Source organism: Channa argus, chromosome 9, assembly GCF_033026475.1.
Source record: "Channa argus isolate prfri chromosome 9, Channa argus male v1.0, whole genome shotgun sequence".
Classification (NCBI taxonomy): Eukaryota; Metazoa; Chordata; class Actinopteri; order Anabantiformes; family Channidae; genus Channa; species Channa argus.
Window position 1 is genome coordinate 11,007,758 of NC_090205.1, and position 144,179 is coordinate 11,151,936.

Below are 144,179 nucleotides of genomic sequence, written 5' to 3' on the forward strand. Positions count from 1 at the left end.
CAAGGCAGGATGGATAATTTCACGTTGTTCATGCCAAATTCTGACCCTACAATCATATGTCAAATCAGAAATCGAGACTCATTAGACCAGGCAACGTTTACCCATCTTTTTTTGTCCATTCTGATGCTTAGTTTAATTTCAGCAGACCATCTTGATGTCTTGATGTGTATGTCTATGTGCCAAAATGTTTTGAGTTGGATATATCTCACTTGTACCTGAAATATGATACAAGAGAGGAGAAAATGACTTGATGATGCCAAAATGGCAGCTAGATATAAAAATGAAGATTTAACAATCCAAAAATTTGAGTTTTACAGTTTATTGCAGTTTTCCTTCTTACATGCTGTCTATTTGTACGGATACATATGGGGAGGAAGCTGAGCATATGTTAAATGTCCCACTGGATGGTGCTGTAAACAGACACTGTGGTTAATGGTCATACGGCAGTGGACCACCCGACATGATCTCCCATAGGGCCACAGGGAGGATACTGAGACTGACTCTTCAAGTCATGTGTTTATTTAATGGAACAAAAAATATGGAACATGCTAGAGCTAAAAGCCATTTCCTTTCACATTATTAAAACCACAGGCCCTCAGAAACTTACACTCTACTGTTCCTCTGCCCTGCCTTGTGTTGATGGACGGAGGATGACACATAACTCACATGCACTCATGTATAAAACTTGGACTTTTGCACACAAACACAGACACACTCACCAACTGAAACACAAACACACACACATACACACACACAGAGTAGCTTCTGTTGTCTGAACAACCAAAGCTACATCCATCCTTTATCTGTCACTGCTTATCCTACGTGGGTTGCGGAGGGGCTGGAGCCTAGAGAGGCGGGGTACACCCTGGACAGATCGCAAGTTTATCGCAGGGCCACAGAGAGACATACACTGACAGACAACCATTCACACTCACATTTACTCCTAAGGGCAATTTTAGATTCACCAATTAACCTAACATGCCTGTTTTTGGATTGTGGGAGCAAACTCCACATACTCTAGAAAGGCCACGGCCCGGTTGGTGCTCAGGCCTGCAACCTTCTAGCCATGAGGCGGCAGTACTAACCACTCCACCACCATGTTGCCTCCAAAGCTACATTGATTATGTTAACAGAAATGTGAGGGGAAAAAATAATAATTTGGCTAACACACATTTGTTCAAACCCTGGTGCACCGTGCTGCCATACCACCCAAAAGACAATGACAAGCAGAAGTGTAACTGCAGTATTGGCAATCGTTAAATTTGCAAAAATATTGGATTTACTCAAAAGAGATTGAACACAAAGTCAAAAAGGCTTGGTAACAAAAAATACACACAAATACTGTTAGAAAGAATGTGTGAACATAGATAATAAATAAGTAAAATGAATTCTGCCACACTTTTATTTTGATTGTTGATCTTTTATCTCTCTATGACGTAACGTGGCATCACTCCAGCAATATTCAAACTGCCAATTTTATACTGAAATAAATCAAAATTACTTGCATGTACCTCACAAATGTTTACATGTTGCCAAGACCCCAGAAGATTAATTAATGTTGCCAGGGGAACCTTTGATTAATTTGTGAAGAAGGCAGGGAATTAATCTCCCAGAGAATCTCTCCTTACTGAAGGTGTCTGAAACCCATACACACAAATACTACACTGAACAGAGTTTAAAGACTAAATTATTATGTTTATTCTGTAGACTGCAACTTACCTTTGTTGTATAGTTTGAGCCTAGATCTGCAAATTAACTAAAATCTTGGATAAGTATAGAAAAGTATATTTATATCTGAAACAGAATCAGAGTTAGTACATTCGAATTCAAGCTAAAACCAATATTTCCCTATGAAAAACATGTGGTATACGGTAAATTAAACCAAAAACCAAACAAGGTCAAATACCTGGAAGGTTCTCAAACTAACATGTAACCCTGATAAATGTAGAATTAATTTGTAAAATAGATGTTCCTTTTTTCAGCACCAAGTGACTTTTTGTCATTTATTATGTTTACCAGATAGAAGCCTTTTGGCTCCTATTTTAAAATGTGATTTGTCAAACAGCTCAAAGGAGAAAACTGCGGGCTTTACAAGTTTTACAAGTGATTGAGTTGCACTTGTCTGTACCCTATACTGACTCCCAGTGGAAATAGTATTTAATGCACAAATATTACTAATAGAAACACTGCAGTGCAAATGACCTATAACAAAAACTGGACAAAAATAATAATAGCAACATACTAAATAAAATAGTATTTCTAACCACTGATTGTGTGAAAATGATTTACATTTTCACACAATCAGTGGTTAGAAATGATTTACATTTTCACACAATCAGTGTGAAAATGTACATCAGTGTAAGTCCAGAGTGCCTTCCACATGGAGTCAGCATGGAAACTCCTGACGCTGTGATCACTTTCAGGACATTGGTCAAATTCTTCAAAGTCCAATCTGCACTTTACAGCTGAGTGTGTGAGAATACCAATCAGGTTTTCCCTGCATCTGTTGACCTTCTCGAGACGACCGGTCAGGAGGAGCCACACGCTGAGATCTCAAACTGTCCATTAATTTCCCACAACAACAGACCAATACCATTTATAACATTGTGCCACATACCCTCTGGTTTCTGTTTTTAAAAAGTTACACTTGTCCATTTCCATGTAAGAGAGAACTGATGACCAGAGATGTAATGGATTCTTAAAACATTTAATTCAGTCACTTCTGTTACATAATACTTCTATCATGTAACAGATACATAATACTATACATAATCTACTTCTATACATAATACTTCTATTCAAGTGTCATCTAATTCCATCAGCGAGCAGTAAATAGTTAATCTGTAGAGTCTGTTGGGACATTTGTGGACTAAGAAGATACAAGAGTGTGGAAAATATGAATTAGCCCTAACCCAAAAGTTATATAACACAGAGCTTTGTTTTTAGTCCCTTCCTCAGTAATGGTCTCTTAATTAGGTGGGTCCTGACCCTCAGGTTTGAATCTACTGGATTTTGCTACAGATCTTTATGTTGTTCTTCTTTTGGCCGCTGCCTTGAGGGGTCACCACAGCGGATCATCCGTGTTCATCTCACTCGGTCCTCTGCGACTATCTCTGTCATGCTAATGTCTTGCATGTCCTCCTTGACCACATCCATGAACCTCCTCGTTGGCCTTCCTCTTCTCCTCCTGTCCGCCAACTCCATCCTCAACATTCTTTTCCTGACATACCCTGCGAATTTTCTATGCACATACATTAACCATCTAAGTCTCACTTCTCTCACTTTGTCTCCAAGCTGTCCAACCTGGGCTCTCCCTCTAACATACTCATTCCTTATCTTGTCCTTTCTTGTCACACCCAATGAAAATCACAGCATCTTCCATCCATCACGTCCACCTCCACCTCCTTTCTTTTTGTCAGCGCCACCGTCTTCAGGCCGTACAACATAGCTGCTCTCACTACCGTGTAAATCTTCCCTTTCATTTTAGCACATACTCTTCCTACTCTTCCTCACTTCTTTGCCACATTCCCCATCACTTTGGACAGTTAAGTATTTAATCTCAGATTATTTTTCAGTATAAATACTGACGTAAATCCGATCAATAAATAGATGACTTTGTGTCTTGTGTGCACATGAACACTCATATAAGGGCATGCATTAGTCGCATCTTCACTGCCGTGCACGTCAGCTTGTTGATTCTGAGAATAAACATTGTTACTGTTCCAATAAAATCTGCTCTTTGTTTTGACATGCATGTGATTTTGTAATAAAAGCTTAATGTTTGGCAAATCATTTTGAGCTGATGAATTGCATTTAAATATAAGCTTTTAAAGACACTGCATAAATCATAACACATGGTTCTCCTGTACTGGATACATGATATTATGATAGTCACTGTTTGAGTCAATATTGATGATTCTGGGATGAGTTGAGGCCAGGTTAGTGTTGTCTTTGCAGGCAAACTTGGTTGTGTCCGTCGTTTTCAGATGATTGTTGTTCAGCCCTGGAGCAGCAGGTACAGACAAAACACATCGAGGCATGTAACGACTAATCTCTCACTAACTGACTTTTTTCCCATAAGTCTGTGCCAAGCCCTCATCAGATAATCATGGCGTTGGTTGAAATGGCAAAAGATCCACTGATACTCATCTAACTGTCACTAGCAAACCCACAAACACACATGACTTTTCAATCAACTGGTGTCAAGTGATATTCCAGCTGCATTCAAATTAAAATATGAATTAAGTAGCATTCATGTCAGGTTTATTATGGACTTCGTACGCTGAGGCGCTTAAATTTAGCTGTTAGTGAGCTTTAGTTTTACAAACTGTTGCCAGCTTGTCATGATACTCTGTGACCACCGAGTGGCAGAAGCTCACCTCAGTAGTTCAACTCTGGTCAACCTTTATCAAACCCTATGAAGCTTTCCAACAGAGGTCCTCACTCTACTAGTTTACCAAGTCTTGATGCTAAAAGCTGGTTGAATATATTTATGTTTATTAGTTCTCTAACCAGTATAGTAAAATTAACTAGCTCAGAAATCATGAATTTAATAACTATTTGCATGTAGATGGTTGAAGGTAATGTAGATCTGTGATATGAGTCTGTTACTTCCAGTAAAATAAACCACATAATGCGTAACCTCCAAGCAATACCTAACTATTTTAAAGTTTGATAAAGATAAGGCATGTCTGAAGTCATGGTAAAGATGTTATTATAGGAGTAGACACAGTTTGCCATGAACAAATGTATAATAAGCAGTGGTATTAGGTTACAGTTTTATTGTGCAGATGTACCTGATAAACTGGTCTCACAGTTGCTTTTATTTGCCAAAAACACTCACAGACAAGGAAATGTACAGCACGTATTAATGTGACTCATGTTCAGGGTCAGTTAGACCACAGAGAACTGTTAGTCCGTGCTGGATTAGTTATGAAACAATAGGAGAAATTCAAATAGACAACTGACAGTAAAGCACATGAATATGCAGCTTATAAATGTAATCTAACTGCTGACTTCACCAATTTTCACCAACCTTTCTATGGCTTTAGTTTAGGGTGTAAATGTACATTAATGTTTCAAACTTTCCTATAATAAATATTTATCCGCTTCTAACTGAAAAACTCCTCCACATGACATCACCCGAAGGGAGTTTTTCATTATTAGGAGTTCAGCTGACATCATCTGGGGGAGCTCTACAAAAGTAGGTTGAGTATGATTACAAACTCCATAGCGTGAGCAACAAGATAACTTTATCTAAACTCAAGGTTCCTTTCAAGTAATGTCAACTAGAGGCATTTTTTAGCTGGAAGTAGGGAGATATTTGATATAGGGAAGTCAAAGGGAAGTTTAATGGACTTTATGTACATAAACTAGAACACAAACTCGAACCAAAAGAAGAAAGTGCAATATCAGTGACGGTGTACTTGCGTATAGTCATGCATAGTTCTAGAATGTCCAGTTGACATGATTCAATACTCGGATAATCAAACATGGATGAGTGAGAATCTTCCCTGACAGTTTTAAGTGTTATTTTTGTGCCTTAGTGTTTGCCAGGTCTGTCGGTCTTGATGACATACCCTGTATAACTAAGAAATTTTATTAAAATTAAATTCCATTGTGTTCACCTACAGCTAAGGTGGCAGCACAGTGGTGGAGTGGTTAACACTGCTGTCCACAGCTAGAGGGTCCCTGGTTAGAATCCCTGGTGGGGGAATTAACTTGCATGTTAGGTTCATTGGCGACTCTAAATTGCCTGTAGCTGTGCATGTGAGTGTGAATGGTTGTCTGTCTGTGTATGTCTCTATGTTTTAGCCCGGACATAGACTGGAGACCTGTCCAGGTTAGACCCCCCTCTCACCCAATGACAGCCTGCACAGGATCCAGCCCCCCTGTAAACCGTCTCCAACTAAGCAAACTGTCAAGTTATGAAGGTTAGATGCAAAGAAATGTGCTATAAATCACTACAGTGTATTGACTCTAGGATCACCACTGGGTATTTCTACCAGATGTACCTTTTAAAATGTGAAATATTCACCTTTTCTCTGTAATGAAAATGTTTTTCTTTAAAAAAACAGTTATCCAGTTATTTTTTACCCCTCAAATGTCAGAAATAAGGCTCACCTATTCTACACACTGGGTTTTTGTAAGAAACACAAACATTTGAAAGAAAAAAGATAAAGCAATGACAATAATACCACTGTCATCATAACATACTCTACACATTAAAAACCCATGTGTAGACTAATCGTGTTTTTACATTTCTTTATATTTATCTATACTGCACTCTTGGGGGCATTTGTAAGATTGTCCCCCAGGGATGTTCCATGATAAGTCTGCCACGGGGAATGTATAACATATACAAATAGGGAATGTATTAAAAATAAACAAAAAAAAATTAGGACAGAGGCCAGGGGTGTGTATGGGAGAGAATGTGAAAGTGGACAATTTCAGCATGAGTGACTATCTGGCTGCTTCTCTAAACATTACACTTTCTTACACATTAATGGACATTTGCCTTCAGTCCCACAGACACGCACACACACACTCTCTCACACACACACAGAAAACCTCTGAATCATCCAACACATTACTCAGAGACTACAGGCTAAAAACTGTGTTTGTTGCTACATGTTACTATTGGTTACTCTGACAGTTGCATCACTCAAAGCTATTTGCCAAATGAGGGTGTACTGCTGAACAATAAAAAGTGGATATGTCTTACAGTATGTCTCTTCACATGGGTTGGAAATAATGAAATGTCCAGACAAAGCTTGTGCACATATGATGTGGGCCACCCACTCCTTGATCAGCCACAACCAACATCTTTCACTTTAATTCTTTCAGGGTTGTCTTTTTGAAAAAAAAGAGGGAGGTTAAAGCTGAAACACAACACATTAATGAAGTAAAAAAGTGTCAGTGGGTGAAAATAAGTTAATTAGCTCACACAGAGCTTTATAATATCTGAGGTCCAGGAACACACAGGAATCACTGCATACTGTGACTGTGTCCTTTCGGCTTAGCCCGTGAGTTCAGGGTCGCCACAGCAGATCATTGTCCGCATGTTGATTTGGCTCAGTTTTTACGCCGGATGCCCTTCCTGACGCAACCCTCCCCAATTTCCCCAATCAGGTTAAATCCTACTAGACCTGCGACTTCTCCTATGTCTAAGTGTTTACTCTGATTAAAAAGGTATGTTTACATACCTACATACATCTTGTATCTACTGCTTCTTTTCTGCATTGACACATCCCACACACACACACACACACACACACACACACACACACACACACACACACACACCCTATTAAACAAAAGGGATACAACCATTACATTTTAAGAAATTATAATTTTTTGTCCTTTCGGCTTATCCCGTGAGTTCAGGGTCGCCACAGCAGATCATTGTCCGCATGTTGATTCGGCACAGTTTTTACGCCGGATGCCCTTCCTGACGCAAACCTCCCCAATTTCTTCCGAGCTTGGACCGGCACTGCACAGCTTGGGGATGGGAATGGGCTGTTGGGGGTTCAGTGTCTTCCCCAGAGACACATTTACTGCAGTCCCATATACCATACTTTTATTTTATAAACAAAGTTCACACTCACAGTTTAAATAATCTACAACCCTAATTCCAAAAAGTTTGGGAAGATGTGTAAACAAAAAAGAAAAACAGCATGCAATGATTTGCAAATCTGTGAAAGCATATTTTATTCACAATAGAACATAAACAACATATCAGATGTTGAAACTGAGAAATTATAAATTTAATGGAAAATATTAGCTCATTTAGAATTTGATGGCAGCAACACATCTGAAAAAAGCTGGAATAGGGGGATGTTTACCTTTGTATAGCATCCCCTCTTATTTTAACAACTGTAACAACACAAAACACAAAACTGTAACAACTGCAAATTAAGTGAAGAGACCAGTTGCTGGAATTTTAGCAGAGGAATGTTGTCCTATTCTTGTCTGATGCAGGATTCTAGCTGCTCAACAGTCCTGGGCCTTTGTTACTGAATATTTTGTTTTATGATGCGCCAAATGTTTTCTATTGGTGAAAGTTCTGGACTGGAGGCAGGCCAGTTCAGCACCTGGTCTCTTCTCCTGCAAAGCCATGCTGTTATGATGGATGCAGCATGTAGTTAAGCATTTTCTTGCTGAAATATGCATGAGCTTCCCTGAAATGTTGTCTGGATGGCGGCATATGTTGCTCTATATGTTGCTCTAAAACCTCTATGTACTTTTCAGCATTGATGCAGCCTTTCCAGATGTGTAAGCTGCCTACGCAATAGGCACTAATTATCCCGTTACCATCAGAGGTACAGGCTTTTGAACTGTTGATAACAAGCTGGATGGTCCCTCTCCTCTTTAGTCCACAGAGAACGTGGCGGCTTTTCTGGATCTGATATGTTGTTTATGTTTTATTGTAAATAAAATATGGGTTGATGAGATTTGAATTATGTATTTTTAAAACATGATTAACTACTTTCACACAATGTCACACTATCATTTCAAGCCTCAAAGAACTCAGATATTGTAAAACACTGAATATACAGAACATACATTTAAACGTACAGGATGTAACTTTTTTGGTTTGGTATGCCCAAAAATATTCCATGATGTGGAAAGGACATTAACCCTGAATCATTAAATAAGCACCAGCACCAGTGTAGAAATATTCACTTATTATTATTATTAATAGTCACTAAACTGTTGCTAAAGCTTCTTGCAACCTCCTTTTTTTGGTAGTTTTTGACAGATGTCTTCATCCAAATTGACTTATGGGTCAAACACACCGGTGGAGCCAGAGCTGGCTTGGCCCACTGGCCATGGACACTGTCATGTGGACAGGAGGAGCGGGTGGTTCAAACTTCCAAATGTGGTCCACCTCTTTAAATGGATCCACCATCAATGATCCCACAATGGTAGAACGAGCTACCAAACTCTGCACGCTCAGCAAACTCACTCCCAATATTCCAAAAACTGCTGAAAACAGAACTCCTCTGCATCTTCCTATGCACTTAAATCTATTAAAAAAAACAAAACTACTTTTCTGCTCTTTCTCGCACTTGCATCTCGTGAAATGTGAACACTTTTCTGATAGGACTTTGCTTTGATGTTTTCTCCTTGACTTAGATTCTTGCTTGCCTTGTACCTCACTTGTAAGTTGCTTTGGATAAAAGTGTCTGCTAAATGACTAAATGTAAATGTAAATGTGGGTCAGAGCCGGTATCATAAGTTGTAAAGCCCCATCATTCAAATTATTGGTGATATTTGGATACATAAATAAAACTGGCCTGATTGTAAAAGTATAAAATGCAACATGTTAATTTACTGTCAGGACAAAAGAGATTTGAGATTTATAAACAGTTACACTTACAATCACTAAAGGAGTGATCCTATTGGTGTGGTACAGTTGGGTGCAACATTTTGTATCCAACTTATTATGAAATGTCAAAGAATAAAATAAATATATATTTCATCAACAAAATATTTTATTGCACATTCCGCTTGTACAAAATTAGATAAGGTTTTTAAAATACACTTTGATCATTTTTGTTATGAAAGAACATTTGTACTAACTAAATTTGCTTTGTTATTATGTTAGGTCTAGCGTTAAGTGTGGGTCCTCTCACGTGACATTTACATGTAAGGGGATGCACACTTAATTCTAAAAAAACTGTAGCAAAATATTAAAATGTATAATGCTGACTCCGCTGTAGTTTGCACTTTGCCCCTGCTGGCTCCAGCTTTGGTGGTTGCTGGTAAATCCGGGATCATTCAGACCACTTGGGGGACTCAGGTTTTCCAGATCCAGACCTGTAGGTGGAGCCTTGCTGGAGGAAGTAGCTCCACGGATTGGACGTGCGTGTGTGTATGTGTGTGTGTGTTTGAGTGAGTGAGTGAGTGAGTGAGGAGCACTTACAGTACCTCCATAGTGAGAGTGTCGCTAACCAGCCAGTGGACTGATAAAGAAAAAAAGACAACCGCAGGAGGACGCCACACACGAAGACACACTCGCGGAGCCGAACACCCGTCGTGCGTGTTGTTCTCTTCGGTCCAGGTGGAAGCGGTGCCGCCGGTCCAGAAGCGAGCAGTATGCATTCAGACTGCAGGCTGCTATGGGCAGAGCGGTAATGGTGGGCAGAGGACCGACAGGGGTCGGGGTTCTCGTCCTGTCGATTCTCATCATCCTCACCGCGGAAAGCTGCCGAGCGCAGAAAGGTTGGTGCCACACCGCTGCGGTGACAACTGAGCGGGCCGAGAAGGACCGCACAGACATGCGGCCATGCTGGTTTAAAGCGTGAACACTCACGGTTGAGTTCTCTAGAGATACGCGTTGAGGCATTGTGTGTTGTTTTTGTGCGCCAAACGTGAACCCACCTTACACGGCTGTGTGTACGTGGAGTTCCGCTTGGTTTACAGCGCTTGCCGCCGCCCGTCTCGGTGGTTTTGCTGAAACTCGGATGTAGCAAAACCAGGCAAACCGGTTCTGGAAAAGCTAAGATTATGAACAAATAACTGCTAATTCGTGCTCTAGTCTCTTGCTGAATTGACTAGTGCCTTCGAAATCTTGTACTAAACGTTTTAAATCACAAAATCTTACTTGTTTTTGTTTTATGACACGTTAAATAAACTTAAATTGTCTGTTTTTTTAACGGAGTCTGGCCTTACGATCCTGGTGAACGAGACAACGGATTATTTGGCAACTTGTGGCCTCGTTGTCCAATTTGGACTTTTACCATGAACCTAATACTAAAATCACGACAAACATAACATGTTTTGATCGGTCGCGGCTGACTTCCATCTATGTCGTTCCGAAAAACGGAATCATTTGTAGGTTTTTGAGCCTCAAGAAATCAGATTGGGGGTGGGGTAGCAGCTAGTGGGGGTATGACTGTAAACACGTGGACACGGGTTGTCATAACTTCACATTAATTCTATTAATTAAATCATAGTACAGGGATAGATGTCTTTTTTTTACAGGTTTTCGGGCCTTAGGGTGTAACTTGGGGAACTCCTGCTCACAATCAGAGTTGTTCAGCACCATTTGTGAGTCAGAGTCAGGGAAGTGGTTTTGTTTTTGTCCTCATCTGGATAGTGTCCACTGAGGGGCTCTTACATAACTCTGACAGAACATCCACTTAACACCACCAAGCGTGACTGTTGAGCTTTATCTCAGAGCCATGAGCCCGCAGCATCAACGGACGCCACGTCTCTGCTTTCTGACATCTCGGCACAAAAACACACCTCTGCATAACAAGTGTTGGCCTTTAATTGTTGTAAATGTATTCTAATTGTTTATTATATGGACTGTAGATAAGCTGTTGTTCATATTTTATGTTTTAGGCCAGAATTAGTCGTTTTGCAGGAGAGGTTTTGATTGTGTATAAAACCCCAAACCAGCCTAATGTTTACCACCCTACCCTAGCACACACCTTTACCCAGTGTGACTTACATTTTTAATCCCCATGTACTCTCCATTTTGGTTTCATTGTCTTGCTTGAAGACACTTTATCATGAAGAGTTGAACCACTGACTCAATGGCTGAACTGCATCAAAGACATCACTGGAGATTAATTTTATATTTTAAGATGCTGTGTATTCCTTCTGTTAAACAAGTGCTCAGTCTGAATGTTTAAAACTGTGAAATTCTCATCATTAATCCCAAGATCTTGCTTTGACAATAATTTATGCACTAAAGAAGGTGGAACAAGTAGGAATTTCCATATTTTACTGTTAGAGGGTTTAGAGCAGTGGTGGGCCAGCCATGGTCCATGAGGGCTGCCGTCCTGCTTGTTTTCCAACTATGCCCACCCTGCCCACTGCTGATTACCTAGATCAGGTGTGTTCACTCAATCTGTTAACAAACTGTGTGTGTGCATTTAAATAAAGAGCTGGTGAACAATGTTTTTAAAGTTATGTTTTGTTATTTTCAAAAATCTTAAATTAGCTAATATTTTTGCTATGGACCTGTCTGATCTTTATTACTGGCATCATGTAGTTTCCCTCACACTGTTTGTCTTGGCCTGCAGGTGATGGCTGTGGTCCCAGTGTACTTGGCCCCAGCAGTGGGACTCTGTCCTCTCTGGGTTACCCGGGGACGTACCCAAACAACAGTGTATGCGAGTGGGAGATCAGTGTGCCCCACGGCAGAAGGATCCACTTTCGCTTTGCTGAGCTGGACATAGAAGACAGCGACTGCCAGGTCAACTACCTCCGCCTGTACAATGGCATTGGACAAGAGAGGAGTGAGAATGGTAAGACTGTAGTAGACACTAAATTTTGCCTTGATTTGAACCTTGAATTTTAACCGGTGGCTCATGCCGAGGTAAAAATGCTGCCATCTGTTTGGCACTAACATCAGACATTTGACATTGACGCTCACTTCACCACCTGATTGGGCTTTAAAACACTGGTATTATGGTCTTTTTTGACCATTTCTTTTATACATACTGAGTGTCTGTTAAACTGTTTTTTTGCCAAAGGCCTATAAAAACAGTAGATGGCCTTTTATATTTTGTCTTCCGTTAATCTGTTTGGAAACTGTTGACATAAAATTTGCATTATTCATGAGCCCCCTACTCTGGTTGGCTGGGCGTGTGGCCTTCATGTTCATCCCCGGTGAATGTGAACCTGCAGTTGCAGCTACTTAATGGAGGTTGTAAATAGGGTTGGATCATAGTTATATAAGGATCAGGAGACTGGAGTCTGATATTCAGTGTGAAGTTGAAGAACCTCCTGTTGCACAATTGAGATTTGAAAAGGATGTCTTTTTAGAAAATGTCCTCTAGGACAGACGGTCTCAGATTTTGCATCATTAAATGAATATTATGCAACTGTATTGCATCTCAAAGCTTGAACATTTTTTTGCCCTTCAAAGAGTTCAGAAAGCACATTGTAGCTAATGCTTTGTCTTCCAAACTGTGCATCTCATCAGCTTCTTTACATTCTGCAGCTACACAAAAGTAAACTGATTACTGGAATAATCACACATCTAGAGAATGTATTAAAATATGCTGCAATAACCGTGTTACTGGGAATTTTTTTTATTTTTTATATATATATATATATATATATATATATATAGTCAATAATCAGGTTTCTCTCTGATCTGTTTTTGTTTTTCTGAACAAATGTGAAAATTGTTTTTTCTTTTTAAACACATCTAAGTAGTTGGCAAAGCTGCCTCACAGCTAGAGGGTCACTGGTCAGACTTCCTGTGTGGAGTTTGCATGGCTTTTCTCTAGGACTGCATGATATGTTTCTGCATTATCATCGTGGTTTGGGCATACACAATCATCATATTGCAGCTTGGTCAGTGTTTTTGCAACTTCATTCAAATGTAACATTTGCATGGTTCTAATTTTCCATACAAGAGATGTCTTCCTGTACTTTTTTTTCTTCTTTACACATTAAAGAAGTGCTGAATTTATGAACATTATATCTGTTTTAACACGAAGCAACTATTAATTCACCACACTGTCCTGCTACTTGGGAATTACAACAAATGTAGCATAGTTAGTCTGCTAATGTTAGCAGCTAACAGTAGTAGACTGTAAACACAATGGGGACCACTGTGAAAACCAGAGACTGAATTGAGAGGACATATTTGTCGTAATTAAATAAAAGTAATACGATGTAAGTAGATATATATGAGCACAAAGTGCTTTAGCGTTCAATTTATCCCTTTTTTTTAAAAATGTGTTGATTAGCTTGCAATAAATTGCAGCTCTTAACCTATATCCACACTAAATGTTATGTATATTTAAGGTGGAATGAACTGAAGAGGAGATAATTAGGAGAGGGACAAAATGCAAGAGAAACATGGGGCACCAAAACTCACAAAATCAGCCAGATAATTCAAGAATGATTCATTCTTTCCAAATTGGGATACTTGAAGATTTCTGTGTGTGTGTGTGTGTGTGTGTATATATTTTGAAGCGTGAATTTTTACTACGTCTGGCCCTGTTATAGACTGCAGACCTGTCCAGGGTTTACCCCACCTCTTGCCAGATGAGTGCTAGGAAAGGCGCCAGCCGCCTGCGACCCTGAATAGATAATGTGACGTACATAATGGATGGATATGTGACTGTGCAGCCTAAGGATGTACTTAATAAATATAAAAGTACAAGTAGTTTTCAGCTGTTGAAAATTTTTCTGGACATGGTGTTTGAGGTTGTTACTGAAAGCTGACAGTACAAGGTCACTTCTTTACTTGTAATCACACTGGTCACATGATAAAGCCTGCAGTCTTGCCAGAGTGATGCAGTGCACACTTGGAATAAGAAATCACTGTGATTATAATTGTAAATCATATTAATGTAGCATCTCATGACACTTAAACACAAAACAGGCAATGGGGAATTTCGTTTCTCTTTGTCCCCATAAACAGTCTGGGAAATAGTAACTGAAGAGGAAATCTTCATTCACCACAACAATATGAGAGAGTAATTTTTCTTACATTTTAAAAATTCTTAAAATATTTTGGCTTGCTGGCTGTGGACCGAAACATCTGTTACAAGAATGAGATTGTTGCGACAGTGGAAACTTGTGAAGTTTCACCACAGTAGCTACGAAGCACATAACCTGATAGTTGGCTAGTGTCAGTTTCAGCTCAAACATTCCAAACGTAATAATGTTTACATTTAAGTTTGAATTCATTATTCAATGATTCCTCATTTTATTATATTACATATTTATGAGAAGCATTAAAAGAAAATCTGGGCAGGTATAAGGTGTGTTAAACTGCATTCTTTGTGGTACGAGAAGCTTTTTAAAAGGCCTACACTCAAAGTATAGTATTCAGATTTCATCCTGCTCCAGATTATATGTAACACAGCCTGTTATATGCTCTTTGGGATGCACGGCTCAGTTTGTAACCATAATTAAGTATCCGATGTATCACGTGATTTGTTGTGCATTTGTCATTTTTGTTAAACTTTCATGTTCATGAAAATAACCAGACCCTCGTTATGTGTGTTTTCCTGTGGCTCCGTGTGCTATTTAACAGTGAAATACTGCGGGTTGGGTCTGAAGGTTAAGGAGCTGATCAATTCCACTGGCAACCAGGTCACTGTCCAATTCATGAGTGGGACCCACCACAAGGGCCGTGGATTCTACCTGTCCTACTCCACCACTGAACACACAGGTAACAAACTCAGCAGCCTGTGTCTCATCTGTTTATTATTAAGGACAGTGACAAACGTACATCAAACATCTATTTGTTAAAGTCCCCTTAGTGTTAAATCAAGTTATATTTACATTTCTGTTTTGGAGACTGTGACTCTTGTTTCAGCTGTTGCATTCTGCACCACCTCCCTTATTTTTTTTTTGTCAGTATTTGTCTAAAGGTTGACTGTGCAGTTTTTCGGAAGGTTGCTGCTGAGTTTCCCCTTTCCTTTTTCCCCTTGAGGTTTTTTCCTTTTCAAACTTAAACATAAAAGTAATTGCATTTGATTTGCGTGCTAGGACTTAATGAGCTGGTATTAATCATATTGATGCCTACAAGCATAGCTATTATTGGCACAGAGGAACACAAGCAAAAACGCAACAGCACAAAATACACTGAAATTAAGTTCGTCATGGGTCACTTAGTTCCCAATAAGCAAGACCTGACCTGTGACAAAATTCGGTGGTAACTCGTATTTATTTGTATTTATATCAGAGCAGATGGGAACTGCAAAACAAAAGGTCCTTAACCATCAGGTTTTCCTATATTAAGGGTGCTGGTGGTTGTAGACTTCTTCCATTTTACAACTATTGAGGCCACTGTGCTCACGGGAACAATCAAAGTTTAGCAATGTTTTTAAACCATTACACTGATCTTAGCCCCTATATCTTTTTGGTGAGTCAGTTTTTGGTCTTTTTTAAAAATCTGTTACAGCTACTTTGTGGATATGTTTTAGGTATGATTGGATACATACATGTAGTGTAGTTTGCACATCAGGGCCACAATATTTTCTTGATCAAGGCAGTTCTATACATTTCCAGTAAGTATCTGCAGATCATAGAAAAAAGGTTAAAGATAACTGAAGTTGACTGCAGCACTGTGTTAAACCCTAGGCCACAGGGCTGCCTCCAGTGTAAACTGAGAAGGTTTTGCTCAATCTTAAATTCCATCTGCAGTGTGCAGGGTCATAAGGGGAGTGGGCATCAGGCATTAGGATTTTTTTCCAAAATTACAGAACAGACCATACTGAATAACAGAGAGGTGGTGCCAGCAGATAGCACTTTTTCAGACAATGCTCACCAGTGGATGTTTCTGAGTCAGGGTTTGGTCCATGTTTCCATGCAAAATGTGAGTTATTGTTACTGTTTTTATTTTTTAATTTGTCATTGTCAATTATTGGTTGCTTTTCAGTGTAAAGTGGCTGGTAACAGATAATAAGGACTAATAAGGGATAGAGAATAATATTGACATTTTAGGAAGTGAGAAAAGTCAGCAATAGCATAAAGACGGTAACTAGAATGACAACAAGGGGCAAGAGGAAGTGAGAGTAATTGACAGAGGAAACAAATAATTTTTCGTGGTTTTATTATAGAATGAACCCTCTGAGTCTTAACTATTGTGTGCAGATTTTGCACACAATAGTTAAACATAAAAATATAAATCCTGAATTACTTAAATGTAATTCCACAGGTAAATATCCACATTCTGGTCTCATAATTCATAGTTTAATATGTCAACTTGTATTTCAAAACAATTTGTCAAAAAATGTAAAAGGATATAGCCATAGTTGTTTGCCATAAATTAATATTCTGTTTATTTTGTCAGTCCACAATGTGTTTTTTTTTTTTTTTTTTTTTTTTTTGTCCTTATGGCTTATCCCGTGAGTGCAGGGTCACAGGATGTAAATTACCAATATACAAATCCTGTAAAAGCAAAAAATTTTCTCATTTGAGAAGCTGGAATTTTGGCCTTTTTCTTTTTTGATAGATCGATAGAATAAATAAATTGTCAAAATTTAATTGGATACAAAAGGCTTTGTGCTTAATACAGTTACAAACATACACCAATACATCAATGTTGTTGCAGGCACAAAGGGATGTTCAATAAAAAGTGAATGACAGCCCATTCAGACAAGTCACTCGGTGGGTCATTATGGTGGGGGAAAAAAAAATCCTCTTCCTTCCAGAGTCACCAAAAGGGTTTGTAGTTCTCCGAAAAATTGCACAAATGCTTTTTGGGTCATTGTGTATAACGTCATGAGTACAAAGGTTGCAGCATGACTGTTTGGTCACCCGTCCTAAATTGCTTCCCTGCTCAGTGCAGATCCTAGGGGCTTTGGTAATACTGATAGTAAAAAAAGTACAAGATTTCTATTGCATCACTTTTTTATTTACCTCAGACACAGACCATTTTCATAACCCAGTGAAGAAAATGGATTGTCAGATGTGATATATTCAAGTAAAAATGTCCTACTGACCAAAATGATAATCATTGGTGTAGCTGTAATTACTAACCCCTAAAGCTTATTTAGTGTATGTGGTAGTCTATAAGACACTGCAAGTTGCCGAACTTTATCTCTCACTATTTCTGCATGAGTGGTGTTCGTCAGTAGGATGTGATTTCTGTATCTATAGATGTGCTTTGCCAAATGGAACATTTTCAATGACTTCAGATAATTGAGGCCACAAGAAGAGGAAGGCAGTGACGTGTGCAGGAGGATAATTCTATAGTGGTCACCTCGGTGCGATTGAATCACCCTGGGAGGCAAACAAGTCCGCCAACTTGTCTGCTTCTTCCACCAGAGTGCATGTTTTTCTTGTCATGTAACCGATCACACAGATGAGCGTGGGTGGACAGTTTGCAGAGCAAAGTAAATCAGTTGACATGGCGACCTGCATTGGTTGTGGGTATTTGTCAGTTTGACTCACATGTTGGTTTACCAGATAAAGAGCTTTCATGATCATGTGGTCAAGACTCACGAGGAATGACCACCACCACAGGGTTTCCATCATAATTCCAGCAGCCCACACTATCCTTTTGGCCTCACAGGTTGTGTGTCATCTCTGAAGCACTCCTCCAACACACGTACACGCACAGACGTTTTTTTGCTGTAAGACTTTGTTTGCATTATTTCTGAAGTCGAGTAACATAAAATTAATCACCATCAATTGTTGATGTGTTTCTTTTTTTTGTTATATATATGAAATTTTTTTTATTGTTCTATGGTACTTATATTATATTTTCTAAGTCTTTGATATTAAACTGAATATCTTTTGTAGATTAAAAACAAGAAGTTTCCATGGGCATGGATACGAGATTTGAATTTGTGAGGAACATATTCTGACCTTCAGTTGCTGCCTCAGCTTGAATAATCGCTTTCAGTCGGACAACTTGTAAAAGTTTTCTGTGGGTCTGTTTGGCTACATTTGATAACTGCTGTGCATTGTTCTACAAAAACAACTTAATAGAACGTTTCTAGACAGAGTAGGCAGTGGCAGCAAAGCAGAACTAAAATGTAGTAATATGTTTGCAGGCAGAGTAGAGTAGCAAGTTTTAACACTGTTTATTTGACTCTTCAGATCTTATCACCTGCCTGGACAAAGGAATTGATTTCCCTGAGGCAGAGTTCAGGTAAATACCTTTTGCTTTCTGTGGATATTTGTGTAGTGACGAAGCTGTCACTTGTATTCATTGCGTGTGTTCTGTCTCTTCTTAGTAAATACTGTCCAGCAGGCTGCTTAACGTCGACTGAGGAGATTTCTGGAACTATACCCAATGGATACAGAGAGGTGAGTACCAGAAGTCTGTACATAATGGACCAGACCTGAAACAGACCTGTGAAACCTGTAGCCCAAATCCTTTGGGGTCCAAAAACAACCTGATTCAGGAACAGATGGACTGAAAAAAGCTGTTGATTAATTTTTAAGACCCAAACAAAGCGAGAACGCACACACAATTGGCAGCAAATTGCTCATATTAGTTAATGGCTTCAATTAACAAGCAACCACAGTAAAAGATCAGCAATATAACATTGTCCAAAGATCAAATGTAAATACAGAGAAACTCAAATAATTTGTTTTATGTGGTTTAAAGACGAATTTAAATAAATAGTCCTGTTTCTACCTACTGCACCATCTAAGCATTTCTCACCCGACTGGGTGACAGACAAAAGACAATGTTCTATACGGAGGGAATGTAGATTTAAAACTATATCATGATATTTTATGGTGTTTTTGCAGCATTTACCAGTATGTGTAGGTCCAGTATGTGCAGAAAAGGCCTGATCAGGTCATGATCAAATACCAATAAAGTAGCTAAAAAGAGCCACTAGCAAACAAAAACCCTGTCAATAAGATGATTTTTATCACTGTTGTTGCTTTAACATTTGCCATCATCTCCCCCTCACATTGTGGTGTTTCGACGTGACGTAATGAAACAAATTGTTTTCACGTATTGTTGCTGCATGTTGCTTACACTTTTTGCACATTACAGATGTTTGATTCACTTCTGGCTTGTTGTTAAATCATTTCTAAATGACAGTTGAAGCTCTGTTTTTATGATTAACTCTTCCTCAGACTTTTCCAACATGTGCACTCTGCCTTCCAAGTTCCACAGCATGTGTGCAAACAAGTCATTGCACAGCTATATTGTCAGTATTTTGATATGACACACTTTTATCATGTGTAACTATAACAATATATAGTATAAGATAATATGATATAGCACAACCTAAGTTCTAATCAAATTAAGCTTTATATGTATACCCCAAAATCAACTCCTACAAAAAACCTAACTTATGTAATGTCTGCAAATACAATTTACACCATTTTACAGTATACATCTTTTAGGCTACTGACCTTTTTTAGAAGATAAACTGGCTTTAGCTCCAAGTTGAGAACACAGCACTGCTCTGCTGTCAAATTCACTGGTTTAAAATAAACATTTTAAATAACCCATCTCAAAAAAAAATTAACTGGTTTTATTTTCCCTCTCACCTCAAAACACACCTGATAATGTGTTTGCTCAGGTTAATTTGGATCCACTCAGTATTTGACACGTTGACACACAGACCTTAGGCCCTTGACAGATAAACAAGCTCCGACCTAATTAGACTAAGCAGGATTTGGATCAGTAAAGGTCTCTGGTGAGCACGTGTATCATACTTACTGGTATTCGCTCTCCTGACCATCATGTTTCCAGGTGACTCATGGCCTCCTGCACAGTCTGCTGACTCTGCTTTCGCGGCATTACTCCAGTGTCTTTTGTCAACATCCATTACTATTACTGGCCAGTCTGAATAGCTTTTAGTTTGATTAGGTAAGGACATAATTTTATTTCTGGTGGTAACGGACCCGCTGCTCCGTGGTATACATGTCCTGGACTGATGACCTCACAGCACCCCTGCTGTGCACGAGATTCACGGGCACTGAGTCGCTGACTGATGACTTCAGAGTCAGGGAAAGTGCGGTGTTGCTGGCAGATGGGAGGCCTGAGAGGAGTGTCAGAAGTGAGACGCCCCACAGGAACAGAGGGTCAGAGGGTGAAAGGGAGCTGAGGTAATAGTTTTGGCTGAAAATAATAACTTTCTAATTCAGTCCAGCTGTGAGAGGGTGCTGCAGAGCTGTGTGTTCTGGAGAGTAAATCGTGCAATTGAGAAGTTGAGAAGTCTGTGACTGCAACCACCCCACCCCATCCTTTTTTTTTTTATGTATGTGATTCATTCATGGTTGTGGGAGTGTGTATGTGTCATTAGGCACAGTGATGTGCATACTTCTGTCGGTATCATGCAGAGATCAGCTGCCCCACCCAGACCAGATTTTTTATATTCTCAGTATCATTTACTGAGATCCACGTACTGGATTTTATATTTTCATTTTCTACTCGTGTATGTGTTAGTGTGGTTTCCACTGTTGGAAGCAGGGTGCGGCGGTTTGGAGCAGTGCTTTGTGTTTGTGTTAGTGGTTTGGTATGGTGCGCTGTAGGATGTGGTGTGTGTTTTGGGCAAGTTTAAGAGTCACAGGGGGCATGTGTTGATTGCTTGTGGCAGAATTTGACTGCTGTGTGAGAGTGTGTATGAGTGTGTGCTTGTCACTCTGTGGGTCACCAGAGTTTTCCCACAATCTTGTCAGCTGCAGATTCCAGAGTGGGCCTTTTCCAGTAATAAAATTCCACCTCAGTCAAACAGCTGTTCATGGGAAGGAGCTTGTGGCCAGAGAGGAATCAAGTTTTGTCCGTTTCTCAGTGATGTGGCAGCAGGTTTGGACAGGAATGCAGCCGGCGGTGAATAATTACCAGTGTCAGTATGCCACTGAGGATTCTCTCTATAGAGATGTGACTTCATGTTGACTCATTAGCATTAATCTTCCTCAGTCTGAAGGTTAACAACTGACAGCACAGCCTGTTCCTGCTCATGTACCTGCAAATGACCCAGTTTGCACTAATACTAAATGGCATCTACATGAATTCAGGCATAGGTTTACAGTTTTCCAGTTCTGTCTTCAAAGAACAGACAGTTTCCCAACATTAAAACAGATTTTGCTTGCTTTATATATTGTTACTGTCCATAGTGGCCAATAAGATATCTTTCTAATGTGCCTCCAGTTTGGACAAATGTGAATGTGAATTTCGCAACCACTCGAGTTACAAAACTAAAGTGGATTTTCCAAAATTTCAATCTTTTTAGAACAAAATCCATCTTTTCATTGCAGCATCTCAGCAGGAAAACAGAGTGCATTCTTTAGTAATCTAACAACAACACGACACTCGTTTGTTTTTATGAACTCAGTTCAACTTCAGCTAAACCTTGGAAATCAAGATTCAAATTAAGATACTGTTGTTGTCTACAATGATTTTATATGGTACACATGATGCAGAAACATCAGTAAACTTTTGGATAATTGTTTATAAGTGGTTAGAGCGCATACTGGAGCAGACAAAGTGATCTGACATGTGACAGCTTTTTAGTGCAGTTTTTTACTCATTTCACTCTGTATGTCTTCTTTCCAAGATAAAAACATTCGTCACACAGAAGTAAATTACAAAGAACAACGGTCATTTTTAACCTAAATTAATAGTGTTTCTTTGTTTATCTGATCAACTGGAAAATTAGAGCCATGTGAACACTGGATCTGATCATTTCTCTCTCCTTAAATATATTCTTTTTAAGGATGTTTGCCCCTATGCAACATGGGGGTAACGGGACGTCCCTCCAGAATTTCACGACGTTGCAATTGCAAAAAATAATTCAACCAGTCCCCAGTGAATTCTGTGTGACCCTGCTATTCAAAACATCATGAAAACATGCATTGCAACTTATTCTTGAAATCTGACTGATTAGGTGACTTTCTGTTTATTATTGTTCTCCTCATCTTTAAATACTGAAAGGGCAAAATGCTTCTGAGGTTGCGGATTTGTTAGAACCTGCAGAAACCCAATACTGCTTCCACGATACAATGTGGCAACGCCATCTATTGAATGGACCCCTAAAGCTAGAAATTTCTTTTTATCAAATTTCCCTAAGACTAAAAACTTTAGATCAGGCAGAACCACTTTGTGCATGTCTAAAAGGTTAAATTTTGATTTAATGCTATGAGCATGTAATTGCACATCAGATCAGCATCATTCAGCACTTTGGAATCTTTAATCAGGATGATTTCAATCTGAAGAAATATTGTCCACAGCTAGTGATGGTGTTGTTTGGTCTCATGCCGAAGTTGTCTTAAAACAAGCCTAGGCTTTGAAAATGTTCCCAATCGAATGAACCTAATCTTCAGTTTATCAGCTGCAGAGGGAAACTATTATGCAACCAGAAACGTACTACATACCAACAAACTGTGTGCAATCCTTCTTTTCTCTTCTTTTGTTCTGCAGTCTTCTCCTCTGTGCGTAGCAGCCGTCCATGCAGGTGTGGTGTCCAACACTGTCGGAGGGAGGATCAGTGTGGTCAGCAGCAAAGGCATCCCTCATTACGAGGGCACCCTGGCTAACAATGTCACTTCCACTGGGTAAGGGGAAAATCATTTGGAATTCTTTTGAGGAGGAGGTGAAAATATTAGGGTTTTGGGGTATAAATTGTCGGAAGGGAAAAACTGCAAATATCCTCTTATCCTACACTTTTCTCCTCAGAGGAACTTTGTCAAACAGCCTCTTCACTTTCCGAACCTATGGTGAGTTGATTTTTCTTTTTCTTTTTTTTTTTTTAATGGAAATATCTTCTGAAAATCTTTATAGTTGCTGTCATTTAGATCTAAAAGTCTATGAACACAGATCACATGTCCTTTATTCAGATTAAGCCCTGGAGTTACATATAAACGGTAAAAAAAAAGAAGAAGTGAAGGCCTCCTACATTTCCTCAATTTGCTGTTTACCAAACATGTTATTTGTATACTAATGATGGGAATGGCATCTCTGCATACAGGCTGCTATGGGACACTAGGACTAGAGTCTGGTGGTGTTGCTGACAGTCAGCTCTCTGCTTCATCTGTGTGGGAGTGGAACAACAATTTAGGTCAGCAGAGCAAGTGGACAGCATCAGGGGCGCGGCTCAAAAAGAAAGGGTTGCCCTGGGCTACTTCTCAAAATGACCACAAGCAGTGGCTGCAGATTGATCTCAAGAAAGAAATGAAGATCACAGGTACACAACTACATGTCCACAGTCACACATGTATGAAAATACATTAATGTGAAGACACATTGACTTTTATTACGGCTGCTCTCCAGCACAGTGTTTCCCCAGGTTTATCATACCATAAGTTTTGGCAACAGTCATTTTCTTTAGATAACAAAATCAGATTGGTCCAGACCAAATACTCTCAACAACTTCGCCTTATAATTTTGTAGAAATATTATTACTAATACTACTGCCCACCGAGAACTGATGGAACCATAGTGACATTTTGTCTAGTGTCAAAACAAGTATATGGTTGTTACTATTTGACTTTGGTTATGGGTAATATGACGCTGGATTACATATACATATATGTAATATATACATATCATCATTATTCATAGTAGTATTTCTCTTATACTCAGAATCTCGAGTAGAGTGGTGAACAGTGCACTATTTAGTAGATGGGAAGTAATCCTGGACACAACCTCAGTTTTGTTCAATCTTAGAGTTAAATCAGCTGTACATCATCTTTTTTCTGGTGTCCATGCATCCAGGCATCATCACCACAGGCTCCACCCTCAGAGAGTACCAGTACTATGTTTCAGCATACCAGGTCCTGTACAGTAATGATGGCAAGCAGTGGTATATCTACAGGGAAGCTAATTCTACACAAGACAAGGTAATACAATCATCAAATCAATGAACCATGCTCGCTCAACAATTACGTTATTGGCTTTTATGCTTTTTTTTTGTTCTTTAAATTAGTGCAAATGGACAAAAATGTCACTTTAGAAGGCTGCAGGGACGCATGTGGACTGTTTCCATAGCAACTGGTATTGACAGAGATGTTTATGGCAGGAAATGAGAGCAGTCAGTAGCTTGAGTTAAGTGCTGTGGTAGATAAGTCAGGACACTAGGGCATTAATAATGAATGCATATGGATTTAGTGGTTGTGTTGTGAAGCTGATACTGCTGTCTGTGGACTATTCTCTGCTGTGATTCTCACAGGCTCCTGTTGTGTGGAGGAAAGTAGTTATTAACTGCCCAAGTTGAAAAATAATCATCTTATGGATTATTGAGCATTTGCCCACAGTCTGAAACAAGAATTGCTCCAGTGAACTGTTTTCTTCTTACATACTTCTACTGCCCTACAGTTGAATCTTAATCTCTGGCTCAAATAAGAGAATTAGTTCTCATTTTATGGTAGATTTTCCAAGGGAATGTAAACTACCTGCACGAGGTGAGAAATAACTTCATTCCTCCGATCGAGGCCCGGTATGTGAGGATAAATCCCACATTATGGCAGCAGAGAATCGCACTCAAGTTGGAGCTGCTTGGTTGCCAAATTTCTACAGGTAAGTAGGAGATAGCTGATAAGCAGATAAAACAAATTTCCCCTCAATAAGAATATTTTAAGATGTCATTTCTTTTACTTTTTGTTTTTTAATCAGTGAAACAGTCGATGGGGCCAAAACCAGGGCTGAGAACGTATCCACCAGTTCGTCATACTCCACCTCCTGTGGGCACAAAACTGCCACCTCACGTTGGTCAAACCACAGACCCCCCAGATATCAGAAACACTACTATGCCTCCTCACAACAGCAAAGGTGCGACATATTTTTTTATTTTAAAAAGGCTTGTTTGATCCTCAGTAGAGACATTTGTAATGAGGTGTTGATTATATTTTGCTTTCAGATGTGGCGCTGGCTGCGGTTCTGGTTCCTGTGTTGGTTGTGGCTCTGACCGCTCTCATCTTGATTATGGTTTGTACTTGGCACTGGAGAAACAGGTACTTTTATTTTAAATTTTTTTTTAAATCAGTTCTGCTGCCTTCAGTTTTATCTTAAATGACTTTGTTTTTCTGTGTTTATAGGAAAAATAGCTCAGAGGGAACATACGATCTTCCTCACTGGGATCGCACAGGTATGTTATTGCTCTGCATTATAGGTTGTACTTTATGTTGGTGCAACTCTGCATCACCCTGCGCTTCTGCTCTAGACTGGTGGAAAAGCATGAAGCAGCTGCTGCCATCCAAAATGATGGAAACTGAAGATTCAATTCGGTACAGCAGCAGTGAAGTGGGACCACTAACTGGGAGAGGTGCTGTACCAAGACTACATGCTGAGCCTGCAGGTAACACAGTTTTACATGATGATTATTAAAGAAACCACATTTTCCAAATGCAAACAACTTATTTTTGTGTTTCCAGAGAACGTGCATTGCTATCAGTAGCTATCAAGAGTGATGTGAAAATTATACGGAGCAGTTGTCCCTGATTGTTGTTTGACATCAGCTTTCTGTGGAACAGCCCCAACACACTGCAAAAAAAAAAAAAAATTGCTTGTGTCCTTTTTCTTTATAGCAACATTTTTTAAAAGCTCATTCTCAAAATGTGAAAATATTTGTCACGTAACTGCTCATTGGCTATGACTAGTCTTTGATGTAAACATGTTTTATTGGACAAGACGTGATAATTTAAAGATGCATCGTGCAGTTTTTCTGTAGAGAAAAAAAGTGTATATTTCTAATCATCATTACTTATAAACACCTTTATGTGTATATTTACATCTGCAAAGTAATACTTTTGTAGTTATAATTGACGAGATTCGTATCCATGTTTACTATCTTAATACTGTTTTTATTCATCCATTTCTTTGCAACTATTGATTAGTGGAATCGTGTCACCTACATGCTAATGCAAACCAAGTAACAGATGAACAAGTTCCATCAAAACATTACTCTACCTCAGTAAACCTTAGTAATTTATATCCTACAATCCAGGCCTATTTTCCTTTCAAATTTAGTTTTTGTGATACTTTATTATTGCAAACTTATTGTATTTGCACTTTCCTGGTTCAGCTTCACAGAAGTGGGGCTTGTGGAGAACAGTTTGGATTGTGGCTGGCTATAAACACCAGAGGATGCATACTGTAAGAAGCTTCTGGTTAATAATGATATGCTGTCTTTTCAGAATATGCCCAGCCACTGGTGAGTGGTGTTACAACATTAGGTGCACATTCGACCTTTAAACCAGATGAGGGGCCTGCCCCAGGATACTCAGATCCTGACCTGTACGATGCCCCCATCTCACCAGATGTATATCATGCCTATGCAGAGCCGTTGCCAGCTTCAGGATCTGAATACGCTACACCCATTGTGGTTGACATGGGTTGTCACCCATCGGGCGGGTCCTCGTTGAACCAGCCTACCACTGTGTGTAGTTTCATGGGTGCTGGGGCCACCTCTCTACTCACACGGACAGAAAGTGGCCAGTCAGGGAGGTCTGCCTATGATACACCCAAGAATGCCACTGGACAGGTCACACCCACTGAGGATCAGACCTATCAGGTACCTCAGAGAGGCTCCCAGAAGTCAAAGGGACAGAGCTAAAGAGTTGAGATGCACATGGCCTTCAACTGCCCCTCGCTGCTCAGCAGTGCCCACTAGACAAAGAGAGGGTTATTAATGGAGGAGGCGTGAGCCCTGAAGCCTGGACTTGAGCCTTGAATGAACACTACCTTAGCTTTAGATTCATCTGGAGATGTCTGTATTGCCTAATTGTTTCTGCATGGCCACAATCTGCTTTTGTAGTGCCATTACAGTCCTATCACTGAAACCACAAAGATGAATGTGTTTGTGAAAAGGTGTGAGAGTCGGAGATGGATGGACAGAGGGAGGAGGGAAGAAAAGGAGAGAGCTGACTACTATTTGATAAACTTTGTCCCTGTTCTGTGATTCTTAGTAGTTCTTGCATTCTGTGAAACTGTGACTTAGTTCACCATTGTTCTATTACATGTTTAACCAGGGTCCACTGAAATGTGCCTGATTTATATACATTCATCCAAGATTTGGGTTCCCTTAATCAGTTGCAGAAAGTACCCCACATTGAAGGTCAAAGAAGGTCCTTTTAAAGAGAAACCATACGGTACATTTTTTTTGTCTTACTTTGTTTAAAAGCTTGACTTGAAATTGTGTATATTTCTAGTAATTCCATTACTGCAAATCTGTTAACTCATGATTTACTGATATTTATTTTTATTTTACATCCTGCTGATAAAGAGTCTCTTCTCATGAAAAACCGCCCACCAAGCATTGTGGTTGCACTGGTGTAGTATTTCATAATCCTGTCATGACAGGTGAATTTAAAGAATCAGGAGAGTCAATCTGATGAACTCCCCAAAGAAAAAAATGCTTTTAGTTTCGAAGACCAAATGTTTATTTTTTAAGTTTTATTCGATGCTCATTTAAACAGATCTGACTTTTGCAATTGTGCCAAATAAAACATTAAACGAGTCTTAACATAGTAAAAAGACATAGTTAGGTTCTAGCAAAAAAAAAAAAAAAAAAAATACAGTAAAGAGATAATGGTAAATCTGTTACAGTTGATATTCATAGTCTATTTGTGTGCATCATGGTGACTGTCTTGTCTTTAAATTGGTGTTTGATCTTTCCTAACGTATTTGGGGTGTCTTGTTTCTTCCTTAAATCTATGTGCATCAACATGTATGTGTGGTAAGCTGTTTACTGATTTCAGCCTTGTGTGTATTTTATTTTATTTTTTAAATGGACTGATAATGACGTGGCTTCTAGTTGGAGTAGGTTGAGTTTAGTCATTGTCTGCAGCAACGGGCTGCATTCCTCTCCTGTCCACCTGTGGTACTCACCTGACTAAACACTGGGTGGAAGGACTTCCAATAAATTGGAACAAGCTGCTGCAAACCACAACAGAACATCAACCTCACTCGAGGAAGCGTGTTGTTCACACAGCTGTGCCACCTATCATGCTTTGATTATGCTCAGTAACCAAGGCGAACTACACAGAGGTTTGGTGCTCCCCTTGTCACAAAGGGATTGTACTTGTGTCTCACTGAGAAATAAAAATAGTTTTTAAGACTGGTTTATTACAATCTTCAGCTGTCATCAAAATGGAGGTGGTGGAGATTTTTGTACACAATACAGACTTCATCATTACAATTGGATAAAGCATCACTAAAATTGATCAGAAACACCTATACTGAAGGCAAAAATACATCATGGCATCTTTGTGTAGTTTATAATTGTACACGAAACATGACATTTTCTGTCCACTTCAGTAGTATGTTGCGTTATTTAGCAAAAATTACCATGCTAATTTAAAAAACATGACCATGTTAGCATTTAGCTCAGACCTACGGTCACTCAGAGCTGAGTCCAAAGCAACATAAGAGAACAGTTTGGCAGCATTTAGAAAACTATTCTACAAACAAAGAAAACACAGCCTATTACATAAATGTTGCAAATAGCACAAATGTTTCCCGCAGGGCACAAAAATGTGATGGACACAGCTGGAACACCGGGCAGCTTTGTTGATTAATGAAGCTAATGCAAAGGTCTCTATTAATCTATGTGTTTATTGTTGGTGCACGGAAGTGGTTCTAATGTTTTGGCTACCCTATGTAAAATGCATGAAGGGGCCGAAACATTAGAACTGGTTAATTTATTGCACCCACTATGACCGCAGCAATTAACACTTAGAATTATCAATTGTCTGACAGTTTCCTATTAAAAACTAAGAAATTATAACCTTGTAAAAGTAGAATTCATTGCAGAGCTGCTGTAGCAGATTGCACTTGTACAGGTATACCTAATGAAGTGGCTGATTGATGTATAAAATACTTGTCTTTTCTGTTTTTGCAATATAGAAACATTTACATTGTTGTCTGCGCAATTTGCAGCACATTTCTTTATTTGAAGTGAAATGTGTTATTAATTTGCTTGCTTGTCTCATCTATTGTGTTTTCTTAAATTGCAATGCATTAGGGTCTCAGGGCAACTATATAATAGGAGTGAGTACAGACCTTTTAGCAACCTTAAACCGTGTTCTTTAACAAGATTAAGTAATTGTGTTTTAGACAATTCCAATGCAGTAATAGTAGTCATTAAAAACTTTGCAAATTGTTTAATTCAGCCTCAACACAACGGTGATTGGAATTTAGTGATTAATATAATCATTTGAATAAATATATTAAAAGTACAAAAACAAAAAAGTGTGCATAACAAATGCAACAGTTCAAGTAAAATCAGCAAGAAATCCCAAAGCCTGTGCTAACATGTCCAGCTTTTACAAGGGCAGCATTGCCGCAATAAAAGCTGTCACACACGAGGGTAATTTAGGTGATACAGGAAGTCACTTTCACATGGCGCTAAATGCTTCAAGGGGTTGCACAAATGCTGTTGTAATTAAATTAACTTTCTTTTGAAATATTTTTTTTATTTTCATTTGCTCATGTGAATATTCTTGTAATTTAAGATTTGTCTCTTTAAAACAGCAGGCAGGGACAAACAGTTATTCATTTTCAGCTGCTTTTGAGTAGTAGTTGTTCTTAGCATCCTGGAGCGTCTCTTACCATTTATTCCTCCATGTTCTTTCCATTCATTCCAAACTTCCACCACACCACTGTGAGGATTATAGCTGACATTAGAATCAGCCCGCTGGTTACTAGGTAAGCAATCGGCAGGAAATTGTTCTGACCGCCAAACCAGGTCAGAGTGGTCAGCACCACTTCCTTTCTGCCTCGGAAGTACTGCACAGGAAAGTCTGGAGAGGCAGAGGTCAAGGCTGAAAATACGTGATCACAAAGAAACTTGATGGAAAATATCTGGCAAGTAGTCACAAAGCGTTCCCTAAGACAAAGGAGACAAATGTGCAAAATAATAGTTTGCAAGGAAATACACACAATGGGACATGTGTAACCTACTTTAACCAGAGTTCTCACATGAAAACATTCCTTACACCACTAAAAAGATACTGTAGGAGATTTCGATGGTGTAATTCCCAGCAGGAAGCCCACTAGTGAAGGGCTTGTTAGCTCGGTATAAAACACCATAGAGCTTCTTGAAGTTGGGGAAGGCTGCCCCCCTCATCCACACGATCAGGTCATCATTAATGAATCCGTTGTTGGTCGGTTGGTGGGGGTCCAGCTCATAGACAGGCTTCTGCCAGTACAGTGGCTTCGCAGTGTCTATGGAGTATCACACATCAGACACAACGAATGACGAGAAGCTCGAACCCTAATTCTGTGTTTGAAGTCTACATCTCTATTTACCTTTAAACACTTGAGCCAGTGTCAAGTTGCCAGTCGTTGGGTTGCGGAACTTGACATTTTTATCAGTATACCAGGTGATGCCTTGCCGCAACAGAGGAACCTTAACAGGAGCCCCACCGGGTCCATGATAGGTCAGAAAGAAGGAGTCTGAGGGAACAGATGTGAGTTAAAAGCTACTGAAAGGAAACGTGGCAGATGAAATGTGATATTGTGGTAATGGACATGTGGTTTTTACCATTGAAGACACTGTTGGCCAAGGCGCCACAGGGGGCAATGGGGACTCCATTTTTGTTCTTTGCAAACGGTTCGCAATATGAACTGGGATTCTAGATTATTACAGTGTAAAAATAACAACAAAGCAGTGGTGGGATGAAGGAGTAACACTAATAAATAACATTTAATCAATTATTGTATTCAAGTACAATTTCAAAGTACTTCAGCACTTATGGGTCTTCCAAAGTTTACGACATTCATATTACAGCTGTAGTCACTTTTTGAAGTACATAAAAAGGGAAATTGTAATGACTCTGTTTGTAAAGTCATTTAAATAAGTGAGCACATGATCTGTTCAACAGTGCATCAAAAGCAAACAAAGCAATGTATGAACCATGTCATATACATATAATTTCTATTAACATAAAATACTATCATTAAGTAAGGAACGCTAGAAAATGTTATTCTGATGAGTTGATACATTAAACTGAAAAGCTAATGTACCTGTAAATTATTCTTCCTTCCAACCAACTGTCCATCATCTCTGGAGCTCATGTATCTGCGGAGGTTCTGATGGAAGTTTTGGAGCCCATAGTAGAAAAACACGTCTCCCTTGAAAAACAGCAGGTTTACATTTTGTCAGGATGTGTAAAGAGTAAAAAAAAAATGCATATTGAATACTTAAAACTAAATTGATAACATGAGCATTTTTGAGATTTCAACCGTATTTAACCGAACAGAAAAAGCTTGAGCCCCACAGCGACGTCAAACATACCTTCAATAGCGTCTCAGTGGCAAACGCCACTGTGCACCTGCAGCTCTCTGCTGCGCTGCTCACATTTTTCCGCTTTTCAAAACATAAATTACATGTCCCGGCCTCTGTGTAGTCCACCTGAAAAGACAGATGACAGTTACTTGTAAATTGTGGTTAACTGTTCCTGTTTAACTTATTCAAAACACAATCTTAGACCTTTCCTCCCTGTCACTCCCTTTTTTTATTGTACAAAAGGGAGCTCAGTCTCTCTTCAACCCACATACACACATATTTTTAAATACATTTCTACACAGCCAAAAATATAGCAAGTGCAATATTGAGGAACACACACTCACCTTTATTTCCTGGGTTTTCTGTACCGTAAGAAGCAGCCATACCCCCAGCACCATACATATCAAAGCCATAAAGTAGAAGAAAGGCAGCACAGTGTTAGCTGTTAGCATGGGAGACCAGGCTGGGAGTCTCTGCTGTTTGAAAGCAGAGTTATCAGGCCTCCGAGCCAAGGGCCCAAACTTGCCCTTCTCTCTCCCCATGAAAGAGATTTCACTTGAGCACAAGTGAGGAACCGAAAAAGCTAAAATGTGCGTACGAGAGGGCGCTACTATCTTCTCTTCCTGTTCTTTATTCAGCAATATCTCTCTGCGCACACAAACACGCATACACAGCTCTGCTTGCCAAGAGACTTTCCCAGCAGGCCTTGCAGGGTGGGGGAGACCGTTGTGGCCTGTTACTTATTAACCACAATCCTTTACTTAACTACCTCATTCTGTTTTCTGCTACTTCCATTTTTCATTTTCCCTCTAAGCTTTGGCCGTCTTACAAGACAAAGGTTACTTTCTGGTTGTTCACATCAAAATGACACTGAAAAGTAAATCGTAGAACACAACAAAATGCCTCATCAAAGGACGTTATGATAAATGGAGCTTCCTAGTGGGCAAGTCAACTCATGACCTCCCGTTCCCAGTAGGAGTGACGGTCCAAGGTCAGAGTAAATAAACAAAAGGATGCTGGTTTTGTTCTGAGTCCGTTTATTCAATCCGTCACACTGAGACTCCGTGTTGGACTACAGAAGTGAACAAACAACACTATGCATTTGACTAAGCCTCCAAGAGTAAAATACAGCACAGGTTTCATATAAACACAAAAGGGAAAACGACAGGATGAGGCCCCTTGTTATTAATGTCACTGATGTCTGGAACATCAGAGCGTTGCTTTAAGCATCGAGTCATTGTGGGAATCATAAGCACGTTTACAGCTTGCATTTAAAAAAGTCCAATTTTGACTTTGTCTTCCTTGCAGCCATTCAGAATGCCACTCTCCAGCAGCTTGATTAAGTCCAATTTGACCTGAAAGACAAAAACCAATGGTTTTACCACATTCAATCTCAGACCTAATTACGCCCTAATCAAAAACAATCAGGATCTAAATAAGAAAACACATTTTACTTAAAATGTATAACTGCTCGACACAAAATATCTCTCACTTCGAGTCAGTGTTTGTGCAATGAAGAGTTCAAGATTGTACGTCACACAACTTGAATACTGCAACATATTTGGCTCGTTGAATTTTGCAAAATCATGCCTGTGTGTACAGCTACAAATTATTCTCATTCATCAATTAAAACTTCACAGCGTGTTAAAACGCATAAATCACAATTTTCTAGCACACAAATTTACATGATCAACGGCTTAATCTCAGTAATAATTTTATTTTATGTATATATTTTCCGGCCAGGAGGGGGCAGTAAGTCACCTCAGGAACGTCTACCATCCTTCTGAGCTTCTGGTCCCTCCAGTTCCAGTCCAGAATCAGATATTTCAAAGCCCGCAGGCTCAAACCCTCTAGGAAGAACAGTCAGAGTTCGTGTTAAGGGCTTTTAAGGCATTCCCGATTAAACAATGAGAATTTTGTGTCCACACCTACCTCTCTCAATGAGAGCACTGACCCTGCCGGGTGTTCCCACTCCAATGTGGGTGACACTTTTCTGCAGCAGCTTCACCTGCTCCTCTATCTGTACAATTAACACACAAACACACACTTACTTGGGTCACTGCACACAAGATATACAGTTGTACATAACTGTCATCTGTTATACCTTTATATGTTTAGCAAAAAGCTTTAAGGCCTTGGCTTCACCCTTGAAGGTAGTCAGCTGCCTACAAAAAACAAAAAGCATTCATGTAAATCTAATTAAGAATGTGTGAAATTTTACAGGCAATGCTGGCGAATCACTTACTTGATGAGCTCAATGGCTCGAAGAGCAGAGCTACAGACAATGAGTAGAACCACCGAACTCTTCTCTGTGTGTTGCCTTTGAATCTTTGCCCACTTTGGACAAGCTAAGTGTAACAGGAAAAGGAAGAAACAAAGTAGAATCTTATTTGTTCAGAATTCAGATGACAGACGATTTCTCCAAATTAAGTTTAGAAGGAGGACTCACCCTGTTTCAGATAAGAGGAGAGGCTATGTGTCAGATCGTTACAGGACAGGAAACAGGAGTCTGGACGATATAGGAGGGCAGATAGAATAACACTGGTCAATCAACAAATCAGCAGATAATGACAAAAGTTTCAAATGTAAAGGATACTTGGGGCTCACTCTGCAATTTGAGCTCCTCCTGCTCAATCACAGAGCGCTTGTCCGAGAAGTACTGTGAGAGCATACTCTGCAGGTCAGCTGGACAAGCTGGTTTTGCTTCAGAGGTGGCCAAGACATCAGTAATTGTCTTTTTCTTCTGAAAAAACAAAACAACCATAACGTGTACAGATACATGCCCGTGCCAGCCTCTACACTGAGCAACAGTCTGTGCAACAAATGTCTCTGTTTGCAACAGCAGGTGCCACCACACTCACCTTCCTCTTCTTTTTGGATTTAGCTGACGTCTCATCCTCCGTCTTTGTATTTGGAGGGATTATACGCTCCTGCTTTGGAAACGGCGCATGACAAACACACAATTCAATGAAAGTACGTGTACATGACTTAAAACTGTAAGAAAACCATTTGAAATTCTAAAACGAATCAGAAACAGCACAGTGCTGGACATCACATAACCTATGTACAAAGTGGTGTTTCAACCATATTTTATATTCTTAAATATGAAAGGCTAATGCTTGCAACTCCTATGTATGGAACTGATTAATTTTACCATTGCACATGTTCCCATAGACGTTTGTTCCTCCCCCCTAATCTGATTCATTTTCCATTCTAGTATGTAATAATTCCTAAAATCTAACTAGTTGTTTGGAAAAAACTAAGTTTCTTGGCAAATGTACCGTGGAGACACAATAGAACTTCTTAACAACTAATACATGACACATTAGGTGAAACTATGAGTGAATATGTTTTATGTGAAAGTGAAGTTTTTGAGCCCATCCTTGTTAAAACTATTCCTGAATACTAATGTTGTCTAATGTATATTTGTGCAACTAGCAATTGCAATGGTTGTGCAGACCACATAAAGAAAAAAAAAAAAAAACACACTTTATGCAGGCTGGACTGAAATGCCCGAAATACCTGTTCATTATTTTTCTTCTTCTTGGCTTTGATCATTTTCTCTGTTATCTTCTTCCTCTTCTCTGGTTTTGTTTTTGTTTTTTCTGTTGGCTGTTTGTCTTGGTCCGTCTCCTCCTCTGCCTCAGATCCTTCTGAAAAACAAAACACAAAAAAGACAAATTGTTCCTTTATATAACTGGATTTAGGGGGTTAACTTGCAAATGAGAGCAGTACCGAATAAGGTAACACTGAGCTAAGGATACACTTCAATATTTACCGGAAGTAACAACAATGCTGCAGATCTCCAACCAAGCATCTGGTTATATTTAGCTGCCCTGTTGTTTCATCTTGTCGTGTCACATGCTATGGGGCCATGCTCAGACCCTTTGGTATATAGACACGGCTATTCAAATACTACACCTTTACAAATAGATTCCCACATGAGATCATTAGTGAATCTGTGGGTTTTATTGCATTTTTGTGGTTGTCCATTGTAACACCTTTAGGTATCTATAAAAGTCATTTTTAGGTTGAGATAACAGCTCGTAAGTTTGGTAAGAAGTGTTGCACTGCTGCAAAACTTCCTGTGAATAACATCAGGTATAATATTATTAAGCATTAATGGAAATCTAATTAATGGAAATTGGCTCTTACTGAGGTGTGACAAAAGGGTCAAGTGTCATAAACCGAGGATGACGCAGTTGCAGTTTCCTATCTTGAATTATTTGGTGTTAAATTGTTTTTTTCAAGCCTAAACCCAACAGCAAGAAGTTACACATGGAAAGTTCACGTCATTAATTTTAGAGTATTTATGAGCAAGTGAGTCAGAAAAAAAAAGAAGAAGAAAAAAAGAAACCTGTGGCCGTCAGCCTTCCAGTTGTAATTCAGAGTCGGAGATAATTAGTTTTTCTAACTCTGGAAGCTGTAAAGATTTAGATAAAATGCTTAATTTTCTCCAAGAAGTTACTAGTTTCATATTTGAGTTTTGTTTTGTTAGTGGGAGACAGCAGATATTGAAAGATGTCACTATAGACTGTGGGACAGATATCCTTTCATTTATTTTGGATGCTTAGTGATGATTAAATTACCAAAGCAACCCAGAGGTTAGCCTGTAGTAAACAAAACAGTCAGTGTCTCCCACCTGGTAAAATGTACAAACCTGCAGTTAGAACGAAATAAAATTCAATGTCATTATTAATACTAATACAATAAATTCAGCACTTTTAAAAAGGATCTTGTACCTAGCTTTACCTGTTAGTGACACGGGCTACTGAAATGATGCGAATACAAGTTTTTCTACCTTCCCAGTCTCAACACTCAAATAAATGACTTTTTAGAAGCTGCTAAGAAGAACATAAGGGTTCAGCACAACACAACAATAACACATTGCTGCTCCAGGACATGAGCACAAAGAGTGGGCCATTACACACCCACTATCTAATACCTGACTCCAGATTTTCTGGCCTGGTCTTTCATCCCCCGTCTCACAATTGATTCATTCGATTGTCTTTATCACCTGTTCCTTCCACGGGGCCCTCTTAGCCAAGGGTCACATAAAAAGACCATCTAAAAGATGGATGGGGGACATTAGTCAACTGATTTTTCCTCACAGGTCTTTTTTTCAATCATTCCATAGCCACACCCATCTCATCCCTCACTTCAACCTTTTTTTGTTTTAGTCATCTCAAGGCATACCCGACCGTCTGCTTAAAGACCACCCCCGATATTGATGGACCAAGCCAACCATTCTTTCCCTTGCCGCTCATCCTTTTCTCACTCTCACTCTGAACTACTGTAAGAAAAAGTGAGGACATACAGATGACAAAGACCAATAAAGAGGAGGACAAAGAAGAAGAAGGAAGACTAATAACTGAGCTGAGGACTTTGTGCAGAGATAGTGGAGAAGAAAAGTCCAGATCCAATTGGCGAGCTGCCCACCAGCCCTTCACCGGGTAATTGTTATTTCATTTTATTTTTTTTTATTAGCCATCTGAATCTAATACTACTAATACTAATAAGAAGGTGTGTTTAAAAGGTTGAAATGCTTAAAGGTGATACTATAAGTGCAAAATACAATATTTAGCTTGTACATCATATTGAACTCGTACATCAGTTTTGTATCGCGTTTTTCATGTCACTCACCATCTATAAACACAATTTAAGTGCTTTTTTTTATACACTTAGTACAATGGAAGCACATATGTTTGTAAGGATGTAAGACTAAAATTTACTGTCACAGCAGGTGTGTGGTGGCAAAGGAGGTTTCCCTGCAGCACAGCACAGCAATAACACTTAGCCATGAAATTGCTGTGGAAAGAACTCTGTCATCACAGGCCATTAAAGGGTCATTGAACCCTAACAGCAATGAAAGATTTAACACAGTATATTCTTTAGATTAGAAACACTTTCAAGGAAGAGCTTCTTTTCAGTGTCAAAATGATAAGAATAAAAGACTTGTAATGAAAGAATGTAATGTTTAAATGTAAGGAGGAGCACTAATACACTTGTATCTAACTCTGCTGAATGGGAAAAAGACTGCTGGTGGACAGACAATAATAGTCACACACAAACCAAAGAAGTGCTTGCAACTATGCTATTAATACTTTTAAGTAATTCGTCTGATTATCTCTTTAACAAAGTGTCACAAAGAGCGAAATATAAAAATTAGCTGAGATTTTGTCCATCTTTGCAAATAATGCCCAAACTTTATTAGGCGAGCTCTAAAATTAAGACGGCCTGAGGGCTCGATTAATATAAAGTCATCCAATCTGCAACGCAATCTATCTGTAATTAGCACCTGACTTATTAAAGCTTCAAATTCAAGCCAAATATAACTCACTGATCACATGCAAAATGAACATTTAACAGGCAGCTGGGGCTAATAGTCAAACCTGGTCAGTGCTCACACACAAAGGCATTATTGATGGTAGTTGTGTGAACATACCTGCAATAAATTGAGTAACAAATTAACAAGCCTTGTTTGGTTTCACCATGGACTCCTTGGCATTAACTCTACAAATCTCTGAAAATCTGATGAATGGATAAACACTAATTACTACGTTATTTCCTAATGTAACGTTATATTTGTAGTAGGACAGAGTGCTGTATTTTAGGGCTATGCCAGTTCACAACTGTCCAAGGGTGTTTGATTAGGTTGAGTTCTGGCGATTGAACTAATTTTTAGAACTGTTTGAACATTCAGTCAACCCTCACACCCTGGGTGTGGGGGCATCGTCAGAAAAAACATATGTGACTAAGACAAAGCTGATAACTCTTCATAACTTTGCATTTATTTGCTGTGCTCTATCACATGTGGTCACTGAGAATATGGTTGAGTGATCTATTCAAATGAGTATAGATCATGTTTTTCCGCATCTCCTTTAATCTGTACATTTATTTATACACTTTATATACTGTTTATATGCTGTGCAGCTAGGTGACTTCTTATTTGGGGTTTGACGGTGTGTGACCTTCTGCACCCCTTGCAACAACAGTTGGGATGTGAGTGTACGAAGGGGAATAAAAGAAACAACAGATCAATTTTTTGTCCAGGAGTTAAAGGATAGTGCATGAACGGCATCTGAGCAGATAAACAAAACAGTGATGAGTCGTGCCACTAAGTCTAAAGTGTTGCCCGGAGTCAGCAGATGTTGATCTATGAGAAGGTCGATATCTTCCGTGTCCCCTAACCTTTACTCCCAACATCCTTCTCGGCACAGTTGCTGCAGATGGTAGAGACTGGAAAAGAGGAAATGTGCAGGCTTTCAGAGACACCCAGAGCAGTGAGCTTACAGCTCAGATAACCATAGATCGATGAAACATGCAGGGAAATGGGGTTTGCCTGCTCATCATTAATGGCTGATCAATAGAGGTTGGCTGGTTTTAATGGATGGTGAATAGTGGGGACTGGATTTGATGAGGATCCGCTGACTGGTTCAGTTTTAGTTTCAGACAAAGTACTCAGATTTGGTTACAAGTTCTTAAAGGTGATGCGCTCACTCACACTGGCACAGTGCATACGCAGCTAGGAAGGGCATGACCTCCGAAAAACTCTTCATTACCACGTCAGTCTACTCAATTAGTCTGATTAAAGATACCACTTTAGCATGTGCAGAGCGATACAACAAACCAATTACATCTTTTATCTTCCTGGGACCACAGCCCATTAGGCACCCCATCCCCCATGATACTGAGAACTATTTTGTTGTTGACATAAAAATGCTTCCATAAAAACAATATGATATTGGTGATTAATTCAATTCAGCACGTTTCAACAATCAATAACTCATCTGAGGACATGTGCTATTGTTTCATCTTGTGCTGGTGCAGTGTTGGGGATGAATGAGTAGTGGGTGCAGCAGCAAGTTTAGGAAGCTTTACCTTCAAAGTCGCAATTTCAGCATGTGTTACTGGTAAATCAATAGGACTCAAGGCAGAAGCACAAAATTTGTAAGGAGGCTGTAATAGAAGGATGCGGAAGAAAGATAAATCATAATGCAGTCTGTGGTTCTGCTGGCTTCCTACATGTCTTGTCTCATTCAGTCCATTGTCCTTACATGTTGACTTGATTCTCAGCTACTTCTTGCCCCATAGGTTGTTGTCGCACTAATCCAAAGACTCACAGGCTCAAAGCTTAGATATGACATGAAGTGCAGGAAAGGAGTATGACCAGCAGGAGGTGTAGCAGATGCACTGTAAGACTGACACAGATTGTGTATTGAGGATTTTAACAACCATATTTTGGACACAAAAAGCATTGACATGCTGTAGAACTCCTTAATGTACTATGAACGCTCTCTCTGACACACACACAGACATTAATGTTATGAACTCACGCAATCCTGAATGAGTAAACCAAATGCTTTTCCTGCTCTAAAACAACACACAAGCACACACACACACACACACACCAGTGTAGCATGTTTCCTCCCAGGAAGGAACAGCTACACACACACAATCTGATGTTCATTACCTTCACAAGGAGCAGGTGTTCAGCAATATTAAGGTACTGGTTTGAAGCCAGGTAGTTCTAGTTTAATTTATTTTTTACCTAAAAGTTAAACACCAGTTTCATACTCAGTTCTACATCAACTGTTTCACACGATTTCCGAGTTAAAAGGTGACCTTTAATTGGCACACGTATATTGAAAGACTCTGGATGTATGTGTATAAGAACTGCTGTGTCTCATCTTATCTTCCCCTCGATTAAATTCAAAGCGTCTGGTTTATTTAATTATCTAAATTGACCTCTAATGTATGCCTCTGAGGAATCCAGTCTCACAAGAGAGGGTAATCATAAAAAGTTCAAGTTAAATTGCCTCGTCTCAGTGACAGTCTTCATTTTTTGCTCTGTTAATTGACTGCTCTGTGTGGTATAATGATCCAATTTATATTGGGACACTGAAATCCACGTGTTTGAGTCAAGTCAATCCTGCCTGGCAGTGTGTGATAAAAGCTCCTGATGATGTCGCACAGAAGGTGCTAATCAGAGATACAGGTTATGTAAATAACCCAAAGCTTTTAAGCTTTCACAAAAACCAAATGAGGAAATCCTTTTCTCACCTTGACAGTTTATGTAGCTTACGTAATGTGGGTGCTGTTAAATTAGGATGCTTTTGGCAACACTCTCTACTAACATTACTGCTCCTTTTTCTGCCACCTTCGTTGTTTTAATTACAGACCTAATGTTAATCTTTACATCTACTCTTCTCTTGGTGTTTTCTAAACTCCCTAATGGCCGGTATCACATGCATGATGTCAGTAACACTGCTCTCGTGCTTCGTTTTTAATCATTCACCAACACGAGATCCTGATGCAAGACATGGGGAATCTAGCATCTGAAATGAGCACGAGGGGAGGGACAAAATGTGCTTGTGTGAAAAGTGCATCGCTGTGTACTCGCATACCCCTAAACATGAGGCGGCATAAAATCTCTATGGTAAATTGCAGAATTTCAAATTGTTTAATAATCTTTGTGTCAAAGCTGTCTTACTGAGTGAAAATAAACACCTGGAGCACTGAAACTTACATCAGAGCACAGCAATCAAGCGCATATTACAGACCCACAAATGGTCATTCTTTACTTTTTCACAGCAATAATTACCATTTGACTTACACACCATAGTTACAGCACCAGCAAAAAATGAGACTAATAAGTCTATACATAACCCATTTTCATTAACCCACAAGAAAAGTTAGTCATAATAAAGAGTTTTTTTCCCAAATATTGAGTAGTTCTGAAGGCTTTGGGCACTCTTAGCAGCACATATACTGGAAATACTGCCACATCTGGCATTTATCAGTAGAGATACGAGGGGCACAGGGGCCATAGACAATTATTTAATGCTCCTGTCAGGGACAAACAAAACACACCATAATGCACTGTAGAGGACTTATGTTGAAGGCAGAAAATAACTCTTTTTAAAAGTAAAATGTAGAATGTCATAGCAAATTTTATTGTTTTAAGCCCATCTACGAGAATGAATTCATGGTAAACCTGAGTCAAGATGACAAATCTTGGAACACTCGCAGTGAAGGTGGCTGATTGCCATCTAATGCTCTCTCTCTTTACGCTGAAGTCATCGGTGTACAAAGCACTCAGCAATATGTGCAGTTGAACCACAACATACAATCACAAAATACTACAGCAGTATTGATAATGTCAAATCGCATTTAATGGCTCCGTTCACTCTAGCTGGCTTGTTAACTCTATAATTTTTCTGTTATAACGCTCTCAACAACATTAGTACGGTGCTCCTGCCAAAATATACATCAGCCAGACAGAATGTGAATTACAAAGTGCTGGCCCAACTTGACCCTAACAACTGGAGGCCAAAGAGGACTCTGGGGCACAGTCCGAGCCAGTGTTCCATGACAGGTGGATGTAAAGAGGATACGAGCTACCTTGGGAGTTAGTAGCTAAAACAGAGGTCTCAAATGCAAATAACCTGGTGGGGGGCACATGCCACAGGTTTTTTGCTCCCAAGAGAGTAAATAAATTTTAGGAGAAAAAAGTTTTCCCCCCCTATTAAATTTCAACCTCTGTATACACGTTGTAGCCAAACAGTACTCCTTTCCCACATCTTAATTTAGGAGTGTTTATAATTGTTATCAATACCATTAATAAACAAGGATAATGGAGCATGTTTTCTCCCTACGAGGTCATTCTGCTCATTCTGCTGCTTGCAGTAAAGTCATTAATAGTTGTATAACAAATTACAAAAGAGAGCTACAGAGAGAAGTTTACTGCAGCTGTGCAATCACTTTGTGTAGCTGGTGTGAATGGTGGATTGCAGGTTTCATTCGATGTTGGAAAGTAGGAAAGCTATCCATCCAGTTAGGAAACCGTATGTAAAGCCGTTTTAACTAGCCTGAGAACTGAAAGTATTTGCAGTACATACTGTTTACATCCCTGTGTGCTTGTTAGAAGCTTGTTTGTTTTCTCTGCCTTCGTTGGCACACTGCTGTACTTCTTGGCATGTCATCACTACAAGCTGTCGATCAGAGGACCTACATGAAACCATGAGCAGGACCGTATGTCATAAGAGCCATATGGTTAGTATCACACAGCTGTGTCCATGTGTAATACTGACAACATCATGCCTTTAAAAACACTACTCCTTAGTGCTAGTAGTGGTCACCAGCACATTTTTGTATGATTAAATAAAGACAGTGGAAAAAAAAATTAACTGTACAATCCACATTTCCAGAGAAGTTGTTACAGTCAGTTAAATATAAATAAAAAGAAAAGGTGATGATTTGCTAATTTTTTTAAACGCATTAAGAATATTACAAAGACGACATATATACTCATTTTAAATTTGACACCAGCAACAACTCTAGCAAAGTTGGGACAGGGGTGTGTTAACCATTGTATAGCTCACCTGCTCAATTAACAACAATCTGTAAGTGTTTGGGACTTAAACTTTGAAAGCATGAATTTCTTTCCCATTTTTTTGCTTGATGTAGGATTTCAGGTGTTATAATATAAATAAGTGCAATGTGAGTTCTTTGTGTTACTGCATTGAGAACATGGACAGAGCTGGTCCTTGCTGATTCATACATTATTCCCAGCTCTCAGATCAAAGCTAAAAAAACTTCAATCCACAATTTGTGTCTATTACCATTAATTAGTTATCCATGAAACCACCGTAAATGTTAACCATGCTGTGTGAAATAACGCACCCTCACACCATTACAAATGTTGAATTTGAAATGTGCACTGATAACAACCCAGTCTGTTTTTGATGCAGTGTCACTTGAAGGTACAAAGATCAAGGACATTCACTTTTTAATTTTGGCTTTGCAACTTGATCACACATGATCAGATGTGGGCATATATTTTTCAATTTTCTGAAAAAGGGCTGGAAAAAACAACCGCGGTAAGAGAGGTTCTGGTTAATGCTTTACTCTGTGGGTAGCCCGTGCCCTTTTGATTAGACAGGAGTGATGCAGGCATGCTGCCCCTGGGTGGTGATCGGATAAATAAACAGACATCGCCAGCCACATGTGTGGCGGCCAACCTGCCTGCCAGCCAACCGGTCCTCTGTGGGGCAACCCTGGCAACCATTATTAAAGCTGACTCTGGCTCTGATCCAGAACTCAAGGGGTATTTTCACATGCCTGGCATTGCGTGGGTTTGTGCTTAGACATCAGTATGTGTGTGCTTGTCTAGACACTGGGGGCACACCAAAGAACAAAGTCTGAGTCACATCATCTGTGTGTCGGGTGTTTGTGTGTGTGTGTGTGTGTGTGTGTGAGTGAGAGAGAGAGAGAATTGTGAGGTGGTCAGACCCCATCAGCATTAGTCAATTGAAGGCCAAGGGCAAGGAAACAGCAGCACGTGCCTTGGCTTGACTGTTCACATTAACAGCACTGTTAGATGGGCAGAGAAAGATATACTTACACACTCACATCCAAGAAAAACAGACCCTAGGCCAACACAGAAAATATGTGCCAAAGAGCACAAACTCACATCAGCCCTCCTGGATGTCTTGATCTTGATGTTTACCAACCCAGAGGTAAACCTATTAAAACTGACCAATGAAGCTTAATTTTAATCCAAACGCAATCTGGGCCTCTAGGTAAAGAATACTAAAATTAATGATCATTGAGAGTATAGGCGACCACACTTCGTGAATATGACTCTTGAGAACAGTAAAGTCTTGATAGTTTAGAGGAGATCACATGAAAACTCCTCTGCATTTGTGTTAAGAACTTCAATTATCCTTGCATGGTGCTGCAGCAAAGTGGAGCAAAGGAACACAGGGACAGCCAAGACAGCTACATCTGTCTTCCTGATTGATGTAGAGAGCTTATCTACAGGAAGGGAGGGAGTTTGAGAAAGCCACGCTATATTTTCACACAAAGCCCAGAAGAAAGATACCTCTTTGTAGACACAATCTATTAAGTAAGACACTCGCACAAAGAATGGTAGCGGCTAAAGTCTGAAAGAGCTGAAGGGCCTGCTTTCTCTTTGGTCTCTTTCTTGCACGGTGGCATTTTTGTGACAGTGTTTTTCTTGTTTATAGAGTCTCGCAGTTGTTCTCAGGCCTTGCTGACAACAAGCAGATGCTACCTGTCTGTGTGAGTTTGTAGAAGAGGAGGGGGAGTCTTTCTAATAAGTACCAAAAAAAAAAAAAAAAGACCCGAGGACGTATTACAACTACATGGAAAATAACCTTTGGGCATTTATAAATTTTTTCACCCGATATCTTTCCTTAATTTCCACAAGAAATGAAAACACACAGGCCTTTAGTTACTTGACCAACAACTGGGGAATAAAAGGCGTTCCTGGCCTCTGTGAGAGCTTGCATTAGAGAAGCAGAGTTGAAGACCAGAGAGATGACATCATCTTTCACTAATACGAACCTGCTTGCTTTTCCCCTCTAAATATGGGCTGCAAACACCAAGTCGGAGAAAGCTGGCTTTGTAACACTCCTCAGTTGATGTGACTGGCTTCACATATACACATGCTTCACACACATGTTTAGCTCTCACGTCAGTAATAAACATCCTATTTTGTGGCAGCCTTTATTCCTTTTGTCTGCCAAGCTGACAGTGACTGTTGTAAATGTGCAAAGAGTAAGACTATGAGATGACATAAGCTTCACACAAAGTAATGCCAGGTGCAGGCCTATCTGAATCACTAACACCAACAATTATGACAAGCCCAGAAAGGCTTCTATAATCTAAATAACACAGTCCCTTATTAAAACCACACTATTACCACTTGTGCTGTAAAGACAAAATGCATGACCTTGTTTAACCTTTTTGATTGAAAGCAGACGTTTCACTTTGTCCCCATGTTTAGGTGCCACCTCCAATTATTTCTCACTCTCACTCAGTTACTCCTAGGTGGATTTTAAATCATGCACCCCTTTGGTAAATGCAGCAAAATGGTTTCTAGGAATCAAGGTGCTCAAAAGAGGCACAACACTCTCTCCCACCCTGACCAGGGGCATAACCTGCAAAACAAGCGGGAGAGTTGGGAGGACAGACACACAAGAGATGACCTGTCCCATGATGACTTGTTGTTTCTGCTCAGTATTCTGGAGGGAGAACTACAGGTAAGGTGACTCCCACATGTACATTCATTGTATCGTTGTGCCTAAAGGTGAAACTACAACTAAATGCAACTATAAACCAATAACTACTATACCACAACATGCTTAAAGGCAAAGCTAAAGTTCTATTGTGATGTTTGTCACTCTAGGCCAGAGATGAGGTAATTGCTGTGTTGAAATCAGAGAAGACAGACCCAGCTCTACTGGGGGCCCACTATGGTTTGAGCGGACCAGAGAAGGTGCTTCGTGCCCTGCAGAGAGATGCCCTCCACACCCAGCAGGCCCACCTGCAGGATGTCTACAAAAAAACAATTACTGAGGTATCAACAACCAATAGTAGGAAACCAGACACAATATGGCGTGGATAATCAAATTTAATGACATGAATGCATTACCATCTGTCAAAAAGCATCTATTACTACTGCATCATTGCACACACTTGTTATTTTGGATTACAGGTGTTACACATGCTGGATCTATTCTACTGCAATGATTATGCATGTGTCAACTAAAGCACTATTTTTATTTTCTCCCTTGTTTGGTACAAATCCACAGACCCTGGCGTCGACAGTTTAATATGCTCCAAAACGTACCCTAATGTGGAAATCGATGCTGCCTCTGAAGTCAGACTCACAGAAGAGCACTTGCGGCAGTGCCGAGATACTTATTTCTAACAGATTTTGAGCAAGGCTCACCTTTCTAACCAACCGGAAAATTTCAATGATTTCTGTTAGGTTAGTATAGTTTGCAGTATTCTTATTCACAGTAATTTGATAATGAATACTAACTGAAGTGCTGTGCAGAGCACGGCCAAGAGTAGCAGACGGGAGAGAGAGAATACACTGATTTGGAGTCTCATGTTAGTACTAGATTAAGAGAACCTTTAAAGAGAACTAAATTCCAAGGAAACAATTAACCTCAGGATCTGGATTCAATGAAAGACTGTTCTGTCTATGCCAACTGTAAGAGGTGAATGCCTTTAATCTCAAAAGTGCAGAACAAAACCAACCAATTATGTGAATAAATACTTAGCTCCAAGGGGTATGCTTTTGGTAATTTAGGTAAATTGATAATTATTAAATTAAAAATTACAATGCTGCAGCAATACTACACACAGGTCTACTATAATAGCTTCACTTGACACATTCACAATGCTTCCACCAGTCTAGATACACATCTTAACAGCCAGTTTTATTTTCCCCTTCCTCCCTTAGCTTAAGCACTTAGTGGACGCCCATAGGAGCTCATCTAAACAGATGCTGGAGCAACTTCTGGAGGTGTCCCACTCTCACAGCCTTGCCCTGTGCAGGATGGAGGAGCAAGAGAGAAGCCACAGTGCTTTTACCCAAAAGAACAACTGCCTTACCACTCTACTGGAGCAGGACCGAGAGAGGTCGGTGGAGCAAACCCTAAGGGTTCTTATGAATGCCTAAGGAAAGACAACATTGATATTTTACAGTTCCCACTAAATTGGTAGTCTCTATTTAAGCTAGACTAGAAATATCTGCCTGTGTCTTTGAGAGTCCCTCCTGATGTAAAAGAGATGAGGATTTACAGCTAGTATAGAAGAGGCTAAGGGATTAAAGTATTTCAGTCTGCCGGACCAAGCCAGACCTGATGTCTATGATGTACACTTGTGCAGGCAGTGATTTTTTTTTAGTCTGTGTTGGTCTGTAATGCTGTTCATGGGCGAGAGAGCAAAAGCGCTGTTGGCTGCTGCATTTCGACCAGTATATGTGACCACAAGATTCTGCTTAGAGTTACTCCACTCAGACACAGTCGATTACATCCTGGACTCGGTTAGACCTTGCGGCCGCCGTGGCCCTGTTCAGTCTCCCTTGTAAACACATAAACATGCACACATATGCAATTACATGTAAAGCCCAAATTGGCACCCTTCCTCCCTATTCAACAATACCACACAGCGCAGGATGAAGCTCTCTTCTGAACTAAGTGAAGAGCACAAGCGTTCGCTGGAGGGTAGAAAGAGTCCATTCCCAAACACAGAGCAAATTTAGATGTGGCCTAAGGGTATAGCTAGGTCTAACATGAAGGCGGTTACTTGCTCTCCAGTGAAATTTGAGGCCCCAACAAGGCTGCTGTGTTGAAGTTGTCTCGGCTCATGTACCACCAGAGTCCACTCTGTAATCTAGCTGTGTAGAGACTGGACCCACACTGGGCTTGCAGCCTTGGGAGGAGACTAGTTGTCTGCATCTGTGTGCCAAAGCAAAAACTCTTTACTGATCCGCCACAGGCACACACACAATTAAATACCGAAAATAGTAAAGCCAGCAGAGCAATTAGGTTTACTAGAACTGTGTCTGTTCAAATACAATGTGGAAACTCTAAACATGCACACGTTAAAGATGTGTGGTTCATCTTGCACTAATGATGATTAATACATGAGTAGACAGCATGTCTGTGGTGTGGTGTGAACCCTGTGCGGCTCGTACATTCCTGACTGCTCAAACACAGAAGATTTTCATCTCCCTGCAAGGCCTCCTTTATTAATTTGTTTTAAGAACATGTCTAAAATATCACACTTTAAGGGCATCACAGACTGAGGAATCCTTGTCAAATATAATTGTAAAATTAATTTTGTCAGGTTTGGGACTGTTGGTAAGAAAAATAAAACAAACCTGATGATGCCACATTTGCCAATTTAAGATATTTTATAGATCACATAAATAATCAATTACTGGAAAATCACTTTATCCAACAAGCAAAGCTGCCTTGACTGGTGTATATTTATATGAATTCTGACGCATTCAAGCTTTGAGCAAAGAGGTTGGAGTTGAGTCAATGCTTGGACAGGGTTAGCCACAGAAGGCACACAGTGATGTGATATGCCTGTCCCTTTCATCTTCCTTGCAAGCCCGTCTTTCTTACATCTTGCTCTGATGTAGCCTAAATATTTAACTGAGAGAATTTCCACTCCTACTCCAAATCCTCTTCTATCTTTCAATCTCCTTCCTTGTTCCCTTTCAAAGCGTAAGCTCTGAGTCAAGAGAGCTGCTCAGCCTGGCTTAAAATCAACGCCACCCTCTCTTTTTCATTTCCCCGAAAAAGGAGCTCTACAAGGTGCCATGTGCAGAACAGATGACCTACTTCAACTGTGAACTATACAGTAAATTCCATTGCTGACATATAGTCTCTTTATGCCATGGTGTGATCCCTGTTGCGTGTCAACAGATGATTACATCTGCACATCACAATGCAGCAATCTGGCTGTTCCAACCTCAGCTATCTGAACATACTCTAAGTCTGTGTTTCCTGCGGTCTGTCAATTGGCTGACAGCATCTCAGCATTAACCGCACACACATGTTCAACACAAAAGACATCCATGCTCTCATCTGTCCACTTAGATACTGTAACACTTCACAGACTATTCCCTACACCCTCAAACCACTTTTAAAAATTGTGTTTTCACTCCCTAACTGATGTGGCCTTTTCATCAATAAGTGTTACAGACGTAAGGAAGAAATGCTTTGATAGCAGCACAGCTGCGAGTCTGTGCTTAGACATAGCAGTGCTTTGGGCTAAATGAAAAAGTCAGTGTGACAACATACACAGTCACAGCTAACAAGCTGATCTAAAGTAGGTGCTTACAATGTTCATCACCTTCCCTTTGCATGTTTTAACATGCTAAAATTTGAAATTAGTCCAACTTTGCATCTTTTTCTTCACAGTCTCACCAAGGCAAACAACTAATTACTACCAGGACACTGTGAGCAGCACAACTGACACCACATTTAAGTCTCTCCTCTACCCTCCTTCAACTCCCTCATCCACCTCTTTTATTGCTGGTGACTTTGCAGCTTCTTTGCTAATAAGGTGGCAGCCATTAGCTCACAATTCTCCCCACCAGATGGAGACATCATGCTAACTTCATCAAACAGTACTTCAATCTCTTCGCTTTCCACCCGGATCGAGGCCGACACTTAAACCATCTTCTTCTCAAACCATCCTACCACCTGTTCTTTGGATCCAATTTTATTCATTCTTTTATCCCAGCAAGTACACAAATCATTGATGCATCATTCACAACAGGCACCTTCCCCACAACATTTAAACAGGCCTCGATTACCCTATTGTTTAAGAAGCCTACTCTCGACGCCTCCCTTGTGGGAAATTATTGACCTGTTTCCTTGCAATGGAAAACGCAATGCAATGCCCAGCTGACAAGGCTACCATTATGCCAAATCAAATCTCATCATAGCACTGTGCTTGTTTTTTCCTTGATTTTAATTTATTGCTTGCTTACATCACTTCTAAGTCCCTTTGGATAAAAGCTTTAGCCAAATGACATGTAAATGGTGTAAATGTAGGTCTAAACCAAAACAAAAAAAATTCATATGATGCCATTGGGAATATAGTCATAAAAGAAAGCAATGACCTGATAATGTCATTGGGGGAAAAAAAATAAAAATCAACGGATCATTATTTAAATCATCATTCCAACTGGTCGTGAAGGGAACAAACTTTATGGGAATTCATTCAGTAGAGATTTTTTATTTTGTCCTTTTGGCTTATCCCGCGTTCAGGGTCGCCACGGCGGGTCATTGTCCGCACGTTGATTCGGCACAGTTTTTACGCCAAATGCCCTTCCTGACGCAACCCTCCCCAATTTCTTAGTAGAGATAGCTCACTCAAAAACACAGATGCAAAATTCATAGAGGGAATAAAGGGAAAGTGAGGGGATCAACAGAGTCAAAGATTCTTGGCATGGCACAACACAGGAAAGCCAGCTCCCCAGGACAAAACTCAGTATGTCATCTGCATCTGAAAGGCAAGGGGGACTTTTTTGAAGACACTGTCCATGTTCTGGACAGAGAAGGCTTGTTTGGCTTGTTTGTAGATATGCGGTCGTAGGTCTTCTTCTTTTCCTACACGGACAGAATGTACATGCTAGTTGGCCATTGGTTGTATTCTTTGCAGTGTGTTCAAGTGTTTCTTGTTGGCCCAGATGAAGGTCACATGTGGACGGCAACAGTTTGCCTTTATCGCTGCTAGTTCTGGGATTTTGGCTTGGTGTGTCTCTTACTTATATGGCAATTTATTCATCCCCCCTGAGGCAGATTTATGGTCAATCACTTTGTCTGTCCACAGCCACAGCCCTATGTGCCAGAAAAATAAATTAGCAGTATGTAACACTTATTTTAACATAGCTTTTTCACTAAAAAATACACTAAACAAACAAAGGAGTGCTTCTTCTTGCTGTTCCTACTCTACAGAGTTGTCATTAGTTTTTGGATTGTTCATGTGTGGAAAGGGTCCGTGGCCATATTACCAAATTTAGTATAAAGAGTAGCCCGTGCGTTTCTATAGTATGGACCTGAATCCAACACAGGGCTACTATGAACCAAACCTTAGGGTCACTGATTCAGGTAAACCTAACCATGGATAAAAGGCATGTAAAACCAACGGATGACCATCAAGATCTAATCGACTTCACAAATACACCGAGCTTTTAAGATGAGAGATGAATCATCTCCAAGAGCATCAAGTAGGTCCTTCACTACTCAACAGTACCTTTGGGGTCAGAAGCCTTCTCTCTCTCTGGGAACCATGAATATTAGCACATAATTTATTTAAAATTACAGTAGCTCATATCTTACTTACTGCCAATCTGCTGATGACAGCAGAGACAAAGTCAGGCAATTATTAAAGGCAGCAGGATTTCTCTAATGGGGCACTATATAAAGCATTCACATTGGACATTTTCACCATGACTTTTAAAACCAATTGGCTACACCATTGATGATTTAGGTGAGTTACTTTAAAGGGGGTGGATACTTACACAACTATTTGTTATATAAACCATGATTAACTATGAAAAAAAATAAAAGCTTCTAAGGGTGGTGAATACTTTAATAGTAATATAATTTTTAAGAGTCTGCATAAGGCGTTGACTGACCAACACACAGGATAATAGTGTTATCAGGTCCAACTGGCTAACAACCAAATAAACCGAATAAATAAGCCTACACTATGTTAAACACAGTGGAACAAAATCTTATATACACTTAACTTAAAAAAAAAAGAAAAGTAAACTTGGTTGTGCTGTAGTGGAAATCCACAGTTGTCTAGTCCATCCCTCATGCTCAAACATATCCACCATCTGCGTACTAAGCCAATAACATGTCAGAAGAAGATCTCCATAAGTTACCATAGGAGTCTGGTAGTGTACAACTCAGAGCAGAACTGCCGAGGTGATTGCAAGCTGTCGGGCCCATCTATTAGCTATACCAAGCATATGAGTCAGTTTAGTCAGTGGTTTGGTTTTATTAAATGCGATGATAAATGAAGAGAACAAAGCCTAAGCAGCTGCTGTTCTTTGCATCTTCAGTTTGCCTTTTCTTTGACCTCAAACAGCAGCATTTAGTATAACATGCCGATTTGTCAAAAGGCAGCAGTGAAAAAACAAAACAAAAAACTCAATATCTTTAAATTATATCCCTGGTTGAAAATAGGAGCTATGACAACAGAAGAGAGATTGCTTCTCTCATATAAAAGGGGAATATTACATATCGGCAATGTTTGAGGGTTTTCTTGGAAATGCCTTTGAGGGATTGGACCATGCTTGTAATTGAGGACAAGAGATGCAGATGCCAACCCCTCCTCTAAGGGAAACAGGACCTCATGAACTCTGGTTTGGGAGTTGGTCTGAGGAGAGGAACACCAAAGAATGAGGAGGATTTTACTTTCACATTCCACATGAGAAATATCTCATCCTACTGAGACCTTTCATCAGAAAATAAGTCTTTACAGTCAAGACAGAATAACTAGCCAGGTTAATTTATTATCCATCGACCCCTCTGATCTACAAAATACTGTGACTAGGATGTTGCAACACCAATTTCTTGATATCTCTTAAAGTCTCCATATTGGTGATGTGGTGTTTTTTTTTTTTTAAACTTTAATTGCCACCATCACATATTTTCTGGGATACTCCTGGTTATAGTTTGCATAGTGTTCTATATTATTTTGTATAATATCTCTGAAGAGAGGACTCTCACTGCTCTGTTGTAACAGGGCATTTTGGGTTGATTGGTGGACAGCCACTTTCCTTTTCCTGCATCAACAATAATTTAAAAGACAAGAGCAATGACTAATATTGAAATAACTAATATTGACCAAATAGAAAGTGCCTAGAGCAGTTTGAACCAAATCCTGTGATTAAGTTTGAGACTGAGTTTCAGTTTTGACTGATTAGCTTTTGGCTGTGCTTAGCAATATATAGAACAGGAAAGTGGATTTCAGCACCTAAATGCGTGACTGAGACCGGACATTTTTAGCTAATGTTTCAATCATACTCTTGTTGCATTATTAATCCTGTAAAATGAGAGGAGCACTACAGAGTACTAAGGGAACCTCACTCAAAGGAAGACAGTAACGTAGCTCAGGAGGGTGCACAATAAACAATTCCTACAATTTCCATGGCAGACCAACTAAAATTCCAAACAGTACATCCTAATACAACATCTCTGCATAAATCCGGCATTTACAAAGGTTACGAAACTAAATATTAGAAACCTTCCTCAGCATAATGCAACAGCAACACAAATTAAAACCTGCAAAGGTTGAATTCATAACTCCCCAAACAGTTTCAGCAAAATATTAAAGCCGTTCCCCATTGATAGCCTCTGCCTTACCATAAATAACATCAGGTAATTGTGCAAACTCTGACTTTTAAACACGCAGCCAACATTGTGCTGATTTAATTAATGGATTAAAAAAAGTGCAGGCCTTACATCATCAGGTTATGTAAGTGGCACAGACACTAACTTTACACATCAAGGCTTTATCTTTTTTGATTGGGATTAGATGAGTTTGGGATGTGTTGACAGAAAGAAATACCACGTCATATATTTCCATGTTAAAACCAGAACTTGGAGCCATGCTGCTGATAAGTGCTCCTGGAGGGAAACAAGCATCACATACAGACCTATACATTTGTTTTTCTCCAGAAGAATCGAGAGTACCATTATACAGCAGGCTAAATATAATTTATTTTTCCACTGTGATTTTTGTTGCAACAAATGACACTAGCAGTGAGAATAATGACAGTTTGAGCTGCCATCCCTGCCTGCTCTACTGAGCACATAGATTTGACTTGAGTAATGCTACAGCAAAACACAGGGATGCAGAGGGAAATGATGATGGTAAGAGACGGTAAAACAAACTACTTTCAAAATAACACTTGCAATTCAAACTTAAAAAAGGGAGGGTGAAGAACTAAATGACAAAAAGACATAGATATAGGAAAAGAGAGCTGTGGGTAACAAGGAGAAAGAAACAAACATATGGATGTAATTGAGGGGCAATGAACTGATGATGTCATCTCCCAGTCAGGTTATCAGGCCTGAGGCAAAGCAGCTAACAACTCCAAGAAACACGTCTGTTCTTAAAACATATGAGAATACCACACACAAACGTGTAATACAGTTTGCATGCTGTAGAAGGGCTACTGCCCCTAGAACATGTAGGTATAGCATGTAGCATGACTAACGTGTGTGCTCAGGTTAATCCTACACACCGCAAATGTAAGCTTTTTGAGTTTGAAGTGTGATTGATGCTTTTTACTTTCTTGAAACACTCACACACAAATTCTGTCCTTCCCATTAGCCTCTTTGGCATGATTACACAATGACCTCATGTGGAATGGGCTGAACTCCAGTAAAACACACACACACACACACACACACACACACACCCACAAACACAGCAGTAGAGCCTGTACAGTCCCATATAAGGACTTGCTGATGATGTAATGGGCGCCACTGACTGCGAGTGAGACTCTGTGTGCAGAGCACTTCTCATAATGTTTGGTTTTCTGGATGGAATGTCCACATCACTGGGATCTACGGGAAAGGGAGAGGTGAAAGCGTAGAAACAGTTTATACTCTGGGAATTTTAAAGGACAAAAGCCAACAGCGCAGCACAGGTAGGAAAAATTTAAATACTGGAACAGCAGAAAGAAGTTAATGTGCATTTTGAAACAACTGGCACAAGAAAAGTTGCTTTGAAACTGCTACATGAGATTTCTGCAAAGATAACAGAATGTCTTACAATGTCAAGATGCTATCACATTACCAAAGAAAAATCCAAAAGGTAACAAATTTGTAAATATTAGTACATAAAAATGATTATACCTCTGAAACTTTTAAACAAAATTGTTTTAACTTTCGACACTTTGCAATTTAAAAAAAAAAAGAAACATTATTGATAAAAAAATATTCTGAACTAAAAGTGAGACCATAGAAAACAAGTCAAGTGATTTTGTGAATTAGAGCAATACACCGCCGATTAGCATTCCGGCCATTGATTCCATTTTTGGCAAATTTATATATCCACACTCGCAAACTGTCACAGCAGGTATACATGTATTGTTTTATGAATAATATATACGCTCTAAATTGTAAATGTTTAATTTACTAAAACACACTAATATTTTACACCTAGCATTAGATGCCCTACAGTACTGCTCGCAAATTAGTAGCAACTCTTCACACAATACCTGTAAATAATTTGTAACATGACAAATAGGAAAGCATTCTGCATATGTCAAGTATAAAACACTTAAATGGACCATAAACTAATGGTGAGTTTGATTCTAAAAATTTGAAAATGCACCATGATGTGAGCCTCTCGTGCAATAATACAAGACAAATGTGAACAGTGTATATCAAATGCATGCACACATCATTGGTGTGTATGTAGGGGAATGTGAGGAGTGACAGCACTTGGTAAATGCAGCCAGTCTGTAATTACTTATGGAACGGGGGGAATTCCTGCCCCTTCTTGCTGGAAATGGGGCACTATTTGAGGTGCACAGAAGGAGGATGATTGGGTGCGGTGTTGAGGGTACTCAAGGGTAGAGGAACTTCTTAATTAACAAACACTCCCTGCCAAGGGACCATCCGCCATGCTAGTCAAAACATCTTAAAGAAAGCATGCTGCCTCAGGAGAAGCACAGAACAACAAGGAAATACATGGATATATCTACATTAGGGTTGCAGGTAGGCACATACTTTAACAAGGCATGTACACGTTGACAGATAGATGAACAAAAAAGAAAATAATGTATTCCTTGGTTCTGTATAAGTTTGAGTAAGGATGAAATGGAGCTTGAAACTCCTCTGAAAATAAAGCAAAATGTTTACGTTAAGTATAGTTTAGGTTTAAACACCACAAAGGGTCCTTGGTGGTTAAAATGAGGGTGATTTACTCAAATAAACCTGACATCAGTGTCATTTATTTTTCTTCGCAGACTAAAGCTGCTCATTGTAAAGGAGAGAGAATATCAGGATATAAAGGAGAAGAAATGTGAAAGAGAAATATCAACTCTAAAAGAGGAGCTGAGCAGGCTGAAGACTTTTGCACTCCTGGTTGTGAAAGAGCAAAAGTGTATGAGTGAGCTGCTGGAGGGACTGAGACGTCGTGTTGGAGAATTGACCACCATCACTGACCACATCGCGCAAGAGGTTGGTGTTGCTTTCTCAAGTGCAAAGAAAGTGGAGCACTATAACAAAAGCCAGAGCACCATGGCAGCCCCAAGTCTGCTGTCGGAGGTGGAGGTGCTGAGGAGAAGGGTGGTGGAAATGGAGGGGAAGGATGAGGAGCTGATACGCATCGGGGACCAGTGTCAAGAACTTGACCGCAGACTAGCAAGGGAGGCCAGCCACTGCCGCAGCCTGAAGGTTGAAGTGGATAAACTCAGTGACAGAATCAGTGAACTGGACAGGATAGAGGAAGCTTTAGGGAAGAGCAAACAGGACTGTAGTATGCTAAAGGGAAGCTTAGAGCGAGAGAAAGAGGTTAGCAAGATGCTGTCGCTTGAGCTTGAGAATTTGAAAGTAAGGGTGAGAGAGCTAGAGGCTGCAGAAGGTCAACTCGAGAAGAGGGAAGTTACATTTAGACAGGACCTGGCAAAGCTCCGGTCACTGACTGTAGCTTTGGTAGAGGAGAGAAAGAACATGGCTGAGAAGCTACAGCAGGCTGAGGAAAAACTCAACAGGAAGGATGGCAAAAGAAATGAGCAAAGCAATTTGTCAACAATGACAGAAAGACTAAAAGAGGAGAGGCAACAGACACTATGGTCCCAAGCCGATTTAGAGGAAAGGATCAAGGGAATAGCAAAAGAAAGAGATGGGCTTCAAGAGAGATTAAAAACAGAGGAGGGGAGGAACAGAGAGCTACAGAGTAAAATAACTATAATGAAGAAAAGGTTACAGATCTTAGAAAACAGGAGAGAAAAAGAGGAAAAGTATGCATGTAGCTCTTTTCCAAACCATGCTAACCATCACGGCCAAGCAGAAGACAACAAAGTCAATGAACTGACCCAGGGGCTAGAAAAGCTGCAAAACAGACTGATGGACAAGGAGCTGCTGGAGGAAGAACTGCAGAAATTGGAGGAGAACTTTGAGACCCTGGAAAGAAAGTTTAAGGATGAACAAAGGAGGTCGAAGGCTCTAACAGGTGAGCTGGAGGTGGCAAAGAGGGAGCTTTCCAGGTATGAACAGGCAGAGAAAGAGGAGGTTAACCAAGAACACCTTCTCCTTTGCCGTCTTCAGAAAGAGCAAGTTAAGTCCAGACTCTTAAGCAGAGAGGTAGATGCGCTGAAGGAGAAACTCCAGAAGCTGATGGGGACAGAGGAATCCATCTGCAGGGTGCAGACAAATCACTTATCACTGCAGAGAAAACTGACTGAACAAGAGGCCAAAAACAGAGAGTTGGCCAGAGAAATGAAGGAACTCAGTAGTGAGCTAGACAGATATAGACAAGTCAAGAGTCTGACGCCCAACAGGCAACACTACTCAGAACATCATCAGACCACCAAAGAAGTGCAAACTGACCCTGCTGACAGCCTGCAATCTGGCTACAGCAAAACACTAGATGAAGAAAATGATGATCCAAACCCAAATCACAACGAAGAAGTCATAAACAGAAGAACCTCTCTTGTCAACAACCTCAACAGCGTGAATAACAACATAAGCCAATGCAGCAGTGTTTCAGGCAATGGCATAGATGTACACCAAACAGTAAACGGAGAGGTGATGATGTTAACACACACACCAGGACAGCCTCTGCACATCAAGGTAACACCACATCACATGCTTAACACAGCCATGCTAGAAATTAGCAGCCCCACTGGGGACACGGCCACATCCTACACCAGCACAGCTGTGATCCCAACAAGTGGAGCTTCGCCTAAGCAGAGAATCACCATCATGTCTGCAGTTAATACTAAGACACCCCCTCCAAGCCCTGACCGCACCATCTCTCCACTCAATGGAGCATCCATTACTCGAGTGTTAAGTCCAAATTCATCACGCTCTGTGACACCAGACCACAACAGCTCCCCCATTCAGATTGTAACGGTCAGGACGTGTTCGCCAGAGCCACCGGAAGCCACAAGCCAGCCTGTCTTTTGCAAGACTCCGGAGCGGCAGAACAGCTGGCAGAAGTCCAACAGCACCGACTCAAGTCCCAGTATTATCACCACAGAGGATAACAAGATCCATATCCATCTGGGGAGTCCATACCTCCAGCCTCTGAATGGGATGACACATGGCATCCCACAGCTTGGTGGGCCGTACTATCTTCGACATGAGCAAAGGACTCAAGTACTTGCCAGCGGCTGTCATGTGAAAGGTGTTGGCAAGATTACAAGTAGCATCACTATAACCCCTACTACCTCACCCACCACACATGCACCAAATATTACAGTAAGTGGCCTTTGTGATTAGGTGAGGATATACTGTGTTTAGTTTGATATCAATTATATAAATGTGGTGTTTGTTTTACAAGAGCCTTTGTAAACTAGACCTACTGACATTAACAACCCTGACATTGACATATTGTTTGACATGTGTCTAGTCTCTTTATGAGAGCTAACAGAGTTATCATTGCAACCAGTGATGTGATGTCATTTTATGTTTCTATAATTTTTTCCCCACTTTTTCATTAAACATGTTTTTACAAAAGTGTGTTGTGTTTACTGATTCGTCTGAAAAACATTTGTAAGAATTTAGCATTAGCAGAGCTACAGGTTGCTCACCAGTCAAATGTAAAACAGTTGGGATTCATAAAAAATAAAAATAAAAATAAAAACAGCCCCTAAAATAGCAGAACCCTGGTTTGTTGTTTTACTTCCAGGGCCAACTCCAAACTGAACAACACAACACAACAAGCTTTTACAAAACATACTGTTGACTTCCTATTTGCTAATATTTTTTGAAACTATAAACAACTGGGATAGAAAAGGCTTACGCGTTTGCTGAGTTTGATACACAAGTTGGGTCATCTACTATCTCAACCCAGGCAAATTTCCCTAGTGTGTGTGTGTGTGTGTGTGTGTGTGTGTGTGTGTGTGTGTGTGTGTGTGTGTGTGTGTGTGTGTGTGTGTGTGTGTGTGTGTATAAGCCCCTTTAAATATGCACTGGAAAACTTAACTCATGTTCTCTGACTGCCACAATAAAACATGAAATATTGGCTGTGGTGCTGTTCAGGTTCTACGCCTATTTTGAGTACAAATTATAAGTTTGTAGAGTAATGATCACTCTTCACTCCCATTTGAGATTGTGCATTTGTATTTAGATGAGCCAATATATTTAAACAAATTGGAGACTAGTTTCAACCCTAACCTCTAATCCCAGTTTTCACAGTTATAACTCAGCACAACAAGCATCAGATCAACTTCCTAATGGTCACCACCACAAAATATATCAGGCTTATATAATGCGACAGAAATAAATGGACCAATACACCAATTGGCTGGTTAGTAGCTTTAATAAATGATATCTACTTGCCACAGTTGTGATGAGTTGTCATCTAAATAAGTAACCGGCACTACTGGGAGATATCATAAAGCCTCTTGTGGTAAGAGAGGCTGGCAGAGAGCCGACATAGCAGGTATATGATGACAAACATGGAGAAACATTAGCTGCCCTGACATCACCGCCTATTAAGGTGGAAGACAGATATGGGCTGACTGCAGCATGGCAGAGGCTCTCATGAGAATCTTTATTATTAGTGTGAGGATTTAGCTAGAGGACACATCACAGTGAAAGTCATAATGTTTCTCACAAACCTCTGCTTTATTCTCCAGACTTCAAGATCAATCTCATGCTCTATCTAACAGACTTCAACTCTCCTTTTCTCTCTTGTCTGTTTTAAGTTGGCCTCAAAGCGTTTTCTGTCAAACATCTCCACGATACAAACGCAAATAAGGATGGGATGTCAGTCAGTGTAAAGGGGGCAGCCTAGAAACAGATACAGTCGAACATCTTGCAATATAAAGAGTACATGGATTTATACTGTACCGGTAATCTCATAAAGGTTTGTGAGTCTAATATGTTGCAGTAAAAGCATTGGTGGCATGCACGAGCAGAGCTTTGCATAAATGTATGATGTTTTTAATTACAACTTTTGCAATGGGGCCAGCAATAATAAATGAACATGAGCCCACTTCAATCCTTAATTAATCCATACATTAACTGTGTTTGTGTTCATGTGCGTGCATCACTAATCTACAGTACAGGGAAGTTCCATAATGCTGGAATACACATGCTGAGCAATGCAGTGAGCAACTGTCACTAGATGTAAGTCATAAGATTAACCATGACATCAGCAATAAAAAAAAAGTCCATGATCACAGCTTATTACACTGTGGCCCTGGTAAAGTGTGACATACAAGGCCTGTGGATAAAAAAAACATATGTTGTCCCCAGTGCAACACAGCCATTTCTTTACGCAAACAACACATGCTTCAACAAAATTGAAACACAATCTGCAAGAGCAAATGTGCAGAGAATGCTGCCTAACAGATAGCTATGCCTGTTTTCTCTAATCAGATCCCTCTGTGGTCGCTGCAGAAGCCTGGTCTAACAAAAATTCCCATGACTAAAGGATACAGCAGAGTTCTGGAAAGAGGACAGAAAGACTTAAAAACCTCCCACTGTTTTCAGCACAGGGAAAACACTGACCTGAGAATACCTAGCATGCCTGGCCTGTCACTTCATCACGTTTTCCACCACCAACAGCCACTACAACACTTAACCTTTCATAACAAAAATATGCCATTTTTATAAAAAGAAAAGTGACTTTTATGCAGATATTGTCGAGGCGGATACTGCAACAAAAACATAAACAACCACTGACAAATAAAAAAGATTTATCACAAAACACCAATTACACAAATGAATAACTAAACGTATTATAAACATATTAGGAATACGACCGCTAATGGAGATTAAAAACCAAAAGGGAGTAAGGGGCCAGAGGTTTTCCATTCAGCAGTCTGATAACCTCAGGGAATCTACTTCGTTTAAACCACTCAGACTTAAAGTGAAGCTGTCTGCCCAGAACACATTTGTATTTAGAACAAGAAGTTGAAGCAAAACACCTGTCAACAAGCTGACAAATTAATGCTGCTGCTGTAAATAGAATACACATTTATTTAAGAGGTTATTGGAGCATCTTTTTAAATTCAATGAGTTAAAATGCTCCACAGTGGAGTTTGGTAAAAAAACAAACAAACAAACAAAATGCTAATATGTTTCACTTTTGAATATAGTTCGAGCATGTGTGGACTTGTGTATGAATGTAAAATCTAAGTAAAGTTCTATGTCTGAACATGCTTAATATAGAAGCTTACTTTCAATACCCCCCTGAAAACAGATTTATTGTGCTCAGCAACGCTGCAGCGCTTTGCTCTGGGACACGAGCAATAGAATAATCCTTAAAACACGTGAGTGCCCTCTATTGGTCTGCAGCGTGTATGAGACTATGCAAGGAACAGCCTCAGGGAACTTCCTCTGTTATAGTATGGACGATGAGGATGAAGATGAGGTACACAGTATGAGCATAAAAAACTAAGTTAAGTTAACTAGTCCGCTTTCAACTAAAAAGTACAGACCTTGACTAGCGACACTGGTGCAACGTTCACGTACCACATTGGCTTTCTCTCATGAGCCACACACAAACACACGTGTTTACACAACTTCTCTCCTCCTTTCTAAGTTTGCTAGTTTCAACAAGTAACAGTCAGGCTGGACGCGAGGTTCCCGGTACTTTGTGTTTTACAGCTGTCGCCATTGTTACGATGCTTTAACGGTTCGCCACGTAAAGTTAACATGTAAATGTAAAGCTAAGTTTAGCTTACAGTTAGCCACTTGTACCCAGCCCGCAGTTATCGCGATAACTACACGCTACCCCTATGAATTCGCTTATCTAGGTACTTCAAATTCTCCTGTTCGCAGCTCTCGAAAACACATGTAAATAAAGACACCGGAGGTGGACACAATTCCGCTTTACCTTCGTTTTTCCACCACTCGTCACCCAAGTCGTCACCCATGTTTCTTGACCAGCAGTCCGTCCAATCCAAATCTGCCGCTGACACAACGTGCCGGGTTGCGTTCACAAGCAGCACGTTGACAAATGTGGTTCAAAATCTCACCGACACTATAGGACCCCACAGCCCACAATCTCCCCTCACTGCAGTAAATCAGCTACTTTACTTTGCAGATGTAGATTCATGACTGAGAACCTTTATCGACGTAATAAATTATGTTGTATAATATGTTCCCTGGTGGATCTTGAAAGTTTTTACTGAAGTGGTTAATCTAAGGCACATGCCCAAAATAGGGTCGTACATTTGGAAATTTATTTAAAAGGTTCTTAATAATTCTTTTTACCACTTAGATATGATAAACTGAATACTATTAATAATTTGATTCTTAAGTGTTTTTCCAAGTCATCTACAAATCCCTCCATTCATTATTGAGATGACTTTGTTGTGAATTGGCTCTATATAAATAAAGTTTAATTGAATTGAATCTAACCACTTGTTCTGTTGAGGGTGGTAGGGTACTCATAGAGGTCGTAGAGGTCCTATTGCAAAAATTTCCACTGTGACACTCGTCTGCTAAATGACTAAATGTAAATCCAGAAGTGTTACAAACCATATATTTCTGCTGTGTAATTTAAACTTGGGCACAAAATGGGTCATCTGCAATCAGACACACTACATGTGTTTGTTAGTGTGTTTGCTGTGTTAGTTAGTTGTCAGTTAGGCTAATTTTACAATTGTTCAACAGCTATCTTGATATAACATTTTCTCATGGTCTAATTTCTTTCGTGATTTGTTTTCCACCTCTGTACCTTGATAACAGATTGGTTTTATAGATGCTTTTCTTGATTCTTCACAAAAAAACAGCCATTCTATTGAAAATTGTGCACTTTTAGGTCAGTATTTCAGTCTCTTCATCTTTAAGTTCATGTTTTCATTATTTGCCCGACTTTTCTTAGCAAGGGTAGTTTGATACATTCTATTGTTCATTCAGTCCCAGTGAGATTGATTAGAAATTGTGTTAAGGGTCTTGATTGAATTAGTATGTGGAATTTTGTGTTTTGGTTCTGTTGGTTTGGACGAATTGTCTTTATAATTTCATATTGGTTTATGAGGCAGATCTTCTTCATTTAATTAAAATTTTTTATATTTATTAGTCTATCACCTGTATTGAGAGGGATGATCTCTGCTGAATACTTTGCCTGCCTTACATTTTTTTTTCAGGTCTTTCCGTGCACAAAAGAACTTTAAACTTTAAGGTTTTGCAAGCAGGGAGGTTTCCATTGTCTTTGCTGGTTTACCTGCCGCCTTGAACATTTGCAAGTCTCACTGTTTCTCCACTTTCATGTTGAAAGTAATGAACACATGTTTTAAGAGAGACCAATTTAGATTAAAAACCATTTAAAGGCTCTGCCATTAAATGTGACAAATTGCATTGTTTTCCTTTTTGCCATTCAATAGACAATATAACCCCAAGACTACAGATACAATACATTCTATTGCATCAGTGCTGTTGGGATGGTAGAGTAGTAAACCTGACACCTCAGTTTGCAAAATTATCCCTCTGTCTCGGAATTTTCCCCCCTTCTTTAATGTTATAATAATTCCTCAGAACTCAAACAGTAACCAAGATGCATCGCTTTGCTTAAGTCCATTTTTTCCCTGTCTGTCAAATATGAGGGCCTAATAGTTAACCTTTATACAAATGACGTGCACTAGATGCAATTACACGGATAAATCCTTATTATTTATAATAAGGTGATGTTCCATAGAGGAAGGGATCAGTAACCTGCTGTTCTACAAAGCGTACATTACAAAAATTTACATCCTCTGTCATTATGGTCTGGACTGGATGATCTTATTTTCCAACACACAGAAGAAAGGAAAGAGAAGAGAAAGGAGTAGGAGGACGTGTTTGGAATAGTGCCCTCTTTTCTGCAGCTGTAGCGGAGAGGAGGGACAGGTCCTCTGGGAGTAATTGCATGCTTTTTTGTGTTTCTGTCGGAATAACACATTTCTGGCTGGTAAAAGCTATGAGATGTTTGATTAAAGCTTTGCCACACAAAAAAAGAACAGTCTGATTACTGGGGAAATTATGAAGGGTTCAGAATGGTTATGCTGTGTAACCCTCAAAGTGGGGGAGGAAAAACAAATCAAGAAAGAGAAAGGAAGGATGCAGTCAACACATTGTGCTGAGGTCTGCCAACATTCAGGCGGGACAATAGACTCTAAATGGCAGCTTTGTATGTAATTAAGCATCGTTCCTGTAGAACACAAGCCTCTTCCTCATTTGTCATTCTCTCTGTTCATCATTTGGCAGCATTTTCACCAGCAACAATGTGGTGTACAACAACAAGTCTTTTTCTCCCAACAGAATGTGATTTTTTTCCCTTATAAAATGCATTATGAAGACTACATAACATTATTTGCAGGAACTGTGTTAAACTGAGCAGACTTCTTCTGTATGTGAAATGGGGAATTATACTTCTAATACAGATTTAAGTGTCACATTTATGTTTGAGTAATATGCATGAAAAGAATATGTAACAGTAGCTAAAAAAGACTATGAAAGTCTAGAAAGTGGTGAGAATGCTGAAAGACAGTGATGAACGTCGTCGTAATTACAGGCGGACAGCTGTCTCTTCGGGCCTCTGTGATTGCACACTGTTTAGCATTGGTGTTAATGTGTTTGTTTTGTTGTAAGCAGCTGTTCTTTCACTTTCTCATTTTAATGATCACAAGAAGTTGTGTGTTATTTTCGGTTGCCATCCTCCCCTCTTTTACTGAAGATGTGTGTGTGTGTGAGTGTGTGTGTGTATGCTGAAGATGGAGAAAGGGAGAGAGAGAATAAAGCAAGCGACAATGGACACAGACTAATTATGGCTTTGGAAATGTTCATTTCTAATTACTACTGATCCACAAAGGCATCTATTTCCTACCTATTCTCGTGCTATGCATTTCCTCTGAGATAAAAGTAGAGCCTCTCTTTTTTACCTGAGATCTTTACAGTTGGGCCTTTTAAAAATGTCTCCTTTCTTTTACTCATTAAAGAAGATAGTCAGTTTTTCTTCACTTGTTTTTGCCAGCTAGAACAGTACTGAGAGTGTCTGCCCTTTTCTTCCCAGAACAGCTCACTGATTACAGTTGCTGTAGGAACTGAGGAGGTAATATGAGATTGTCTTTGTAGACTTTAAGGGTGAAATGGTTGATTAAAAATGATTTTATTACCTGGACAATTGTGCAATAACCTTGTCTAATTAGTAACCAACGATCCAAGGAGAATAAAGTATTTAAGAAAGCTACAAGAGCCTACAAGAGAGTTGCATAACAAATCGATGATTCAAATGAATATAAAACTAAGTACTGTAACTGTCATGTTAGCATGCCACAGCCAGAACAGGGGTGTCAGCAATGTAGTCAGCAGTTTGACAGCCAGTATGTGACCAAGTGCAAATAAACAAGAAGTGACCTTGAGCTTTCCAAAACTTTGCTACGCATAACTTCCCACAGAGGTCTTACAACTGTATTCATGAGCATCTGGCTGAGCCTGACCTGCACAGAAATGGGCTGCATTTTAAACGCTTGGCAAATATTAATTTGTTGCAGTTGCTTTTCTGTCATGTTTTTGCTTTTCAGTACTTGTGTCTGTGTTTGTGTGTGTTATGAAGTAATAAGATGAGCAACATTAATGCATTGGTTAGATATATTTCAGAGTGGCAAAACGAATGTCCATTACAGGAGGGTAAAGTATTAATTCTCCATCTCAGCATATTGTAAAATATGTCAATAAGCAGTGGACCTTGGCCATTAGTTTTTGTATGTATGGCCACAGATGGGATTCAATTAATGCCTTGGTGTAGATGTGTCAGGGGGTTAGATGTAAGACATGAGGTATCTCGGAGCAGGCAGCGTTATGGCGTAGGTCCCAGTTACTGTCAAACTCTCCGACTGTCTAAACACATGGGTCAGGCTGCACCTGATGGTAGTTTTAAGGCCAAATGCCACAAAATGTGCAGGAGAAAAAATGACACCTTACACGTTACGACATGGCATGCTGTCCAGCTGAAGCCAAATAATGTACCAGTGTTTCAAACTACCACAGTGTCAACGTTGTTACCAAGAGGTGTTTCCTCCTGTCACACGTAAGGTCACCAGTGTTGAGATGTTTTCTTACGTTTCTGTTGCTCAGATGGTTTGATGTGACTAAGTGTGAACACAGCAGAGCCTGGGTTTTGGAATCACTTAGGTCATGAGGCCACGTTCATGTATGCTGTCCAAGGACTGTATGTGAAATAGTACGTAACTGAGTAAAATAATATTGTAGGTGTGTGTGGCAACTGTGATGCAGGAAGGTAGAGCGGTTGTCCACCAATCTCAGAGTTGGTGGTTTAATCCCTGGCTCCTCTGGGCACGTGTCAAAGTGCCCTTGAGCAAGACACTGAACCCCAACTTAGTTGCTCCAGGTGAGTGTTGGCCAGCTGCATAGCAGCTCCCCCATCAGTCTATGAGTGTGTGTGTGATTGTGGGTATGAATGGGTGAATAAGAAGCAGTGTAAAGTGCTTTGAGTGCCAATAGGTACAAAGGCACTACATAAGTCCAGACCATTACCATACTACTTACTTAAACCAATCAGAGAAGCTCAAACCCTGAATCCTGATGCAAAGGGACGATCATGCATGTATCTTTGAGACACAATGGTAACAAAGTCAATATTTGACACCCTGGGTGTACAGCTAGTTTGATTCCCAAAAGTTGCAAATTCTAGCTTGAACTGTTGCTGTAAATGTTATTTCCCTAAATTATGGTCCTATTGTTATTTCAAAACTTTCTCAGTGCTGTCAGGTGTATAATTTTGGTGAAGCTACCTTTCATCCCTTAGTCTCCTCAGTGGAATTTAACTGATCTAATTGCCACAGTAACATTTACCAGCGTTGTGTGAATTTATAAAAGTCAGAACAGAATGACAAATTTGGATCACAAAAATGGCTTGTTAACACATCTTGCTGTCATCTTGTAGAAAATGAAAGCAAGATAAACAACATGGCTGTTGGAACTTTAAACAGTCTTGTCGTTTTCAAAAGGGGACTTTTCTTCTTAAGAGATCATACATTTCAATGCCAAATTTGTCTTTTTGTTCACACTTTTTTATTTGTTACAAGCAGATGGTACAGAATATCTCCTCCCACGTGTGAGATGTCCATGTGTGTGGACACAGCTTGTTGAAGCTGTAGACAGCAGAGACTCAACAGTGTGGGCAGAGTGACATGACATCTTGTCCCCTGTCTAATTACGGTGCGTGATGAGAGTGATTGTTGTTAGCTGCAGAAATGACAGCGTTAGAGGGCTAAGGGCCATCCACACAGCTGGGAGCTTAGCAACAAATACATATTTTTTGCATCACCACACACATCACCAAAGGGATACAGAGGCACAAAACAAGGTGAGAGGAGACTTCTGGGTAATGCACCTGTCAAATAAGACTTGGCATAATGTGACCCAGCAGAGAGAGGCTAGGACAGCTGTAAAATGTACAAACACCTAAGTGGTTGGTGAAATGAGATGAGGCATGTAGGATACACACTACTTATGAATTGGCTGCTGCTTATGTACATGCAGATGAAGCTAACATAATGCTAATTGGATCAATGTTTTTACACAATATATATGCTGTCACCTTCAAATCTGCCCCAACCTCATCTAATAACATTTTAAACTCTTGCGGCTGTGCTGAAAAGAAGACAAATTAGGACATCGTAATGCTTTATAGTTATTTGGATCTTTTACAGTAGGTGTTTGTCAAATTAATTGGGCTGTGATTACTGATCATAATTTCTTTACACAAACCAACACTCTGGTGACCTCCACAATCAAATCAAATTCAGTATGAAATTGTGACAAAATATTGCTGCCCCAGAAGTAAAAACAACCCTTCAATGTTGATGCACTTCAGAAGCAACAACAGTCTGGGCAAACTCATTGTCAGGCTCTCAGTAGCCATCAAGAGCAATTGCTTAGTAACTCAGTGTGCATATTATTGAATAAACTTAGGCCTTGAAAAGACCAAATGCCTCAAATGACTGCCCCTATTGATTGTTAGTCAACAATAGAAAGCTGACATTTACACACATCTGATTCACTCCTCTACTGCAGACCTCTGAATTTATGTTCTTTGTTGTGAAATGATTCACCTGTGAATAGATGAGACATTCTGTATCTGTTAACGGTGGCCCGATGTTACCGCAACACAATGAATAAATGGAAGACTGGGTGATCACCGTGATTTCAAACACTGGGCTTCCCTCCTCATTTTTCATGCAGAAGAGCTTCTGATGAGGCTTGCAGCTTGAAGAAAGAACTTTAGCTTTTAGCCAGGGCACATGAGAAGGCTTTAAGGGGCTGAGACAAACTCATTTAAGTATATGGAATTACATTACATTTACTGTACTTCAAGCTACAATTATACAAATATAATTACTATCATGTGGCCCAAAGTCAGTTCACTGCTCTGCACAGTCCTTCAGGTATAAGTCATTATGAAATTACAAACTACTAATCAAGCACAAATGATAAAAAAATTTTGTGACTGGTTAGAAGGATGAGTGTCCCTCAGAAATCTAAAGCTGTAAATACAATTTAGAAGGAAACTTTATTTTTATTGTACTGCATTAACATGCAACATATAGTTACTAGATACTTTCAATTGGATTTTTATGAAAGAAACACGATAAATTTAGATTAAACCTGCAGTTTCTAAGCTTTTTTGTTTGCTATTCTATTACAAAAACACCGTGTCACACTTTGTATTTCTGAGGCAGCGTTCAGACAGGGATTCATTTGGGGTGGAAAAACACAGATTTTCCTATTCTTTCAATGGAGGATTGCATTTTAGAGCAGCTGCTCCAGCAAAAAAATGCATCCCCATGTTCACAGTCATTAATTTATGCAGTGATTCCATATACAAATTATGAATACTCATTCAACTTTTTTCTATCTTTCTTATAAATCATTAATAGTATAATGCAACATTAAAATGTCACTTATGTAATGATGTTCCAGAACAAAGTCTTACATATAAAAACTTACACTTGGCTTAAAATATTGTCTTTTTTAAATTTACTTGAAGACTCTGATAAACCATTTTGCAAATACATTTAAAGAGACATTCTGCATACTTTTGACCACATGGTGGGTTACTGGACTGCAAGACCTTGAGGTGGTGAACAAACAAATTATAATATTCTCACTCCTGGCTGTGTGTTAAAAAATTTAGATATGAAATACAAGTGTACACTTGATAACTTTTTTGAGACAGTAGGAACATAGCCAAAGGATATTCTCTTCCAGGATAAACTAGTGTATCTGTATCATGGTGTGCAGTGACTCTTGCGGTTCAAAATGATTTATTTCCCCAGAGGCAGCATTTGCACTGTGGCTTAAAACCTGCTTTCACTCTCATAGACCAATGTGAAAACAGCATGATGACATTACATTTTCAAAAAACGCAGATAATGAAAGGTACGCCAGTTAAATATTTCTCTTGTACTTGGAAAAAAAACAACTCTTTGCAAGTCTAACAAATCCATGAGAATCTGAAGTGCACAATAAATAAAGAAATTCGTAACAAAATAAAGAGTTAGCCAAAACGTTTCGATTGTTAATTATTTTTCCGTAAACACTTTGTAAAGGACGTAAGAATATTTCAAAACATATTTTAAGCCACAATCTTTTCATTTGTTTAGCAAATTCCTTTGCAGGAAATGTACATTTTACTGTATATTTGTTCATGAATATTCAGTTTATATGAGCTATGATACCCATTTACTAGACCTAATAAAAATGATCCTGATAATTTATCTCTCAAATTAACTTTTCTACTTTCAATGGATAATCACTGGAAATCATACTCATGATTAATATAAGTGTTAAGTCTTTATTCTCAACCCTAGTACTGCACTATTTACATTATACAAACAAGCAATAACTCATGAACATGTGATGCTTTGTGAGATATCACATGGGGATGATTAGATAGGAAATGAAAGAATGAGACGGAATCCAAGAGAAGAGCAGAGACACAGAAGGAGACCGACTTAGACTAGTAGCAAGGCAGCAAGGGGTCATTATTAAAAGACAAAATAAATAATTTGGCAAATATCAATGTGTACATTTAAACATTTTTGTTCACTTCACTTTTTTCTTTACACACAAAGACCAACAAACATATTTTTCCATGAGACAGTACGTGTGTCTGCATGCAGACATTATGGTTGACATTATTATGGTTGTCTTGTAGGTGTCGTCACCACGGGAAATTTGCACGGTGCAAATTAGGTTGGATCGTGAAGTTATTAGCCTCTCATTACCACCCTCTGTAACTGTGCGTGTGTGAGTGTGTATGTGTGAAATTATAAAGGAAATGTCTGCTGCTCCACCAGTACATCTTGTTCTCTTCATCAGAAAATGAAAAGACTGACTCACATATGCATGCAAATTAACTATCTCCCTTGTCAAAAACAAAATACTGGCATGAATAATATTATTAGAATTTGTTGTGTTGTACTTGTGTTGGTACACACGTTGCTCAAGGAATGAATTGTGAAGAACTTTAAAGAATCGGAGGGAATCTTTTATATGTACAGCAGCTGTTACTTTCAGATTTAAATAAACATAGTGACTGTAAGGGGCCGTGTTTGGGAAGATTTGCAACATCGCAGTTCTCTGCAGGCCCTTGTAGGTATTACCATGTTACTATCTGGTTGTGAACAGTTTTTTTTTTAATAGATGTATTTGTCTGTAATCTTAAGAGATGGGATAACCTGGATTCATGCAGAATCATACACATTCATAACTGCTTTATGATTATTCAGCTTACAGGGCACTTATCAAGTCCCCACTTTACCTGTAACAATATTCAGAGAATGTTATCAGGAAGCCTAAAATTGAAATGTTGAGTGTCATGCAGTGTTTTTTCACATCAACTAAAAACGGAATCTCAAGAAACGTCCCACAAGCCCTTGCTGTTGGGAGGAGAGTTTTACAAGTAGCTACACAATAGATTTTTATTATTCTGCTGTTCTGCTGTTGGCAGTGATAAGAATAGGAAAAGCACACTGCCAGCAGAATCTAACTAGAAAAAGTGCCACGTCTACATTCAAAATGACTGAGATACCAGCTTTGCGCTGCCCCCAGTGACTGCAGCACTGTAACATTGTTATGCATTATGTGCATTTAAAACTTAACCATTTTCTTTATTGCTCGCTTGACCTCAGGTGCCGGGTGAAAACCAACAATAATGACTTGTCCTTAAAGAGAGCATCACCGTTCAGAACATATGTGTCATGTTAACAAACACTGCCTTCACTGTGGAGATGAATGAACAGGTTATTTTTAGTGACTACCCCGCCCTCTCGCCCAACGACAGCTCAGATTAGGTCCAGCCACCCACTACTCTTAACAGGATAAGCGGTACAGATAATGACATTGATGGATGGACAGGATTACATAGCCTGTGAAAACAACTGGTTGATGTCTTATGTGTCTCTGGAGGGAAATTTTTAAAGACGACTACCCAAAGCACTGAGCAGAGTTTAGCAGAGGGAGAAGGAGGGCTGGGTGACGCAGAGCAGATTGAGTTCATTGTCATATTAGCATTAGTTGCATATTTGTTGTATTAAGTTTTAAACAAGTTTGTGAGCACAGGAAAACTATGGCCTTCATTATAGTTTACTTTCGCAAAAATCACTGGGATATTGACCAAAATATTTGTACATCTTATTTCCTCTCTGTTTGCTTTTCCCTCTCTACTTTCCACACGGGCTATAGATATAATAACAGCTGGATACTGGACCCAAATGTGGCACCTAACCATCTCAGGGAAAATTGCTCACCTGTCACATAGGCCAAAAATGTTTTCTGGCTTCCAGGTTTTATTTGTATGTTGTGGAGCTCATTGCACATGTGCATTAGTGCTAACTTGCTGGCTCAAGCTCGGTGCTCCTCTTTGGTACACAGACAGGTTATTGGGATGGTTTCATGCATGCACATTAAAAATCTTTTTTCACGCTGTTGGAAAGTTGTACCCACTCATTTAAGTTTAACATAAACTTCCAAGGGTTTTTTAATACAATGACTTATAGTTTGCTTTTAGGAGGTGTGCTGTCGACAGCTTTACAGATGTGTTTTATAATAGTGCTCCATGGAAGAAGAGCTTTTTAGATTGCAAGGAAAGTTTTTGCTGCAATACTACAAACAGCCACTGGCACAAATTAGCAGCAGTTCTGTGTGGCTTTGTTGTTTCCTGCTTGCTTATCTACACAAATGGTTTAACAAAAGACGCTATTGAGCTTCATTACTTTGGGACCTACCCTATACTTGTCATTAGGGTATTTTAGACACTGCTGCCTAAATTATCTTAACTTGTTGCCTCAATATGTCTCTTGTAAGTACTTTTTTTTTTTACTGGGGTGCAGTATAGATTGCTTATTTAAGCTTAATCTGACAAATTCTTTGGATGGTGAAGGAAAACAGAAATGCACAAAGTATAAATTGGATGACTTCTAAATATATCACAGATAGAAAAAACAAATTAATAGCTCCTTTGTACAATATACACATGTCTACTTCTAAAATATAGGGATTCCTGTCTGCAAAATAAAAATTGTGTCCACTCAGGACTCCTCTGTTCCAAAAAAGTCAAATCCATTTTTGGGGGGTTTCTAAATCTTTTATGAAAAGGTGTCACCACATGCATTGTCTGATATCAAATATGGGATCAATACTAATTTGAAACTACCTACTTCCCCTTTGCTATAATAGCTGGTATTTATGGATGATAAAGCAGCACAGATACTGTACTGCTGCAATGGCAAACTGTAACTAATCATTTCAGATTAGTTTCTTGGCTTGAAGGAGGCATAGATGGAAAGGGGGGAAGGCTTGGCAAAGACGGTGGAGAAAATGATTTTAGGGAACTGAGTTGATGTTTATTTCCCCTCAGTCACAGTGGAGTGGCTTATTCACAATGCCACCAGTAGATGGAGCTGAGATCTTCTCAATGCTCCAGGGGTAGCTCTGCAGAATGTGTATATTGACATATTTGTGCGTGAGTGTGTGTGCATGTCTTTTGCATGTGCTGTAATTATGAGCATTGACCATTTTAAGGATGTAGATGGAAAGTGTACTATGTATATGTTTGTGTAGATGATCTCAGTTTCTCTCCTGGCGAGGTCAGTCTTATCACTTGCATACATGCAGAAGTTTTTCTCTTTAAGCTGTTTACGTTTGTTGGAGGTCAGAGTAGGAGACGGCCTTATTCTCAGAGGTAAAAGCAGTGTTTCTTCAGGCCCTTCCAGGGACTTGACACTTCAGTTGCTGGGTTTGGGGGCTGAGTTAAGGGGTTAGTGCTGCACAATGGTGCCAGAATTGGTTTGGAGGCAGAGTATTTTCTTATCTGCCTTGCCCCACCTTCTATTTTTGTCTCTCATGCTTGCCCCACTGTTTTGTTCTCCCCTTTCTTTGTCCCTCTTAGGTTTGTTGATCAGCCCTCTAGCCCTAAGGAGCATCTGTGCCCTTCCTCATTCCCCATATGCCCCTTGCCTTTAAGTCTAGCCCCCAACTCTTGAGCCAATCACTTATTCATCAACAGCATGAATTAACAATTGTCTATTTTCCATCACACCCGCAACCTGATGGTTGATTTCACTCCTGACCTGCTTCCAGCCTTGCTTGTACATCACACAAACACCTCGACAGCAGATGGGACATGAGAACTTCGTCATGTCAACAAACAGACTTAACAGGAAACCTTAGGCCAGTCAGGGCACACTACAGCATGGAAGGCCACAGTATTTAACACTATTATTACAATTTATCTGAGACCCCAACCCCAGATTAGAAATCACCTCTTAACAGTATAAAAGATTTTTGTCTTGAACAAAGACAGTGGCTCAAAACTTTTAGAAGCTGAGAACCATTGCAGAAGAGTTGGTCCAGACCACTAATGCTGAGCAACTTGATAATTTCCACAATGTTAGTAATGGTTAGGGGCAAGAGCACCGTAGCCCACTGAAAGACAGTCAGCTGACTGAGGCTGTGTAGACTCTTAACCTGAATAAGATTTTGCCTCAGCCTCTGTGAGCCTTCTTGTTGTCAAACTTGTTTGGCTGCTGTCAGCTGTCATTTCACCGCCAGATTGATGTGACCCACCTCCAGTCCATGGAACTCCAGATTTAATCAGAACCAGCTGTCAAAAAAGGGTTCTGAAATACAGAAATCCTTCTCCGCATCTTCTCTTCAAATCGTCGCCCATTGTTTCTCATTCTTTCACCATTACCAATATCAAAACTCCATTATGATGTGAGATATTTGTAATACAATGCCAGATTTGAATTTAACTCAAGCCAGTACAATGGATAGAAATCATTTGTGTTGTTTCCTATTTTTTTATTACACATTAATTTTGTAATGACTAATTTAATATCCTTTCTGAGTTGTTTTTTCACTAACAAATGTCCTTTTACATCTCTGTTTCATTGTGATTCTGAAATATTACTGTTAACCAAAATAATATCTGTTTTGCATTTGTTTTTGTCCTATTTTATATCTATACCACAGAGACTAAGAAACAACTGATATTTCTCTGCAAGTATATTAAGAAATAGAAAAACATACTGGGGTGAAGAAGGTCAAGAAAAAACAAACAAACAAACAAACAAAAAATATGTTCATAATACTGTATACTGTAAAATTCAAACAAGAAATGGTATTGCTTATTCCTCAGCGTCATGCACTGAGAGATGTAATTTTATTTAGTTTTGATTTATGATCTTGTTTTGCATCTTTAAATAAAATGTAATAAATAATAATAAAAACATACAACCACAACAAAGGGTTTTCTTGCTTGTAAGTATTCCTTCTGTTAAATCTGCTGAAACGATCTATTCCTATAATGTGTGTTCTGAACAATGGCAAAGAAATTCCAGTCCTCAGTTTGTGCAAACCAATTTGGTATCTTCAAAAGTAATATTCTTATTTTACTATAAAAACTTGATTTGACAAGCTGTGGGCCAAGATATGTACTGGTTAATGTACATTAAATGGAAGTTATATTATTGGTTTGGGCTTAGGCTTTAGAAAGAATAGAAAACCTAGTAATCAGTTAAGTTGAACATTTGGAGTGGGTATAGAAATCTTGGAAGAAAAATAGGAAAATAATATGAAAATGCAGGAAAATAAATAGGTCTATACAAGCACTGCTGCGAAAGGTGGTTAATCTTGAGTTATTCAAAAAGTGCACACTTTCTCTAGCCTGGTTTGAGATATCCTAAAAATAAAGAAGGAAAAAAAAAGGAATAACTTGACATTTTGTTGATTTTGCCAATTCTCTACTGGCAAAAACTCAGAGAATCTATTCAAACATTATTTTTAACATAAAAACTGGTAAATGAGAGACAGGATCTCTGCAAAGCTACTGTAACAAAAACTGCCTTATTACGTTTATTAAAGAAGATGCAGTTTAGCCTTCTATGATCTGTCTGTAGATTAGGCCAGGGTAGGTAGATGATAGATAGAGGGAGAGCTCTACCTCTCTCTCTCTCTCTCTCTCTCTCTCTCTCTCTCTCTCTCTCTCTCTCTCTCTCTCTCTCTCTCTCTCACTCTCGCTGTGGGCAGGAATGTACCATTCTTTGTCACAGTGGAGCTGAAGGAGAAATTACCTTTGCTTTTACCTTTACTTGACCTTACTACCACTTGTAGACAACATTGGGATTGTCTAAGAACAAGAACAGATTACTTGCTCAAAATGCTTCATGGAATTTTACTTTTAATCTTTTCACACTGTAACTTTTATATAGCCACAAGGTACATGAATATTCATTCTGGATATCTAAAGTTAAGTTGTGGATATCTGCAATTAAAATCAGCTGTGATTATGACACCTGTTATGTTTTTTATTCAACACTGGTTATTACAGCATATTACACCACTTATTATCTTATTATCCAGCAAATTAACAGTTTAAATAACATTGAGCTAGTTAACTATTTTTGAAAACAATCTGGAGCTGAATATTTTTCCACCAGTAAGGATAATGTTTTGCCCCCAAAATGTTTGAAATTATATATTTAATATTTTTTTGGACCCACAGTATTTTAGAAACCTAAACTAATAGTGCATATTTATAAAAATACAGTCATATTACTTCATAAACACTTCAATTAATTAAATGGACAAATCTATAAATCGATATTTATACTCAAAACTAAATTTTAGAAAGATCACAGATTACATTATAAATAAAAATTTAACACTATATATATTTAATTCGGGCTTAAACGTATTTTAAAAACTTACATTGGTTTACAAAACATTGAACTGGTTTTGAAGACTGCACAAAGCATTACAAGCTGCATTTCTCAATGCAAACAGTCTGGATGCTTTAGCCGAAACCAAGCTACAGGAAACTACACGTATCACGTGATCCGCTGTTGTTTTTGGCGTCTTGTCGTAACTTTTGCACCTGTAGGGCTATAGTTTGGGTGTTTTTGCTAGTCAAATTGACGACAAGCATTTCTAATTAAATATTAACAATTTTTTTGTTTCTTTGATTTTGATTTCCTGTCTTGATATTGCACTACTAGCCTATGGTATGGTACAATTGTAACAAATTACCGTGTGGTTCGGGTTGACCTTTGACAGTATACTTATTGATGTTATAGTAATCAGTGCGCTCTTCGAGCTAACTGATAAGTAGCTACCTTTAAGGAATAACTAAGGTTTATTAAATAGTCCGATTTTATAGTGAAATAAATATGTGGCAGGTAAAGTAACAATTCACAAAAAGTAACAAGGCTAACTGTTAGCCTCAATGTAGCAGAGGACACTTTTCCACAACAAACAAGATGAAAGCGCTAAGACAGGAGCTGTCATATTGGATTATTTTGAAATAGCCTCCATACTCAAGTGTAAGTGTGTGCTGTAAACTGGCATCGTCTCTCACAAAAATGATCCGAGGTTAGTTACTATGTCCCGTCCTTGATGCCGATTGACAGTCTAACTAAACATTACTGTGGTCATTAAAGTGTAATATGGAGTCACTGAAGCTGAACTGGAGATGAGATTGCTGTATAGTTTGTCAATGTTAAAAGTGATTTAAAGCTTTAGTTAGCATTACAGTGAGGCGTTAAATTAGCAGCTGCTTGGTGCTTTGTTAAAATTTAGCTCTGTAACGTTAAATGGCAACAATTTTTTAGTCTAACCTCGATCTCAGTTATGACAACAAACTTCATTTCTTTTAAATTTAGTAGTAATATTGTTAAAACAGGCCTTTCGTCTTTCTCTGACTGGCCTAAGCGTTTTTCTCAGTCCACGAACCGTTGCTTTTTACAGTGCTAGGGTAGTTGTTTGAAAGTACTCGTTTAATTTTGTATTAATTCGTATTCATTTTCTCATCCAATGCTCAACAAGAAAGGTAACAAATGTATTCCTCATGATTTTGACCTGTTCCTTAAAAAACTATTGCTTGAATGTAAAAGATAACTTTTTAAGGCCAGTGCAAGTTATAGGGTGACACAAAGCTGGATTGTTTTCTTTTTAGTAATATAAAATATAAGATGAATCACCTTCATACATCCCACCTGTGATAGTGAGTAAATGGGATGGTGTACCTGTGATAGTGATAATTGGCTGATTGCTCTCCTTGGTGTTGCAATGATTTTGCTGACAACTGCAACATGTAGCCAGTATGAAGTAATTGCTCACTTGGAGGAAGGTACGATTCTTCTTGCTCTTGTAATTTCCTCCCTGTATGCACAGTTGTGAATGCTCTTTGCATATGTGTGCTGGGTAAGGTAGTGTTGAGGCAGAGTTTAGACATTAGTATTATTTGAGTAGATCTGTCTGGATAAATGATGTTTTCAATTGGGTTGTTAAAGGAAGTGCTTGTCTTTTAATATGACCGTCCATGGACATAGTTCACAGGTGTCAGTTGAGCCTTTTAAAATCTGCTCTCCCTCTTCGCTTAAAAGTGTAGATGGAGAAGGTAGAAGGAACTAGCTCGAAGGTTTTCAAATTTTCCCATGCACTGAGCAGTATTTGCCTTGCTGTGAAATACAGCCCTCTGCCTTAAGAGAAACTGCTCTGTGAGCCATCTTCATAGACTCTCTCCACCCCATTATACATACACCCAGAAACCCTGCATTGTGCTCCCCAAACAATCTCCCTCCCTTCTAGAACCTGCAAAACACTCCACGCACCTCCATCACAGTATTTTAAGGGCAGGGTAGTGGCGCCTAGAGCCACATTACCATGGCAAACCCGGCATGACAGCAGTTTTGCTACAGTGCTGTTATGATGGAGTGAATATGCTCACTGTTTGGGATGCTCTGGGGGAAAGCGGTTCCCTCCAAAGTGTGTTGTCATGTAGCCTTGAGTGAGGCTAGAGGGAGGGAAGGATATAAGATTGGGAAGAGAGTGGGGATGCATGGGGAAATGGGAGTGGGGGATGTGAGGTAGATCCTGGAGGTGAGCTAAATTCCAGTTCAAAGCTGAAGAACGTGACTGTGAGCTGAGAGTGAGATGGGGAGGAGCTGGGATGAAGACAGAGCACAGGGAGATGTGGTGTGTGGTGGATTGAATGGGCCTTGGCGGTTTGACAGTCACTCCACACATGAGTTTGAGTGAAAGAGGAGGCGACAGTGCCAGGCTTATTGAAAAAGACAAGGAGAACACTGCAATCAGCTCTTCCCCGCCTGCAAGGAGGGAGTGCAAAATCACATAAAATAAATGGAGAGCATAACGCTCCCTCTGCAGCACACACAAAACCTGCCTGAAACGTGTATTGCCCATTTAAAGCATTATTCAAATTTTAATTGGTTAAATGATTACCTGCTGATCTTGTCTACTAAAAATATGACTCAAGGAGCCATATCAGGAGGAAAACATATAAATACATATAAAAGATCACAATTTAAACTTCTGCAGCACAGTTGAAATTGTTAAGCACAAGTGAATTAAACGCATCTATGATTTTGCCATTTTTAACAACTTCTTAGAAGATGACTGACGGAGATGATGAAGATGGAATTGTATTTTATCTTCAATTTAGCTTCAATGATTTTGAATTAGCTTCTTTTGATTCTAGATTCTGTAGTACATGAAAATAAACGCCATTTGACTTCCCTATATTAAAATAGATAAGGTCATGTAAATATTTAAAGGAAGACCAGTCTTTCCGTTTTCTGGACTTTTTAGGAATTTCCATATGTAATGTTTCCCTCTGAAGTTCAGCAGCTTCAAATATTTCACCAGTGGAATTGGTCCATGTCTGAGTCTGCGATCTCTTTATACTAGCATAGCCCAGAATAAGGTTTTTTCTTACTGCCTGTGTGCACATACATGTACAGTAGAGTATCTGCAAAATGGTGGCAGTGGAAGGCGGGAGGGGTGCTAGGACGATCCTTTTTTCACCCATATTTTGTGGTTTGGGCTGAGGATTTTAAAATAAAGTTTCTTTTAAGTGCTATTCGCTGTCTTCTGCATCATTCAGCAATAGCTATAGCAACAAAAAACGTTGTTGTTTCTTTCATTATGGTTGAAATCCCCGATTGGTCAGGAGATGTAGATGAGATTATAAATAGACTACCAAAACTGAGGTTATACTGAAGAATCGTCTGCTAAATGTGCTTCAACCACTACTTATTGCCACCATATTAAGTCTATTGACTAGTCCTCTGTGCTGTAGTTCACTTAGAACATGCGGTTGTCCAATCCTTAAATTATGACATTTTCTCCTCCAGCTTACTGATAGCACTCATTTAGTTTTCTCATCACTGTGTTCTGTAATTATTTTCTTGATGGAGAAGTGTGCGAAAAGAAAATTACATCTTTTCACAGATGGGAGAAGAGGAAGGAGACACATCCGATAAACTGTCTAATCAATTTCAGCAATTAAAGGCAGTTGTAGCCTGTGGAAGATATTTATTATTTTACGGGCTAAATACAACTATAGCACAGCTGCAGTCTTTTTTCCCCCTTGATTATTACAGCAACAAGCCAAGAGCCAGGTGTTCATTCTGGCAGGGAACAGAAGTGCAAGTCTTCACAGCAATAGTGAACAATTACTAGCAGCACCACCAAACTTCAAAGTTCTCTTTCGTCATTAAAAACAGGTCCAGCAACTTGTACCTATTGTAAGTTACCCAGCGGTTGATGAACCTTAATTATCTGCAGGTTACATAAACCAGTTAACACAAATAAACAGTGAGAATGGTTGGCTGTGAATTGGCACTTATCTCATTCACTTAATTTCAAACTGTAAGAATACTTTGCCCCCTCCCCCCAGCTGACCAAACTGATGCACGCTTGTTTCCATGGCAGCAAACACTGAACTTACTGCAGGTCCAGGATGTTTCCTTAGCTGCAGTTGAAATCCATCACTTTTCACAAACTCTGTTACACGTATGTGCACACAGGTTATGTTACTCTGTTTATGGATTTGATTGATTTTCACATCGAAATGTAATGTTCTGAAAAAGGACAAGGTCATAGTGAGAGTATACAGGCTTTCAGTTGTATTTTATATCATCATCAAACATCATCAGGAGCAGACGGGAGCGAAGAAGGAAAAGCAGATAATACCAGGTGTGTTATCTGATTGCTCATGTGCCTCAATTTAGCTAAGGGGTATACGCAGCTTGTGAGATTTAAGGTGGAATTATAGTTCTGCGTTCTGCATGTAGGCGTACATACGTGGGTTATGTTTGCATACGTTCACACGTGTTTCTTTTGCACGACAGACGTATGGCACATTGTTGAATTTATGGAGGTGCAAACAACAGGGGCTCTGCGAGCCTCTGCGGCTTTCGGCTTCCCATGTTCCTCTCTCTGCCTAGCTCCGTGGCAAAATGTATGTGTATCGATTGAGAAGTATAATTTCGCCAACACTAATTCTTAGACCATGCTCATAATTTTATGCAAACAACTTCAGAGCTTTGGAGGCTTTTTAAATGGTTCCAGGTATATATGTATCTGTTAAAAACAAAAGCCTATTATGGTATTAATATTATATAATGATATTAATATCCCAGCATTTACTTTGATCTATTTATTTGTGTATTTTATATGTATTGTTCATAAGTGGTCGTCTTCCACATGTGTTAGCTCTAGCTTAGTGTCAGGTGATATAACCTGTTTATCAGAGTCAGATTTATAAATTCATTGCATGACGTTAAATTTGTGTTCTGGCACTATTCTGTCCTTTTGGGTGGAAATCATTTGGTGCTTAGTTCTTCCTAAAAATCAGCAGTACAACCAACAATATACAGCAGAATAGGTATATTTAATCTTGTGAGCTAGGATCCTTGGTAGATGTAAAATAGCAAATCTTGTTATGAACCAAATGTTCTCAGAAAATCCAACGGGGGAGGTTTGATAATGTGAGCAAATTGTGCAATGCACAAAGTATGAGTAGAGCCTGATATTAAATATTTAATAATACGTAAAACCAAAAGGCAGAGCATTATACGGTCATTCACTAGGTGTGGTACATAATCTTCTGTTATTCATCAGTGACATTCACCATAAGGTCTTAATGTGCTTGCATGTGGAATTCAGAACAACTGATAAATTGACAAATATCCCTTCTGCCCTTCTGCACATCTCCATTGATTAAAGCTCTTTTAACTTCTAATACTAAAAACATTTCAAATTATGAGGAGTAGTTTTGTTCACAGCTAAAAATATTTTAAAAATTACGACTTAATCAAGCAGCCGTCCTGGAGGAGGTAGAGCAAGTTCACTTAAAGTTTCCCCAGCTCATGAAACAGCATGTACACTGTAAGTGATGTGCCCTGAATTTCCCCTTGGGATCAATTAGATAGCTAACAAAAAATAAAATAATGAAATTTCTCGACAACTAAAACCTTATTTGGTGATATTATTATTTATTTATTTTTATGTCCTTTTGCCTTATCCGGTGAGTTCAGGGTCACCCATGACTAATAAGTTAATATAATTGTGTGCACAGATTTTGCAAAGTATTTAGTATTATAATCAAACAATGTTCTAATCTTTAAAAACTCAGTAATGCATGTCTGGGTGTATGGGTACCTTCTCTATAAACCCAAATAACACGCACCACTAATGTGGACTCACCTCTTATAAGTGGCCCTTGTGCGGGTGAAGGGTTGGATCACATCATCTGTCCTTTAATATATCTTGTTTGTTTATGGAAACCACTAAAATAAAGATAAGAATAAACTCATAAGACAGACAGACAGACAGACAGATGAAGAAATATAAAGTGTGGAGAGGCTGAAATCTGGGACTTCAAAGAGCTTTTTTTTTTTTCCGTCACCAGTTTTAATGAAGCCTTCTCTGAAGGGAGCAGCCAGTGAGACTCTCTTTATTAAAGCACAGCCACTAAGGGCCCCCTATGGACCCACCTAACAAAGTGTGTCATTAAAAATTAACTTTGGGTGGAAGAGACTTAGTCACAGAGGAGAGAAGGAGTGCAAGCTGAGATCAACCAGGCCTGTAGCTCTGAGGCCTGGGGAGTGACCAATGTGACAGGGCAGAGTTCTGGGTTTATGGTACACTGAAAGCTTACACTCTCATGGGACTTTTGGCTGTGATGACCCTGGATGCAGAGAACAGAAGGTGGTGGCTTTCCAAACTAAACTGATGTTACTGTGTAGCTACTCTGGTTTGTGACTTAACAGAAGGAAAGTAGAACTGCTTTGTATTATTTACTATGGCTCAGCCAATAGAGTGGGCTGCACACTAATTTCAGCATCTCATGGCTCCTTCTGTTCACATGTTAAAGTGTATTTGAGCAAGACACTGAACCTGCTGGCTGATGCTTTGTGTAGCCCGGTGACATTGATGTTTGAATGAAGATCATTAAATAAAAGTGCTATAAACTGTCAGTATAGTCCAGTCCTTCTGTGCCGCCAGAATAATTATTAATAATTATTAATAATCATAATAATAATAATCTTATTATTACGATTGTTAAAATTACAATACAATCAACAGTTCACTGATTATTGTATAGTTCACTGATACTCTTAGAGGGTAAATTTTGTGATCTTATAAAATGTCACAATCAACATACTGTCTCCATTAACAGCTTGATAACAATCAGCTGAATCATACAAACTAATAAAGTTTTTTCACTGGACAACTTCTCGTCTTTTACATTGCTTTTACACTTTATCATGCAAGCGTAGGCCTTTCATATCACAACTTATCATCACAACTACAGGTGTCCAGCCTGAGACGGAAACATCCCCTCTTGGAACTCAGTTGCTGTCTGGAAAAGGGTTTTCCATGATAAGGGTCCTGGGATTACATTAAATTTGAATCAACTTTATGGTCATTACACATGTAGAAGTAAAAGGCAACAAAATGCAGTTCACATGTCAAAGCAGTGCAAAATATGTGCACTATTTGTGACAAAATGTACAAGTGGAAGTACTATGGACAAATAATATACAGATGGGAGTACTGTGAGTTATCAGATGTTGGATCTCAGCAGAAACTAGACATTAAGAATAATGCATACCAACATAACAACTGTTGACAGTGCAGTGTATAAAGCTAATGCATAGTTTTCAGTACATGAATAAGTGAAATAAATGAGGACTTGGACCAGTTTGTGAGACGGATACAGTTCAATGTCTGTATGTGCAGGAGAGAGGAGGAGGGGAGTGAGGTAATGTAACAGCTGTGGGAAAGAAGCTGTTCCTGGGTCTGGTGGTTTTAGTCCGGAGGCTTCTGAAGCGCCTCCCTGAGGGCAGGGGGTTAAGCAGTCTATGTGAAGGGTAAGAGGAGTCTTCCAGAATCCTGCGAGCTCCTGTGCAGGCAGCTTTTCCTCTAGACATCCCCAATGGCTGGAAGTGAAGTCCCCTGTGATGTAGTTTTCAGCACCTGCTGCAGTTCCTTATGCTCAGCGACAGTGCAGCTCCCACACTGATACGGGATACTGCTGGTGAGAATGCTCTCTATCGCATAGCAGTAGAAGATCTCCAGGATGGCTGGAGACAGTTGGGTCTTCTTCAGTGTCCTCAGGAAGAAGAGTCACTGTTGAGCCATCTTCACCAGGCTGGAGGTCTTGATGATCCATGACAGGTCCTCTAAGATGTGGGTCCCCAGTAACTTGAAGCTGTTGACACATTCAACAGCAGTCCCGTTAATATGGATGGGGTCATGGTGCCTCTGTTCACAATGAGCTTCTTAGTCTTGGTGGAGTTAAGGAGCAGGTTATTGTTTGTGGACCACGAAACCAGATGTTGTGCCTCCTCCTACAATTTCAACTTAAAAACTGAGAAATTCTAACATTGTAAACATAGAATTTATGGCAGAGCTGCTGTATTGGATTGCATTAGAATGTACAGGTGTACCTAATAACGTGGCCAGTGACTGTAAATGATAGGTCTGTGTTGTCAGTATCTTTTTAGTTCATTCAAAAAAGTATGGTAAAAGTCATTTAAAGTGAATGCTTTTACTTGAAAAAGGTTGTTTGTACTAACAGATCATCCCCCAGCTGTATAAAGCACTTTTAGCACATTTAGTTCATTATTCAAATTGTATGGCTCTTAACGCTGCAGTTTTGGCTCACTCTCATTTTTTTAAAACTAGTTTTTTTTACCATGTTTGGACACAGCTGGTAACTGTCTTTTCTGGAGAAGTTACCTGTGTGTTTCTTTTTAAGTTGGTGAATATGCAGAAAAATTAGCTTAGAAAGAGAGAGATTTCCTCAGGTGTTACTTTGTGGAAATGAAAACTAGAACTACACGGGAAGTGAATTATGAACTTAAAGCTACAGTATGCAACTTAAGCTGTAGCATGAGACTCTAAATCAATCCACTCTGCGTCCCCAGCCCGCCGTCTCCCTGATTTGCTATGCTCTTCTACCTACAGCATGCATCTTTGGCAGCATCTCTCTACAGTAAGATAAGTGTTGGAACACATAAAACAAAGTAAAAAAAATAAAAGTTCCACACTTATTGGGATTAAAAAAAAATAGATTAAGAGAATTTTTATCCAGAGGTAAATTTTATTTTATACTTGTTCCAACAAACTGAAGTACTTGTCAGCCAGCCATGGACACCATGTATTTGAGTTGCTAAACAAATCTGAAATGTGGGTCACAATTCAGAGGTCTGAACGAGGCTAAATAAATGCTACTAAGGGGTATAATCACTGGTGATTATGCACTTCTGTATAAATGGAATGAGAGCGTGCACAGTCTTGCAGGCAAGCACCCATGTCTCCTGTAATGTCTCCTGTGACATGTCAAAGTCAGTCATGGGCTCTTATTCTGTCATTTCAGGCTGACCATGGATGTCTGCAGAGGACAAGAAAAGAGCCGCTCCACTGGTTGGAGGCCATGCAGAGGTAAAGGATGATTATATTCTGCTTGCTCACCCTGCTGTCATCTTCTAACATTTCTCTTCCACACAATGACCATGAGGAGGATGGGTTAGAACACCCGTCACCCTAATGTCTCCCTGCCTTATCATGAGGAGCTCATAAAGATCCAATCTCTTTCCTTCAAGTAGGCCAATCTCTATGTCAGCCACAAGGTACGCGAGCGTGCGCCCACACACACACACACACACACACACACACACACACACAGACACACACACACACACACACACACACACACACACACACACGTGAGTGAGAGGCTCACTGGTGAATCATCAAAACTGAATGTCCGTTAGGGAGTTTTTCACCCCCTAAAATACTGTGATAACAGATAATTGTACTGACAAAGAACATTTTTAATGGCAGATTTTATGCATATTCATTAAGATTATATGATTTCCGATATGGAATTTTACTTTTCTCATTTAAAACCATTTAAGCATTTGGAAAGATTAAGGATGAACAATGCAGTAATCTGATTTCTAAATACACTTGGATTAAACGTCCTTGCACTCTGTAGTTGGAAATGCCATTTAAAGATCATTCATTTAACCCTTAGTTTTCTGCTCTGTTAGGGCTGTTAGATGCTCAAGACATCACAAGACTGATGAGCAGAGTGACCGGTGGGCAACTTTGTTTAAATGTTTTTTATGCACTTTGAATTTCCACACATTTTGGTTCACTGTAGACAAAATGAGTGATATAAAATTTCAGAATAAGGGACACTGAAGCGTCTGGACTTGTCTATGAGTATTATTGCACCACTGCTCTATGGCTCTCTGGTCTCTAACAGACAGAGACAGCACGGGATTGTCACAAATACATAATGTGGACGGGAGAGAAAGAGGCAATTTGTATCCTCATTAAATTTTCAAAAGTCCTGATGGTCCTCTGTATATTGAACCAACTGTTCAAACGCAACCTTAATTTTATGCTACAGTAAGTGCAAATTAGTTTCACAAAAATTATTTTTAATCACACTCTGCAGAGTTAATTTGCTGTGTGGTAATTTTCCATGCTTCCCTCTTAGCATCGCAGTCAGTCATGAACCATGGTGACTTGTGTGATCTGCACTCAACCCTTTTTCACATGCAGTGTTTCTTTTGTTACCGAGCTCCCAATTCTTTACCAACTATGTAAAAATACATAATACGACTTCCCTTTCATCTGTTATACACAGCAACACTGTAATTAAAAGACAACAAATGAATTTCTTTGGTTACTGATCATTTTTGTCATGATAACAGTAATCTGAACTACAATGATGGGCTGCTCCTAAACTGGGCTCTGGAGACTAAAGGATATCTGCACCCCAAGTATGTGGTCCAGGGTCTTTATTGAATCTACTTTTGTGCATTCATATGAATAAATAGTTACAGTTTTCTATATATAGTGTATAGTTTTCTCGATAAGGTTCCAGCCCCTACATTATATTTAGGTTTTTACGTACAAGGTTTATAATTTTATTCATTTACTTACACAGTTACATCTTACCATATAGTTTATCTAATAAATACAAATATAATAAGTCCTTGTCTTTGTTCTGAATAGCAGTAATTCCCTATGGATTTTAAATCCAGAGGTCTTCAATTAAAAATTCTGATGATCTGGGCACTTGACCTAATCCCGACCATCAAATTTCCTTTTATGCAAAAATTAAGTTTATAACATGTCATCAAATCAATTGATAAGGGTGAATACACCAGTGTGTTGTACATTATAAATATTACAGCCTGAATTAATGTGAAGGAGTCTTTCGCATTGTTGTTATAGGCTGGATTCAAGTCTAAAGGTTTTGTCTGATTTAGCTTGTTAAGACGAACTCTGCACAGCCGTTTTACTGGCCTTGCTGTGTTTGTTGGAGGGTGACTGAAGTGGTGATTGAGGTTTGTTCAATTACAGCATAAGGTCATGTTTACCATAACATTACCTGTGTATGTGTATGTATATATATAGATGCTGGTCCCAAGCCAGGTAAAATGGGTATACTGCGGCAGGATGGGCATCTGGCTTAAAATTCATGCCAAATCAACATGCGGAACACGTTCCACTGTGGGGACCTATGAAAGGAAAAGCCGAAAGCTGTTGATCTTTAACCACCAGATGTTATTAATGTTGTGGCTGATTGGTGTAATTCTACATTGATGATTAAGCGCATAGCTGTTGCAGTAAAGTGTCAAAGAATTCCAAACTAATACATAGAGGTATACATACTTTTTTCCATACCGCAGTAACAAAATTGACAGTGCAGTAGATACACCAATCCTGTTGTTAGAGTAAGTAATGGCAAAGTTCAACAAGAGTTGAATGTCTCAAACTTCCCATTGAATCTTTTCCCTTTTTAGCTGAACGAAAACTTACATTCAAAAACATTCCAAAAGTACATTCAAATCTCAGCAGTTCATGAATTACAAATTTTTGTCCCTCTAGACAAATGTGTGATATTAGGCTGTATAACAATAATTGACTTGAATTTTTTCACATTTTCACTTGCAGTAAAACAAAATTGGGACCTCTCATGATCCCCCAGGTGCCAGAACAGCCTTTACAAAACGAACATTATAAGGCATCTGTATAATAAGTAATGAATCCTGCCAAGATTTGTGTCAGTATCCAAAAATACCAGAGCTCATCAAATTACAATTTTAATAGCCTGCACTTCAGGATGGTTTTCCAAGAAAAAAATACAAAATAAAACAAACTTACAGGATATGTACACGTTAGCAAAAAACAGTAATGCTGAGGTGTGTATGATTTTTCTCTTCACGATTGACAGCCACCGAACATTTTGGTATCCTGAGGGAGTAAAGTGTTGTTGCAATCACTGGCATCCATCAACATGCTATCTTGGCCACAGAGTTATGGAGATATGAACTCAGTTACTCAGTTGGTAAGTGCTGAAGATTGAATATAATAATGTTATTGCTGCTATCAGGAAGACAAAAGTCCATCATAGTTTATTGATGCTTATGAAAGCTTTATTCATGACTCAACATCATCTATTTTGCAGTATCTGCCTTCACAGTTCTGTAAAAGAAAGAAATCACTCCCTATTTGCTATGTGCATGATGAAGACTATCCACCTTTCTTTCAAAGACATAAATAGACGCATGGGAAATGTTTAATGAAAAATTAAGTTTAAATGTAAAATCTAATTCCTAAATATTTATACTCTACTTGATCTAAATACGTCATATAAGAAATAATTTAAATAAACAAATAAAATAATGTACAAAAATATATATCTTAAATTAGCAAAATCAACTGCTGACTGTTAGCATTTAGTACATTCAGTGTTAGTGCTTGGTTAATTTGCACTGGCAGTAAATGGTTAATTTTTTCCGATATTACCTTTGCAAGTATCTGACACTAATCTTGCACTTTGAGTTTGTTTTGTTTCTTCTTACAAAGAATAAATGAAGAGATGATTGAAAAGTGGTAGAGGAGGTGGCATTTAATATCCCATGAAAATTGCATTTCATCATCTTCAGCTGTTATAAAAGTGAAATAAATATTGGATGAGTTAATTGGCTTTCAACAGCAATCTTAAAGGCTCAGCAATTTGCACCACGCGGGGTTGAACAATATTGCCTCGATCATCTGCCAACAGACAGGACCTCAGTTGTTCATAGCTTTTTCTCTGTTTCTCCGGCTTCAGTTTAGAGTGCAAGGCTATGGCCAAATATAAATTAACTGGTAGTTTGGCAACACTGAAGAGATCACAGTGTGCCCTGTGTTACATGGGCATTGAATTCAAGCCTGTCCATCAAAACAGAAGGTCCGACAGAACAATAAAAAGCCCCTCGGGGAAATATGCCAGATCTCAAAGTTGGCCCTTATTTGAGATATTACACTTTTTTCTAGAAGCAGCACATATGTTCCCTGGGGCAGGATGAACAGCTCCGCCTGGGAGGAGAAAGGGGGGTATGGGTGGAGAATAGATGAGTCTCTCCATCTGTCTGTGGATCTGGGGGGGTCACAGACCGTTACATATCCCCCTGGAAACGAAGGGCGTCTTGGGCAGATATTATCAAACACCTCAGTTTACTGGCCTTGTCCTTTATGACAGCTATGTTTAAACCAGTGTTTGCCAATGATGAGATTAACAACAAAACCACATATGGCCAAAGAAAACACATATGGCTCGAAGGTATTTATCCCCTTTTAATTTTACTGTTTTCATTAGTTTTACTCGTGGCTCAAATGGCATTGTGGCACAAAACAGAAGATATTTAAACAGGACTGTTTACATTTATTTGTATTCAACCACTCCTTTTGGACAAACACATTTAATACAGAAGAATTTTAAAGGACTTTATAAATGTGTGTTTATGTGTGTGAGTTGCATGGGTAAACCTGAGGGATTGGCCATCTCCCTGGCAGACACTGGCCATCTGGCTGAGGGGTATGAGAGACGGACACTGTCTGTTGAGCACTCTAACCCTTATCTTCATGCCATGTCTCCGATGCCCCTGCCACTCACTCGGGTCCCTCTTCCCACAGGAAGAGACACTCTGAGATGGATGAGAGACGACAGACACGGATGTCTGGCATGGATGAGACTAAAGCGAGTGCAGGGGGTGGGCGGGGGTTAAAAAAAATAAAAAAAAATCACTGTTGTCAGTTGGCCAGACCAAGCAGACACATGCCGTTATTTACTGGGCAAGGATCCAAATCAATATCGTGTTACTGACAAAGCTTGCAGGTTTGATGTATGCTGTTGTTCTGCCCTCAGGTTGATCACACATCACCAGTCCGAGGTGTGAGTGTCTACAGAAACATTAGTTGGAATGTTATGAAGCAGTAGGTCAGGGTTAGGAAAGCATGTTGCTTCTCAGACGGTGGCTCATCACACATTTTCATATCGGACTCAGTTTGTTCCTGATACATGAAAAGCCTTCAAACTCTAAATCGGTACATGCAACAATGTTAAAGATGTGAATAGGGATGTCTCGATGCTTGGTATTGCGATTATTCTCGTAAAACTGTGGCTGATTGTGCTTTATGTTGATATATCCTTAGGTTGGGTGAGTGGTTGGCAGAGGTGAAAAAATGTCAGTCATTTGGAGATATTTTAGACAAGTGACAACAAAAACAGTCTTAAGCAAAGTCTTAAGTCTTAAGATCCAGTCGCTGCCAGTTATAAAACTATTTTAAACAACCTAAATGTTTACATCAGCGACAAATGAGAAAGATCTACAGTAACTATATCTGAAGTAGCTTTGTTTTTATTTGTAAGTTATTTTGCCTTCATTTCCCTCTGTAGGTTCTACAGTCTGTGTCCCTGCCTCCACATCCACAATCTCACCCTTAACCTGTTTGTTTAGCTCATCTTTTTTGTACCCTTTTTTTTTCATTTTGTTCTGTTTGTGCAAATTACTCTGCTAAACAGCAAATTACTGGCTGCCACCATGTTTGTTTTTGCCAAAGAAGACATGACAATTTTTGTTCTTGCAGGATTTGTGGATTTGACTACCCAAGATTGTCCGTTTGTTCAGTGCCCACAGTTAACTCAGTCCTCAGGTGTCTGCTCCTTCCAGACTGATTCGTACATTAGTAATTGGTAGATACATTCTTTAAAGATGAACTTTCGAGTCTTAGCTGGTCGTCAGGTGTGTCCCCAGCTTTCAGCTTACAGTTTCCGTCCAGTATCTCTCATCACTGTGCAGTGGATGATGATTTTACTGTCCAGCAAGTAATTCAATATGTTATCCAAAACAAATTTTTGGATAACAGAGGTTTTGTTGTGTGATTCAAGTAACTTTTGGTCAACAATACAGTTTGTACTCACACACACGTGATGTATTCTGTTGCAGGAAACCTATATATTCAATGTACCCTCAGCAATAAGGTGATTTGTTTTTTCTTTATTTGTCGAGACAGTGAACATGTATCTTTTCAATAAAAAAAAAAGAAGCAAACACTGCAATGAACTGAACCGCCACGGTCAAAATAAGCGTCCTAAAGCTTGAGTAAAGTTTTCAGGTAATCACATAAACAAAGAAAAAGTCTTCTGGAAGCGTTTTGTTTGGAGGAGTGAGGGTGAGACATTGAACACCTGCTTGAACACTACCATCTCCTTTACAACTGTGACATTTAATTGTTATTTGTAGCTTATCTTATTTTCAAAGGGCATGAAAGGTGTTAATTGTTCATTTTTTGTAACATTGCTTCCATAACTTTTGTCTATTTTAAACCGATGCACACAATCTGTCTCTCACTTTCTCTTTCAGTCTCAGGTGGTGTAAGGGTTTAGAAATTGCCCAGTGGGTCCACCCACACGTTGTCCCCCAGCGATGAGTAAGGTAGTCACAGAAATCCTACTGTTTGTGCATAAATGTGAGTATGCTTGTGCATGAGTTCACCTGTGTGAACCTTTGGCTGAGACAGGACAGAAATCTCTCATTTCTAGACTCATTTTATGTCGAAAACCTAATAAAACAGCAATTGAGTTAGGCTTACATCTTTAAACACACAATGAGGGTGAAAGGAGAGATGAGATGCAGGACAGAAGCAAGGTATTCAAGTGGATGCTTGATGACTCAGGTTATAATAGGTATGTCATCTCCTTCCTTTCGAATCACACATTTCATCTGAGCTGCGTGTTGGACTTGATCCCCTAGCCCTGAGTGTGACACAACTCATAAACCTCAGGCGTCTCTGTACTTTCAATTTGTGCGTTGCTTGGAATATGACATTGTGCAGATGCAGTGTCAGCCACCGAGAGCTGAGAGCATGAACATCAAGAGCACACTGTTATTATTAACTTATATGCACAAGCATAGTGTTATTGAGCTGTGGCAATATGAACACTGCATGTTGCCTGGTTTAAAGGGATAAGAAGAAGGAGAAAGGGATTATAGCCCACTATACAGAACCTTATCTTTGTGTATAATCCAGATTATGCTTTAGGATCTTAGGTTAGTCCTTTCAAATAGGGAATTACTTTGATTAATGAGTGTGTATTAGTAAATGCTTGTAATCTAAATTTCAATCAAATGAATACACATGCATTGTAGATAAAGTGAGGTACTTGTTCGAGCTGCAGTGACTTACTAGCATGTCCAGCCTTTGTGTATTGTCCCTACACACAAACCACTAGAGACGTATGTGAAAAATGTCATGATAAAGTAAATATTGTAGTGTCTTCTGTAGCTACAGTGTGGATACACCTATGACTTTTGTGGGGGTGGAGGACAAGCACCCATGCTCTGTGGAGCACATCATGAAGCTCGAGTCTGTGGAAACTGAACCTTTTATATTCAAATTTTATAGGCCAAGATGCTAAGATGAAACCTAAGGGTTTTTCACTTTTTATAGTCAACAGGCATCTTTCCTATTCCACTAAATTGTTTTGGCTGTTGTGACAGTCACTCAAGACAAACATAGTTTGTTTGTTAGGTTAAGTTGAAATTCACCTCGGGTATCCGGCCAGGATATATGACCTGGACAGATGCATATTACTCGTTATTTCTGAATTTCTTAATTTGCCCAATGTTGCTCATTGGCAACAATAAAATATTTACACATACAATACTAAATGTTTACTGGTTTTTACATTTGATTTGCAATAAACATGGACTTCCATCCGAAGTGATGTAGGTGCGGCTAAACTAACAAACATACAGATCAGAGATTAGCAGATGTGAAGCAATCAATAGCATTAGTAAATACTTTGAAGATAATGTGAAAGGCTCTCTTCACATTTTGTCCTTCATGATTGCTTTTATTATCAGAGATGCACACAAGTAACTCAAGCGTAGAAGTAGTAAAGCACTAGAACCTTTACACTCATTCACACTTGGTAGCTGCCCAGTAAAACCTCAGTCTGACCTGTGGCCAATGAGTGGCTCCACTGGCGCAGGTGGGATTAAGGGCATTGCTTAAGGGCACCACAGTGGGGTCGATAAACGAGGCTGCTTGCTGCTTTTTTCACTTGTCCCAACCAGGTTCAATTCTCTTGGCCCAGGGATGGAACCTTCAGATCACAAGTTCATTTCTGCAACTCTGCCCCACTTACTACTGACATAGCAGCCGGTGGTCATTTCTGCCACACGCACCTTTTCAGCAGTGGGAATGTTTTACCCCCCCCAGTGAATACAGGTTGTTTTTGTTTGACACTGAATTTATAGGGAGGATGTAGGGGCAGGTAGAACAATGTCATGGTTAAATACCAATAACTTAACAGATTTTATTCTATGCTCCAATTCACTTTAGAGTTAAATTAAGGTTCAATATTAAACAAGCTGTTTTCCTAACTTTAAGCTGATACAGTCTTTAAATAAAACCATAAAAACTGGATATTGGAAAAAATATTTAATGAAAAGCACTATGACAATATTTTGCAGATTGTTCAATAAGAATGTTTTGACAGATGTTAATGAAAATATTTTCTAATTCTGTCGATCTTCTGATTTAATAAAAATTTATTTAATTTTGGAAATTCATACTGTATAGGAGACATGATATAATGTTGAATGGTAAATACAGGATCTCCACTGTATTGCATAGAGCTGCAATGCAGTATAGATGGTCTACCTTCTATTCTATTGCAATAATTATTAGTGGATCTGGGTCTTTTGGGCCAACAACTCTATCAATACTACATCTCTTTCCTCCGATCAATAAATAAGTTATTTAGGGAATTGGCCTCCCCATCCTCATATACAAACTCATTCTGTTTTTTCTTCATCACAGTATATAACAAGTTTTACTTCAACACACACGTGGCCACACCACTCTCCATTCTTACTCTTCATAGCTTGTGGCCGCAGTGGTGTAAACAGATTCCCCACTCCTTGTCTCCATTACAATGAGCAGTCCATTAGCAAATGCCAATAAGCCCTCTGTAGCGTGACAGCATGTTCTCAAACAAATTAGAGCCCTAAAGACAATGGGAATATTATTATTTTCAATTCTCTATCATGTGTTCATTAATCTTCATTTGGACTTGATGAGTGTGGCAATCAAATGAAATTATATCCCTGTTTGGTCCTCTTGTGGATACACCCTCACATGCACTCCTGTATCACGCATTCCTGCAAGCTATTGGAATGCAACAAATTTTCCAAACGACCTTAGTAGATTAATTTTGTCAGATTAGTTGCTAAATATATCACCAAACTCCTTTCAAAGTCATTAACAGCGACAACAGCGGTAGCAGAAGCAAACACATCACTGAGCAAACGCACCATCACGCATAGGCAGAATCAGGACCCTTAAATATTGAAAGATGAACATCATACTTTAGTTCGCCTATGCAAACATGCCAAATCTGTTGCGCTCACTTTGAGATCTTGCCTGGTAATTAGAAGGTGTGTGTTCGAGGCTTGGCTCTATTGCTTTAAATCACTGTAATTGCCCCTGATCTCCTCTTAAAACATCACTATTCATTCCTCTGTAATTACCGGCACATCTGCAGAAGCACACGTGCGTCTGTCCTCTTTGACATCACTGTGCTGTCTGCCTGGCCAATTTTGACCCGATGAACTGAAGAAAGAGAAGTATTATGTCCAACTGTTAGACAGAGACATCTTATAATAACATTATCATTTTGTTATTCAAATGTCCCAAATTTGCCTCCTTTTAGGCTTCTTATTACTGATCAGCAGTTGTAATGGAGGTTTAAAAAAAAAAACAAAAGACTCCCCGCAGCTTTCCGTCTGCACATTTCAAAGTCTATTTTATGAAAAATACATAGAGGGTAATGGCTTCACTGTTTCAGTGTGGTCTTTTAATGAGATTCTACAATTGATTTTTTGGCAATTTCGGATTTTTTTGGTTAATTTGAAAAGGGAGGTAATCAGCTACAAGAGTGGTGAAAGAACTATAAACAAAAAATGTTTTTGACAGTTCAGTTGCATAGTGCATAAAATTTCTGCCCAGTAAAAAAAATGCTTCCGGACTTGATACTGTACAAAGCCCCCTTTTGATAGTTTATCATGACAATTTTTTTTCGCCATTAAATGAGGAATTACTAGATAATGAAAGTCTCTTGGATTGGAACAACTTGTGAAATGTGTAATCATACAGTAAATTGGAACCAAACCCTTTACTCACCCATGGTCACTGACATCTTCATCTTTGGCATTTGAAGCAGAGGAATGTCAGTGATTGCATTAATACCAAACGTATTTATACTTGACTTTCATACACATTCATTTTTTATTTTGTATCTTTGTCAGGTGAGACCACTTATTTGGATCTGATAATGTAAACAGATCTTGAAGTGTTGTCCCATTTTGGGAAACATTTTACTACTACTACCTAAGACTTAATTGAGTGAGCACTTGAAAAGAAGGCGTAGGTGTGTAAGCTATGAATTGAGATTGAGCCTAACTGAGCATTAATGGGTGTAAAAACCCATTAAAGTTCACTGATGTGTTTGACCAATGCTGCCATCCCTAGAGCCATGTAGAAACCGTTACACAAAAAGAGTCAAAAATAAAAACAAACAACAATGGTCATAATTTATTGCTTTATTTATGACACCCATTAAACATGCAAGGTTATGGTGGAAAATCAATGAAATGAAAATAGAGGTGTGGTTTACAGCTACTTTGACCTCAAACACTGTTAGTGTGTTATTGAAAAACAGCATCAACTGATGGGTTACACCTCTCAAAACAATCTGACAAGAGTTTTTGATTTGCATATAGCTGGAAAGGGGTTTTAAGTTTCCAACACATCATCATCATCCCCAATACATCATCAAAACACAGAGGAGGGAATTTCTTTGAAACAATGGTGTTTCCTCCCACCATCCACTGAAGAGGCCAAATTGGTGGCAGAAAGAAAAAAATATTAGATCTGTGTGGAGAAACAAGAAGATTGTTATGTCAAACAAATATCGGGATAACAGCAGTGAATGGAAATGCAAGAAATGTACAATCTATGCTACATTTGGATAGAAGCCTAAATTGTAAGACCAAAACAAATCTTGGAACGTTTCATATACAGAACTGTTCAGAGCCTAAAGATGTCAAGTAAACATCAGAGAAAAGACCAAAGATTTCACACTAATTGGTGCAGCAGAACTTTGTTTTTCTATGTCCATTTCTCATTAATTACCCTTCTGACTTGAAAAAAGACACTGCATAAGTATAAATTATGCAACACATAATATCACTCATAGAGACAGGATATTTCTGCAGGGGGAAAAAAAGAGCAGTGTTTTAGGAACTCGAATGCAAGACATTTCCTTGTATCCTTTAATGTGGTATATTTACTTATGCACGTCTTGCTACTTTTTCTAACTACAGGATCTAAATACAGTACCTCTTGTACTACTGCTTCCAGCTCAGTTTAAAGCAGAGAATTCATCAAAGATGAAGGATGACAAGGCAGAGCTAGAGAAAGCAGCAAAGCCACATTTAATTGTCCCAGCTGTCGCTCTTAACATTACACCTCCAGATTAAATAGATCACCTGTTATTCAATAAGAACCTGTCATAATCAAAGGTATACACAGCAAGTACCCATTCATCTGCTTACTACTTAAAATCTGGCTGTTTTTTCTGCCAATTACATTTTTAATAAAAGTAAAGTAAAACAAAAAGAAGATATTTCAGGATCATAGACACAAACAAACTTATCACAGTTAAATAATTCATCTCAGTGTGTGTATGTAGACAGTTCTCTGGAGCATATCTGAGAAATAAAGCAAAGGACATTCCAAATCCATTCAGAAGTGAGTAATACAGTGTACAATAGAATGGTAAATAAACATTATTTGTAATTCAAGGCTCAAATGTCAGTGTATTCCTAAGAAAACAGACCATACTGCACATAGTACTAATTCTTTCAGACTTGTGTCTGCCTCACATCTGTCTGTTTAAAGTAAAGCCCATCTCAATTTGACCTCGTGGCTATCCTAAGGATGTGAGAGCACCTTCTCAGATGTTTAAATGGGTGTCCCATAATGAGTGTGATGACACCAAGCAGAAATACATTTCAGTTTCATCAGGACACTCACACAATCACATTTATCCCATTCTTGCGTGGCAGATGCATTACAGGAATGCCCTTTGTTCAAAAGGACTGTTAAATCACATTTGGAAGAATTCAGAAACTGACGTGGGAAACTCTTTGAGCCCTCCATTCCACAGAAACTGATTGCTAAAGCCATGTTTCTCTCTTACGTTGCATCTATCAAATGTACCCTAGAGGATGTTGAATTGATTTTGGCATTATGACTGAGGAAGTGGGTTTTGTATATCACATTAACTCAATTAAGTCCAATTTTTGTTTCTGAACAAAGTGAAAAATGCCTAAATTGAAAGATTTGCTTGTTCTTTCTGAGTGTTATCTAATGGCAACCGCAGCAGTCTAATGTCAGCTGTCCCCTTGTTCTCGGAGACGCATGCATGTGAGTTGGGTTGGCGAGCCAACAAGCTGGAGTAACAGCAACAAGTGAACACAACAAAATAAAACCACAGAAAACTAGTAGTGTTAGCTCAGGGTATTAGAAATGTCAGATGTCTCAATTCCTTTCTCTGTTGCTTGGCTTTGTGTACTGCTTTCACATTAAAAGAAGGTCACCGTGTTGCCATAGAAGCCATAGGGTTAGACAGAGTGACAGAGTTTAGCCCCCTGTGCTTTGGAAGCATTCATAGCCATCTTAAGTAAGAGTATTGCAGTTTTTCTACATTCTTGCAGAAGAAAATTGACCTGAACTGCACATGGGAAGCTGAAGCTGTTTTTAATTTGTCCATACTTGCACTATCTTACTATATTGCTACTTAATATTTGCTGAGTGGCATTTTTTTTTTTAATTTGCAAATTGATGTCTATCAATGATGTTTTCAGTTTGATTGCATTACTGAATATGTGCATATCATGGTAAATGGTCTGCACTTATATAGCGCTTTTCTACCTCTTGGCACTCAAAGCGCTTTACACTGCTTCTTATTCACCCATTCACACTCACAATCACACATACATTCATACACCGTTGGGGGAGCTGCTATGCAGCTGGCCAACACTCACTGGGAGCAACTAAGTTGGGGTTTAGTGTCTTGCTCAAGGACACTTCGACGTGTGACCAGAGGAGCCAGCAACTGTGAGATTGGTGGACAACCGCTCTACCTTCCTGCGCCACAGTCGCCCATGATGGAAGTATTCAGAATGTAAATCAAATTTTGAAGATGACTGCCTTTTAAGTTTCTTTTTAAGCACCCTGGTCATTGGTTGATAATTCAAATTATTTTAGATTTACTAGCCAACTAGTGTTTTTAAAATTATACAGTTAAACACAAGGTCTGGAGAATTAAGTACAATACGACTGATAGAGATTAAGACCGATCTTTCAAGTGGAAGCTTCACAGGGTGCTGAACCTACTGCTGTCCATATGTCCACGGCACAACTCCATCCAGTTCATCTGAAGATTAAAATCTTTGAGTAATTAGTATTCATTTTTGATTTTCTCAATCATTATTTTACTTATGACATCTTTATATTCCCTGTATTATTTGTGTTTTGACTCTGAGATGGTCCTTACAACCATTTGAATGTTCCAGGCTGGGATGTTTTGGATGGCTAAGGGATAGTTCTGGGCTTGGGTTGTGTTTTTTTTTTATTTCTTATATTCCACATAACAATAGGAGGAAATTAGGGGCACATAAGCTGATTTTGTATGTCAGAGCCCGCAGTGAAAGTTATTTTGCAACTCAGAGGGCTACCAAGGCTGGGTTAAGAGAACCAGTCAGTTCCTAATTTATTCCCCTTTCATTGTCCAATACTTCCCCGCCCAACGCCTTGTTAGGGCCTACATACAGCTCGTGTCTGGACATTATATAACAATGGGTGCTGTTTATTCTATTTAAATTCAAACTTTTTTGCAAGACAGCAGTATATTAAGAAAACATTTTGACTTATCTGATCTTGTCAGTCCGGTATTTGTATTTTCCACAATGATCAAACAGACCAACACTTCCAGATTAAGTCAGACAAATACTGCATCTGTCTCCACGTGTCTCCACATCTTCTTTATCAAACAGTCCTGGTGGTAGTGCAGATTCCTAGCATGAATGCCATGCGGACATGACCTTGTTCATTTGTCAGCCGGAGGTAAGATACTGTACCAAATCTGTTTTCGCTTCCATTGGAGAAGTAATGGAGCTGAACTGTGGCTGCATTTCTAAAGCTCTCAAGTATTTAGCATCTTATCACAAAGAATGTGTACAATTTAAATAATTTAGCTATTCCTGGGCTCACCTTTGTTGGATCGCCACATCCCATCGCCTCAACTTCTCTTTGCTTAACTGCTGCAACAATATTTTTGCAGTAAGTATGAAGGGAGCGAGGAACACAAAAGGATCAAAGATGGAACACACCAGTAAGTCATAGTTTTTTTTATAATACTCCCAGTGATCTGTCCATTGAAAGAAGATCATGTGCAAAGTCCACAACCCTCACTTCTTTGGGTCTATCAGTCACTGGTATGACTGCCGAAACCTTTCTGTTGCTTGTCCACTTTGTCAAGTTAAACCCAAGGGCTTTGAAGCCTTACTCCTGTTGTCTTCTGCATTTTTTTCTTGTGCACAATTTGCACAACTGGGAGATGATGTAGCTTCAAACAGCTGTGATTTTTTATTCAGTTAGGTTCTGTTCAGTGTCTGCATTGGGTCACCATAGGAAGTACAAAAGATCTGCGTCTTCATCAGGGACCCTCACCTAGTAATATAGTGCTTCCATGTATGCCATCAAAGCTACAGTTTGTGCTCCTGTCTGAATCTCATTAACACTCCTTAGAGGGCATATGTGGGATGCACCACACTTTGCCTTTCTTCTGCATCACTTACTTCTCTAGGACTTTGACTATATAGCCTTCGTATAGTCGTATAGTATAGTTGTGCTGGAATGCTAGATTTTTTTTTAAACATAGAATTTATGAACATTCATGAGTGCAAGCCTTTTGCATTGCAGTATTCTTGCTGTTTAGCAGGGGGAAGCATTTTTCTTGGAAGTCCAACATAATAAAGACCTGCATGGTACATTTTTTTGTTTTTGTTTGTTTTCTTAAAAGGATCCATAAACTGTCTATCACCAAGTGGCATCTCCACCTTTTCTTCACTATCTTTATTACCAACAGAAATGCGATCGACTGCAACTTCTACATGTAAACTATCTTCTGCTGTTTTAACAGTGAATAGTCTGTTGTCCTTGCTGCTTTGTAACCTGCTATGGCTCTAATGCCTTGTGAGCATTGGTTCAAATAAAAGTTCTACATCAGCACTGATGCTGGGCAACTTCAATTCACTGAGATAGGGCCACTTTTCTATGTCATTCTGTGTTGGTATATACCTTTTTGATGCTGGTATGGTTGCCTGTGTGAATACTTTAGGCAGTTCAATCAAGTTCCTGCCTTCAATCTCACTAACTTCCAAGACTGTAACCATATAACTTTCTACTTATTGCTTTGGACCCTCAGTGCTCAACTCAAGTTCACTTTGTTAGGTTCAACTGTCTGGCCAATGCGTCAGAGCAGAACTTAGCAGAGCCTCCTTGGTCGATAAAAACATATGTCGCTACTATCCTGTTGCCTTTCTTTGACATTACTTTAACTGACACGTTGGGGGGATGCAATCATCCTCTGTCCTAGTGCAGACATTTGTTTGAGGTTTGATGGTCACCATTGCACTAGAAGCTGTTGAGTGATTGGTGGTATCATCTTGTATTTTTTGCTCTGCAACCTTTTTGGTAATAGAACTGTCTGATTTTTCAAAATGTAACATACAGCACAGACCTGGCATGTCATTCTCCGTCTGCAGTCTTTACCTGTGTGACCTTTAATAAGACAGTCAAAACACAGAGCTGCCTTTTTCAGGAATTTATTATTTTGTTTGTTAGGTTTTTTCTTCATTTTACAACAATTTCCAAGGTGTGATTTTTTTTTCATAAGCATGCAGTTAGGTGAAGGCAGGACTGGACAATGTAACTTCACTTAACCTTAATCCACTTCCACTTAACACATTGGATATTTATCTTGCTTTCTTTCAGCTGAAGTACCATCCATGAAGTCACTGAAAAGTGGATCCATCGTTGTTGTAGTAAAGCTGGTGACATAAGAAATGTCTCACCAACTTAAATAGGACTTTATGCATTATATATAAATTAACATGCCAACAAACATAACACGCATTGGATCTCATAATCAACAAAAGTTTAAAAAATAATACTAGTCCAGTCCAGTTATCAAACTCATCCAAGTATTCAACATCTCCCATGGTGTTGGGGCAACTCCGTGGAGTATAAAGAGAGTGCCTTTGCATCTTCAGATTTATTATTAAGGCCACTTGTATGCTTTTTGCATTCAAGCTAATGCAATTTTCTGTTCATTTTTGTACCAGTCTTGAAGTAATCTCATTACTTCTCTTTATCCACAATCTGCAGTCATATGTTGGCACTTTATTACTAAATCCCTTGGTTCTCCTCTATTATACTGCTTCAGAAAGTACAAGCTGTCCACATTACTGTCAGGTCTGGAGTCAATAGCATGTTTAAAAACTGTAACAAATGATTGAAATTCAGCTGGGTCTTCGTGGAACAGAGGAATGTCCCTATGTGGCAGAAAATACGACTGCTGAAACTCTGTATTATATATATTTGTTGTTGCATCAATCTGTACAACTCAGTCCGATGTCATGACAGCTCTGTAGCAGGTGCTGATTTTGATGGTATTTTAGGCTTAGGTCCAGGTAAGTCACCTTTTTTTAATGGCAAAAGCATCCTGGACATCCTGTGGTAGGAGTGATTGGTATTCTTCTTCTTCTTGAAAGACAGCCAATGCAGTTTGGATCTGCAGTTGTTTTTTTGCTGTTCTTTCTTCATTTCCAAAGCTTGCTTCTACTTTAATGCTCCAGCTTTTGCCAGCAGAGCTGCTCTTTCTGCCTCCTCCATCATTCATGCAGAAGAAACAAAAGATGCTGAGGACTGCACTAAAGTAGACCCAGAATTAGTGGCTGTTTTGCTAGAACGTGCAAGTTAGGTCATTCCAACTCACATGACCTCACCATCGACAAATCAACAATTTCTGCTATAAAATTACAGTAAACACTTAACACTTTATAATAAGGCAATTCCCATTTGAAAAATACTACAAATAACATCAAATTAACCAAAAAAAGGTTTTAATCTGGTTTTGGCTCTGACAGGAATTAAAACTGTAAACCAGCATCAGATAAAGTACCTTATGGTAATTATATTAATAAGGTCCATTAATTCATAACTGGTGTCAATGTACTTATTATGTAGATATATTCCACCACTGTATCGCGAAGCTTTCCACTTAACCATGGAGTGTAAAAGAGAAAGGGAAGTTTAACAGAAATGTACTGTGTGTCTCCTCTGTAGAATAAAATTATTAACACTACAGGTTTTTGGTGTAGAGCCCCAGAGAATGCACTGCTGATCATCACTTAAGTAAACGAGCCACACACGTTGATGGATTTGGCTTTGGCGAAGGAGCATCCGTGTGTTTTAGTTTCATCACTGCAGTTTGTGCATACAAGGATGCATACAAGTTATGATGTATAATACTGGCACAGCATGAGCTTGAGTGATGGAGTTTGGGAAGCAGAGAGACAAGGACAGGACATGAAAGCTCCACTGCACGTCGGCACTGGTTAACCCTACAGCCACACAGGTTGTGACAGAGAGCAAATATAAATGTGCTAATAGGCCCCTCAAGTGCATTGTTACCCAGGCTTTACCTTCTGTCAGAGAGTGTACGCTGCAGGACTAACTGTTATGTGCCTCTGCTGGACAGATGTGATGGTTAATTTACAAAATTCACAAAGGACAGAAATGGAATAGCTTCTATTCAGAATACAATCATATATTCAGAGAAACATTACACACTTGCACAATATAAATTGTGATCCGAATCTTTGAGATTTAAGTTGTTTGTGGTATTAGGCTAAAAAACTAAAAAAAACAGGGCGCATACTTCATACATTGGATGCACAGTCTACAACCTACCAGTGCAGCCTGTCTAAATGTTATCAAATGTTTGGCTGCATTAGTAAATAATTTGTAGGTATCTTTGTTAACCTGGACAGGTGACAAAATTTACAACCTTTGCAGACACAGAGAGCATGAAAAGGGCTAAATTGTTTTACCCCATTTCCAAAAAAGGATGTGTAAAATGTGAATGATTTTCAAATCTCATCAACCCACATTTTTTCACAATAGAAATGAACATTTTAGAAAGTGAAAGAGAGGTATTTGACCATTTCATGTTAAATATTAGCTCATTTTGAATTTAATGGCAGCAACGCATCCCAAAAAAGTTGGAAGATGAAGGTGAAGAGGAAGGTCGGGAAACTAGTTGCTGGAGTTTAGGAGAGGAATGTTGTCGCACTCTTGTCTGATGCAGGATTCTAGCTGCTCAACAGTCCTGGGCCTTTGTTACCAGATGTTTAGTTTTATGATTCGCAAAATGTTAATTTTAAATGATCTTTGGTCCAGAGAACACAGCAGCATTTCTAGATCGTGTTCACATGATTTCTCCTTTGCAGGATACAGCTTTAACTTACATTTATGATTGATTGCACGGTGAAGTCTGTTCACACACAGTGATTTCTGGAAGTGTTCCTAAGCCCATGCAGGGATGTACAGTACAGAATCATGCCTGTTTTTACCTCAGTGCCACCTGAGAGGCCGAAGATCACACACATCCAGTTTTTACTTTTGACCTTATCCCTTGCGCACAGAGATTCCTCCCTAAGTCTCTGAATTTTTTGATGATATTATTTACTATAGATGGTGGGATCTTCAAAGTCTTCACAATTTTGCCATGAGGAACATGTTTGTAAAATTGTTCCACAATTTGTGCAGTTTGTCATCGATTGATGAACCTTTGCCCATCTTTACACTCAAGCGGCTCTGACCTCTCTGAAATGCTCCTTTTACACAGAAGCATGTTCCTGACCTGGTACCATTTAACCTAATTAGCTGTCAAATGCTCCTCCATTTGTTTTTGATTTGCAGCAATTACTTTTTCTGCCTCTCTTCCACCTTCTTTGAGATGTGTTGCTGCATTCATATTCAAAATGAGCTAATAATTACATAATCTGATATGTTGTTTATGTTCTGTTGTGAATAAACTATGGGTTGATGAAATTTGAAATTTCGGGGTTGTACTATGTCAAACACTAAAATCTATCTGCCCTTTGCTGTGGTGTACAATTGTTTTTAAAGCTTTTTCACTGAAAACAATATTATTAGAGCACGGACAGTGTGCCAACACAATAAAGTTGGACCAAAGTAAAACTTTGCAATGCTTCACAAGATCAGGGTGAGTTAAAGATTTAGGTTTTCTCCCTAAAAGCAACATGTACTCCATTTTTATTTGATACATTTCACAAGAAACATGGTTTACAGCCACTTTACGTTCCTGACAAAGACAACATGAACCAGAAGCTGAAAGAGGAAGTAAAACTATCCTTCAACAGATTATATGTTCATGTACACCTGCATTATCCTGCTCTTACAGAGTGTGTTTTCTTTCCTTCCTCTAACACATGGCTTTCTTCATTTGACATTGATCCCTCAGTGTCTCTCCATCTCTTACACTTTAGACATTTGTTTCTTGCCTACTTTTTCATGAGCTGAGGAGGACAGTAATCTACTAGAAGCCAAGGCTTTATATGTAGGACAGCTGAGAATTGGGTCACACATGATATTTGCTGCTCTAGGCCTACATGGGCACTACCTTAAAGTGTTTTCATGATTGTTTCACTCTACTGTGTCCAGGTTTGTCAACAATGACTCTGCAGGATCGATGCAAATGTCCAGCCAAGTGTCAAGGTGAGACTGTGATTAAAAAAAAAAAAAACAGACAGCCTGCCTAATCCTCTGTACTTTGTTGCCATCTAAATCAATAGCATGGCAGCATGCCAACTTTAAAGAAAATTTCAGTAATTTATAATAGCAGGCTTCACTACAGCTTAATAACTACACATACAGTATACACACATATATAAAGTACACACACACACAAACACACAAAGTAATGACACTGTTGAAATATCATGGATTTCCACATAAATTGGTTGAAATGTGATCTGTTCACAATATTTATAAGCTGAGAGAAAATGAAGTGAATACAATCATTAAACATGCAAAGTGATGTTGAGAAAATGTATTATGTGTTTTTTTTTATTATTATATGTAAATGTGTTTTATTAATTTGTTGAACCACCTTTGGCAGCAGTCACCTCAAGCAATTGCTTCCTGTAACTGTGGATTAGACCTGAACAACGTTTGGGAGGAATTTTGGAAATGTTTTAGCTCTTTCGATGATAATCCAAAGAATCTCTATGGGGTTGATTTCTATGGGTAAGCACAATTCAGATAAGTGATCAAATATTGATTACCAATGGGAGGTTTAAAAAGACAGCTTTGTTAAAGCCACAAAGAAAACTTCTCCAAGTAATAAAGCCAAGCATGAAAAGATTGCCTGGCAAAACAATGTCTGCACAAAGAATTCCCTCCCTTTCCTGGACTGTCTGGATATCTGCCATGAGAATAATAACACCCCACATTCAAACACTACTGAGTATCAGTGTAACAATACATGTTTGAAATAACTATCAGAGGGCCATTCATGCAACCTTTAGTTAATCACCCAACTGCCTTCTTCCATTCTCCACATCCCTTTCTCTTGCACCTCGTGATCAGTACACCTCCACATAGACCAGGAATCTCATTCATCACTGCCAGTCCTGAGTGAATATTAGTAACCCCGCAACAGTGTGCAAGAGTGTATTATCTTCCTGCCGCTTGTCTCCTTGCTTCATCAGTGAGTTGCCCATGTAATAGGGTAATTTCAAAAAGGTTGAGTAGCTGATTAGAGCTTTGTTGTTGGTCTGGCTGTTTGCTTGTGACTCATTATGTTGAATCACACTGACCTTTAGGCCTTTGTTTTGTGGACAGTGAGATTTGCTGTATGTGAGCATTGTCTTGTTTAATAATTAAAATTAGAAACTAGCACACATACACTATAGTACAATGTATAATTATTGTATGTACCTAAATATTATAAGGAAATTACTTTACACACTTATTTCCCAAAAAAGTGTGGGTGATAGTGATGCAGATTTAAGTTAAAAAGGCTTTTTATTGTCAAGTTTGTTTCTGTAAGACCTTTTGGGGGGCGGCAGTGGCTCAGTTGGTAGAGTGGCCACCTACCAACCATAGAGTCAGAGGTTCGCGCCCTGCCCCTTCTGACCAAATGCCAAACTGTCTCTGGGCAAGACACTGAACCCACAACAACCGATCCCCATCCCCAGCTGTGCAGTGCCAGTTCCAAGCCCGGTAGAAATTGGGGAGGGGTGCGTCAGGAAGGGCATCCGGTGTAAAAACTGTGCCAAATCAACATGCGGACAAAATGATCCACTGTGGCGACCCTGAATTCACGGGATAAGCCAAAAAGTTTCTTGAGAACTTTTGATTGCAGCATCAGTTATTTTATTTAACTCCATTTCATAATGATTTATAATGAGTCTTGACAAACATTCCTCATACATATTATTGGATCTTTGTACAATTTACAGTCAGAGTTCTACTATATGATACTTAATATTCTCTCAAATGAAACCGAAAGGGAGTAGGCTGAAGCCACAGCTTTTTTATAACCCTACCCCTTTTTAATCACCTACACATTTATCGTTCTAATCCCATTTAGATAAGACAATAAGTGAACTTATTGAGTAGTTCTCAAGTAATAGTCAAATAAAGAAAGAACCAGAACATATAAATTCATGTTATACATGTTATACATTCTTTTCAACAAATAACTCAAAAAAACTCCCTCTGCCAACATGGAAGGGCAGCATTTGTGATCTATACAGCAGGACGGCTGCAATGTTTTGTGAGTAGTACATATATATACACATTTCTACAAAAAGTATTTAAAAAATTGGATACTGTAGGTTTCAGTATGATTTTGAATGTTTAAAATCTGTATAAATATACATCTTGTGCAGGCACTCAAACTGTCAAAAAAGAAACTTCTGACGAATGGAGGTGTTAATTCATTTGCAGATTTCATCCTGGTGATGGCTTATGGTAAAGAGTGCAGGCATTAAAGGGCTTATTGAGCATATGGAAACTCTCAGAAGACTTCCTTTGAAATCCCTTCTTTCTGTTTTGCCTGCAACCCACAGAAATCTTATCTAGTTTAAATTCTGAATGCGGAGCCATGTGTGTCTCCCTGTGCCCTCGGTCTATGGGTGGCATTATAGGCTCAGCAGGGTGATCAGTGGGGGTCAGAGCTAGCATTTAACCCTCTGTAGCGCCAGCAGCTCTCTCCCTCCTGGACACCTGTTCTTCTTTCACATGGGAAAGCAGTCGAATCATAGGTGAGAGCAGTGATATGGTACAAAGAGGTGTTTCTGAAAGAGAATTGAAAGAGAAGTGAAAGAGGAATCATATCAGTAGGTGGAGTTGAGGGTGACCCGGTAAAAAGAGGACATTATATATTAGCGTCAATGAGGAGCACGTATAAGGCAGATGCAGTCTTTTTGCCCTTTCACACACTCTTGTTCTTCTGGACAAGCACATTTTTTGTAGATATGGAAATGAGATACTATTTTTGCGAATATCAGGAGTTTCTGCTTGCAGAGATGGATCATACGTTCATTATTTGTTGAGAAACACATGTGATTGTGTGTCTGTTTGTGTCAAATTGAAACTGATTGGGAAAAGAAAATCATAACTGTATGTATGAGGCCATGGTCCCCTGCCAGAAAAATAGACTGAGTGAAAACAAAATTGGTAGAGCCAAGAGGGAGGGGTTCATAGAGGATTTGGGTCATAGATTGCCGAAAGGGATCATATTGTGTGAGTGCGTGTGTGCTTATGTGTTTGTCAGGGTTTTGAATGTGTATGTTTGCTTGCTTGTTTTGCTCTATGTATGTGTGTGCTGTCACGTGTGCCGCTATCAGTTACACAAACAGATTCCCTGATTAAACCATTTACCGTTTTAATATGGTCTCTCTAAAAGAGCCTGTTTCTGTTGGAAAAAAAACACTTTTTTAGAACAACAGACTCACTGATAAATTTGATTATTATTATTTTTGAATCAAATACACATTTATTTTTAGCCATGCTTGCATTAGGGATGGCATCGGTTTCACCACCACTTTGGTGCAATTGAAAATATTTAAAATCAAGTCTTTACAAGGCTGACAACTTTTGGTCCAAAGTTTTTTAAGAGATGATGTCAATTGAAGCCAGAAGCAATAAGAACATTTTACAGTTTACTGGCCTATAGGCTCTGTGCAAGGTTGATGTTTTTGCTGAAGTTAAATGTCTCAAAACACATTGCAAGAAAAGTGACATGAAGCAACAATGCTTCTCTTCTTACTGCCTTGTATTTTTTCCCTTTCGTGTTGCCTGCAGGAAGAAACGGTTACAGGTATCCTAACTTTATATCTTTTACCTGGCCAGGACTGAGCGTTGATAGTTTACAAGGACTCGTTCAAATGTAGCTCTAATTTTTTAAACACAAAATTCGAATGCTAATATGCACCCACATGTGCACACAGTTACTTGGGTTACTTGTGTCAGCCCAGGTCTGTCAATCATACATACATACATACAGTACATACGTACATGCAAACATGCACATTGCAGAGCCCATACAGGGGACACAGTACACTAGGTCAGCCAGAAACCACTGTGTCTGAAGCACTGATCTGTAGCTGCTAAGGGCCCTTTACAACTGCATGCTGTTGGCATTGCTATTAAGCTCTATGGGTAAAATCTGTTCTAAGCCCTGGCCAGCATCCAACTAACACTCTCCGATGAGGTTAAGGGTGATTGAACCACTGACCTCCAGTGTAAGGATCAGCCTACTTAACTGCATGGATAATGGGACATCATCTATTTGCAAATAATATGAATAGAGTTAATATGCTGATAAAAACTCTCAAAAGTATTTCAGCTCCGAAACCTTTTGGCTCGAGTTATGTGTGTGATGAAGTGTTTAATGTTCAGTACCAGGTGAGTGCTCTTATTTTGTACCTCCCACAAGAAGTCATGGGTGCAGGGACAACCCAATAACTCCAGCTTCTGTCTGTCATTCACTCCAGTGAGTTGCCGCTTTTATTGTGAATCTCCTCTGTTTATTCAGCCCAGGGTTCACTGGGTGTTGACCCACTACTCTGGACTGTCATCACATGACCCCCAAAGTCACATTGCACTGGGAGATGCTCTGTAGACTCAGCATATCTGCACTCATTTCTTGTCACTCATATCAACTAGAAGAGACTCTGCGGTCAGAGGTGATGCTTAAATGTTTTCTCTTTGTTGCACTCTGTCAGAGTGTCCGGAATTTTTGTAAATAATGTTTTGACACAAGAAAACAACGCCCTCATGGTTTGGTAGACGAGTTGACTCAAGGACTCTGCAGTTTCTTATAATTTTCCAGGGTAAGGCAGATTCACCCCTGATTATAGCTTGTGAAAGGCACAGCAGCCAAGCGTACTCACCCCTGAAGGAGTGTTCATGAGCAGACAGATTCTTGAGAGATTTTGAAATTATGAACATCTGATGTGTTTTTTGCTGTGACTGAAACAATGATGGAAAAGACCTCTTGTGCACACGCTGTACATTGAATGTTAGATTTTTGCATCACGAATGGAGCAAAATTAAGCAAGACAAGTAATTATAGAGGCTTGCGAAAGCTAGAATGGAAGGCCTTCATCTGTTCATTTGTCCTCTTTTTAATTATTCTTTGATCATTTCAAAGATGTTGATCTGTGGATGATCCTTATTTTGAACTTCCTTCTTTCTCCCTGGTGATGTGTCACGATGATTGCAATCTGTGGATTATTGGCATGTAATTGTTGAAGTGAGTTAGAGATCAGGAGGAAGATTGAGGACCAGTCTCAGCACAGGCCAGCATTATCCACAAATTTCATAGACTGAGATTTGGTTAAGGACAGGCTGTGCTTCATTAGCACAGAATAAAGCTGTTGAGACTTTCTCAGCTGGCCTGAAAGTGCAGTTTAATAGACCGAAATCAAATCATTGGTTGGAAAATAGAGTGAAAACACTGTGGGAGAAAGCAGTTGGGGAGGAACTTTTAGAGTCTGAACTGAGGTTTAGTCACTGGATTCAAATTTGTCTGTAAAAAGAATACATATTCAACTTTTGGAACAGCAAGATATACACGCTACGTTAAAATGTCACTTACGTATTATAGCTACAGCACATTTCTCACTTTCTCCTTCAATGTAATATTCAATTTTACATTTTGGAGCATATTTGTCACTGTCTCTGATTACCATTTTAGCCTCGGGAGTCACTGCAGCTTTTACTTTTCAGTGTTACGCATACAGCCGTCATTGCTGTGCATCAACATCTGCAAGTGCAGCGATAGTTTAGGCTAATGTTTTAATTGGTTCCTGAGAACAGAGGGCAAACCAAATTGCTTTAGTGTCCCAAAGGCTTTCTCTCTTAATGAGATATTTTCCCCTCTCAGGATCAGAGGGGTCCTGACCCACATGTCGTCACCAAGATATTATTGTAGCACATTCGCCTTTTTCTGATGAAGCTCACTGAGAGGTTAATGAAAGCAAAGTCAAGGAGATGACTGTGCCCATCAAGAGAAGTGCTACTTCCAGACACAAACTACCAAAAACAACAAAAAGAGGGATCCTACCAGATACTCATTCACCTCCAAACACTCTAATTCACTCTAATGTGTCCACACATATCTGTCACAGAGCTGTCAGTTCTGTAGTACAGCCCTTGATGACCCTTTATGCTTTTGTTGGGCATAGTCGTGACTTATTTTGTATCTTCCCAAACAACACACATTTTAAATTGGGTTTTTTAAACCACTGTGTGTGCTGCTCTAGTCCAAACTGCTGCAAGGCCAATCCTGACCCTTCATTGGTTGATAAGACGAAAAAGAAACAAGAGACAAGTTAGAGCAGAGAAACTGATGTCCTTCACCTGTGGTCACCCTTAACAAAAGCTTTTTAAACAGAAAGGGATAAATGAGAAAAGATTAGATCTTTGTGGGCTGTCGGTGTGGAGTGGCTACATTTCCTGTCTGTGACAACCAAGAGGAAAGAAAAGAAGAAGAAGAGAAAGTTAGACAGCCATTCAAGTTCCTAGGACATTTTTCAATGTTCAAGGGCCTTTTGTTTATATCAATGATAAAACAGAGATATCAGATATACGATGAGCAGTCCTACCCTTCAGATACCAGCATATATGACACCTACCACCATCCCACCTGCATTACAGAGATAGAGCAGATACAGAGCACTGAGATCTTATTTTGTCTGCCTCAGGCCTCACAGCACCACTTTTCCCTTGCTTACTTCTGCTTTATAAACAAATAAATTGATTGGGTACACCTTGTTTAGGTCTTCCTCCAGGATCTGGTTAATTTAGGATCAACGACTAGAATCAACCCATGATTTATTCAGTTGACTTTTCATATTTGACTTTTCATATTTATATACTGAAAAAGAAATTATAGTATACACCTTAAAGGGTGACTTCAACAATTGTTAACTTGTTTACAATTTATTATTTCCCCATATTAAAGTTTTTGTTTGCTTCTAGCTCAAAAGGTTTTTCATCATTAGAAGTTCAGATGATGTCATCTGGAGGAGCTCTTCAAAAGCAGGTTGACCATGATTACAAACTCCATAGTGTGACGAACCAGATGACCTTATTTGAACTGAAGGTTCCTCCAAGTGATGTCATCTGGAGGCATTTTCCAGCTAGAAACAAGTTCAATCAATGAAAGTCAGTGAGTCAGTGAAAATCAGTGAAAGTGTCCTTCAAAACTCAATGATAATATCATAGTTAGTTTGGGAGCTAATTGCAGTCAGTGAGGGGATCATATATATATATATATATATATATATATATATATATATATATATATATATATATATATATATATATATATATATATATGAACTATTGTTTAAAGCACCATTATTTCATGTATTTAAACATTTCAAGATGCAATGTTATTAATATGGAAAGAATATGTTGTAGATTTTTATTTTTCTCTCTCTCAAACCTTTCTAACATTCGCAAATAATTGACTCTGTTAAAACAATACACACGTGAAAAAGTCTTATGGACTAATTTGATCTGCTTTGATAGCACGACTGATGTACCTGTTGTGCTGTTGTTTTTTCCACTGTAGCTTTGCTGTGGGAAACGCTCACTAACAGCAACTGAGCAGGAGCAGGTAGCCACTTTGACTGACAGGTTGATTTGCTGTGTTCTCAGTTGCTGTTCCTCTCCACCAAGCCAAGAAAATTCGATCTACAGGCACTGTGCTAATGCCAATCAAATGCTTCTGTTGCTTCCATTATATAACACAGTGGTTGCTTTTGTTTGTTTGCATTTGTTTGTGTGCCTGTATATGTTATTAAATTAAGAGTGAATGCATTTTAGTCTTGTGCTTGCAAAAACAAGTGCAGTGACCTGCAAAGGCAAACTTGTAGAAAAGACATGCTTTCTGAAAATACAGTTTGGAGACGGGAGTTGGTCTAGCTCACTGTGCTACTAATCTAATAGACCTCATTCATGCTCACGCCAGGCGACGCTCACTCCGATTGGGAGGTCAAACGTGCGGGGAAGAAGAAATCAGTATTACTGCTGAGTCTGAGAATCCCTCTTGTGGTATTTTAGGGGCAACAGATCATGCGAGCAGAGAGGGGAAGCAGATTTTCACGGCAGGAACAGTCTGCCTCAGCTGGCCTGCTCACCATCTCATAACCTGATATGGCTTCCCGCCTCATTGGCTCTGTATCGCAGCATATCATCTCCAGGGCTAAGCATGTGTGCATGTGAGTGTGTAAAGGAGTATTTTAATTTTCATTGCTGTTGCGTATTACAGTAGATTGTCAGGATGTGGGTGCTTGATCTACTTAGTGATGCTCTGCCAGGAGGATTCATCTCATAGCTTATCCAGAGACGGATACAGTCATTACAGTGTGCAGCGAAGAACCATGGAGAAACAGTCTGTTGCTGCAACACAGTGCTCTGACCCAGATCCCAGACGATGGTTTTTCATCCTCTCTTTCTCTTTTTTTTAGAACAAAGGCTCATCTAGCCGTCAGATATGTGCCTCCATTGCATTCATTTGTGCATTTTGTGCACTTCCACCATTTTTCCACCATTTCTGTGTTTTGGGTTTTTGAGATAAAATCATGTGGTCGCAAAGGGTGCTCCCTGGAGTTTAATTGATGAAAGGGTGACATCCTGTTTAAGCATACTCCCCAATTAGGAAAAAGTACAAGGCGAAAATAAAAAAAAAATTGCCTGTGGAGTATCCACACAACTGTGTCTTTAGAACAGTCTTTGTTGACATGAACTTCTTTATCATTCTTTAATCAAGCTGCACAGTGCTACCATTTTATGGGATATCTTTTCGTGCCAAGTTATATCGACCTTGTCTGCGTCATTCTCTCAAGCTTCTTCTAATTTAATGGAAAATTAAATTAACATAAAATCAATTAATGCATTAATTAGTCTTTTTTAATTACACTAACTGTAGTATATTTTTTGCTTTCAATTATTTATTCCATAATTAATAGGCTGTAATTAGTACGGCTGATATCAATATTTAACACCATGATAATCCCACTGAGTGAAGTGGACATCTGAAGCTCATTAACAAGTTGCTGGGACCAATACAATGTCTGGTGACTCCCTGAGCAGCCAGTGGTGGACCAGAAGGAGCCACTTTGAAATCTGCTGCTAATAAGGGCTGTGGCCTCTGATTTAGCATAAAGTCTGTAGTGTATTGATTCTTAACAGGTTAATTATGTGATGATTTTACCTTATGGAATAACACAAGCTTTGTCAATTTTAGTGACCCATGCTAATTGTCAATGCCTTGACTATGTCAAGAGATTAGTTGATTCATTGTTTTTTAAAGGGCAACTTTTAAAAAGAAACACTGCATGCCATGTTAACGTTACATAATAGACATAATTAATGGTTGGCAGAATTTACAATTATGGTTAATGACATAATGAGACATTCTAGAGTCAAACATGTGATTATTTTTCTTTAGTGTGAGAATATTAGGTCTTCAGCTCCTAACATATTAAACCTAATGAAAGAGTTAGTGATTATTGCTTGACTCTAAATGCTGCCTGATTCTGAGGGTTCTTGGCTGTCTTTTTTCTCATACTTTTACCCACTTACTGTCTGTCTTATCTAGCTACTGAGACTGCAGCTCAAGGTGATACAGCAGCTAATTAGCGGAATTATCAGTGACCCCGTTAACAAGCGCGTCATTTAAACCTATACTTCTCCTCTGAGAGTCCAACAACTCTGCCTGGAGCCCAAAGAGGGGGAGGGAGAGAGAGTAAAAGAACGATTAACAGAGACAGAATGAGAGATGGAAGAGAGACAGACTGATGGCCAATATGACACAGACAGAGAAAGATGTGAAGTTTGTGTTTACGTGAAAATGTGATGGATGGAACTGAGACGCTTAGGAGGGAAGAATGTGGCATGGTGAAACAACAGCAGCTGTGAATTGACATTTGAGCAGTTGAATACCACACAAAGAGGACAGAGAGGTGGCATGGCACTGGAGAGGAAATAGAGCAGTTTGGAGGTGACAGCTTAATCTGGAAGAGCATTTTCCAGGGAAAAAGAGCAGAGGAGTAATGAAAAAAGGCGATGAATACGCCAAAGTAATGATTTGAGTGTAAATGAGGATGGACAGCAGCGCTCCTCCTGTGCTGTCCTCACCCCTGAGTCTCTGACAGCCCACAGCATACAGATGGCACTGCTAATTACATACTGCAAAGGCAGAGGGGCAGCTCCTTCCTTCTCACACGGCACAATCAAAATCTAGATGATGCAATGTTTGTGTGCCTGTGTGTGTGTGTGTGTGTGTGTGTGTGTGTGTGTACCAGTCTCTGTCTTTGTGTGCAGTTTCCTCTACTGTCTTGCTGACACGTGTCTTTTTAGTTGCTAAAATTGTCTTGCTCACATCTTCATGATAAAGGAAGCACCTTTTTAGATGGCTGTCTCAGTTGGACATCTCATTAGTGTCTAAACAGACAGGGAGACAAACAGGCACACAAATGCAAGTAGACATTTGGTGTCTACATGCATAACCTTCCACATGTGTATGTTACACGTTTATGTTAGGCAAGGCAGATTGAAGTATGGTAGCTCTAAAGCTGGCCTAAAGGAATTGTTAAGAAGAATCACAAATTAGCATCTTTGTAACACTTGTACTTGCTGGTGGTAGCAGCAAGTTGAACTGCACAGCGATGCAAACTTTCTGTGAAGGTTGTCGTTTTTATGTGCACCGACGTGAATATTATATTTAACCTGCTGCACACACATCTCCATGTACAGTACATGCATATGAAGTGCTTCATCGTCTTGTCATAAAGAGCTGGTGAAGTTCCTGACAGGGAGAGACTTAAGATACTAAAAGAGTGGCTATGTATCAAATACAAATTATTCATGTATCAGTAACCCATTTAGTTGTGTAACAGCAGTGATTATGGATGCATAATTGTGCTTGTCAGAGCTGACAGAAGTCAAGAATATTTATTGTGTGGGGACTGGTACTGGGTGAGAGGACACCCTCAAATTATTCTTCTTTTGACTGCTTATTTACACATATTTAGTAAAGTATTATCTCAGTTCTTGTTTGCCTTTGTTGAGATAAGTATTTTTTAAATTGGAGACCAGGATATTTACTGGATATGAATGTGAGAGATATGAGAGCTTAAGTGACTTTTCAAATTGTATAAATAATATGAATTTCATTGTTTAGGAACTGATCATCAAGGCCTATAATGAAAAGTATTTTTACTTAAATCAGTGATTATTCTGTATGGATCTTTGTTGATGAATACACGTGTATGTGGTTGCTTATTATGACAGTAGCAGATATATGAAATAACCTGGAGATGATACAAATATTTTAATCAAACTATAAAAACTATTATTAACAAAACAGTGTAGTTAAACTTCTATCACTTAACCGCACAATCTGATTCCAGCATCCGTGCTACATGAATGAATCTGTTGAGCCAAGGAGCCACAAGTTTATATTTATTGCCATTGTATTTATCGAAGTCAAAGATTTAGAACTTGTCTCCCGATGTGTGGATGTACTGTAGACATGTTACATAAATACCACACCATCTTAGCTTCTTTCTGCCTGGTGCCATAAAGCACAGTTTTACCAAAAAGGATCTGAAACAGGACTCTAATGCTACTTAGAGCAGTTTTTGCTCATGTGGCAGGATGGAGCCAGATATTTGTCATCTTGTCTTTAAGGTGATGAACATTGCCCCCGATATAAAAAGGCAGGTTTTCATTTCAAATCCTTATCTGAAGCAGCTTTTAAGAGTATACTAACAGGTATGTAATATTAAAACTAAATTTAACATACATATGTATACATTTTTAATTCCTAATATGACATTGTGTGTAGTTTTATGAATAAAGTATTCTTAACTTCAAACCTATGAAATATTATTCCCTGCCACTTGACTTTGACATTTCTTTCATTAGAACATCCAAGCAGAACAAAACCCTCTGCCGACAGCGGCTGCAGAGTCTCATCTAACCAAATCCACTGTACGTATCTCTGCTCACCGTCAAGCCAGCTAATGCTAGCTAGCAGATGACCGCGGCTACCCTTAGCTAGGTAGCCAGCGGCAATCATCGAGTCAGTTATCTCAACAAGTCATGGCACTGGTAAGTTTCAATTTACTAACCTTAAACTTTCTGCTGTAAACTGGTAAATGTTGCTGCTGAGTCCATTTGGATGGGGCGTGCTGAGGTGAACTCGAAGACTTGTTTTGTCCAGTTAGCAAACCTGCTCACACAAACTGAATGAAACGTACCAGTCCAAACGGTTTTTTGGGTCGTGCTGGTGGATCCTACCTGTCAGTGGGCAAGACCCAGAAAAGACACACAAAACAACCCTAACAACAATGTTTGAGTGGACCTATAGATGGAGATATTTCTATAGTAAGCTACTGTGTGTGCTAAAATGGAAGATTTACATTACAAGAAATGCAGTACATATACAGTCTAGTACAAACTTATTTTATATTGTAAAATGTATTTAATCACTGTTCACGAACAACTGACAAATTAACAGTCTGCGGGCAAATAACATGACATACAAATAAAATGTTTTTCCTAATACACATGGATGACGTGGGTGAATCTGTGTACCAATGTACCAATGGGCTAATCACCAGAGACATAGAAGTGGACTCCTGCCTAATGCTGAAGAGGACAGTGGGGAAGAATGTGGCAAATTACCAGGGTTAAAGTGTGGGCTGGTGCTCAACAACAGGAGGCTGAGTGCAGAAGAGGAGTTTATAATGATGATGGGACCAGCAAGTGGGAAATGGCGATGAATCTTCTTGTACAGGGAGTGGGAGAAATTGGGAACTGGAGTGTTGATATAGGGACACTGTGGTTCTAATGAAGCGTACAGTGTGTGTTGTAGGCAGAGCTGGGATTAGGAGAGTTTGAGTGAGACCTTGGTGAGAAGGCCATCCCAGGTAACCCAGAGTCGGGCTTCATCAGTCAACACCACCACAGCCTGCACAGCACAGGGAAGTAGTCACCCTGGGAAATCAGACTTACACTTGCCTTCATTTCTTCTGAACCCCTGGTGGAGTTTTCCTCATGTTACTACCCCCCCCCCCCCATTTACCGTTTCTCCCCCTGTTGTTTAGTTTCAATGTGTTTAGACATAAGGAGCTGACTGAGCGTGCTGTTGTCATTTTAGGCTGCTTGTGAATGAGGTAAACAGCATTGGTATTGGGAACGGAGTGTATCAACTTCAGTTCACCGAAAGGTTTTTAGACCGTGGAAAGTGTCATCTAGTAGCAGTAACTCCGAGAACAGAATAAAGAATTTAAAATGTCTCCAAATATGCTGCATAGTATAAACTCTAAAATATAACTTTTGCTCTTGACCTATGTTTGTACGGGTATGTGTAAAAAGGGAAGGATTTAGTATTGAGAATCTCATACGTAATCTCTAAAGAAATAAATGTAAGTCACAATTTTTATATAATCAATACCACAGCTTCCTAATTATCCTCTGCATTTTAAACCTCTGTATTGTACATGCCAATGCAAGTAGACATTTGGTGTCTACATGCATAACCTTCCACATGTGTATGTTACACGTTTATGTTAGGCAAGGCAGATTGAAGTATGGTAGCTCTAAAGCTGGCCTAAAGGAATTGTTAAGAAGAATCACAAATTAGCATCTTTGTAACACTCTAACAATCATATGTAACACTTCTCTAAAGCAATAAATGTACGTCACAATTTTTATATAATCAATACCACAGCTTCCTAATTATCCTCTGCATTTTAAACCTCTGTATTGTACATGCCAAATACTGTCCCTGTAGTCAGTGTGACAGTGCGAAAGAAGTCACTCATAGTTATTAGTCTGCTAAGAATTATTGCCCATATCTATGGTGCCTGTCAGCTTTGTGAAGCTTTTTAGTGAATTTCAGCTCATTGTTTTACTGTCTGGGCATAGCAGTAATATCTTGGTTCACTCTCACCACTTAGGAACACAGAAACAGCTTATTTTAATTGAAAAAACTGCAGCCCCACAAAGTACCAAACAATGGAACGAGAGAGAATTTAAGCCATTAACTAGTAAAGTGGAACATTTAGCACCTAAATAGCCAGAGCTGGTGGAGACTATTTGCCTGGTAACCAGAAACCTGGCTCCAAATAAATGAAAATGTCCAGAACCCCACTTTCCCAGATCTATGCCATCTATAGGGAAATACAATTTTTTACTTTTATTATTTTTTATTATTTTTTAGTTTTACACCTAACTTCAGTAAAGTCATTTAACATGGAGTCAAGTCTACTGGGTTTTGGTCATAGATTTATTATTAGTAAAAAAGTTTAGCTAAAAAGTTTCTCCTTATTCCAAGTAAACTTTTTTGTTGCAGTGCAACATAGAATTGTTAGAATGGCTGATGGGCAGCACTGTATCCACCTTTCATAATACATACATTGTACTCCTTCATACATACATACACAAAAAGAAAATCCATTATAATTAATCCAAATTATCAACTAATTGAAATTGCAGCAATCGTAATGAAAGCAACAATACAATATTTAACTTTTTATTACTGAACACAAATATAACTACATACATACACTGCTACTGCTGCTCTTTTGGGCTCTCTGTTAAAGTGGCAAGGTAATGTAATGTCACACTAAAATAATCTTTTGAACACACTGGTAAAAAAAGATTACATGCATTTTTTCCTTTCAGCAAGAGCTGCAATGTAATTTACTGTTGGTTAATACTAGTGATGTGCTAGCTTTGTGACATCAAGACAGCAAAACTAAAAAACAAATGGTGTCCACAAGTGGAGCTGGTCACCTAACACACATGTAAATGTTAAGCATTAGTTATGTAGCCATCACAGTCCATCCCCCAAAACAACACACATTTTTTCGTATATTTTGTCTATGACATGTCAAAAAACACGGACACTCTTTTGTACTGTGACTTCCTGTGACGTTTTTTAGCCCCCAAATAATAATAGCCTGTATCATACCAGGAGCGTTTGTGTGTGAGTTTGTATGTGTGTGAATTTCTTTCTTCCTGTCATCGGATCCCACAACGTGCGTGTCACGTCACACTATGTGGCATAACCCTCATGACACTTTGGCAAGTGCCAAGCCATATCAAAGGGATGATAATAGGGATTTGTCTACACAGAGTTCACGGTAGCTGAAACAGTGAATCAGAACAAAGAGATTGCCTGTCCCTCCCATCTGCAGGCTACAAATAGAGATATTAGATACTTCCAATTGACCCTGAGTGTTTTGGATTCAGTGAAATAGTGTAGCAGGAGTTAATCCTTCTTTCACTTTATTTCTCTCCCTTTCTTCTCCTCCCTTTCTTCTTCTTCTTCTTTAGATACAGGGCCTTAAACCCCATAGAACATCTGCACTTGAGTTTGAGACAGTCTGCCTGTAACAATTGGAAAAAATGCTCAAATCCAGGGGTGCAAAAGACACCCATTTATTTTTTGCATTACTATGTTTTGTCTCCTGAGTGGCCATTTAGGTCACATGCTTTATGCACATCATAATTAGTTCAAGCAGTTACCTTTTGCTTTTATTGAGGAACTGATTTTCCACGGAGAAACTTAAGAATATCATTGCGATATTTTAGTTTTCCATTCCGGAGGTGATGGCTAATAACTGAAAGCTCATGCAAGATTAGGCAGGTGAAATGTGTTTTATAGAGTTTAGCATAAAGGCTCACAGTGTTGGCCTCTCAATCTTTTTGTGATTTAAGGGTAGTAGGGTGAGTTTAAAATGAGTCATATGGTGCCTGTGTTGTGTGTCTTTCAGGGAATTTGAGTGTATGAGTGTGTCTGTGTGGGCTTCACCATCTGTGGCCTGGTCACCTATCCAGAGTTTAACTGCCAGTGGCTCCCTTAGAAAAAGGTCTAGTGGTCTAGTGGCCATGTGTAGATTCATTGTTGATCTGCTCTCAAGCAGACACAAGCAGGCATAAAGATCATATAGATATTTTAGTGGACTTTTGCATTGATACATTGAAAATTAATCTGTTTGATGAGAGTCTGGAAAATGCTTCTGTGTCATAAACATTCAGGGTTAAAGTGACGAAGCTTCTATTTGTTCTATTTTCCTTTTCCTTTTTTCTTTTCTTCCTCCGTCTGCAACCATGATGGAATTGTTTCATCCATCTGTTCTTATTAAATCAAAAAGATGAGCTTTTTAACTGGCTTCAATCTCATTTTAACAGCACAGTTTTTCTGACAGCTTTGAGGCTGAGGATGTGTTTTTCTGAGTAACAGGCCCCGAAATCGCTCTAATGTGTCGGCTCACGTGTCGGCGGAGCTCTATAAACTTTTATAACATTTTATTGTTAAAGGGAGAATATTTACATTATTTCATTATAAATCTAACTGAGTGTACAGATACCAAAGTGTTATGATGTGAGGCTGTGTTGCAGAAAATAAGAGAGGTCCCTGCCTTGTGTTAAGTTTGCTACAGTATGGTAATGGCCATCTGTTGGTAGTGCAGCAGTGCAGTAAACTACCTCTGATAGTCAGACAAGATGAGACACAAAGCCACAAACACACACACACACACACACACACACACACACAGTTTACAAAAGTATGACAGAAATACATGTGTGTAATTATGTGTGCATTTCCGTGCACACGCTCTGGGAAGCGTCAAATGGAACAGAGGAGGATTGAACTTCAGTAAGTATGAAGAAGGTAATGAATGTAGCTTTATACCATGAAATAATTAAGGGACATACCTCTGGCCTACACAAAAGAACCTCATTGCATCAAAAAAGATGTTTTTTCGAGAGCCTAATTTTGAGTACCGTCACTTTGCTCCAGACTGAAATTGCAGCAACTATAGCATATTTTGCTATGACTTACTGTATATTCCAAATTCATCATTAGGTAAATTTAAATACTGTTCTGTCCATGAACTGCAGGCTTAAAACCCGATTCCAAATGGCCACATGTTGATGTGTCCTTGAACAAGACAATGAACCCCAAGTTGCCCTTGATGTGTGTTTCTTTCACTTTAGATAAAAGTGTCTGCTAAATAAATTATTGTACTTGTCATACTTCAGATCACTCTTGAATTTTCAAGTATTTAAGATATTCATAGATGTTTTCCTGAACTCAGTTACATGAGTATATGGATTGCCAGTTGTTAAAATGCTGAACATCCAGGATTTAGTTCACAGAAGAACCTTTGATACATGTCTGTCTTTTGCATCTCTGTGGTAGCTTTCTGATTAAGACACAAAAGGACAAAAATGTAAAAATATTTAAAGGCTGTTCTTAGTCATGTAGCTGTGTTGTTTTTCCAGAGAAATATTTTAATTTTCCCTTTCACTTCAACATTTTCGGTTTTCACTCACTGGTGGGTAACTTACTTTGTTTCAGTGACCTGTTGTTGTAAACCTTCAGCACTGTGCAAGCCTGAATGAGGAATCTAAAGTTAATTTTTGTGCCTATCAACAATGTCTTTTTCCACTTCGGTGTGATTAAACACTTTTTTAAAAATTCAAGGTTGCAGCTGTGGCAGACACTTAAAAACAATTAGAGATAAAAAGGAGTATAATTAAACTCAAAAGTAAAAGGACCTGAATAATAACTCTTAAAGCAACGTGATTATGAATTGCCTCAAATTGAGGTTTATGGCATCAACCATTTCACACAGAGATCACAGCATTGTTGTGAGAGTTGAGAGTTGTTAGAGTCGACATTATTTGGATTTTATCCTGCGAACCCTGTAGTACAAAGTCTGGATTATGTGTGTTAGTTTCTATGGGGTCACTGCTTTTTAAATGCACAGGTATTATGTGGTGTGCTGACCCCTCACTGAAATCAAGTTTCTTCTGACATATATTAAGTGTTACATGTGTAAAACACACTGTGTAATGTCCACAGTTTATATGTGAGAGAGGCTTTTGAGACGCAATGTCCAGGGTGACATATATCACACCTATTGGAATACCTTTATGTATCGCTTTCAAGACAACAAGGGCAGATGATGAAGTATTGGTAATGGATGTATTATGAAAACTGGATACCAGATTGAAACATGGCATCTATTCATTCAAGTTGTGCATATGAGGGGTGCATACGCCGAAAACCCTCATTCCAGATTTTAATCTTTAAAATTGCCAACCAGGCTTTCACTAGACATCTCCTTCAGCTGCGCCTCTCAGCTCCCTGCACACATGAACTTATTATAATAATATTGAACTTAAAGTATAAAATCCTGATAATAAAAGCAGTAATTTTGGGGTGTTTGTAACGCTTGAAATAATAAATCTACACTTTATAGCTGCTCTTTTTTCAATTATTCTTTGCAAAAAACTGATTTCGTGCAAGCAATGCATGTGATGAAAAATTTGAGTTTACCTTTGCGTGTGCATTTAGTCATTTGGCAGACATGTTCGTTCCAAAGTAACTTAAAACTGAAGGAGAGCGATTTTGGGTTTAATATCTTGCTCAAGGGCACTTTGCATAATGGACGGGAGGAGTCAGGATATCACTACTAACCCTGCAATTAAGCAACATCCTACGTTACCTCTGGAGCCACAGCCCCCCTATACCAGCACTGTTGACTAGACCTCTTACTCTCCCCTTCATGGTGTGAAAGATTAGTTAACAAATTGGTGACTAAGTACTGAGTTTCCTTTTATACAATGAGATATAAATAGGATATGAGTTTGCAAATGCCGTTGGTAGTTTTCACTATAACTCTTCCCATTCGTTTTTTCTTTATACTTTCTTACGTTGTTAGTGAGGGAGAAAACCTGATAGGTTACTGAAATTAACATTTTCAGCATCAAAATCTTTTGGAACATGTTTGCCAAAGCACACTTTGGTAGATGTTCATTTTGGAAAAGTTAAGCGCATTTTTAGTAAGGTGGCTTATGAAGTTAGTTAGAGCCTTTCTTTATCCCACTTTATTATAATTTGTAATATAGGTTTAAAATTGGTTAAAACTGACAGTTTTGCATCAACTCAGACTTTTTGAAAATTAATTAAAACAAATGAATAACCTCATTTACAAAACTATTCTCACACTCATTTGTAGCACTTCAAATTGTAGTCAGGTGCATCCTGTTTGCTTTAATTATCCTTGAGATGTGTCTAGTCATAAATTAATAAATATTTCAGAATTAAGTCACACAATAGAATTTTTCCTCACCACACCTGTCACACAGTAAATTGTGCAGAGAAACTTACGCTTTTTGGAATATACAATTTTCAGTGAAATATCTTTTTGCTTTGCTCCTCAGTGGTCTTTTAACAGTCTGGGTACACAACAGAAATCTGGAGCAATTGGGACAATAGATAGATGGATTAACAATTACCTCAAGCAACCAGGCTAGATGAGATTGTCTCATCTCATAATTCATTTACATAATGTTTGCAAAAGTATGAACTAAATTTAAATATTTAAATAATCTCAGTTTACATAATTTTATGGTTGTTACTAAGGGAAACTGAATTATGAATGTTTTGTTTTTCTGCAGTGATATAATTTTACAGCATACTTTTAGTAGTTAGTTGCATGGTTTCACAAAGTCCCTGACCATTATCTATGTTTAAGCATTTTCCATATAATACATTTAAAATAAGACAAGGCCCATGTGTGACATTATCAAACGCGTGACTTTGTTTTCTGTTTACGGTCACACACTCCTTTCCATTGCTCCCACCCAGTTTTTTTTTATGTGTTGGGCTTCTGAGTGGCTCCAAATGCCATCTACTCTGATTTGACCACGCTGAGGTCATGCTGAACACGAGCACTGTGTTGTGAGGCCACTCACATGAGGATACAGAGACAAAGTCCATGTGCCTGCTACTCTGAGCACTTTAACAGATGGGACGGGACTATGCAGCATCATGGGCTTCCCAGTTTGTAGATTTCTCTCATTTTAAACAAAATGCCATGGCAAATTAATCAACGTTTGACACTGTGTCATTTATTTCCCTTGTAGATTATGAACTGAAGAAGCTGAAAGTATCAATTTCCATGCTGTTAGCATTTTATTTGAATACAAAACAGAGCTGCAAAAGCAATCGAACAGTCATTGTCTAAAGGGAAAATATCAACTAGGAAAATACACTCACAGCTGTTTAATGTAATACTGCACATGTCAGGGTCTACTCCTTTGTAGGTGGCAGCCTAATTTGTGTAGGTTGATTGTTCATGATTCAGACAATATCTGGAAATGTCTTAAATTGCAACTGGACTCGCCTGTGTGTTTGAGTTCATGCCACTGAGTATGTGTGTAAGCATGAAGGCTGTGTACATCTGTGTAATGTGTTTGTACTTGTTTGCGTGAGTGGATGTGACCGGAAGGGAGCTGATGTGTGAAATGAAGTCACTGGAGCTAAGTTGAACTAAGTTGAGCACAGAATAAAATGGAGAGGTTGCCACTGACTTACCTTGGGGCCACTGCAGAGCCTTTTAGCTTCCATCTCGAAGCATGTGAAAATTAGCTCCAATTAGACAAACGAAATTGAGCGCAAGTAATCATCCACCCCAATGCAGTGTGACATTACCAGTAAGCTAATGAGAGGCAGAACTGAGAGATGCAACCAGTCATTTAGATGTCAGAAATCAGCATTAGAAACTCTTTGTATGTTTGTTTGTGTGATACACAGTGCTACAGTGCTTAGCACTCCCACCTTACAGTGAAAAGGTTCTGGGTTCCACAGACATGCAGTTAGGATAACTGTTGACTCTAAATTGTAAGTGTAGGGGAAAAAAATCACATAGGAATTGTCACTCATATTGTCTACTATTGTAAAATGTATTCACAACTGCAAAAAAACAAAACAAACAAAAACATTTTTGTGAAAGTACAAGTGGATTGACAAAGGCAGAAATCAACCACAAGGGCATGATGCAATGAAGGTGCAATAGCACCCACATACTGTAGTTATAGTTGCAGAACAGTGAAGAGTCAACAATTTATTGCATTTCATTGACTTGATAACGAACTCTGCTAAATGATGGTAGATGACTACTCTGTACGCCATCTCCAACAGGCTCATTTATTGGTGCAGAGCAGTGAACTTTCGTACTAATGAAAAAGAGCAACTCAGCAGCACCCTCTACAGTACAATACAAAGCTTAATTCAAGCCTGGTGAGAGTAGGGTGGAGTCAAAGCGTTGTAATAATGATCACAACTTTTAACACCCTTCATCTCCCTACATTTGTCATTAGGTATGGCCTTGTTGGTGGATGTGTGAAGTGGTCTTAATCTTTCTGGGGATAAATTAAGGGCAGCATGGAAAATGGGAGACAGATTGGGTCCAAGGTCTCCTCTTCCGTATTGGGTCTTTCAAGGCTCTGTCTCAGTGTGTTACAGGGTGAACACGTATGCAATAATTTTCAAAAATCCTTTAAAACCTTCACGGACATTCCAGCCATGTATGGAATTACCAGGTTTTTCCTTTGATAGAGTCTCTGCTTACTCCATTGTCCTTCTGATAGATCTGGATGCCATCTTGTTGGGAGCCCACTTAGAATAACCACAGACCTTGAGAGATGTCCTCAGATGACTGCCTCCCTTGCTTCTTTGGCTTCCATGGAGTTGGGGATGTTTTTGCCCTGTGGCACAAGGTCCTCATGTCTCATATTTTCTGTGCCAGTGGGAGGTGTAAGTCTAACCGGAGGTACTGGCCAGTGTGTGGTTTTCCTGTAGGTTTGTATGTCTAGGTTGCCACAGGTCCCTGATGAATCTGATGTTAATGTCTACTGTATTTAATCTTCACTGAGTTGACATCTACAGATCTGAACAAGTGGGCTTATGCTGTTCCCAGTAAGGAGTTGTGCGCTTCCTTCCCCACTTCCTCCCTGTACAGGTTGGCAATAATAAATGACAATGGGGAACCCATGGCAAAGCAGTATTTCTGTCTCTATAGGAGTCAGCTCTGTGGTATTCAGACAGCAGATGAGCAGATCTGATCTGGGTTGAGGTTGCCTCTAGTGTGCAGAGTGTTGTCCTCCTCTAATCTTCATCTAACCACTGTCAGGGTATCAGTGACAGCATGCTGATGAAATGGGACGTGACATCAAATAATGACACTGAGTGAGTTTACATGCACTTAAGTAACGTGGGTACTGAGAGAAATCAGCTCTCTCAGGCAATTGAAGAACAGCGTTTACACTGACTTAAACCTGGCTACTGGAACTCCGTGTGTACATGCAGCCGAAAAGTCACCTGATTTCTACTTTACCTCTGACTTTTTTTGGAAGGCTTGCACACAGATTTTTAACTGTATGGTGACAGAGTGACCGACAGAGTTATGCTACTTTACTATCTACTACCTTCCCCACCTGAGAGATTTTTTTGTTTTGGGTGCTCTAGTAAGCACTGTACATTTCTGATTCCCTTCTTTATACAGTAATTTCCTTTCTACTTTTCATTGAACATGGTCAGGCTTTGCCAGCAAATGCACATTGGTAATCAATAATTAAAGCTCTATAGGGTCTCTGAGAGTTAATATTCAGCTCAGTACCTTCTGCGATAACTTTCTCTGACTTCCCCTATCCCAACTCTTTCATGTTTCTGTCAGTTTTCATCCTTTGATTGTACATTCACAAGCTGTAGTTGTCAAGATTCCTACATGGGTTTGCTGACACAGAGGCAAACCTACACAACACCAGAGAACATTTACAGTCACACTCTACATGCACAGTTAACTCACACTGATTTTCTTACCGCATTTTCCCTCACCTACTATATAATCTCATTTCCCCTCAGAGAATATCTGCAGGCTAAATATGAGATCAAATACAAACTGAAATGGAAATACATTTAGTGTAAAGAGCTAATTGTATGCAACGTAATTGAGAAAACTACTACCACTTATCTTATATGTACCATGACAAACAGGAAGTGACATGTCAACCCTTTAAGCATGTACTTGTAAGTATAGGATCAGTATTGTCTCACCTTCCTAAAATTGTGTACCAAGGACAAACCCTTGAAATAGCTTTCAGAATAATGCAATCTAAAGCAATAGCAACACAAGCTACAGTCTTCAAAACTGTAGATTCAGTCAACAAAAACTCAATGTATTGCAGGACTGTTGCATTAGATACCATTACAAGATATTAGTGTTTTTGTGCCTTATTCCTGGGCACACCATGGAGATGTAAACTTTTATTTCCCTATCAGGACACAGAGCAGCTTAGTTGAGAGAGCAAGAGAAAAAGTGTGAGTATCCAAGGCACATAGTAGAAATATTGAAGGAGGTTGAGGTGGCTTTACTAAATGCAGCTGCCTGCTTTGTCGGAGGTTAGCGCTTTATTAGTCTGATAGTGAAACAGAAACACAAAACTGAATAATAACAAAACACTAGAGCTAAGTAAAACGTTTCCCCTTTCATATTATATTGTATTGTAAAAATTAACATTGTTATTATGGTTATTTTAGGGTTAACTTAGCATCTATGCATTTTCAGCATAAGGGAAAGCAAACTTAACCCTAAACCTAACATGATAATTATGCAAATTCAGCATTTACAAATATTCTTTTATCATCAGACATAACAAAAATTGGTCAAAGAGTGTATGAACAAGTTACTAATAGTAATTTGTCATAACATAAGCTATAATGGAGTTTTGTCTAAGCAAGATGTCTCCAGTGTGCTAATGCAAAGGATTTATCTGATAGCTTTATGTTTATCACTCAGCCCTATGAATCTGTCTCCCTCTTCCATTCCAAATATGGACCTCTCCAGGGAAACTGTTTACAAATGGTTCCCATTCTTCAGACTTTTGATGCTGAATGCTCAATGTTTGTTTTCCTGGCATCAGCAAGTAAAATCTCTCTCCACCTCCCCACCTTGAATGATATGCAGGGAGTGCTTTCTGTGGTGATGAAAAGTCTTTTGTAACCCAACACCATAATTACACCTCAATTTATCCATACTTCCGTCTATGGTGGTGCCTGATAAAGAAGCTGTTTGAGTTTTGATGTTTTCAGTTTTAATGAACAACAGTCTCAGAGGAGATTTGAAATGACTCGAAACATTTTGGATGCTTGAAAGTACCTACTTCTCATACAGAATTCCTGCACGGTTAATAACGTAAATTGTCTTCAGAAACATGAAAGGACGGGATCACTAATTATATTGTATACTAAAGATGTTACTTTTAATATGATATATCATAAAGATATAACAAATCCTGGTTTTGCGAAGGAGCTGCTTGCATTCCCACTGAGAATAAACAGCAGGAGTTCTAGCGTACAGTAGTGTAGGGTGCAGCTCTTCACACTCCTTATTTTTATGTCATTGCATTGTTTCTTACATTGCTGAACTCATAACAATTAAATTTTTTGTTTTTACAAAACCAACGCACAGCTGCTCACAGTTTGTTTGGGTTTGCGGACTTCCTTTCAGTTAGCTTTATAAGCAGGCAGTCATTTGCTAACCTAATGACTTCATATGCTAATAATGTGAATTAGATGTTACTTGGAAGTTTTACTTTCATTTTAAGAGTTTTCTCAGCCACTTAAGTAAATGTTCTAGATAAGAAATTCAATTCTCAAAAGTTCTTCCTGGCTTTGTGGAAAAAACAATAAAAAAAAGTGGATTTATTTTGTTCTCACACTTTTCTGTCATTGTTGTAACCCTATGCCATACTTGCATTACTCAATTGTAGAAATAAGTAGTGTATAATTAGAATTAAAATAAAAAATGTTAAACACTTTGTCAAATGAAAATACTAAGCAAAATAACAGCAATGGGCCTTACATTGCTATGATGTAGACAACACTGCTCGATAACAAAGTCCAGAGAGGAGTTCCTGAAGCAGTTTGCTACTTGTGTAGAACATGTGAAAACAGAGGCCAGACCTATCAAGTTACCACAAGTCACCTCAAGTGCAAGTAAGAGCTTTTACTCTGGATGCTTCGGGTGGCCTCCAAATATTAAGAGCACCCTGCCAGAGCTCAGATCTGTCCTCACATTAAGGCAGCTCTCATGGCTGTTTTGACCAACGTACCTTTCAGACAGTTCTACAGTGACCAAACAAACACCCCCTTGTCTCTGACTTCGTTAAACACCTGTAACCATCAAACAGCCAGAGCTGTCACAGTATTTATATTTTCATCAAAATCCAAATATAATTTCCTCTATCTCATTATATTTTCCATTAGTATCTCATTTAGACTAATAGGCTGTGGCACCTGCATACAAAGGACTGAAATTGTTTCTGTGGCTTCATGCAGATTCTTTTTTTTTCTTCTTAGCCAAAAATATATAGACAGATCTATTACAATTTTTGACAAGAAGAACAAGGAAAGAAGATGCTGTACATACACTAGGCATGATTGCTTTGTTCCATGCCTGAGCATGGACTTTGGAGATTATACATCCTCTGCCCTGACTCCTTGACTTCCACTTGCTTGCAGAGTATTTGTCAGACAGGAGAAGGTGGAATTAAAGAAGCTCCACCTTTAAATCTGCAGTGTGGCAGAATTTTGGATTTCCAGCATAAGGCAAGAAAATGGGGACACAACTGTGGACCGTACAAGGACTATTTGAGCTCTGCTGATGACTGTAGTTTAGTTAAACAGCGGCCAACACTACTAACATCCTAACTGTTACCTCATCTACAACAGCATCATAAGGTTAGAAATGTTAGAAACAGTCTCTGCTCCCCAAAGCTACTTTACTGTTACAGCCACATTGTAAACTGCCAGTGGGACAGGGTGGGTTTTATTCCTCAATCATACACTGAGAACTCTCAAAGGTCTAAACTGCTGCTTGAAAATGTCGATATTTATATTTTCTAAAAATAAAAAAAAAACATGTAATTGTCCTAAAATACAAATATATTCAAAAATGGTCTTGTAATTTTGGCCAAATATAACTACTGTATAGTTTGGTAGTTCACACATTTAACATTACCCCTCATCTTAACAAGGACATTGTTTATTTATGCACTCATAAATAAACAATGTCCTTGTTAAGATGAGGGGTAATGTACATTCTAATGTACATTTGTTCATATTTATTTTTAAGATGCTGGCTTTAAGAGATTCTGAGATATTTAATCCACACTGTGGCCCACAAAGTTGGAATAATTTTGTTTTCAGATAGATTCCTCTTTTTTGCAAAGGTTAATTGTGTTTAAATTTTTTGAAAAGATAATACACTTTATCTATCAAGAATAAATTACATTGTCACAATAATTTTATGAGAAAAGGTAAAAAATATTTTATTCGAACTTTATGGGCAACAGTGTACATATAAAGGGAACTTTTATTACTTCATATCCCGAAAGAAGAAATAAATAACTGACAGTTACTTTATGTTCTTTGTAAACTGTATGTTGAATATATCAAACTCTGAATCATGTATTGAACTGAATTGTGAATAGCTGACGCTATTATGGTTTTCCATTCTTTTTTGGCAGCACCAAATTGCAGTTAAATATGTGATAACCTTTCATTTTACCCAACAAAACTGGGAAATAACCTTAAAAAAAACCTTAAAATCAAGCTTTCTTTGGAAATAAACAATTCATGTGTTTATGTGACTGTTTCAAAGGGTGCAAAGAAAGACACATAATCAAAGAACAGTACATTTCCAGGATGATTTGCAAAGGGAGCTGTCATAACCTTTGTTTAACTGTAACTAATTCAACAATAAAAGTCATACGCCCATTCAGGCTGAGTGATACATAGTTAAAACAATGACACTAAAAACATGTATAGTCGTGACAAGATGTGCGATGTGTGATGAATAATAGTTGGTGAATTGGCTTACACATTAATGTCATAGGTGAAGCTGCCATCTTCTGATGAATGCTTGAGGTTTTATTGGATGGCTGCTGTGTGCTCCAGCCTGTGTCATCTCTGTCAAAGCTCAGAGGCCTCTATCATTAACTTTATATTCAAGCCTGTATGTTTTCAGTTCCCCTGCGGTTCTCACTTCATCGCTCTATCTGCCTGCATCTGTGTAGTTGTGTGACCCTGTCTTCTCCTTCACACGTCAACACACCGCACACGCTGCTGCCAGGTGCAAACTTATTTTCTGCAAACAGAAAACTGTTAACTAGTGATGTGAACACAGAGTTATACTGGTCTCTCTTAGTCATAAACTCCCTGGTCTGTCTTTTCACTGCAGAGTGGTATGGAAATGCTGTATATTTATATATAGCTGAATGAAACAAAACTAAGATGGTGGGGGCTAATCAGAAATGGAGAGGTGCATGAATTGCCCTATCAACAGTTATTACTGCCATCTGAAAGTCTTAACATTTAGGCAAGTCTGCTTCAGATCTGTATTTGTGAACGGATGTTTCACTACTGAGACTTTTTAAAAAGTATTTTGCTCCTATAATGTATATTATAAAACCGTATATGTCAAGGTTTGCATTATATGATATTAATTTGGGCAGACTCTTTAGCCGACAGTAGGTGCATTCAGACCATGTAGTGTATAAGCTGGGAGTGTAACCCTTTTAAACAAATGAGCATTAATGCTACAGTGCAAAGAGGCTTTTTATGTGAAACATGAGTGAGTGGTATCAAGTTCTGAGATGCCATTTGAAACTGTACATTTTTAGCCTGAAGCAGAAAATGGCCAATGATTCTGTTGTTCCACTGTGACGCCAAGACAGGGAATAGCCTTTGTGCAGTTCAAACAAACAAACACCTATAAGGGGACATAAGAGAATGCAAACTTAACCCAAAACGTAACATGATAACAATAACTGTTCAACCAGTATTAATGTCTTCATTTATAGCAAAGAGTAATAGTAAAATGTTGAAAATTGTGCAAAGTGCAAAAGTTAGCATCCAAATAATAATTACCTTTATTTTATTTCTGATAAAGAAACATTTGAAGCTTAATATACATTAAGTAATATCTTAAAATTGTATTTGTTTTATTCTTTGTGCCGTTTCAGAAAAAGGGCATGCAAACTTTTGTACCCAACTCTATGTAATCAAAATGGCCGTATTAATGATAATTCTCATCATGGGGAGGATTATCAGGATATGTTTTGGACCATAATATGCGATACACCGTTGAGATAGAGTGACAGAATTACATGATCTGGCCCTCATACTCACTTCCTGTCTTGGACTTTTATTTTGTAGCCCTTTTCAACACTTCCTGTCCCCAGTTCATTTCTCCAGCTTCATCAGTCATCACCGTTCATTATTGTTTTCACCTATTCCCCTGCCTTTTTAAACCCAGCTCTCCCCTCCAGATCCTTGTCTCTGGTATCCATGCCACAACCTGTTGTCAAGTTTACCTGTCTCCTGGTTTTGTTCATGTGGATTTCTGTAACCTGCATCTCGGTCTGAGGTTTGGTTGTTGTTTTGGCGTTTTTACTTTAGCTCTGTCTCACTGTTTATCATAGCTGTTTGTCACCAGGTTTATTTTTCATGCCAATTCCCCACCTGCTTAGTTAGTGCTCACAAACATGTCCTAGTCTATTTTCCATTCAGCTGCCCCTGTTATTTTGGCCCAGTCTTGTAATTAGTTATCTCCAGATTTGTGTCCCCTTTATAGTCTCCGTTCTAATCAGTAAATACCCCTTAGATAATTTTGTCCTCCTTGTTGGAGTGAATTTTAGTTCTCCCTTTTCCGTATTCCATAAGTTTGTTTAGTCCTTGGTTCATGTAATAAGTTGTTTTCTGTCTACCCAGCCTAGTCTTTGTTTTAACGCCCCGTTTTAAATAAAATCATTTTAAATAATATTACTTGTATCTCATGTCCCTCTCACTTGGTTACTTTGGAGTCCTCCTACAAAACCCCTGACACAGATAGCTATGCAAAACTCTGCCCTATGTTCGTGAAACAAATGTGAACTGTGAACAGATATATTGACTAAAAACTGACAAATTTAACAGAAGTAGATACAAGATTACAGCCTTTTCCTTTGAATTACATTGTTAATGATGAAAATACAATAAAGGTAAACTTTCCCAGTGTGGTCTACTTGATGGAAATCAGAGAGAGACAACCAATGTTAAATCAAACAGATATTAAAAAATGAGGAGTAAATAACGAAAAAAATCAGTACTTAATCCTGCTTTTTTTTTTTTTTATTAATCTGATCAATTGACTTGTGTTTGCATGTTTCTGCCATCTCTCACATGAATTATAACAGAGACAATTTCTAAAACTTCATAAAGACCAGTTTCTGTAAAACAAGAATTTATCAGTTGATTGCCAGTCTTTTAATGTGAAATGGCTTCAGTGAAAGCTGACTGAATTTACCAAGGTCAGCTGGGTGTGTGTAGATTTCAATTAGAGGCACTGAATTAACTTTAGGTCTAAAACATAGCAGCCAATTGCAGAGCAAATGACATTGGGTCAGGAGACAGCAAGGCTCCTGTCTTTCTTGTTGCTTGAAGGACCACATACATTGAACCAATCAGTTCACCCTGATGAAAGACTGGAGAGTGGTATCACTCTCTTGTCACACGACCATATTATTCAGGGTTAAATCAGTCTAGTCCTGCAGTGAGAGAGTGGAATAGAAGTGGAAATAAGCACTTCAAAAGCATGCAAATACTGTGTGAGTAGTGAAATTTTAATATTTACTGTGACCGGCTGCCGTGGCAGTTGGCTGTGTTGATTCAGGAAAAATATTTAATGGGTTTGATGCATCCCATTACAAAGGAATGTTAAAAGTTACAGTGGAAGATAAGGTGAAACATTATCTCCCATAGTGGGACGTATTTATGTTTGGGCTCGGTTATTGAGATTCAATTAAAATCCTTCAGATGTATTTGGATCATTTAAAAGTCGGCTTAGTTAAGCGAATATGCTGTATAGCAATATAGAGCTGTACCACAACTCCTGTACATGTTGTTATATCAAAAGGCAGAGAAAAGACAAAAATGAATGTTTCAGACTACAATGCTATTATGAAAATGTTAAATTAATTCTTCTCTTTGAAACTTTTGCTTTGTAGCTTTGCAGATGTAAGTTCTTTACATTCTATGAATAATATCTGCTGTATCATAATGAGATCAAAGCAGTGTTTAGAGCAATATCAGTGGTTGTGACAGGACACCAGGTGTTTGGAGAGATGATGACGCACCAGAAAAGGGCAAAGACTGTCCTGACAGTGTTGAACAGCTGGTCGGGAGTGTGACACCTGGGTGCCTGCCCACCGTTATGTCGGCCCTCCCTGGTACAAACTTCAATTAAACTTTGACAAAGCCGTTATTGCAAATGCTAACAGCATCTGTCACAAATCACAAGGCTTACTTGCGAGATGTGATAAAGCATAGATGTTAGAGGGCAGGAGGACTGGGGGAAAATCGAGTATCTGCACATCTATCCTTTTCATTCATTCAGCAAGGTGAGAAGGCTCAATCAGTGGCATCTATCTTACTTTGCGTTTGCCGCCCAGTTTAACTGACTCAGTGTTTTGAAATGTTTTGGGGCAAACGTCAGGGTTTAGTCATGCTCAGCAGATAACACAGAGATTCTGAGCTTTATTGTTTGAAAGAAATTTTTAAAAGTGAAGTGTTCTGCATATTCTCGTTAGAGGTCGTATACCCATCACACATACAGAAAATAATCTAAGGTCATTCAGTGCAGCAATTTTAAATCGTTTATCTACTGTATCTTGATTAGTTTCTGTCAAAAGAGCTAGCAAAGCTGATCAATCATGTACACTCCTATATAATTCTAATCAGAATCTTTAAGCTTCATTAAAGTGGAATCTTGTCCAGAAAAGAAACCACTTTGCAAATGGAAACGTTACATCCATGGATCATGCTGAGTGGTTGCTTAGCTATTGTGAAGATTGCCAGGTAACTCAGTAGCTCACAAGTAAAGTTTCTTAGCAACAGAAAGTGTGTAGGTGCAAACAGGCATTTATCATTTGAAATCTCATTTTTATCACAAATGCTGTGGGACCTATTTGTAGCCAACAATCTCTCTTCTGTCATTTTAAAAGTTCTTGCTGAACTTAAATTTGCCATTTTGCTTATTAGTGTTTGTATATCCTTATATATAAAAGGACTGGTAGGATATTCATGTTCCCTTTAAGTTTGACCAAATAAAAATTCCCACACCTGGTGGGCTGGGATTCGATCCTGCAGGCTTATGTATCCCAACTGGATGCTGTACCCATTGAGCGTAGATATATTAGATGCCATGGATACTTTGCTGCCACATATCCTTTGAACTGTCAAACAGTAAACAGAGCTGGTGAAGTTATGTTATCTGTTGTATCACTTGCTTATAGGCTGTATCAGGACATGTATTTATATGCAATTTTGGTATTTTTACACAGTTCTGTTACTGTTCAGAAATGATGTATGTAACACAGAATTTTAAATCAAAATATCAGAATGCGTGTTAAAGAATTTTATAGCACTTTAAATTTGTTTCTGTAAATTGTAATGGTGCAGCGAAGTCTTTTGTGATCAATTTAATGCAGGCTAGATACTGCATTGGCTTATTTCTGCTGTCTACTGTTTTTAAGCTGAAGCCCTCTCTTTAGTTAAAGCTGTGTTGAAGTCCAAAACTTTCCTTGTTATTTTAATGCTGCTCCTGTGAGGTTATACAAGAAAACTCTGTCAGCTCAGAGCCGAGTATGAGCTTGATATTGACTATTTTTTGGCATTTAGTTTATTGTACACTTAAGAGGTTTCTTTTGATGTTTGCCTTGAAATGGTCAAACATAAGCATAAGCGGACATTCATTTCCGAGGGCCCACTGCTTCCATGGCAGCAGAAAACCAAAGGGAACATACAGCATGAGAGACGGTTCAAGTAAGGTAATAAAAACTGAAAAAAACCCAGACAAGACGCTCTCTCTTTGCTAACAAAAAACACCCACTCACTTCGAGTGGTGCTTCAGAAATATTCCTCAACAGGCCTTTCCACTCATTCTGTGAGGCTGACTCTTTTCCCTTATTTTCTCCCTAAAGTTTCCCTATTTGTCATGTGAATGGCTTAATTTTGGGTGTTGGGATATACTTTGCATATTTGTGATTCTAGTTTAGACATGAAAGAAAACTATAACACTTGGTTGCAGTGATACAGCTAATAGATTAACCATGTTTTCAGGGATTGCTAGACGTTAACATTGATCTTTGTTGTGCTTCAGGTGATAAAATGATAAAACAAATCATATATAAATCGCAGGTTGTGGAGCTCAAAATCACTCACATTTAATAAACCCATCTTCATGACTGAGACGGACCTGTCACTGTAAATTGATTTGTGGTCATAAACTGCAGAGCCTTCCTTAGATTGTAGAACCCCCTTTTTTTTCTTCAGAGCTGTCCAGCTGTAAAAAGCTCTTGTTAAATGTTGTGAGATTACCAGTGGCTGCAGTGAATTCTCCATTGCCTGCAGGTCAGAGTGTGTAGCTAACACACATCTCTTTTGACACAGACACGTGCTGCTATTTGGTCTCAGTTGTATCTCTGTGGCTGAAAGTAAGCAATTGATTCCAAAGAGTTTGAGCAAGATACAGTAGGGACAGTGTCGCTCAGCAACTGAGGGCAGAAAACAAACTGAACTGAGGAGAGTTAGGATTATTAATTAGGATTAACTTTGTTCCTCGGTTATCCCGTATCCATTCACAAGCATTAGAACAGAACCAAGAAAATGAGGCCTGTCTCTGGTGACCTCAAGTTGCGTAGGTGTGTAATGCTACTGAATACATGACTAGATCATGTGAAATTGTGTTTTATAAGAGTGTTGGAATTTGTCCAAGGTAGTTTTTTATTTTATTTTTTATTTTAAGTAAACACTTGCCAACTAACAGTTTTGAAGGAGAGTGTTAGCTGTCTGATTTCTGCCACCAAACCGAAGAAGTTCAAGTTATTCTGCATCGCACAAACTCACAAATTTACCTCAAGGGATTCTACAGTTTTTTGGTTGGTTAAAAAAGCCGTGCAAATATTTGTCAGGTTTTTGCTCTTCACTAGGCATATAACATGTCGTTTTAAATTACTACTACTACTTCTGTATTTTTAATACGTTCTCGATAAAGGTGGCAGACAATTGCTTTATATGGCGTGATCTGGTGTGTTTGTGTGTGATGTTGATGGATAACCGTTTTTGTTAACTTATAGCACAGCATGAAGTACAATATTTCACACATGTAGATCAAATCTCTTTTGAAGCTTCCTCACTATCATATTTTTTTTTACTTTTTAAAGTACAATGAACATTTGTTAGAAAGAAATATCCGTTTGTGCGGTATTTCTTTTTAGTGTTTCATCTGGCACATTTTGCTTCATCTCGACGGATGCCAGTTCATGACAATATTTGGCCGTTGTCAGCAGTTCTGCAATTGTACAAATGCAGACTCTCACATATTAAACTACAGATCAAAGAATGCTTTTTAAAATATAGCTTACCAGTTTTTGTGTTTCTTCGTATAGGGCTCAGAGTGTGTTTGGAAGTCAGCAAACAGCTGCCTATCAGTGATAGGCTTGTAGTGTGTTCTAGAAGAACTTTTAAAAGAGGATGTAGAGCAAGGAGAATCATTAGTTGGTCTTTGTCTGGGCTAGTTGTTCAGCGTTCGCTTAGTGTGTCAGGGCCCTTAATCTTGTGGTGTGGGAATTGTGGGAGCTACACAATTTCACACCACCTGCAAGAAGAAACTTATTGGTGTAATCCGGATTAGAGTTCACGCTGCTACTAGCTGAGCATTAGAATTCAGTGTGTCATGCCGCATGCTATAAACAAGTTTCACTAAGGCGACATCAGCTGTCCCATCTAAATATTCTTAAGAGTCTCCACCAAGGACTTTTTCAAAATGCTAGAAATGAGACTCTTGGACTGCCTTACAGTCTTCAGAAAAACATGATTTCATGCCCGTATATTATATTTTCTATACTCTGGGAAGGCTGTACTTACACAAATATGAAACCTTGACATGTAAAACATAATAGAACACTGTTGAACTCATTTTGTAACAAATTCAGGATTTTTTTCAGAATTTGTTCAGTTCTCCTTTATGCTTTATGAAAGAACCTACGTAGGTTTCTTTCTAATGACATTGTTGTTTGTCCTCTCTCTATATAAACTCAGTACAGGTTAAGGGTTGCCATTGTCAGGTCAGAGCATGGCCACTGTATTTATGGCTCACTATGGCCTCTGCTTTAATCTGTTATCACAAACAAGGCAGGACTGAGTGCCTGACGACAAGGGGCATTTTTCATTGCTTCATCTGCTTCCTTTCTGTCCCACTGTTCAAGGTCCAGAAACTTCTCTGGCCTGTGAAGGAATCTGTCAAGGACACACAGGTGTTCCCAACAGACACTGTTTTTGAGCAGGGAACATTTTAAAGAGCAAACCGAGGACCATGGGTTGATAATATGCTTTATGATTTAAGACATGATCAATCTTTCATCAGCGTAGGCACTGACTTTTCATTAATGGAGTCCTGTGGAGTTTCAGCTCCTAATTACTAGACTAAGAGTCTCAGTGGAATATTAATTATACAAACCCAGAGTAAGCTGCCGATCCATTTCTTAATGTGGCTACAAAAGATAGGTTTGTATGTCATCACCTGTGTGCCTGACTTGTTTTGTGTGTGGGTGATATTTTTAAGATCACATAATTTTCCCTTTAGCTGTCCACACTGAAGTCATTCTTTATCAGTTAACTCCTCTTGAAATCCATTCAGATGCAGTTAAATTCTGAAAGGTGGTCATATTTGATAAAAATAAAACTAGCGCCTCTTTATCCTCAATCATTAATTCTGAGAAATAAGTCAGAATGATATATGTTTATCTTTCAATAGACATTTTTTTGCTCTGGGCTATTTCTTGGATAAGACAGATATCAGCTACTATGTGTGCTTTCAGCCACCTCCAGATCTCTTTTCTTCTTTTCAGTCCTTCACTGTAGATGCTGCCTGTAAGACTCTACAAGCCATAGATGTTATGAAGTAGATAAATAAAGTTAGTTAATTGGATTTTTCTCCTCACATCTATCAACACCATTCATTTGAGCACATCCCATATTATATACGTTATATCTAACGTCTCCACTACATCTTGCAATGAGATAATTATTAATTTAGTGCTTCAATATTCATAGATTTATCAGATACCTTTGATGTAGTTGATTAAAGGTTGTAGGAACCCCATGCTAACAAAGTCAAGTATTTTATATCATAGGAGGAGTTAGTTGCTCACCACTACTGCATTTGCTTTTCTGTTGGGGAATTGCATTTATATTCTGAAGGTATATTGATTCTGTTTTGCCATAGTCACTGAGTTCATAATTAGATTGAAGTTTATCAGTTTAGTTGAAGCGACTTTGCCCTAGCCTTCTTGCCTCTTGCTGGTTCGTCTGATCCACTTGTCTTTCTGTTGGTTAATTGGAGTCTGTATTCAGACTTTCTATGGAGGTTGTGAAAACCGATACAATGGGTGATCAGGGGAGGAGTACTGCCTTACCTTTGTAAATACAACTGTACAGAACTGGCAGTTTGCCAGCTTTTGAATTAGAAGATCTCGCACCAAGTCAATTTGTTTTTCCAAATGCCTTGCTTGTTTATAGAGTGCCAAAAGGATGGCATTTTTTTGGAGGCCAATCCAGAGGTTTGCATTTCCCTGCTTCCCCTGACAAAAAGCCACTTGGATTTTTCTATTAGTATTTGGATTATTGCAGAAAATAAACTCAGTGACAAATAGAAGTTTATTGTGCTCACACGTTTTTTTTTTTTGTTTTTTTTTTATAGCTACATCATCTTCACAGATAAACTACCACTTTTAACTGAAGCCTACATATAATTGTCAGAAGTAAAAAGCCACTGTTAGGTTATAATCTAACTACACCTCGCTCGTGTGATTTCCTCATCACTACCACTAAGTTTCCAAGTTGTAATTATGTTTAGTGTACTTTTCTCTTGTGCAAAAGATGTTTTTCTCATAGTGACCTTGTGAAAGTTGGTGATTGCGAGTTATAAACTTAACTCTATGTTGTAAAGGCAGTTTAGAGTAGATGAGTCTCTGTGTTTAAAAAACAAACAAAAAAAAAACTGAAAATGAAAAATAATATATTGGGTCATTGTCAGCAGTGGTGTAATTGTACAAATGCAACACAACACGACGTCACTTCACATTCTCTAGTGGTGCCTTCTCTGTGGTGCAGCAGGTCTCAGATCAGTGTTTTCAAGCCAACAAAGCCCACTGGTTATAGCAAATGTGCAGAGCATACATTCTCTCTTTGACAGATTGGTCTGAACCCACTACGAGTCGCTGTTGGTTTAGGAATACCTTGCTGTTTTTGAAAATAAATGTCACTAAAAACCTGCTACTAACTGGTTATAAAGCACTTGTGAATTTTCAGGCTCATGCAAATTTTAACCACCGTGTAATATATAAACAAACATCTGTGTAATGCACAACCTCAATTCTTATGTGAAGTCAAGACAAGTTATGGCATTGGAAGAGCTTATTACTCAAAATGTAAAGGTCATTGATATGTGGTAGTAGCCCGGTCGGTATATGCCCTCTGTCCAAGATGTATGCAGAGAAAAGCAGGGCCTCTGCATTTCCCCTCCACCCCTCCCTTCATGCCTTTTCTGATTAGTGACAGTAAAAATTGACTTTCTGTCTGGTCACAGAAATATCCGTGCACGATCCATGCATTAGGTTTTACATTACTGTGATGCTGGGTAGATTTAGCATTTCTGAAATAAAAGCGCCTCTGAAATGACTCCAGCAACCTTCTCTCAAAATGTTGTAATCATAATAAATCAAAACTTCTTGTGCATTTAACCTACAGTAGGGGTCCGTAATTGTATGTTAGAATCTGCCTATAGATGCAATCATCTTAAACTGCTGGCTGGTCCATGACGAGACCTTGCCTGATCCGTGGCTTGTATTTATCTGAATTTACTCTGAATATTTTGCTTATTCTAAAGTATATTTAAACCAATCTGGCTATTTTTGATCCCAATCTGTTAAAGCTATAAATACATAGACATAATTGGCCAGTATATTCAGCTAAAACAGTATGTTGGATGGTCATATTCCTTTGGAGTTCATCCATAGAGTTAGCATACAGGGCTAGATCAGGGCTGCATTGAACAGTTTCTATATCTTTCCATGATTAACGATGTGCAACCTCATGCCATGATTGATCAGCCTTAGGTCGTAAAGTAAGCAGGATTAGAATGTCTCTTTCTAACCCCCTTTTTTCAGTTTTTCAGAATAATATTTCGTAATCCCCTTATTTATTCAGTATTACAACATTACCTCCTGGCCATGTATCCTTAAGCATGATGATAAACCCTAAGTTGCTTCTATGTATGTGAGTACCTTAACTGTAAGTCATTAGACAGATAAAAGCAGCTGCCAAATGACTAAATGTCATTTTTCTGCTCAAGCCTGCATCGTTTTGATTGTGCTCCTCATAGTACTGGTCACCTCTGTGTTAAATCCCCTCCTCCATTCATAAATTGAATGAACAGATTTCACATATATAAAATTATCCAAAATGATCACTAACCAAAATGTTCCTTCAGTACTTCAGTTTTACAAGTGGAGCATGTTTCTCACAAATGTACAAACGGTAAAAGGGATTTAGGATTTGCTGCCATCATACAGGTTTGGTGCAGCTGAGTGATTAAAATGAGATTACAGTTGGGGTTGCCGCAGTATGACGGCAGTACACAACCCTTAAGTGATGTACCTAAGGAGCATCAGGAGCGAGCAACCCATTAAAATGCTGCTCAGATTTACACAGCAGTTAAAGCCAAACCACAGGTCAGAGCTGAGTGGGCTTTTGGAGCACATGTACAAGCATAGATGCACACAGCAGCATACCTGTTTCAGCATCCCTGCTATACACAGCTGTGCACATGCTTTACAGGCAATAAAAGGTCAAGCACTGAAACTGTGGAGGCTGAGTAGGGATTGTTGATGGTGGAGAGGACAGGCGTAGACAGCAGGTGACCTCTTCATCTCTCTTCTCTTCGCCCAGTCGTGCATCATTGTGTATATTGGTAAAGAAAGTATGATGCTGATTCATGCTGGCAGAAATGGACCAAGCTCAAGGCAGGGAAAGACAGAAAGAGAGGAGGCCCTTAAACAGCCCTGAATGTGTGAAAAAGTATCCTGCCAATACTGCCCATAAAACTTAAGCGACAGCAGGCACAAACCCATGAATCAGAGTGTGATGGGATTATGGAGTTCAGTATGGCAGAGGTTCAGATATATTGGAGGAAAACAAATAGGTTGTCTGTGCACATTTACTGATATGTTAAGTATAACATATTTATGATTTGCCAAGTACATAAAGTGAACTAGCAACATATCCCTTAATAGAAGACGTCATCTGTTTGCAGTTATGATCTCCAGGTGACATGTTTGCTGTTGCTATTAACTGGTATATAAAACTAAGTTTCTCCCGGTGGGATGACACCTTGTCATCTTGCTTTACTGCATGTGTTTTGTATTATCCAGTAGGTAAGAGTAAGTGAGAAATCTACTTTGTTGCAGACTGTTTAAAAGGTCTGACTCCTGTGCATGAAATGACTAAACAGCTATAAACTAGATATCACAGTTTTTTTTAGTCTTCTTATGTCTGACTATACAAGGTATCTCCTGTTGAGAAAAAAACACCTCAGGTAATTTGACGATGAAGTGCATATAGATTAATGTTGCTGTTGATAGAGCACCCAGTGAGAGTGTGATTGTGAGGTGTTTCAGCAGCTTGCCTTCTCATCTTAGTCTTCTGAAACCTCCTACAAGCCCACAGGGAGACAGGAATATACTGCCTGCCAGAAAAAAGACAATAAAAATGGCCAGAGGAGTATCATCTTATCAATCTTGGGCTCACTTTGTGGTTTCTGTCTTACTGAAGCAGGAACATATGCTTTTCGTTCTCTAAAAACTGTGTAGTTGTCTTCAGCTTCACTTTTCTCTTTACTTTTGGAGGATTATGTCCTGAGCGCTCAAACGTCTAACTATTCCAAGCATTCGTCAAAACAACAAGATAACACCAATATTTAATCTTAGACTAATATCATCAACGAAACTAAAATACAAAACTCCACAGAAGTATTATTTCCAATTTAGTTCACTATTTTGGCTTTTTAGATGATTTAGTCTTTGGTGTAATTTCACTTCTCCTATTAAA

At 38.9% G+C, this 144,179-nt stretch overlaps 4 protein-coding genes across 7 annotated transcripts; 2 read left to right on the forward strand and 2 right to left on the reverse strand.

Moving 5' to 3' along the window:
* The first annotated feature begins 9,873 nt into the window (after positions 1 to 9,873).
* Positions 9,874 to 28,460, forward strand: dcbld2 (discoidin, CUB and LCCL domain containing 2). Of its 2 annotated transcripts, XM_067515106.1 has the most exons (15): positions 9,876 to 10,227; positions 12,039 to 12,263; positions 15,017 to 15,154; positions 18,535 to 18,586; positions 18,672 to 18,744; positions 22,826 to 22,959; positions 23,081 to 23,121; positions 23,373 to 23,588; positions 24,119 to 24,243; positions 24,772 to 24,919; positions 25,016 to 25,171; positions 25,260 to 25,353; positions 25,438 to 25,487; positions 25,563 to 25,697; positions 26,536 to 28,460. In XM_067515106.1, exons 1-15 carry the CDS (start codon positions 10,125 to 10,127, stop codon positions 26,952 to 26,954), a joined length of 2,109 nt encoding a protein of 702 aa, XP_067371207.1. In that variant the 5' UTR covers positions 9,876 to 10,124; the 3' UTR covers positions 26,955 to 28,460. The 2 variants fall into 2 exon arrangements, with proteins under 2 accessions (XP_067371206.1, XP_067371207.1); XM_067515105.1 differs by having other exon boundaries at positions 9,874 to 10,227; positions 25,438 to 25,697.
* Positions 28,461 to 29,811: 1,351 nt separating this feature from the next.
* On the reverse strand, positions 29,812 to 32,505 carry tmem30c (transmembrane protein 30C). The gene is made up of 7 exons (XM_067515107.1): positions 31,973 to 32,505; positions 31,638 to 31,754; positions 31,367 to 31,474; positions 30,885 to 30,975; positions 30,650 to 30,796; positions 30,353 to 30,565; positions 29,812 to 30,141 (listed from the first exon to the last, which is right to left on the reverse strand). The coding sequence occupies exons 1-7, from the start codon at positions 32,294 to 32,296 to the stop codon at positions 29,954 to 29,956; spliced, it is 1,188 nt and encodes a 395-aa protein (XP_067371208.1). The 5' UTR covers positions 32,297 to 32,505; the 3' UTR covers positions 29,812 to 29,953.
* Positions 32,506 to 32,648: 143 nt separating this feature from the next.
* On the reverse strand, positions 32,649 to 62,153 carry cmss1 (cms1 ribosomal small subunit homolog). 3 transcript variants are annotated; one of them, XM_067515110.1, is made up of 11 exons: positions 62,016 to 62,125; positions 47,757 to 47,908; positions 35,151 to 35,281; positions 34,490 to 34,561; positions 34,236 to 34,371; positions 34,078 to 34,137; positions 33,874 to 33,976; positions 33,733 to 33,793; positions 33,561 to 33,648; positions 33,390 to 33,478; positions 32,649 to 32,983 (listed from the first exon to the last, which is right to left on the reverse strand). In XM_067515110.1, exons 3-11 carry the CDS (start codon positions 35,184 to 35,186, stop codon positions 32,900 to 32,902), a joined length of 729 nt encoding a protein of 242 aa, XP_067371211.1. In that variant the 5' UTR covers positions 35,187 to 35,281; positions 47,757 to 47,908; positions 62,016 to 62,125; the 3' UTR covers positions 32,649 to 32,899. The 3 variants fall into 3 exon arrangements, with proteins under 3 accessions (XP_067371211.1, XP_067371210.1, XP_067371209.1); XM_067515109.1 differs by lacking the exon at positions 47,757 to 47,908 and having other exon boundaries at positions 34,490 to 34,558; positions 62,016 to 62,153; XM_067515108.1 differs by lacking the exon at positions 47,757 to 47,908 and having other exon boundaries at positions 62,016 to 62,153.
* LOC137132526 (filamin A-interacting protein 1-like) lies at positions 44,869 to 58,684 on the forward strand. Its single transcript, XM_067515112.1, has 4 exons — positions 44,869 to 45,697; positions 45,844 to 46,014; positions 46,909 to 47,087; positions 55,969 to 58,684. Exons 1-4 carry the CDS (start codon positions 45,500 to 45,502, stop codon positions 58,445 to 58,447), a joined length of 3,027 nt encoding a protein of 1,008 aa, XP_067371213.1. The 5' UTR covers positions 44,869 to 45,499; the 3' UTR covers positions 58,448 to 58,684.
* Positions 62,154 to 144,179: the final 82,026 nt, after the last annotated feature.

Bases quoted from the DNA above. Each gene is read 5' to 3' on its own strand.
- tmem30c (XM_067515107.1), bottom strand. From the start codon at position 32,296: ATGCGTGTTTGTGTGCGCAGAGAGATATTGCTGAATAAAGAACAGGAA. The intron at 31,475-31,637 runs GTATGTTTGACG...CTGTTTTTCAAG, and splicing joins CCACTGAGACGCTATTGAAG to GGAGACGTGTTTTTCTACTA. The intron at 30,566-30,649 runs GTAAATAGAGAT...GATACTCCATAG, and splicing joins ACTGGCTCAAGTGTTTAAAG to ACACTGCGAAGCCACTGTAC.
- cmss1 (XM_067515108.1), bottom strand. From the start codon at position 62,055: ATGGGTGACGACTTGGGTGACGAGTGGTGGAAAAACGAAG. The intron at 33,794-33,873 runs GTAAGTGATTCG...TGTTTTTTGTAG, and splicing joins CGAGCCATTGAGCTCATCAA to GCAGCTGACTACCTTCAAGG. The intron at 33,649-33,732 runs GTATAACAGATG...TTAATTGTACAG, and splicing joins TTTTTGCTAAACATATAAAG to ATAGAGGAGCAGGTGAAGCT.
- dcbld2 (XM_067515105.1), top strand. From the start codon at position 10,125: ATGGGCAGAGCGGTAATGGTGGGCAGAGGACCGACAGGGGTCGGGGTT. The intron at 23,589-24,118 runs GTACACAACTAC...CCATGCATCCAG, and splicing joins GAAAGAAATGAAGATCACAG to GCATCATCACCACAGGCTCC. The intron at 24,244-24,771 runs GTAATACAATCA...ATTTTATGGTAG, and splicing joins CTAATTCTACACAAGACAAG to ATTTTCCAAGGGAATGTAAA.
- LOC137132526 (XM_067515112.1), top strand. From the start codon at position 45,500: ATGCACCCCTTTGGTAAATGCAGCAAAATGGTTTCTAGGAATCAAGGT. The intron at 45,698-45,843 runs GTAAGGTGACTC...TTGTCACTCTAG, and splicing joins TTCTGGAGGGAGAACTACAG to GCCAGAGATGAGGTAATTGC. The intron at 46,015-46,908 runs GTATCAACAACC...TTCCTCCCTTAG, and splicing joins ACAAAAAAACAATTACTGAG to CTTAAGCACTTAGTGGACGC.